The 144179-nt window shown below is 41.6% G+C and overlaps 4 protein-coding genes and 1 long non-coding RNA gene across 24 annotated transcripts in view; 2 read left to right on the top strand and 3 right to left on the bottom strand.

The window, feature by feature from the left end:
• Positions 1 to 25945, bottom strand: part of DPF3 (double PHD fingers 3) — a 168790-nt gene extending 142845 nt beyond the window's left edge. For all 9 annotated transcript variants that reach the window (XR_008234443.1, XR_008234444.1, XR_008234442.1 and 6 more), the window contains exon 1: positions 25894 to 25945. Coding sequence is in view for 6 of the 9 variants with exons in the window: in XM_052782288.1 (XP_052638248.1) it covers positions 25894 to 25925 (32 nt within the window). In the remaining 3 variants the exon portion in view is untranslated. The remainder of the gene's footprint in view (positions 1 to 25893) is intronic.
• A 16146-nt stretch (positions 25946 to 42091) lies between these two features.
• Positions 42092 to 47763, bottom strand: LOC128139115 (uncharacterized). The gene is made up of 3 exons (XR_008234231.1): positions 47675 to 47763; positions 43758 to 43845; positions 42092 to 42272 (listed from the first exon to the last, which is right to left on the bottom strand). It is a non-coding gene; the product is annotated as an uncharacterized LOC128139115 (long non-coding RNA).
• Positions 47764 to 51327: 3564 nt separating this feature from the next.
• Positions 51328 to 65964, top strand: DCAF4 (DDB1 and CUL4 associated factor 4). Of its 4 annotated transcripts, none has more exons than XM_052782286.1 (14): positions 51328 to 51348; positions 52143 to 52258; positions 53924 to 54021; positions 55773 to 55930; positions 57375 to 57457; positions 58112 to 58214; positions 59205 to 59348; positions 60032 to 60081; positions 61355 to 61434; positions 63063 to 63158; positions 63270 to 63367; positions 64081 to 64257; positions 64471 to 64585; positions 65549 to 65964. In XM_052782286.1, the coding sequence occupies exons 2-14, from the start codon at positions 52149 to 52151 to the stop codon at positions 65740 to 65742; spliced, it is 1506 nt and encodes a 501-aa protein (XP_052638246.1). In that variant the 5' UTR covers positions 51328 to 51348; positions 52143 to 52148; the 3' UTR covers positions 65743 to 65964. The 4 variants fall into 4 exon arrangements, with proteins under 4 accessions (XP_052638246.1, XP_052638245.1, XP_052638243.1 ...); XM_052782285.1 differs by lacking the exon at positions 51328 to 51348 and adding an exon at positions 51515 to 51543; XM_052782283.1 differs by lacking the exon at positions 51328 to 51348 and adding an exon at positions 51550 to 51851.
• A 5866-nt stretch (positions 65965 to 71830) lies between these two features.
• ZFYVE1 (zinc finger FYVE-type containing 1) lies at positions 71831 to 101532 on the bottom strand. 2 transcript variants are annotated; one of them, XM_052782281.1, is made up of 13 exons: positions 101301 to 101532; positions 100377 to 100603; positions 99704 to 100240; positions 85427 to 85931; positions 83284 to 83498; positions 81036 to 81142; positions 79965 to 80073; positions 79294 to 79391; positions 79071 to 79188; positions 78522 to 78692; positions 77567 to 77747; positions 76951 to 77064; positions 71831 to 75877 (listed from the first exon to the last, which is right to left on the bottom strand). In XM_052782281.1, exons 3-13 carry the CDS (start codon positions 100199 to 100201, stop codon positions 75645 to 75647), a joined length of 2349 nt encoding a protein of 782 aa, XP_052638241.1. In that variant the 5' UTR covers positions 100202 to 100240; positions 100377 to 100603; positions 101301 to 101532; the 3' UTR covers positions 71831 to 75644. The 2 variants fall into 2 exon arrangements, with proteins under 2 accessions (XP_052638241.1, XP_052638242.1); XM_052782282.1 differs by having other exon boundaries at positions 75628 to 76589.
• A 3240-nt stretch (positions 101533 to 104772) lies between these two features.
• Positions 104773 to 141862, top strand: RBM25 (RNA binding motif protein 25). 8 transcript variants are annotated; one of them, XM_052782272.1, is made up of 21 exons: positions 104773 to 104864; positions 105697 to 105800; positions 113600 to 113634; positions 114447 to 114567; positions 118319 to 118368; positions 119845 to 120015; positions 120331 to 120388; positions 121573 to 121733; positions 124292 to 124474; positions 126713 to 126766; positions 127025 to 127108; positions 130692 to 130972; positions 131530 to 131752; positions 132080 to 132169; positions 133846 to 133919; positions 134647 to 134797; positions 135145 to 135469; positions 136496 to 136770; positions 137204 to 137302; positions 139190 to 139237; positions 140273 to 141862. In XM_052782272.1, the coding sequence occupies exons 1-21, from the start codon at positions 104833 to 104835 to the stop codon at positions 140363 to 140365; spliced, it is 2712 nt and encodes a 903-aa protein (XP_052638232.1). In that variant the 5' UTR covers positions 104773 to 104832; the 3' UTR covers positions 140366 to 141862. The 8 variants fall into 8 exon arrangements, with proteins under 8 accessions (XP_052638232.1, XP_052638234.1, XP_052638236.1 ...); XM_052782273.1 differs by having other exon boundaries at positions 104818 to 104864; positions 105700 to 105800; XM_052782274.1 differs by lacking the exon at positions 113600 to 113634 and having other exon boundaries at positions 104774 to 104864.
• Positions 141863 to 144179: the final 2317 nt, after the last annotated feature.

Here is a 144179-nt window from a genome sequence, read left to right as displayed (position 1 = left end):
AAGGAAATATAGAGCAGGTTGTGGCTCCTTTCTTAAGGAGGTGTGTTAGGATAGTGGCAGTGGAGGAAGGAGTCTCTGAGGCACATCACGCAGGATACAGAGGTCTCCTGCTGCAGAACTGCCCTGGCCTCCAGCACAATGTCCAGTGCCAGTTTTGAAGCCCTGTCTGGGACAGGGGACAGAACAAAGCAGGACAGTAAAGTCATCCACCAAATTTCTACAGGAAACTACATAGCATCTTCTTGTATGGTTTTGTGCGCACAATAGACAAGCATCACTCCAAACTATAACTGTAAAAGGACATCCTTAGGACCGCTGCAGCACTGATTGCAAATGCCAACCTTCTAGAAAACCTCTCCTTATGCTGAACTGCTTTTATTCTTCCCCCCTGAAGATGAACAGCGTGATGCCTACACTCCACTTTTATGCACTTCTGAGTCATGGGCTGGACTTTTGTATCTCTTTGTCTCATATCTGTGATGTGAAAGAAAAGAATATGTTTGCCCTGTATGTGCTACTCACTGCCACAAACATGAGAACGCAAGGGTGAAACATCATTTAGGACAACATGAAAGAGTTGATTCTTAAGCCAATATTTTACATACCAACAGAGCCTGAGGCCCATTTCACCTCTCTGGCACACCTTGTGCTGTTGTTAACACCTGGTCAAAATGTGACAGGTTTCAAACTGAAGTATTTTACATGCGCTCTCGGTGAACAAACCACCATATCAGGAAGACAACGGAGGCTGAAGCTCACTTACCAATTCCTCATTTATACTAATCAATTCAGAAAAAAAAAAAAAACGCAAAATAGGGAACTACTCAAATTACCCTAGCGCAGATAGATTGATGGTAAGGGTGGGAAACTGCCGTTGTTGTATTTGGTGATGCTGTATGTTGAAAGCTGTTGTTGGGCAGTTAGGACTAAATGCTTCCAGGTCACAAAAAAGCTGCAGGAACTTTAGGAGAAATTCTGTCTGAGGAGCAGGGAGGGAGAAGAGGTGGTCAGGTCAGTTTAGCCGCTCACATGCAGACAGGCCCGGAGGGAGTTACTCTCACAGGCTTCCTCTTGGGACCTCCTTGCCAAATTCAGTGGGCACAGAATCCGTTATGTACCCATGAGCAAAATAAATAAGGAGATTACATTTCTCAGTCCCTACAGATTCCTGAGAGAAGGAAGGGGGAGTGGGAATGGACTGCAGAGGGAATCTGTTGAAGCAAGCAGCACCTCTGAAGACAGCATACGCTGTCTCTTTAGCCTAAGCAGTTGGGCTCTCATGATAAAGCTTTCACTGAAGACCCCTAGACTAAAAATCCAGCTTTGAAAACTGTTGCCAGAATAAGATCTTGGATGAGGCAGATAACAGGTCTGACCTGGCATGACAAATCCTGCTTAGCAACCCAAGGGTTAAGTCTATGAGCCGGAGCAAAAGGATCCTTGCTTCTGCTTCCTCCCAGAACAGTAACCCACAAGCTTCAATGTGACAGTTGTGCAATTTTTTTCCACGTTGCAATGCACTGGTGCAGAGGTATCCCTGACACTGTCTCTTGCCCCTTCCAGCAAGGCCACCACCACATTTCCTGCCTCCGCTCTTCAGTGGCAAGAGTAGGAGGAAAAGGGATTTCCTTCCATTACCAGTGGGAGGAGAAGTGATCAGATCCCGTGAGCTGTGGTACTCATCCAGTCTCTAAAAAACCAAACGCACAGAAGGGTCTCTGCCTCAGTTCCTCTCAGGAACAGGAATACAATTATCACGAGCTTTGGCACCTACTGCTGAAGCTGTATTTTAATCCCCTTTGCCATGAGCGCTCTCCCACTGTTCCCACTGCAACCCTTCCCAAACTCTCCCTTGCCACTTTTTCACATTGGGCCTGGAAAGGAGGTCTTGCTGTTGTTCTTCCAGATCTGAGCCTTCTCATCCAAAATCCCAACATTACGCCCAAGGATATCACAGCTGGCCCCACAAGCTATCCTCTCCAAGGAACACTGTGGATAGCTAATTGCTCTCATGCTCTTCATTTGCTAACGTATGCCCATCCCATTACTTAGCAGGGACCAGGACCAGTGGTAACTGCCAGCTGTAAGTTCTTGGGTCAGAAACTGCTCAATTAGTGGCAATGAAATCACAGCCTAGTGGGAGCTACTTACAATACTGATTTCTAGTTAATAGTAATTTTTAAAGGAATTAATTAAAGGAAATGTCTTTAATTTGTATTACAGTCTGTCTTTTTGTGTCTTCATTTCCCTTCTGGCCTACAAAACCTCTTTTCTTACCTTACCATGTCTCTACCATGCTTCCTATTCATTCCCCAATGTCCTTTTGCCACTCACTTCCCCATGCAGAGCCTTCCCTATCAGCCTTCCTCCAGTAAAACACTTCTGCCTTAGAATTCAGGCAAGGGTCCTCTCTGAGTCTCCTTGTGTCACCACACCTTGTAGCCAGCCTTTATATCTGCTTTCACACCCTCCACAGGACTTGAAAGATTGCCACCACCACCACTACCTTACTCCTCATTAGTATATGAGGAGAGCACTGACACAGGAACTTACATTTTGGAAGAGTCCCTATTACAATTACAGGGAAACCAAGAGTTTAGTTAGGAAAAAGAACTGTATACATCCCCCTGTCCCATGGGAATACCAGCTTCTTCAAAATAAAATGCTGCAAACATTTTAAAGGATTGGATGCCTTCATACCTGCAGTCCTTTCCTCTGTCTTGTTCTCAAAGCAAAGCAGCACACACAGGTATGTACACACCTATATAGGCACACATTTTCTTTCCAGTCCTTCTCTGAATCCTGACGTCTTGCCCTGCTTCAACAGTGGTAACTCATCACTTCACTTTGTTGGGGGTTTGCTTAGCTTCCCCCATCCTGCTTTGGCCTTGCCAGGAATTAAAGAAATAGAATATCCTAACACCTAGAAATACTTCTATTTTCTTCCACTTAAAATAACATCAAGTGAGCAAAAACTGGGACTGAGCTTGGAAGAATGGCAAGGAGAGTGTCGCTGGGCCCCTTAAAAAGAAGGGTTAAACTGCAGGAGGGGACTCTTATTTACAGTTGACACTTTCACAGTGTTATCAACTACCTTAAAACTGCCAGAGCATATTTTTCAGACACCCAAAAGGTAGAGAAAATCTTTAACTATAATTAGAACTGGGATTACACACAGAGAAAGGTAGAAAGTGAAACTAAGGTACAATACTCCCATAAACTGAAATATTAATACTGAATTAGAGTTCATTTTCTATTTTAGTTTAACATATTTTGCCCCATTTTCATGGGCACTTCAAGTGTTCGATACACCCCTCAGTACATGGCTCAAAGGTGGCATATCTTAAACTAGACTGGGTGTTTTCTTGTGTGTTTGGTTTTTTTAATCAGTTATTCTACTTCATAACTGGATGCCTTTGGTCACTGGACAGATAGTGAAGCAGTGCAATGTACACAGACAATCAGAAGTAAAGTTAACAAGGGAAGCCTGAGACAAGACCACCCTCTGAGCATCATCACTGGCAGCACGGGCTGGGGTGAATGCCCTTTGCACAGAGTTACTCTTTGCATAGCATAGAATAACTGTTTGCCAAGTCGTGTTTAGGTACCTCTCTACACTTATGCAAAGAGCAAGAGGGCATGGTGGCCTTCACACAGAATTTATGTGTGGGGTGGGGGAAACTACATAAAATATTGAGAGAGACATCATTCAAATAACCATATTTTCCCAAGTGAAAACGTAGCTGTAACTGGCACACAAGCGGCTTACAGTGTAAGCGGAAACAAAGGGTGAATAGCATGAATTAAATAAAACGTATGGGGGTGGGTGTTGTATTAAATCTGGACAGCTTACTATTGCAATCTTAGTTGTGGAGCTGTGGCCAAATTCACTTGAGCATTACCTTGAGATGGGCAGAGTTTTTACTGGGGGAAAAGAATGGCTTTTAGGGACTTGCCAATTAACACCTCTCAGTGTGGTGTCTGTGCTCCATGCCACGTGACTCAGTGTGGCTCTACAGGTCATGCCTGCAGACAGTCCTATCCTAACTGGTGGATGCCATTTCTTCTTCTACTGCAAGCCTCTCCTCTTAATCCACGTCTTCCTAGCAGCCACCTGTAATGGCCCTGTGAACCCATCAGCAAGCGTTGCAAACAAACAATAATATCAAGAAGCAATTGCACATCTTTTGCCTTCACATCTGCAATGGAGATTTGCATTCACATTGCCACTACCCCCATACCCAATAGGACTATTCCACATACAAGCACCAAGCAGATACATCAACAGGAACTGCTAATTTCTTTTGCTGCAGTCAAGGTTCTCCATAGGAACCTCACAGTCCCAGCTATTTCATTTGAAAAGTGTCTGGAAGTTTATTAGTGAAACTTAGAGGAGGTTTGCACAACCACCTGGGTCCCCTCCCAGGCTCCCATAACATCTTTGAGGCAGAGGACTGATGCAATCCCAGCAGTAAAGGCAATCATGTAGGTCGTCTTGGTCGTGCTGCCAAAGTTTGTTTCATCTCCAAAGATTTCTCAAAAACATGATGTCTAAGAACTCAAATGCCGATACATAAAAGAAGCGCATCAGAGCTTCCTCCAGACTGTAGAAAGCTGTGTTAATACCTAGCTAATGCACTGAAAAAGATGGATTTTTTAATGTCTTTTACCCAATGCGTACAGTATCCTGGAAACATCTACAGATGCCTGATCAAGTGCCTAATATGCAACTGCTAATCATTCCGCTGACCTATGGCAGTAGCCACTCCTGTGTAAAGACAGGTCTCCTGTGGAGGAGACCCAGTGTGGGAATGCAGCAAATTAGAAGGCCTCCTCCCCTAGAAAAGGGAGCAAAACAGGACTTATGAGTGGGGAAAGAGAGAAGGCAGAGCTGAAATACCCATATACCCCAACTATACCAGAGCAGCATAAGGGCCACAGCAATCAGATGTAGTAGCAACGAGAGCCAGGAATCAAACCACTTCCCAGAAATTCAGAAATCAAGCAGATTCAAGTCACCTCTCTGACAGATTTTAGTCAGTCCAAAAGAGGGAGAGCCTTAAATAATCCATTCCACTTTTATAATGTGTGGAGAGACAGTTAGGAACAGAATTTTTTATGTTCATGGCTACATACCTCCCTGCTGAAACTTGATTTAGGTAAGTAGCAGGTACCTGGGACACAACAGCTGGACACCAAGAATTTTTTCCATGTCTCCCTGAAATTTCATACCATCTAGCTCAGCAGCAAATGCTAAGGCAAGTTCTGGGGCCTCTGATACACTTAATTTTGAACAAGAGCATCTCTTTGTCTTCTCATCAGGATTCAGGTATGCTACTGCACAGCATGAGGAGAGGACAACCACCTTATGTGCAAGTGCCATCAGCTGCCTTTCATTATAAATAATAACTTATAAGACACGTTGGCAAATGGCCACAGGAGCAGAAAGAGAGCCACATGGAAGAGCAAAGGTCACCTATGATTGTGAATCTGAGACATGACTAGAAAATTCATCCCATAAACAGTGACCTAGTGAGAGCACAAAAAAAAAAGAAACTGCAACAGGACAGAACGGACAAAAAAATAACACTTCCTCTAGTCAGATCAGACCACGGCAGATTTCCCGGGGGTTAACTGTGCCAGTTCTGACATACACAGCCCAAATCAATGAATAACTAATAAGTATAGAAACAACTAATTCAGAATTTTTCCCTCTAGAATGAATCTGAATATAGGTTTTACTTCTTATCCGGTCTGAATGAGAGGCCTATGAACAGACATTGAAGACAGCAGATTTCTTAACTGCAATGTCCATTAAACAAATCAGCCTCAAACACTTTGCATTCACTCACAACTTTTAGCACTTATTTAGCACTTTGCAACCATTAATCTCAAACTGTTCTTCAAGGAGAGACATAAAGGATTTACCTATTCTTTGCATAAGGAAACAGAGAGACAATAAGGTACAGGACTTGGCTGGAAATATACAGAAAGTCAACGGTGTAGGCAGAAACTAAATGCAAGTCTCTGCATTACCAGTCTGGATCATGCCATTTCCTCTGTATAGCAGCCAAAGCGTATGTTTAATAAACAGGTTGTCTCAGGTTGTTGCAAGACCTGGGTGAACTGGCACACAGATTTCCCCCTAGGGTTGACATGAAGGAGCAAATGTTTCAGAGAACAAAATAAAGCTCTGGTTATTCAGCCAGTAATCATAATTCCATCTTGCATTTCTGGGTCTTTTATTTTGAAACTTCTCAAGGCCTTTCTTGCAACACTGGTAAGTAGTATGTGACTGCCAGAGCCCTTGAAACATAAAAACGGCCATACCAGGTCAGACCAAAGGTCCGTCTAACCTAGGGCTCTGTCTCAAACTTCAGCCAGTAAGGAATCCCTAAGGAGGCGCACAAAATATGGACAGGATATAGCGATGTTCTGCAGGAAATATACTGGTATATCCTCTCAACCTCTGGCAAACTGTCATTCAGATACCTTGGTATTCAACAGCCATTGAAGGATTTTCCTTTTGTGAAGCTGACGCTTTTTGAACCCAGGTAAACTTTAATATCCCATACATCCCACACTGTAAAGAGCTCCACAGCTTTGTTTAATATTTAGTGAAAAAGTATCCCCTTTTGTTCCTTTTGAACCAGCCTCCTGATAATCTCATTTGATGTCCTAACTTCTGGCTTCAAGAGAGAGAATGAACATCCATCCCCTACTTGCCCCTTCCATGATGCTCCTGATCTCATGAACCTCTCTCATATAGAGAGATCTTTTTACAGACTGGAAAATCCAAATTGATTTAGTAATTCCTCAAACGGAAGTTGTTCCTTTTGATCATCCTTCTTTCCTTCCCAGTACATCTTTTGAGCTTAATGTATCCTTTTCAAGACAAGGAGACCAAACTGCTCACAGTATTCAACATGCAGCAAACCTTGGATTTATATAGTGTCATTGTAATGATATTTGTTTTCTTTCCTTTCATAGTAACTCCTAACATTTAGCATGTGTCTCTTCCTTTCTGTCTCCCTTTCTTTCTTATTATTGTTACCTTATTATCATCTTTCCCCGTTATAGAGCACAACGCTCATATTTTGATAGATCTATTATAACTCCAAAACTTTTCTCTTCAGTGTCAGTAACAAGTTCTGTCCTTGTTGCTGTATACATTAATTTGGGATCGTTTTTCCTCACATGCCTTAATTTACATTTATCTAAACTGAACACAATCAGCCTTTCTAATGAGCACAGTCATTCGGTTTCATGAGGTCCTTCTTCAACACTTCACAGCAACCTTGTGTTTTTCCCACCTGGAATATACTTAGTATTATCAGCTAAGCTTGCCTCCTGCTTCTCCACTTTCTTTTCCAGATCATTTGCAAATATTGGACGGCACAGGCCCAATTTCTGATCCAGCTGGGCCTCCACGGGTGACCTGACCAGTTGTTCCTAGCCTGTGTTTCCAGGGTTTTAACCAGCTGTGCCTCTGGAGGACTTCCCAAGGCAGCTTAGTTTCTTTAAAAGCTCCTAGAGAAGAACATTATCAAAGCCATTTGGAAACTAGGCTGACTGTCATTGTGGCTGCTGAGTGGAAGTGGCTGCCACTGGAGGAAAGCTCTGTTCCCCAGCCGCAGGTGCCATTCCCATCTCTCCTACCCTCCCGGCAGGAAAAGGAGAAGCAGGCCTCGTCCTCCCCCAGTTCTCCATTCCAGCTCTTCCTACTTCTTCCTTCCCCATAGCTGGAATAGCACTGGCCTTGGCCCCTCATCCTTGGAGAGGCAAAATGCAGCTTTGCCTGCACTGCCAGGAAGCCCCAAGTCTCTTTAGAGCGCAGGCATCTGCAGTCCCAGGGAGCACCGGTGCAACTGGACTAGGTGACAGCTTGCGTAAACATGCTGAACAGTGATTTTGTAAGAATTATTGCTATATAAGTGTGCTGCCAACTTAAAGCAGAAAAACAAATGTCTCACACAAGCATTGTCCCCTACTGTGTAGCTACAATTTTAATATGAAGTAAATTCCATCACCTTTCAAACAATCTCCAACTAAGCGAAGGCCTACCAACCTCAGGACTCTTTAGTGGTATCTTAGAACAAATAATATCAGTCATGACAATCAAGTTCACTGTCATGTTTTATAGGTTTATAAATACGTAAAAGGAAACATTGAGTGAAACTCTGAGCAGGCTTGTCAGAAAACAAAACCACTCCACATAACTCCTAGGCAAGTGGTACTTTTTAGGGACCAACAGCACTTTTGGCTCCTCTCTGATCTCTCTAAGTGTATCCCCTCTGATGCCCTTCCCAGTGTGAAAGCCCATTGATTCCCCCCACTGGGATCAGGTTCTAGTCTACACACAAACTCTTGCGTATTGATTCTTTCCTACCCATTTTAAGTTCCCCACCCGAGAAACTGTTAAGAAGTAAATACAGAAAACAACAACAACCACCTTCCCATAATAAAGTGTCGTTTAACTATAACAGCAGGAACAAGGAAGAATTCAAAATGTTTTAAAATAAAATCTACTTGTGCCTTCTCCAGCTGAATTCTAACCTTTTGGGAGGATGCAGCAGCAGGTCTATCTGTATGTCAGCCTGTTCCCAGCTAGTAACTACCCAAGGGAGAACCATTTCACCTGGGGAGAGTTCTTCCCCCTTGTCATTTGCCAGGGTTTTTTGACTTTGTTAATCCAAAACTAGCTTAAGTGGGATCCAGTGGCGACTTCCACACCAGCTGCCCACCTGTTACTACGTAACACTACTTTTAGTGTTCATTTATGGATGCTCTTGGTCTTGGTTTTGCCACCTTGATTTTGTTTCTTTCTTTCATAAAATCAAAACCCTGCTATTGAACTAACCTGAGAAATTACACAATAAGCATCCTTCACAGACAGCAAATAATCAGAGAATATACAGCACCCAAAACATTGCAGAGTATCTCCAAATCTCTTACTAGAAAGATGAAAGTTTCTGAATAGCACTATCCTGAAATGGGTCAGTGAAGTGAAGCGCCTATAACAAACTCCCGTGCAGGAATGTACTGGAAAATCAAAAGGCAGTGGCTGCTCTTTGCCATCTCAAAGTATGGAACCACTCAGGATGAGCACAGCTTATCTGACAGAAGTGGTTTTGCAGGTATCTCAAACTGGGAAGTAACTACCGTGCAGGGTTGTAGGGCACAAGAGAATCATTTGAAAGCAGTGAGAATTAATTGTACAGTTGGTATTAACATATGGATGAAACATTGCTTTAAAAGTTCAAACAGCAACTGTCAGCTGAACAAAGTTGGCACAAGGGTAACAAATGAGTTTTGCAATTGTGCTATTTTTACTATGCAATACCAATACTGTATAAAAGAACAAATGTTGTGTATATGTTCAATGCCAAACCCAAACCATCGCTAACAGTGTTGTTATGATGTGATTAAAATGTCACCACCATTATTTGCTGAAAAGGATTTTATCCCCCTCCCCAAGCAAGTGTTTTCATTACTGGAGTTTAACCAGACATGTTTGTGAGAAAGAAAGGTGAAGGAATAACCCAACTCAAATATTTAAAAGCATTTAACCATTCTGGCTCATTGACAACTGTACACTCTCCCTGTGATTTTTAAGAGCTGCTGACGCCTCATGGAAAAAACTTTGAAAAACATAGTATTGAAAAACAATTTTGCCAATGTGTCATATTTTCTGTCTTATCCCTTCCCTTGCTTCTCACTAGTAGAAGAATTTACATGAAAACAGAACCTTGATTCTTTAGGTAGACAAAATTTGGATCTGATCTCTGCCAAAGCATGTGGGTGTTTGGATCCTGTCCATTAAAGACATTTAATTTCAGATCCAGGTTCAATCTTCGAAGCTCACAAGAAGTGCCGAGATCCGGGATTTTGTTCTGACCCATCCCTGTTACTAAGAAGTCATCTGCTGCCTGTCCTGCACATTCAGCTGTAGACTGCTGCTAAGGATCTCATAGATGGCTGCTGATGTCAACATTTGCTGCCAAATTATAAGCATCGAGTGCTACTGAATATCTGAGATGAAGGGAGATTCTGAATATTTAAGGGGGGGAATAAAAGGAATTTTCTCTGGTAGTACAGTTGTCTTGAAATAACACAGGCTTGGTTTGCCTCTCACACTGGCATAACTTTTTGGACTTCAGTGAAATCACACTGACTGAGTACAAACAAAAACCACAGTCTGTATGAAGCTAAAGTTTTTTTTTCACATTCAGTGTGTTGAAACAACACATTCCAACCCAGCCATAGAAGCTCCTGCTGCCTTGTAAGCATGGAAAACAGAGATTCACCCCAAATCTCCCACTCTGCAAATTACTGTGAGTGGAGAAGGAGAGCAAGCCAAACTTCCTCAGCTCAAAAAGATGCCAAACTGGACATAAGTTCAAAAAAAGAATCACATTTCAGCATGGCTTTGGCTCTCTTACTTCCTGATTTAGCTACACTGGGCAGAGCAATGGAAATGCTGGATAGATAACCTTCCTTGGGAATGTGCAGGAGGGCATGCTTTTTACGTAACCTTGCCCCTCCTTTTATCAAAACACTTCACTTACTTTCACTGACATTTACCCCAAGGACATTGAAGCAAAGCAAGAGAGGAAGACTTGCATGCAGACTGCCTGCCTGCTCCAAGAAAAGCTTTTCATCAGGGGATTTACCAACAACTGGGATATCTGAGGGAGACTGACAGATTCCTAAGTGCCCAGGGTTTGTGCTTCACTGTTGCCAAGTCACAAGACAAAATCCACAAATCTAGCAGAAGACTAAAAAACTAGAATTTTATGAGGGGTGAGCAGACACCTACCATACGCATTGGGAGAAAGAAGAAGCAGCAGTACATAAAGCAGCCTCCAGATTTCTGAAGTGCCACCTATCTGATCATCTTGCATTGCGTAGTATCACAGCACTAGACAACCTGTCACGCAGACTTCAAAGGGGCTACTTAGTTTGATTAGAGAGAGCTGAATTTGCCCACAGAACCTCACCATCCCTTCCTCTGAAGAACCAGAGACAAGCAGTAATTGCTAGATGAAATGGAAAAAAATAACCAACAACAACTCCATTCCCAGTTCTCCACTGTCTTGCGCTTCATGTGGTCATTTACATCTGGGTAAAGTGAATGTGAAACACTTCTAGACCACAGAAGCAGTAATTTACACTCACTTCCACTGCATTAGGCATGAGACTGGAGAATCAGGCCCTCTCTTACAAGCAAAATGTCCCCAACAATGAATGACGAGTAAAATACAGGCTGGGTAATTCCACTTGTTTTGTAAAACAGTCAATTTAGAAAGGTTACCATAAGACAGCAGCAAAAATCTGCTCCTGAACTCCCAACATCTCAAGCCGTAGCGTTGTCAATAGTACACAGGGTGCAAAAGATTATGGCTAACTCAGGCCATTAGTTTCCTTTCTGGGCAGGAATCCCAGCATAACAGATACTTATGCATATTCTGTCCTCATTTTATCTAATTACAAATATCTCTCTAGGGATGGGGAGGGGAGAAGAGGTTTGATCACACGATTTTAGGTCACTTATGCAAGGGATTGCTGGGATATGCATTGATCCAAAGAGTGCTGTAATGTTTTAAAAGTTCCCAGAGCCCTCTAGTAAGAAAAAAAAAAAAAATATATATATATGTATAATTTTTTGCTATTTATATGAGTTTTTGAAACTGACCAGTAGGAAAGAGTTGAATCATATACTGCTATAAAACAGTAAGAAGTATATGGAAATGTTTAAAATGCCAAGACATTGATTAACGAACAATAACATGTTTTCCTAAACACCATCTGTAAATACATTCCTTCTTTCCTATGTATTATACAGGCACACAAATATACATATATTATGCATACACACAGTTTTCTCTGAATAAGACCAGTAACGTCAGACAAAAATGGAACAAGGTCATTTAAGAAAAAAAATCAACGTTTTGTTGCTCATTTGGATTTTTACTTAATGGTTGCAACTCTGGTGAAAGATGCAACATTGTTTTACATTGATGAACTTTTAAGAGCCACATTTAAGCATGATCTAATTAAGTAAAACAACTTAATATTAAGCAGAATTGCCCTGCTTGCCCTAGATCAACATAGCCTACGTCTTCTGCAGTCCAAGAATAGGTACAAAATTGTACAATTCCCATCACCATCACAAAATCCTTCAAACCTGTTCCTGAGTGCTTCAAACCCGCTCCTTAAGCATGGGAAGAGTGGAATACAGCAGAACTTGGGGAATTTCTTTAAGAGAAAAATGCAAGAATTGTTTGAAACTTGTATGGAAGGACTGGAGAAGTTATTGGCTGAATAATTAACTTGGAAAAGGACATCAAAATTAAACAGACACCCTTCAGGAACAGAAAACAGTAGTAACAGAAGAAAAAATTGGATCTTAAAGGTCAGAAAGTATAGGGAGAATTGCCAAAGTCAAGACTTAGAACTTGCAAAAGCTATTAAAAAATTGTAATATTCTTCAGACACCAAAATAAAAGCAATCAAAGAAAGCTCAGCTGTTTTGCAGTTACAATGGTACATAGATTAAATATAATGTTGGTACAGGCCAAGAACTAAAGGAATGCTGTGCCTCAGTGGGATGACTGAGGTGGAAGCCATAAAGACATTTGTGCAGTCAAGGCATAAATTCTGAATAATCTCTGCCCAAGAACTGTGACATGAAACCATACATCTACTAGCAAGTTCTTTAAACAGATACTGCAAATCATGGTTACTACTACATTACTGAAGTATAGCAAGCAAAATAAAATACTCTTTGTTAATTGTTTTAGAACACAAACCTTGCAAATTATTGCAGTAAGGCTAACTGAGCCAGAGTTTACTCACGTGCAGTTTTTTAAGTGCAAAATGACCAAGGACACTCTTGAGCAAAGAAACGACTAAGGTGCAAGATCCATACCTTGTGCCAGAGTAACTTCACATCTTGCTTTCATAAGATATTGATATTCTAGACATCTTCTTCTTAGTTATTTGGACTTTCAGAAAATGTTTCATACAGTACCATATGAGAAATTACTGAAAACGGGGAAGATGAGGATTAGTACAAGAACGGTGATATGACTGAAAAACCACTGAAAGAGGGTTGGACGCAGGTGAAGTCCTAACAGAGACAGTAATCAGCTGACGGGAAGTTACTTCTGGAGTTCTAGAAAGGATTGGTCTGGGGTCTGATCTTGTTCAGTATTTCCATTAATGACCTTGGCACAAAAAGTATGTATGCTGATAGAAGTTAGCCACTTACACAAGTTGATGGGACATCAAGGAAATTAAGAATATCAGGCAGGAAGAATTAGATGGAGTGAATTCGGTATAAATTTTACTTAATACCCCAGAGATCATCATCTCAACAAAAACAGCTGAAAGGACAGGAGGAGAAACACAACAGCATCAGTCTACCACCGGATGACTATGAACCACCAGCACAATACAACAACAAACAAATGCAAAAGCAAGGTGTTCCCAGAAGAGGTAAAAAATAAAGTTATTGTAGAGGGCAAAACCTCACCTGGAACAGAGTATAATTCTGTCTACTCACACTCAAGGAAGTTGAATGTGAGTAATCCAAGCTGGAGTAGAGAACGCAAACACAATAAATACTCCAGCAATCAATGGAAAGGAAAAGATAGCACAGACAGTTTAGTATATCAAAACAAAGACTGAGAGGGCTTATCATAGTGTTGTACAAATGCATGATAGTGGAGAGGAAGACATGGAGGGAGCAATAGTATTTAAACTAACAACTCCATGCTGGCACCAGAACAAATGGGTATAAACTGGTCACGAGTAGGGTTAGGCTAGGGATTAAAATGCTATTTCCAGCCATCAGAGCAGTGGGTTCTGGAACCCTCCCAAGAGGAGTAATGGGAACAAACAGTCCAAGTGGGGATTTAAGACAAGGACTTTTCAGTTTATGAAAGGGATTATCTGACATGGTACCAGGGGACTGGACATAAGACCTGGGAACCCTCTTTTAAACCTACACTTCTATTAATTGAGCCTCTGTGGCCAATTTGGTCTTTGTCTTCTCATCTGGAAGTACCCACACAGGAACCAATTAGTGTCAACTGGGATGGCAGCCTTTATGATATAGGTACCTACCCACTAGAAACAGGACCAGGCTCACCCACATGCTCAAGACAAGATATTAAGCATAGCCTCTTGCTTTAATAGGTACTCTAGCCAAACCTGACCTTTGATGGCAGTACAACATGCAAGAAAATCATATTCAAGACACTGTCACAGCCCTTAAGTGCTTTGCCAAGAGACCACTAGTGCCAGCATTCAAAGTGTTCTTCCAGAGGCATGTGCAGAATTCCCTTCAAAGGTAGTCTACATCAAACCCCATGGGTGAGCATCTCCCAGACACTTCAGCCTCCAAGAACTCACTACTCTTTCATCCACTCCTGTTAGCCAGCTACTCAGAGGAGACTTCTGCACTGCAGGTGCTGCCTGGAACACCACCACACAGGAACTACTGGCCAACTTAATGAGGCCTTTTTGACAAGCAAAATTAAAACCCAAGGGAGGCAAAATGACAGAAACCAAAAGAAATATCCAGGTTTAGCAGAATTTCCTCACACTAAGACTGAAATTTTCATGCAGTTTTTGTACCAGTGTAAAGACCCAACACTCAGCATTTGAGCTGTCCCCTATTGAAAAAAATAGTACTTATAAAGACAAAAGCAAAAGGTCAGAGTCCTACAGTCCTGAAAATAGATGTGTCGGAGGTAAAAACTTGACAGGTCCTGATTGATAACCATGCTTGAGGGAAGCTGCTGGAGGAAAACTGCTGCAGCAAAGGCTGCAGGGAGTTACTGTTCCAAAACCCTGCAGCAGCCGAAAAGGCACATGTGGCTGCTAGAGCAGGAGATGGACATGGTTAATTGACTGGGAAAGTTTAGCAGAGATGGAATTAATGCAAAGAGCTCAGAGCCCAGGCGTGCAATTCTGTTACCAAGGGAAGGAACCATTCGGCTGGAATTGCAATCCATTTTCAGGTCAGAGCCTTTCCCAAAGGCAGAGTGCTCACCCCTCATCTGTTCCTCCTCTTCCCCTCCGAGGGGTGCATGGAGGACAAGGTAGCTGGAAACAGCAGCCTGGGAAATAGACTGTCCTTTGAGGGCCAGCCAGGTTTCGACTTTGCATGGCATGTGTTTAGCAGTGAGGAATTCGGAAGACGTGTCAGGAGAGACAGCCTCTCCTAACCCTAGGACTTTGTGGATAAGTTAGTTGTGGAAACAAAACTAGAAAGTTAATAATAGGGGAGGAGGGAATTTACTTTCAGATCTACTCAGCAGAATGAATACCTGAACCAGATACATTTGCAGTCTGGTCAGATGAGAATGCCAGGAGTTAGTTACTGTGGAATCACAGCAACGACATGGAAAAAAATACACTCAAACAATCATTTTTTTCAAGTAAAGTGGACTGCAGAGGAAGATGGGAAAGACACAAACACAAACCACAGACCAGATGACATAGATGATCTTATGCAGTGATGCACTGCCAATATTTTGATAAGTAGCACCCACGACTGTGTTCCTTTCAGCTAGTGTCTCAGAGTCACCTTCCTCAGTAAGGGAGGACTAGATCTGGGAACTTCTTCATTTCTTCAGCCATTTTAACAAAGGGGCTTTAAATACATATACTTACACATAGCCTTGTAAAATAAATTGAGTCAAACTGTTCTCACACCAATGACTTTGAATTCAATGCATGAATTGTAGTGAACAGACTGTCTGGTGTGCAGCACATATATTTTGAAATGCAAAACTACTTGCCACTTGGTTCATTTCTGTGGTAAAATCTTTGCACCCCAGCAGTGCCTCTATCAGCTCTAGTCATGAACCACTGCCATTAAGGATGGTTTAGAGATATTTATTGGTGAACTTCTTCCATCAGAACCAGGCAGACAGCCTTAACTCACTTTCCCACTCTTCCTCTGTGCCCCTAATTTCAGCTCAGACATGGAACTGCTACCAAGGAAGGATTCCCATTTACTTTCAACACATCACTCATATACTGTCTAACACTCAACACCAAAAGCAAAGCAATGTGGCTTCTAAACCTCCAAGTCTGTCAACAGTTGATGGTGTGACTAGTGTGACCATCACCAAGTCAGCCAGTGCATGCCATTCCTCCCATCAGAAGAACGGAGAAAATAATCCCATGAAAGGGACTGTGATGCTTACTTTAAGCATGATTATAAAGCATTTTCCTGCTCTGGCATAAAAGTGCCACATAATTTACAATACAAATAACATATATTTTTCCTAATTCTTTCATGCTGGAACCTCCTGAAATCCTCATTGTAGGATATGTAAAGAGAAAATTCTAGGTGGGAGAAATTTTGTATAGCTGATTTCAGCTCAGTCTGAAGAAATCTCACTTGGTAGAGCTACTCACAGTAGGCAAAGGTAGTCTTTTGCAGGTAAAGAAGGACTCTCCTTTAGACCCGTATTCACGCACAGGAAGTTAACTACATTTTAGCAACAGGTAATTAATTAGTGCCTCCTCTACTCAGCCTGACTAGCATGAGAGTCATACCTGACTCTTGAAACAAGCTCATGACTTATCTATGCCATATAACAAGTCAGGGGTCAGATCTAATTCAGCAGGCTCTGATCTGCCATGCTGCAATCACGAAACAAAGCTGCCTCTCCCTGTGCACGGAGGCAGGACACTGAAGCGAGTCTTTCTCCAAGACAGCACCAAAATGCATCACCTCATACTCCCTATCCTCCTCCAAAACACCAGGGCAGATCATAGAGAGTCCATCCTCCCAGTCCAGAAGCCATTAAAAACTCTCCTCCTCATCCTGTATGAGGGGCCTGAAACAAACATTTCACTTTGGGAAATGACTCAGGAAGAACATGTGAGGAAGCAGAGCAACAAACAACACATAAGGTGGATATAAATCCAGATAAAATATTAAAATCATTAAAGGGTTGCTGCTCCCTGAAGGTTGGAAAAAACGAAGAGAGTTAATTAAAAGCAGTCTCCACACAGTGCTGAGCTAGCCTGCCCTGATAAATCAACAGCTAGGACTGCACTTGTAGAGGTCAATGGGGGAAAGAGGTTGGGAGGGAGGGAAGAGGAAAGCTAGGAGAAGATAAAACATTTAGCTGAGACTATTGACAAAAACAAAGCAGATCTGGTGACAGGAAATTGAGAAGAGTTTTCCACATATTTCCCCCATCAACATTTTTTGGTTAGATTTAGATCTCAGGAATGCCTGTTTGCCATCAACATAACACCAGCTAACCTGACCAAGTTCCCATTCATTTGTATCGGCACAGAAGAGAGAGAAGCGAGAAGTCTTCGGGTACCCATTCTGCCTGGGAAGGTATTAACATTGCTTTCATCCACATGCCACTTGATCACTGAGGACTAACATCACCAAAATTAACAGAGGGGCACATCCTTTTTGGCCAAGTACCTCCTAAAAATTAAAGGGTCGGTCAGATATGATGAAGCAGTAGAAGAAGTATCTCAATGCTGCAATTCAGAGGGTTTCTCCACACCTGTGGAGAAAGAGCTCACTGCGGAGTCTTCCCATCACCAACGCCCACCCATCACGTCTCGCATGTCTCTTAACCTGCACTACCCCAACTATAAAAGGTACTAATCTCTGAATTAAAACAGTGTTCCTGATTTATTCCATATTTCACATCAACAGGTATATGATAATGAACGGAAAACTTCAAGTATAAAGAATCCATAGAAAACACAAAAAACTACAGTCTTCAAAACACCCTTCAGTAGTTTTTAAAAAAATAAGCAAAAGCAATCAGGGTAAGCTTGTAGATACAAGTGGGTTCATGTTATAATTTCCAATACTGGACACTGGTGAGTGATTTATCTGAACACTCAGGAGGACAGCAGCCTCAAACATGATGCAGTTTTTATTCGTGGTCAAGACCAAAGGAGTTTAGCAGTAAAACAGCTTTCTGAGCCACTGTTGCCATTATTCCTTATTCAGATTGCATAGGCTTTAAAGTAATCATAAACATAAAATATATTTGTCCCCATCATTGACTAAACACAGTCTCTCAGAAAACAATACTGAGACCAAAATACTTGAACAGTCACAAATCCATGGATGACTTTCTTCAGAACTATTCTTGAAGGAAATGGAAATATGGACATTACTTTTCCCTTGAAGAAATAATACTAACTTTGTGTCTCCGTTATAAGTTTCCCTATAGTACTGTTCACTGGATAGTGAATTATCTGGGCTATAACTCCAGCCATTTCAATTTTTCTCCCAACTCTGTGACTAATCACATTAGGCTGTGGATCCACGGGAACACTAGAAACTGCAAAGTTCCTAGAACCAGACCAAAAATTTCACAGCCACGTGACACAAAGCACTGAACTGGTGTTCACTCACTCTTCCAAAACATGAAAAACACCCAAAACATTTTGAAGAGGAAATTTCATTCCAACAGGCATAATCTGTCTTCCTGTGGCTAGCACGAAGCCAACTCCAAGCATAAAAGCAGCATAAGCACTGTACTTTGCGTTTTGGCAGAAGTAGCATGCCCGCATCTGATCAGATCAAATCAGCCCTGCCAGCTGATGCGGTAGGGCAGACTGGAATTAACCAACTCGGGGCATGGCCTTATTTCACTGCGCCGCACCTGATTTTCTTTGCACCGTCCAACCTATTTAGGTTTTTGAGACCTAAAAGCCAGGAAGCATTAAGCCATGTGTTTGTAGAGAATTTAGCACAACGTCTTAACCAAGGCTTTTTATCTTGTATCACAAGGGGGAATCTGAGAAGAAACAAGGGGGAGAAACTCTAAGTTAGGTAGGGTTCCTTTCTTTTGCATACTAAGATATCATACTCATGTTACAGTTGGCATTTTATATTAATTTATAAAAATTATCAGAAAGCAAGGACAGCATCATCAGATGTCAAAGACTGATACAACTCATGGTGTTGCATGAATGGAGAGATGATCCTCAATTAGGTTGGATCAGTTCTGCCACAAGGGACTGCAATATTAAATATCAGTTCCCGCCTTTCTCACCAAAAGAATAACATTGATGTAGTCAGTGTCCCCATCAACACCTGAGCAGGGGACTCTCTCCCAGCTACAGCTCAGCAGAACGCGAAATTAATGACTCAGGATTTGGCAAGCACACACTGCTGATCACAGCCACCTAGCGCACACTCATCTCTACCCGTCTCTGCCCTGCTCTCACTGCTCCACTGATTCCCTGTGAAGCCGCCCCTCAGACAGTGCTGGGGTGCCAGTAAAACCTTCCACACAGCTGGAATTGCAACTCTCTGACCGCACCCGGCTCAGGCAGGTAACCTGAAAACTGAGACACATGCTGACATACTCCTGCTATTCCCATACTGGAGGGGATGGGGGTGTGAGAAGGATATTTGCCAGCAGCCGTTGAGACACTGCGTTATTCTTCTCTGAGACATCTGCTGGGAATCTGTGGTTAAAATAGGCTCTGCTGGGAAATAAACCATATATAACAATTAAAAAAAAAAGTATCATACTTGTAATAATTTAGGCTATTAAAGATAAATAAGAATTTTAAACATTCAGTATTCAAGCACTCACTTATGATATTTGTGTTACATGCCACTCAGTTTAGACAATGAAAATACACTGGGCAGTTCTGTTCTTTCTTTTGAAAGAAGAAAGAAGAAGAAAGGAAAACCACTTTCTGCTTCTCACACACTAGTCCAGTACATTTGGGGTTGTTCCACAAATTGTAGGGAAGTTTTTAAAGACAAGAAAGAAGCACTTCCATCTGAAAAATTTTGCTAAAAAAGAAAAGGATTTTTAAAGTATGCTTTCTTTTAGATTGTGTTGATGAGATAACTTTCCTTAAAAGAAACAAACCGATGCTAAAACTGGGACCTGCACTAAAGAAGCGATTAAGACACCTCAGTCCCTGCATCCTGGGCAAAACTGCCAGGCAAAGCCAGAAGAGCAGTTCAGTCCTAATGAAGCCCTTGGAACAGGCCTTAAGCAATGTTGCCTTGGTGCTGCTTCTCTGCATGTGGGAGTATGTCACCCCACACAAGGAATCCTCAGATCAGAGGTCGGTCTGTCCAAGGGAGAAAAACATCAACTCCCGAAACAGATTCATTCCACTCCTACAAGTCCTCGGGGATAAACAACACAGGGATGGCTCTTGCTCAAGGCAACATCGCATACAGACAACACAGTGATGAGCCCAGAATAAATACCAAGATTGTAAAATTGATCTACCAAGCAAAGAAATTCAGCTCTTACATGAAAGACAAAACAGAGTGAGAAAACACCAGACTCGGCAAACGATAATCCTAAAAGATGGTTTATTTGCAGCCAATGGGGGCATTGGAATGCCTCATTTCGGGATCGCAGAGGTACAGCCAACTGTCATAAATTGCAGAAGACAGATATACAAGATGGACAAAGTCTGCTCTTGAGAGCAACCTCCAGATACCACACTTCCAGTTTTAGGAAAGCAGAGGAAGAAATCAATTTTCATTAGGCTACACAAAGGATGCGCCACATTACCTTCACCATGACTCAGACTGAAGACAGATCCCCATTTCACTTTGTGTACCAGACTTCTGCATGGTCTGCGTAAACTATTCCCACTTGGACACTGTGAATCCTACCTAACAGGCATTATGCACCCAGCCCATTGGACATGAGCTTACCTTGAAACTATTACACCCTGCAAAAAAATCTTACCTTTGGGCCTCTGTAGCACAACCCAGAGAGTTCAATATTGCTTTCACACACCACAAATAATGTTTTTAAAACTTTTTCTTCAGCGACAATTTTGTGATACAATGTCCGTCCATCCACACAACTGGACGGACTGTGAAAGGCTGGAACACCAACAAAACAAAATTACAAAAGTACTGCAACAACTACTCATGCACAAGCAACTCATGGAACCAGACCTAACACTGTAACAAGTAACATACTATTTATCAGACTCTCTCATATTCAAACCAGTGTATCCTCAGATCTTCTTAACTTGGCTTCTCTGGCCCCCCAATGACTTTGGTTTTATGCTTATGTTTCCTTGTGTAAATACAGCAACATTCATCCCTCATTTTCTCTGAAAGCTGGTGCTGAGATAGAGAAAATATGGTTTTCACGTGGACAACAGTTTTGGTTTGAAATGTGTCACAGTAGGGCTCATTTATGTTTTTAAGTGACATCAGAGCCACACTGGAAATGCTGTAGAGATTTTGGTACATGATTTAATGTGCCCAACAACCCTGTTCTGTCAAGCAGAAGAAAATTCCCTTCTGCAAAGCCACATTAAAATCACCTCCACATCACTTGTAAACACTGAACTGGCAACCTAACTGTCCGTCTATTTTATTGCTTCCACCTGCTCAAAGCAGCACTGCACATCATACTTTCACTTTAATATTAAAAATCAGCAACCAGATGCTTATGCAACATCCCCCCCCAAACAAAACAAAACAAAAAAAAAATCAGTCTTCATCAGCACTTAATCAGGATGTAGGGCTGTTTCAGGGACATGTAACGGGATACAGTACCAGTTAAGAGTCCCCAGCTTGAATTCAAGCCAGAGTTATCACTAATGAAATACTCTTGCCACACAAGACCCCAAGACCCATACTGGTCTGTTGTCTACATGAAACAGAGATGCAAGCACAGAACATTTCTTCACAGGTGTCTCATGCCACAGAATTCATCATCACAAGGATGGCCATTTGGCAGCCCAGGGGTCAGAGCTGGCTGTCAAGGCAATTTCATCTGAGAAGGTACAGCAATTGGAAAACCGACCACTGCTGTGTGTTTGCAGCAGGAACGCAGAGACAGAACAGGCCTGGTAGGGTTTATAAGGTCAGCTCTAGCACTGTGCACACAAATCTGTGATGATCTGGTCCCCAAACACCTGGCAGGGAATAAGCATCCCCAAGCACACCAAAGTTATCCGACAATACAGTCGGTCTGCAAGCAACCTAGCCTAGCAATTGAGCCTGAGTTAGCCTCTTTTGTCCCAGAGGCTGTCTTGAGCAAAAGAAAGTGAGAGCACCAGCATTGCTACTCCAAGGCCAAACTACTGGAAGGCAACAGCTCCTCTGGTGAGCATCCAGGCAGAGAGCTATAAGGCATGAGGGAATCTCACATGCAGAAAAGGCAATAGCCTAACATGTGTTCCAGTGAGGATGTTTAATCGACAACCTGAAATAAAAGTCAGCTGTGGGAGTAAAGACAGAGAAGGGGTAAGCGGGAAACAGCTCTGCTTCTAGGTAAGACTTTGTAAATTACAAGGTCTTAATTATATTAAATGCATTATGATACCATATGCACATAGCTAATAAGGCAGAGATGGAGGAAATGGGACTAGATGCTAAGACTGGAAGTTGAATGGCTGCATTCTAGACTTGATCTTTGAATTAGAAAGTTTCCTGAACCACTTTGTCCTAGTTTAGCCATCCATAAAACAAAGGCAATAATCCTTTCTTCACAGGGGTGTTGAGAGGTTTAATTAATTAATGTTTACAAAGTCCGTTGAGATTTCTGACTGACATTTGAAGTAATTCAGAATACTTTTTAAGTGCATTTGTTTCTTCTACTGCACTGCTCAAATGTCTCCATATTAAGATATCCAAAGGAGAAGACGACAGAAAGAAAAAGTATGGAGATAGGTACACAGACTAGTGGAAAAAAACAACCCAACAAATCCAGCACTTCAAATCCACCATCGTCCCATCAAAGCTATCTGAATACTGCCTTTTCTACAGATGAGAAAGAATGTGTTTATCCAGACACCTGCCGCCTTTCCCTTGCAGATCTGTTAAACTTAGATCTCTGATATTTTCGCCTGTAGCACCATGTTGGTAAACAACAAGGTACTAAATGGCAGAAATAATAGGCAGTCATGTCAGGTTGATTGGATCACCAGAGGAAGTGAAGGGGAGAATAGCAAAGGCATGAAAGCACCAAAAGAGAACCAGAAAGTGAGAAGAGAGCGCTAGACGGAGAAAGAGGCAAGCTGAGCGTAAGGAGGTGCCAATCATTAATAAGGGACTCCATGCACCGAGCTATTCTATGTAATGTATTCCCACAGATGCTCAGGTACACTGGAATACATTATCCCAAGAGACCAGTCTAGCATGAACAAGGCCACATATGTGTCCAAGTGCTGGAGATAAACTGAATATTGGACACACTTAAATGCACAAGCACACACAGAGAGCCGCTTGATACCTGAGCTAGGATTTCTCAGTCTCTACATTGTCCCCCATCTCAGAGCAAAACCTTTGTGTGGCCAGTTTCTGTAGGGGGCGTTTGTGGGTTTTGAGATACAATCAAAACGCAGACAGAGGAAATGCAAATGTCATTCAGCTCCCTTTCATTGTCAGGAAGGACACATGAGGATAAAATACTGTGCACTGCATCCCTTCTCCTATTATGTGTCCTACTGCTTTTGTCCTAATCTATCCCATGCATAATTTATTTACATGTGTATTGTTTCCCGATCAGCAACTTTAAAGAATAAGTGAAAATTATAAAATGTTTTATTAAACAAGTTGTTAATAAAAAATGCAGATGGTGTCAGACAGCCAGTGCCAATTTTGTTCCCTCCACATAGCATTAGTACTTTAAAAGGCACACAGAGAAAAGCGAACCCGGCACTTGATGTCTATTGTTTCCTCCTCTCACACCCCCCAGGGGCGAGGTGAGGAGAAGGGAGCTAATTATAAACGGCCTAATCCTGCCCTCCCCGACTTTAGCAGCAGCGGAATCGGGGCCCCGATTCATTTCGGCACAAGCGGGCCCTTCGGCAGCATCCGCCCTCTCCGGAGATCCGCCGCGACTGTCGGCAGCCCCCACGGTCTCACGAAGTGCGAGGCGAGGTCCCGTCCTCCGGCGGGGCGGGGGCCGGCGGCCCGGCGTGCTCCCACGGCGGCGACCCGCTCCCCGGCAGCTCCCCGCCTCTCACCCGGGAGCCACCGAGCCCGGGCTTCCCGGCTACCGCCAATACTCGCGAACGGCACAAGCGGAGGTGGCTTTTCCCAGCCCAGGTGAGGAGCCGTGCGGTGCGGCCCCCCCTCGGTGCGCCTCTCGATCCCCGGGGTGCGCTGCCTGCGCCTGAGCAACGCCCGGCGGGCGGCCGGGAGGGGCACGGCGAGAAGTTGCTCTCGCCTGCACAAGTATTAAACCTGCCGTCAAACGAGGGGGGGGGGGGGGCACGCCGTCTCTTCCGCGCGGTTTTCAGAGCGTGTTCAGCCCCACACCACCCCCCCGGGAGGATACTCGGACTTCGTTGATTAAGCCCCCGACAACCGCGCTCCCGTCTCCCCGCGGATTTTTAGAAGGTGCTGCCGACAGGACGGGTAAATGAAAGCAAAGGTTTTCTGCCAGGACGGAGCAGGAGAGCTGATAAACATGTCAGCACCCCTTCCCAGCTCGAGGCTTTCCTTTCCCTCCGGATCGTAGAGAGACAGCGGCAGGAATCCCTGGAAAAACCTTCAAGTGTTTTTCCAATTCCAGCCGGAGAGACTCGAGTCGAGGAGGAAAAAAAAAAAAAAAAAGAAAAACCTCGCAGCCCTAATTTCGTCTCTGAAAACTCAGAGGTATAAAAACACCCACTCAGCGCAGCCAGAAAGTGCAAACGAAGCGTCACCGCCAGGTACTCTGCTTCCCTGCTTTAATAGCGAGAGCGCTGCCCCCGTTAGCAGAGAAGTCGTTTTAAAAAGGTTAAGACAGCTCCTCTCCCCACATACGGTGCCAAATCCCACTCTCCCTAATGCCTTCAGGGATTAACGGCGTGTGCTGCAGACCACAAGGAAAATAAAGGACTCGATCCAGAGGACGACAACCGGCTCCCGCGGTCCCCCTCTTCAACCGGCCCTCCTTCCCGATCGGGAACCCCGGAATATCTATCTCCGCAGCAGGAGCACCTGCCCCCTCCCGCGCACTCGCTCGCTCCCTCCCTCTCTGCCTGGCCCCCGCCAGCAGCGGGTCGGATCCCGCCCGAGCAGCCCTTGGCTGCTTGTGCCCGCTCTCAAGATGGAAACACGATCAACTCTCTTTGCCACTTTGAAAAGCGAAAGCCTGTCATATGCAAAACAGATCTCCGGACTTCCTGCCCCAAATCAACGACCAGCAGTCCCGAGTCATTCATTTCACGCGAGTCGGCTTCCCTCCCTCTCCTTTTCGCTCCCTCTCTCCCGCACAAACGCCGAGGTGCGCCGGCAGTGCCCCCGCTGCCCCGCTCTCCGACCGCCCGTGCCACCACCCCCCTCCCCGCCACTCAGCCAAGAACCGAGGGGGGCCGCTTCTCTCCCCCTCGCCAACGCATCCCAACTCCGCAAAGGTTGGCGGAGCCAACTCCAAGCTGCGGCCGGAGCGCGGAGGCGCCGCGTTCTGAGCCCCCCCCCCCCCCTCCGCCGCCGCTGCCCTGGGCCGGTCCTTCCCCCGCCGAACCCCGGCGCGGCAGCGCGGCGAGCCCGCCCGGACAGCGGGGGCAGGACGCTGTCAAGTGCGCGCACCCCTGCCGGGGCCCCGCGGGACGCCGCCGTTGCCGTCCCCGCGCTGCGCTCCGGGAGCCACGGGCAGCCCGCCGCCGCCGCCGCCTCCCCGCCCCGCCGCCCCCCCTCCGCGCCCGGGCGCCAATTAACCGGCGCGCGAGCCGAACAATTTTTCCTCGTTAATTTCGGCGCGAGCCGCGGGGATGCGTTGCACAAAAAAACCCGAGCGAGTCGCTGGGGCAGAAAGGAGGGCGGGAGGAGGGACCCGCCGGGAGGCTGCCGGCACCCGGCTCAGGCTGGCAGCCGGCGCCGGAAAGGCGCCTTTTTTCATATTTAAACCACGCGGAATATGTACATTTTTGATTCCTACTTACGCTTTCAGGGGGTTGTGAATGACAGTCGCCATTTTGCTACAATGTAACAGAATATTGTGTCTCGGAGTTCTAAAGGTTCGCTCAGGGGAAGCGGCCAGCCAATCGGAGCGCGGCATACCGGCCCGCCGACCAATCCGGCGCCGAGGGCGGAGCCGGGGCTCTGCTAGTTATTAGGGGAGCTGTCAAAGCCCAGAGGTCACTCCCTCTCCGTGGAACTGGCGGCGAGAAGGTCTTAAAGGGGCAGCGCCCGTCGGCGGGCCCGCCGCCGCGCCGGGAGGGGACCGAGGGGGGCGAGGGCGGGCAGGGGGAGACTTCCCCGCAGCTCTCGGGCTCCAGCTCTAACCCTCGGGGCCAGCAGAGGGAAAGCCGGGCTCGCTCCTCGTCCCTCCGCACCGCCGTCGCTGCCCCTCGTTTCCCAGGCGGCGCGACCCACCGGGGAAAGGAGACCGCGCCGCCCCGCTCCCTCCTCACGCTGCCCGGTAGCGCCCGTCCCCGGGCTGGTTCCCTTTCTCCACAGCCGCTCTTCCCCGCCGGGTCTCCGGGAGCCGCCGGCGCTAGCAGCGGCTCTAGGGCAGCGCCGCTCCCGCTCCCGCTCCCCCTCCCCCAGGAATTTCCCTCTCGCTGTCAGTCATCCCGGCCCGCAGCCCCTGCGCCCTTACATAACGCGCGGCGGCCGTACCGCCCGGCCCGGCCCGGCTCTCCCACGGAGCAACTTCTGGCGCGGCGGGAGCCGGCCCCCCAGCTTTCGGCACCAGGAGGCGCGGGGTGAAGAGCCCCGACCCGCGTTTCACCGGACTTGTAGTCCTGCGGCGAGAGAGGCAGAGGGAGGCTGGACCCCGGGAGCGCGGCAGGGCGCAGGCAGAGTCCATTTCTGGGGTGGCGGCAAACTCCAGGAAGTCTGGGTTTACCTGCAACTAATTAAAGGAGCTTGCTAATGAATTATGGAGCATGACCTAAGTGATTTAAGAGGTGCCAATCCTGATCTCACTCTCAGAACTAAATCCACTGAAGTTCACGAAATTACACCAGTGTAAATTGGGTGTCAACGGGAACAGAATCAAGCCAAGAAGTTTTCTTCTTGTCTGGTATTCATGTAAGCTTTGTCATCTAATACTTCTCTCTCTCTGTCTAAGGTCTTGCCTCCCTTCAGGCATTCTCTATCCCTTTAAAAAACACAACAACCACTACCAAAACCGAGCCTGTTTCTCCATTCTTTGCATTCATATAACCAGAAGAAACTCAACTAAAGACAGTTAAAATACACTGCTGTGAAAACAGTAAAAGAGAGGAGACTACAGAACCAACTTGATTCACAACTTAATGAATAAAAGAATGGAAGTAATGATGTTTGTGAGAGGTGTTAACAAAAGTAGAAATAGCAATCTTCCCAAGCTAGTGGGCTGAACTTTAAAAGGCAAAGACAACCAAAATCTCTCTTTCAACTCTTTGACAAAATAAAACTTTCTGATACTGGGGCAGAAAAGGGACAGGGATGGAGAACAGGAAGATGGAGAAATGATGAAGCGCAGTGAAGCGGGGAGAAGAGAGCAGTGCAGCAGTTTCCCATTCATTAAGGATTCATCAGAAGTTTGCAAAAAGTTAAACTTTTTAAGATCTGTCTAGGATCCCTCTTTCCAAAACATTGCCTACTCCAGCTACTAGGTCAACTTAGGTACTGTGCCAAGCATATATCCCTGGAGGGAATCATCTCTTCCATCAAAGCAATCTAAGCCATTTGGTTACAGGCACTGCTTAGGAGAAATAAGCTTTCTGTCATCTGGAGAGTTGCCAAGATGCTGAGATCTATCCCAAAGCAGTTCTGGGAAGCAATCTTTAAGAATGTTTCCATTATCATATTATATTATTTAATATAGTAGTAGCCCAGGTGACATTGAATGTGACTTCAGACACTCCTGTTCAGTACTCTCTCACTGTTCACAGGAAAAGCTAACCACAAACTGCCGAGTTTTCACAAGCACACCGTTGATGTACATGCTGCAAAGAAATGAACAGCTTAGCATGCACCTGAACGGATGACCCTGAACCAGTGACCTATATCACATATCGCTATTATGAGGATTTCTGGTTTGACTTTTCTTACTGCTACGATACTCACTTAATGGCAAACATCAACGAAATTTTGGTATTTACCCTATTCACTTGTGGGATAATGACAACTTTGCTTCACACGAAAGAAAAAATAGACTAGGACTGTATCACACTGCAGAACTGGAGGCAGATTTGTGCTACTGAGAGAAGGCACCAAAATTCAGCCAAGCTCTAGAAAGCCCTGAGATATTCTAATGCAAATTGGTGACATTTTCAGAGAATTAAAAAAAAACTGTTTGAGGTCATTTTTAGGAGTTTAATGAGTCCCTCTGGTCCTGTTTTGTTGGATATATAGGCCCATTCCTGCTCTGCAGGCCAAGAGCTCCTGGCACAGCTTGGCAGGGAGCGTATTGCAAAAATGGGATTAAGCCACACATGTGCTTCCCTTGCTGCTCCTGTTATTCAGACGTTGGGCCTTTATCAGCTACCAGCAACAGCAACAAACAGTGAGAACAGCCACAGATGACCTTGGATTGTTGATAACCCTTTTCCCAGCCAGACCCCACATTACTGGCCAGGAGAACCAGTCAACAACACTGCCTTGCTCAAAGGAATCTCCAGGACGCCCAAGGACAGAGCTGCTGTTATCAGACCAGTGGAAAGTCTCACCCGTGGTAACAAAGACATCAGGCTTTGCTCATGCGTCCATATAGTTTTCCTATAGTGTGTTTCATTAGAATTCTACAACAGTTAGATTACCATTTTAGCTGGAAAAAAGGCACAGAGCACTGAGTGGCATTTCACTTGTAATGAACTATGTAACTTAATCATATATTCAGTATTTGCAAGTAAGGGGACCATCACAAACCTATGTTAATAAAACTTTTATGCCACACCATAGTTACCTCCATTTTCACATACACACCAGTCCATCATCAACTGATCATTTATGAACTAAATTTTCAGATTAGTTTTTCTTCTGATTTTAGGGTTACCGTAAGTCACTAATCAATAGTGTTACTGTTGTTTTACACCCTACAAGACCAACACATCTGAAACACAGTTACATATACACTAAGTTCCAACTTGAGGATTTTTACATTCCTACTTAGCTACTGATAGTTTTATTCAGACTCACCTGAAACATAACAAGGAGGCTGCAAGAAAATATAAATACTTTAAAAGTATTTGGCATAAAAACCCTAGGTGGGCGTATTTTTAATGAGAGGTTGCCAACTGTTTGGACAGCCAATATTTAAATTTAAAAAGAGAAGATAAGTTTTGACATGTAAAATCTATATAGCATTAACACAAGGCCTAAGCATGCTACCTCTATGGGATTAGAGTAAGCAGGGCTTTAGAAGGCAGAATCCACCACCTCACCTCCAGCCCCTGATACAGAACTGCAGCTGGTCTCTACCCAAGTAGAAGAAAAACAGTGTCATTTCTTTTCACCCTATTGGGAAGTGTCATGTCTCATAGATCATACTGCTGCCCTCCTGATCCACCTCTATTTTAAACATTCTTACTATTTACATAATGCAAGTGCATTGATACTTTCTGTGAGGTGTCAAAAATATTCCTGCTCACCTGGCAAAGCCTTATTTTGGCTCACAATCTTTCACTGTGAAAGAGTTTTTATCCTGTATTCATTGTCTCCTGCTTTCCTTTTTATGTTGTTAAGTTTTAATATAGAGTTGTTCTTTTCTGGAAGAAGGGAAAGTTAGGTTCTTACTTACACATTCCTCAACTCCTGTGAATTGGAAAGTAAACCAAACTAGACACTGACATTGAAAGCCACAAATCTAATTTTGCTATGGAGGGAAACGTAAAAGACAAACAGTTGTTTGTCTACCAGAAGCCACATGGTTTTTTCAGCTTTAATATTCCCAGATATTTCCGGTGATATACAACTTTATTTTCTTCAAATACATTAATATTCAAAGGACCAGATTCATATAGGTCTGACAACATGCTCTGAGTGCTGTAATGTAGCTTGTTACAGCAAAACAGGGCCCCACGTGCACAGATATCCTGCAACAGATTTGAAGTCTTAACCCCTTTTTATTTATTTAAAGCTGTGCAGGCATCTCTCATACACTGTTTCTTGTCAGCCCTCCTCCTCACATTCTTTGATCTTTACCAATAGTTGATTAGCTGAAAGAGGAGGGAAAGATATCAGAGTGTCAATGTTACAGACTCAACACCAGCCCTCTAAAGACACATCACTAAAAATTTTACACAGTCAGCATAACAAAGATAACTATGGAGCTACACAGCGTAAAAATTGGCGCCAACAATTCATTCTTTGCAACTTTGGGAGTCGCATTCTTAAAAGGTGACCTCAATTTTTTTTTTTTTTCTTAATTTTTAAGCAAAATTTCCCCTCTATAGCTATAGCAACAATTTTTGGATGTCTTTAGGCTATCGTAGTTCAGGCCTGATTCTGACTTCCCAAAGTTTTAATTTTGTATTCACTATTCAGTTTTATATCATGTTACACCTGAATTACATCTATGCTGAGGTCTGGACTCAAGCCCTTTTATTTTTTAATGTGATGTTCCGATACAATAAATATATTTTAACACTGAAGAGGAGTCTCTACTATTAAGAAGTACGTTGAGGCCTCCATATGAAGTTTTCAAAAGTTTGGGGAGACAGAAGTTGTTTAAGGTTCCAAATTCTGGTTCAAGTCTGTCCCCAGTTTAACAAACTGCTGAAAATCTATTTGGCATGATTGCTAGAAAATTTTTTGTGTTATCATGGATTGTTCTTAAATTTCCCCAACAATAGAAAATAACATTACGAACAAACTGCCTCAAAAGGAGAATACAAATCTTTATGGTAGCCACTACAGTACCATGGTGATAGTAGGAAAAGGAATCTAATAATACAGATAGACACATGGTCTGAAGAACACACATACAGTTAACAATGGTTGTCTCTCCATGAGGGGAGTCATTGTTACAATTTAGATGGGACAAAACTGAGCTCCCATCACAAAGGACAAGATTTACACCTCCAGAGTCACAGGTCTGCCTGCCTTATTTCTTAAGTGAGTAACTAGCTGGGGAAAAATAAAAATAAAAGAAAAAAGTGAACCCTTTAAGAGTCCTTTTCACTCTTCCCTGCATTAAAGGTATGGAAAACTATTTCTACATCCATCAATGGGATACAGAGGCGGTGCCCTGATTCACCTGAGATAATGCTATGTCTCCTGTCTCCATCTATTTCTAATATGGGGCTGAAAGGGAGTTTCTAAGGTGCCTTCAGTCTTGGAGGGAGAAGATTGCATAGATTAGGGCATAATTACACAGAGAGATTTGACCTTCCAAAAAAGTTCCTCATCACCACTGTGGACGGAGTCTGGGGATTCTGCCTACCTATGGTTTTGACCACCTTTAAACACAGATTTCAGATGTGGCCTAAGAGTTCTGCAACATGACTTCCTCTTGCCCATGACTAGAAAACAGAATGTAATACCTTGCTAATCAATCTTACCTCTAATAAGCACAGAGCACACAGTGTAATTATGATTCTAAGACAGGTTTAACATTTGGATTGAGCATAATGAATAGCACTCTACCTGAGAAAATTAACAACTGAGAAAAACAAACTGCCACATTCATCCAAAGAGAGTGTTAACTGAATTTTACTGTTGATTTGAACAGCTTCACCTTTCCTTCATTCCTGATGAGACCACCTCAAAGAAAGGAAAGGATATTTCACTGTGACTATCTCCTGACTCCACTATGGAGAATTTTTTTTTTTAATAGAGGAGGCAGAAGTGAGCTGTCCAGACACAACTTGAGAGTAACGGCTTGTTTTCTTTCAGTATTCAAGCTTCCTCGTTTATAAAGTGTATTTTGGTCTTTTTAAGGCCAAGGGAACAAACACTATCAGAATTAGGCTACTTTCTTAGCACAAACAGGAGTTACACAGCCTACAACAAAACCGGTCTTTATTTTTTTTTTAACTACACTGAAAATTAGATTTAGCCAGAAAATGTCTCACCTGCTAACTTTTTTTTGTTTAATATTATTTGTGAAATCTCTTCCATATGAATATAAAAGAATTACAGCATTGCAGCTTTTTTTTTCCTTCTGTTTTGTTCCACTATTTTCAAAACAATCTGGAATTTAAAATATCTTCCACTTTGTAAAAGTTCAGAGCAAGAAAAATAAAACCTGATGGCATGGTTGAGGTGGAAAGGAAAACATCCACATAAACAGCAGTTTGGAATTAGTGAGGGGATAAGACGACACTAGCTCATTTTATTGCACTGATTGGCCAAACACCAGAGGAAAATGCAAGTAAGGGAGAAATAAGACTCCTTTTGTTTAGCTATGCTTTAAATCCTGCTGAACAGAAACAGCTTTAAAAGTGTCACAAAATTGTTTTTCCATTTCCCATCCAACTTTGGTAGAGGAGGGAAACAACAGAAAGGTACAGACTGACCTGCCTAAAATACCAGTTTAGGTCAAGCCTAACTTTAAAAGTTGATGACTGCAAATTTCAGTGGACACATGCGGTACTGGTATAACACAAAACTGATCCTGGGAATCTATTAGAGTAAGTTATTGCAGTTGATGTCACAGTGGAGCCACCCTGATTTACTTGTCCCCAAATCACCCCAACAACTTGCACCTGTGGAGCTAATACAATACAAATTTCCCCAATCCAAACAGGCTTTCAGGCCAGAATTCTCCCCTTCAGAGTAATTTTGCTGATACTTTTTAACAGAGATAACCGCATTGGTAAAATCCCTTACATAGAAACAGCATTGCCATGGGCAGTGCATTTTTGGGGGGGGGGGGGGGGGGTGAGGGAAGGGGGGAGTGGTTTCTTGTTTGTTTTTTAAACAAGGGTGGAGCAGCTTTGCTGTCAGGACTCCTTCTATTGCAGAAGCCACCCCTCCAGCAGGAAGCTCTGCCATACAACTCTTCCCCCAGCCATTCTTCTCACGCATCTAAGCCCTTGTGTCAAGTCTTCTACAAAACCTCAGGCTTTTGCTTGAGTTGACAGGCCTTTGCTGACACTGTTACTCTGTGCTGCCTCAACAGAAAGCAGCTAAGAAGAACTTGTCAAAGTTTATTATGAAATTCCAAGCAAAGAAAAAGGCGGATGGGATACTGCTTGCTGCAAGGCCCATATTTTTTGCTACCACTGATGCTGCTTATTAGGCTATTTCTAGGACTATCCTGTAGAGTCCTTGTGCCATTCCAAGAAGGACTGCCTAGTGCAGGGTTTACCAGGCACATACACAGAGCCAGACTCTCATCTTTCATGTGTATTAGTAACATGGGCCTACTGACTTTAGCAGTACTACTGCTACTATTTACCCCAATATCCACAGGCATCATTCCAAAACCCACAGTTAACAGCTGTTACTAGTGAGCTCAAGTAGGCTATAGAGGCTCAAGCTTCCTAATCAGTACACCTGTGAACCACACACTCTTTCCCCCACATTGCACAAGTAGCATTCATGGATACTACATATTTAACCCATCTTCAGATCTGAGGCTGGCAGGACAGAAAGGATTGCTACCCAAGAGCTGAGAGTAGAATACAAGTCTAAATAGAACATCATCAGATAAAGCTTACGGTCTCCATCATGCCAACTGTGCCACATACAGAAAATCCAAGTTCCCTACCTCGCTATCTTTCCAGTGCCTGCTTGCACTGGTTTTTTATTTTTGTTTGTTTGTTTTAAAGGTCAACAGCCAGCTAGGAGCATGCCAGCCTGTATATTTGAAAAAAGAAGGCACAGGCATCTTCAACATCAGAAAAATTCTCACCAAACATACCCAAGGAAACCTCATAGCATTTAAAATGTTTTGGCATCTGTCATGCTCAGGAGTGACCAAGCACTACAGTTTTTAAACTGAGCAAAACTTGATAAAACTAGGTGTAAGATCAGTTACCTACTAAGGACAGTGTCTTACATGTGTTGAATTCTGCACTTACTTGCAAAACCCAAAAGGTTTGCCCATCTTACAGCAGAATGCTCCCTCCCATCTGGCGTCTATGGCTAAAGCCCTTATGAAATATGATTTAAAGGCATTAGAACAACTTTGATAGAATAAAAATGTCTACAAAGAACAATATTGCAGCTGCTGCCACAATGCTCCAGCTTGCACAAAGTAGAATAGCTTACCAAATTATTTTCTTAGGGGAGATTCTCCCTGCCTGGCTCCTGCAAGCATCAGCATCTTGCTACAAAACGCAAGCAGTGGGAATCCAGCTTTCAGGAACCCTGTGCAGACAATGGCCACAAAATAAAGCCTTAAGATTGATCCTTACCCAGTTTACGACTCTTCAGAAATGCTATCAGCAAGCATAGCTGACCTGTGGTTTTTTCCACTCCCCTTTGGCCTTGCAACAGCTTCTTACTCTTTCCTAGCCATTGGCTACTTCTTCTCCAAGTTCTTTTTATTAAAATCTTTTCCCTCCCCACACAGTAATAATTTCTCCCAGCAATCACAATCATCCACTCTTGTCATTCTTCTAGACATAGGCATTGGCCAAATCCACTTAGGGGGAAGGGGAAGGATAGCACAGAATGGTTTGAAATGTGCTTGCATTTGCTGTGGGTGAGAGGTGCTTATTGCTTAAGATCACTCTCCTATCAGACAAGCGACGGATTCCCTTACTCTATTTATATACTTGGAATAATTCACTAGCTAACACTTTTCCCAGCTAAATAAATGCCCACCTCCTGAAATGGATTCAAAGTTCTGGAGCAGGGAGGTTACACAACAGGGGTCAGTATGCAAAGCCTAGTGCCAGAGACATGCAGCTGTTTCCCTCACTCACACTCCCTCCTTCTGATTATTGAACATGAGAATCCCACTTGTATTCCAGATACAAACGTAAGCATGTTATATTCCAAAGCTGGGCACTATTCCAAACTGGAGTGCTGGGGACATCCAAGTCTGGCCTACTTGTTAGCATAGCATTAAGAATGCTGGGACAATAGGCATTCATTTTGCAGTTACTGCATATTTAATTCCACACACACACCCCCAAATATACACTCTAACCCACCAGCAAAGCTTTGTTTTCAGGCCATATTCTTACACAAAAATATCCTCATACCTCTGCTTAAAGGTTTATGGAAGCCCTACGCTGTTTTCAAAAATCATATCAAGTAAAGTAAACCCTAGTTCAGCAAGACACTAAAACATTTGTCTATGCATAATCATTGATACTGTTCATTTGCTAAAGGTGAGCTATGCTATTGAATACTTTGTGGAAACAAGACTGGGAAGAGAGAGGCACCACAGGTATCAGACAGGACTGGAAAAAAATTTAGGAAGCAATGGCTGCTGAGACTTGAATATTGTAAAGAAAGCATCTAGAATCAGCGTAGGATTATATAGCTAATGCAGAGTCACTAAAGGCTGAGAGCCTATAACTACAGGACACCTTGGAAAAGCAGACTGGAGTATTTTTGAGTGCTGCAATATAGCTGTGTAAGCCTAGATTCACATAGCCTAAATTCCATATGGGTCCCTATGTCTAGTGTTTCCTTAGGTAACTCTGGGAGTTACTGGATTTAGGGGCATAGCTTTAGTCTCCTTAAGGCTGAAAGTTTGGGCTACAGATGTTAAAAGCAAACAAACAGAAAAATCCCTGCCAGTCAGATTCTGTTCCCATTTGTAATACGCAATTCTAACCTAAAGGCTTGGTTCTGCCAAAGTTGGCTTCAACAGGAAGAAGGGTTGTCCAATATTGTCACAATCAAATTCAGTTTATACTGCCAGTAAGATTTATTTTGCATTTATAGTGGTGTAAACTAAAGCAGAACATCATCTATGTTTATATGGAAGTTTTAAAACACATGCATGCTGCTGTTGAAATCTGTGAAAATTTTCATATACTGTTTTCATAAAGTCAACCCAGCAGAGAAATTGGTACTATCAAAAGTCAGAGTTGAAAGTCCTGACCTGAAAAGAATTAGCATTTCTTTATATCCATAAGTGCAGAATTTGGCCTACATATGGTATTTCTTTATGAAAGCATAGTCTTAATAAAAAAAGATACTCTGAAAGAAATGTAACAGCAACACACACATAATTCTTCTGTCCTACTACACAGCCATTGCTTAATTTATCTGCTAACTCCCCAAATACCCAGCACAAGTAGGTGTGTCAGAATTAAAACTCAATGTCTATTACGTACAGCAACTACCTATGGGCGTGAATCGTTTAAGGTCACAGAAAATCCTCTACAGTATATTCCTCCCTCTTTACCCTTTCACCTTGGCACTCACTGCCCCGCCTCATCTGGAGCAGCTGGCCACAGTGCCCGCACTGGTCCTCACCACTGCAGCGCGGAAGGGCAGCGCACAGGGGAAGTTCCTTACCAGACATAAAGCCAAATAAATAAGTAAATAAAAAGCCACACCCTGCCCAGCAAAGCCCACTTTCAACCATAGCAGGTACAATATTCTTCAGCAGACACAGGCAGAGCACTCCTAGACTTTCTAGCCCAAAGGCTTCCCTTGGAGAAGATTGTGGGGGTTTGGGGCAGGGGTTTTTTTTGTTTGTTTTTAAGTGGGTATGGGAGAGGGGAAACAGGACAAAGCAGTTTTTAAAGTTTCAGCATTTGAACAATTTAAGCATTTCCAAGAGTGAGAGCAAACAAGGTACCTTGAATTGAACAATAATCAGGTTGAGTGATTGTATGCCTTCGTGGCTTTGAAATTCCAACGACTCGGTGAATGTGGTGTCAGGTATGTGGCTTTACACATTTTCTGTGGAAAACACACCCACAATTGCCTAAGCCATGAAAAATACCATCATAAACTTGTTGGGATGTGGCAATTAAATTCCCAAGAATTTCATCTGTAAATCTGCAGTAGTTGTTCCTCATTCAGAAGTTACTGTTGCATCAGGCAGTGGGGGGCAGAGGGGGGAAGACCAGCACTCTTCTGCTCCCTGTATTTTCTCTGCTAATGTACGAGGGTAGCAGGGCAGAGGAGAGGAGGGCGGGAGAAAGGACTCAACCCTGCAACCAAAAACTGTATCATAATGCAATCCACATAAAGGAGCTGAATTAAAACTCTGAAGAAAACCTTTGTTCTGGCATCTCCTAAATTTTGAGGGCTTGACTTCACCACCTTAATGCTACTTTTATTTTTTTTTAATATATATATATATATATATGGTGTTATATCTATATATAGCTGTGATGGACTATTGTGTACCACTCTGCTTTTCCCCAGAACATGGAAAACATACTAGGACAAGAGGTTACACCTCAAGACTTGTATTTTGACCATTCTTTGTACGTATACAGAGTCCCTCTCTGGCATTTGGGCATGCACATGCAAGCACGAACACAGATCTACAGAGTATCATTTAACCTTTGAAGTCAGGCTGGAAGCCTTGGGACAATCTCAAAACTACATCTGAAAACAACTTTAAAATAATAATAATCAGTGCTATATACACAGCATTATTAGTTTTTCTTTTCACTTTGCTTTACTAGTATAGAGATATTCCTTGAAAGCCAATTTTTGAAGCGTTCTATCTGCTTTTGCTCTGTCCATTTGAAATCATAGTTCAGTTTGTAACACTTTAATTATTCATACAGCAGCCAACTCTGATTTTATAGGGATAATGCTGCTGCTGCTTCAGGTGAAGAACAAAACAGAAGGATCAGAGGAACACCTACACAGAAAGTAGCATTTTCATGCCAAAATTTTTAGTCAGGAAGAATCAGGTAAGAGAAGGATGAAAAACATACAAGATATCTCTATAAAGTTTAATATTTTTATCACCATACAATAATCTTTAAAGAAAGATTAACCACCTGTAGTGAGGGTCACTCAGGATTTATTACATATGTCTCTCAAATAAGATGGGACTTGTTAGTCACAGCCTATAGAGCCAAAGAAGCATACAAGACATTTATTTAGTTGAAGTCTTATATGACAAAGAAGCCAGTTACAGTATTTAAACCAATTTCTTTCATAAATACGAGAAAGCATCACTCCGTTTATAATACTCCCAAAAAAGCCAAAACCAACAATATCAGCCGTAGAAACCCTTGACAAATGCAAACTTAGGATTTCAAGATCATGTATTTCTTATTTTAAGAGTCCATACATTATGGCACTGTTTCCAGCTGTCAAAGTAGTTTCAAGCTTATTACAGACAGATCTTTCCTTAAAGCAGAAAAAAAAAACCATCAACAGTTAATGCTTTTTTTTTTCCTCCCCTCCAGACTACAAAAAAAACCTCTTCCTCCAAGAACAAAGGCTAAACAAAACATTCAGCCCAACCAGTTGTTTCCAGGGGAAAAGAAAAAAAAATTTCTTTAGCAATCTAAACATCTTAAGTCCTTCCACTTAGCCCAACTTCTACTGAAGTGGACATAGCTTGAAGGACTGCCCTGTGAAAAGGATACCATGGTGAAACAGTTTATTACTGGCCTTAGCTTTAACGCACCTGGCACTACTCTCAAGCATTTTGGAAGCTGGGCAGGACACTTCTGCTGTCACATTAATACAGAGCAAATTCCTGCTTTTCCACTCCACCATCCCAACCCTTCACACCACAGCCAGCCACAGATGGGTGGCAGCATAGGATGACAACCTACCTGTCATCCAGCCTGACAAAAAGCCAGTGGCAGTAACCAACCCAGACCACTGTCCATGAAAAGGGATGTGCATGCAAAGAGTCTCCTACAGGAAAGCAGGTGGTATGGCAGATTGAAACAAAATGCAGTGGAAAAGCCAAATAAATGAAGTCTTGTAATTTGTCCATTAACATCAGGAATATTAAAGGACATAGTCAAGTTAATACACCCCAAAATAACAAGACAGTGCCTGATTCATCCTTCAGATTGTTAGGTAGTCACATCACAAGTCTGACCCAGAATACTTATAAATTACCAAAAATTCTAACATGCATATTATTTTCATACTTTAAGTCAATGGGTTTGTTTTGGCTCAGCAAAATGAACTGAAGAGGTACACTTTGTGTCTCAGGAGATTTGAATGTTCTTAGATAAGAAACCTTTAAATGCCATTCCAGGATTTAGCACCTAATCCACATTCCATAAAAATAATTCTAGAGAATTAAATAGGCTTTGCATCAGTTCTATCAGGGTGTGTCTTCCTACTCCGTGGCCAGTCTTGCCTACTTGCTAGCTACACCATGACGCACAGCAAATCTGGAGCTGTCTACAGCTTGTTTGGTTGGCCAGTTAAGCAAGCTTGGCCAAGTTACCACAACAAACTATACTAGCCAAGTGTCATGCTTACTGTAAGCTTTACAGGTGAGCAAAGCTGCACATAACTCGGCACAAGAAAGGCACTGCTGGGCCATCAAACAGGATTTATTGTCTCAGGCACTGTTCCATGCAGGTATAGCAGTGCTAGTTATAGACCCAGAGGTTGATGCTGACATAGCTACCCCTCCACTGGTGCCATCATCCCAAAGCTGTCATGCAAACAACATAAATGCTGGTCACATCTCTGAACTTAGAAAATGAAGAGGAAACAGTTGGTTTCACAAGCCAGCATAGCCTCTTAATAATGTTTTAAGAAATACTCACAGACTTTAAATTGGAACATTTATGAGTTCACTCCTAATGGGTAGGATACATCTAACATGTTAAGACTAGTACGGTTTAGATAAAATATCTTTACAGCATTGCTTATATCCTTAGATTATATCTACTGTAACACAACTAATAGAACATATCCATGGCACACATTGAGCAAGCAATCAGAAAGCTATGCATTTCTTCTACACCACACCTTGCATACTGCAGCTCACCACAGGCCAGCAGCAAAACAGCCCCCCAGATTCTGCAGCATTAGCTAAGCCCAAATAAATTATTTTTAACTGCAAGTACCAAGCTCATATCCTCTTTAGGGACAGCCACATTCTTTGTGGATATACTGCATACAAAACTTGTAATAACATCTTTTCCAGTTCCTGTAGCACTACTTGCCACTACCAGCAAGTCACAAAGAAATCAGGGCCACTTAGTAACCTCTTTCCAGTGAAACTTCTTTCCATCAAGCCATTTAATATCAGTTACATTACATTTCTAGTGCATTCCAAGTTATCTCATCAGCGCTAGAATTTGGAACCTGGAAGTAATGGATTTTTTCCAAGCTCTCCCCTGAAGCAAGCTCCTCTCAGTCCACCTACTGAAAGGGCATTGTAAGGTGGTAGAGAGTCTCAGTGACAATTTCCAATTGACTTGCAGAGAAGCTTGGGAACTGAACTTTATTCTTCCCACATAACTGAACTCAGTAGGAGTCATCTTTCCCGTTTTTTGTTTTGGAGGTTTTCAGAAGATGAGAGGAAGAGGGGGGTCAGGGGAGGGGGGGGGGGGGGGGGGGAGAGAGAGAGAGAGAGAGAGAGAGAAACGGACTCATAAGACATTAAACAGCAGGTAAAATGTGTGACAAAGTTACATACATTAAAAAAATCCTAACTTTGCATGTACAACTTCAGTCTCTGAAGTACTTATCAGTCAAGAACAAGATCTTGGGGTATAACCAGGAATTATTTGAGAACAGCTCACTATTGAGCCACAAGTCAAATACAGCACACTCTGGGCACTCTGCCACAACGTAAGAATCTATAGTGTGCCTAATTCCTCAATACTCTGTACAGTTTGTTAGAGCTAGAAAAGGCACAAAGAATGATGACAAGGATGGTCAAAGCTATAGAACAATTTCTGTACAGTCAATTTGTACATACAAAACTTTAAAAAAAAAAAAAAAAAAAGATGTTGACTCCTCAGGCTGGAAGAAATGGCTGAGGTGGGTTATATTAGAAGTCTATAATGTCATGACTGCCAGAAGGGGCATAGCATTTGCAATCTGTCCTAAAACAAGGATTTTTGTGTATCAAAATTTCTAAAAGGCAGGTTCAAAATTAACACAGGAGGTATTTCTTCACATAGTTAACAATTAAGTTATGGAATTCCTTGTCAGAAGGTGCTGTGCCTGCAAAAACTGTGCACTCACTAAAAAAAAATAAAATAGTTTCATGCAGTAAATATACATCAATGACTTTAAGTCTTCCTGGACAAAAGATTTTTAAATCTTTCCAGATGAGACCCCGACCCACTAGATGCATAAGACAGAAGATACCAGTTTAACATTCAGAACATCACTGTCTTCCGTGTTACTGGTAACAGGTAGAAACAACATACTGGCCTAGATACAACTGTACACTTAAGTACCATTATATTCTATACTGTAAAGGCAAGGCACATAACTTTAATAAATTTAAAATTAACTTCATTTCTGGAACCTAAGACTGTTTTTTGGAGACAAATGTCTATTTTGCAACCTACCACCTCAATTAATCAATCCCTGCTATTTCAAATTGAAAGATCCATAGACACATACACATGTGGGGGGTTTTGTTTGTGGGGGTTTTTTTGGTTTGGGTTTTTCTCCCCCCCCCCCCCCCCCTCTGGCTAGGCAACTGTGGTTTTGATTATTTAGTAAATTTTCTAAGGCCCTCTGATTTCCTTCAATGACATTGGCATTATCCTTCAGTACAGTCACTGTTTATATTCCTCAGTCTATACCTATGGATTTCCAAGTACATACAGTATATATGCTGTCCCCAAGAAAAAAACAATTGAGTAAGTAACAGGTCTACACCTGATTGTAATGTTTATTTTATCTCTAAAGTCCTGCTTTCATTTATTTACCCAATATAAGCTTTTTTAACCTCCTATCATGGTATACTCCTGCACAGTAAACATTTCCCATGTGCAACTATCAATGAACAGATTCTTCAATGCCTTGGTGAGTCTGCCCCATAGCATAATCTCTTTGGACTGAATTCTATGTAGGTCAAGAAGAATTCCAAAACAAAATATAGATGACCTGCAAAATCTTTTCCCCTTATTTCTTTCATCTCCATTTAACTTTTTTTTTTTTTTTTTGAGAAAGAAACTTGTTAAAACCATTCTTAAAATTTCTACTGAAAAGGATCCTCCCTCATTCAGGCTGAGACTGATGACTGCGTGAATGGATGCAACTGCCTGTGAGAAAGGTTACTAAATACTTGTAATCCTCCTAAAAGAAATTTTTAGGGGACAATCTCAAGTCAGAAGTACTTCTCTCTTGGACACAGTATACTTGCAGAGCTACACTGTATGAAGACATTCATCTACTATTTTAATTTTATCCAGAACCTGTGGGAGCAATTTCACTTCACTGACTTATCACTGTACAACACTTACCCTTTATGTTACTTCTCACAGAAGTTCTCCTAGACCTTGACCTTACACACCCTTGGTGATGATCTGTATTTTCCTTTTCTTTCACACTTGGCATTCTGAACAGAGATGATAAAATATGTTCAGTATTCAAGGTGAGGATGCTCTACCAGCTGACATAATTGCACTGTTTGTTAGCTTTAGGAAAACAGACATGTTTTATAAAGAAAACAAGTAAATGCTATTAGTCAACTTACACTCAGTTGTTACCTGGGTAGGGAAAAAGAAAAAAAACAAACCAAAAACTACAGACAACACACAATTACATCTTGCTGGTTAATTAGTACAGCTTAAACCCTGTGGTCTGGTAGCCTCTGGAAGCTCTTAACCATTTCATACAGAGTTCTGTCGTCCTTCCTGATTTCCCACAAGGTTATAGTACAGAATTTGTATTATCCTACAGCCAGTTACTTTAGCTATTCTTCTTTCCTTGGGACCTGCAGAGCTTTCCAGGCCCCAATTAGAAAATGCTTCACTCAGGGAAATGATAGCTCAACCAAGCCCATAAACCATCTTCTATATCCTACCTCCTCTTTCAATTTCCATCTAATTAAGCTGAGAGTTAAAGTCTTGTTGATTGGGGTTTTTGGTGGGGTTTTTTGTTTGGTTTTTTTTTTTATTGGAACTGCAAACTGATATATTACATCTTGTATGTGAAACAATTACTGCTTCAGTTCCACAATGCACACAAGCAATTTCAGTTGTTCTTAGACTTTTGAAGACCTTCTCACAAAATACTGCTAAGAATAAGACCACTCTATCTGTAGTTTTGTTTTAATTTAGTGATTTATCTAATATTTCTTTCCAGAAACAGTTCATTGTTTCCTAGTAGGTGTTGTATGTCTTGGTCTAAAATATCTTTTTACTTCAGTGTCTTCCACAGGTACACAGAAATGACAGATCATAAACTGTGCAGAAAGGTAATTTTATTAGTTTGTAGATATGGGATAGATCTGCACTGCTATTCCCATGAGGAGATTTCAGCACTAGGCACATGTACTGAAATCTACAGGCTGGTAATTATGACTGACCACAGTTCACTGTTCCTGACTTCTATTCAGTGCCCAGAAGAGAAGCCGTCTGAAAACTAGGTCCTAGAAGGGCTCCATGAAGCACAGCACCTATGGAGCCATCTATGAGATGCAAAACAGGCATTCCAGCAGATTAACCTTGGCATTGCCTTCAATCATAAATATCAGTATACACATGCAATTAGAATGACCAAAGGCACAGTAGTCTAAGAATAAAATTTAAGACTGAGGCCACAATGATACATCTCCAAGTATCCAAAATATGAAACAGCATACAAATAGTAACCAAGATATGCGTAGATGATATACAGTATCATTATGAGACTAGGTATCTGTAGATTTGTATCTTTAATTTCCCTTCAAACCCTTCCCCCTGCCACCAAACAAATCAAAGAACCCACACATACCCTCTACAGAATGCACTGATATATGGAGACTGCTTTCCCATGGTAACTTTCCCTCCTCTCACCCTTCCTTCAGGATGTGCTCCTGAAAACCTCAAAAGAAACTTACTCTCAACACTTTACACCTCAATAACAGGAAGCCTCCCACAGTAGTCTGCATACACTGGGCTGAACTTCCTCCTCCTGCTGTGTTCTCCCTGAAAGAGGATTCAGAAGGAAGAATTCTTATCTCATAAAACTTTCATTCCCTTTTCTTTAAAAAAAAAAAAAGAACAGTTGAAACAAGAAATTCCACCACACATCTTCAAAGATGACAGGGGTGGGGCAGGAGACTAAGCAAGTCACTCTTGCATCATTCAAACAGTATTTTTACAAAGGGTACGTCTACAGCACACAATGCATACAAGATAATTGAGGAAGCTCATGCTCCAAGACAGCACTGTGTTCATTTACTGTGCATTTCTGAGAACCACACTCACATAATTAGAATGCTTCCTGCACACAAGTCTCACCAATTACTTTCCTTTGGATGCAAGCAGGATATAGACTTTGAGAAATGAGGTGTTAGTAGCCCTGTGACACTGTGTCTTTAGTTAAGTTGCTATAAACTTCAAAGATAAAGTGTTGCTTCTGAAAGAGAAACACTGATTTCCAGATTGACATTTCTGGAGAAGGGTTTTTTCCTGCATTATCATTGATCTCTACATCTGTTCAAAGCCTTGTGTATTTAATATAAAAGTCTACTAAAAAGATGATTCCTATGGTCTATGTCACCCATTTTTCTTCCAGTGGGAAATCAATTGTCAGAGCCCTGACATCTGCTATTGATGTGTAAAAGTAAAACAGTTCACCCTTCTCTGTATAAAAGTACAACCTTACATCCAAAGCAGACAAGGGAGAATATGAAGCAGCACACAAGATTTTGACCCCAAAAGAAAATACTTTCCTGGAGATGCTGACCAGTTTTTTTTCCCTGGCAATTTTTAAATACGAGGCTAGAAATCAATCTTGTAACTGCAAGCACGTTGTGTATTAGAGACCCATAACCTAAACAAACGAGTCTGGAGGAAAAGAGAAAAAGCTGCCAGCTGCCACTACTCTAAAGACAGCATTATTTATACCATGAACTTAACCTTCCAATGCAGATCCTAAGTTTTCCCCCCAGGAAGAGGCAGGACAGCAGTATTCAACACAGGTTTCTTCAAAGACCACACCATCAGGAAATTCTATTCTACAATGGCTCTGCAAGGAATATAAGGTCCAGTTCCAGTTCTGTGTTCTGGCAGTGTAAAGCCTCGTTACCATCCCTGCCTGCTTGACGGATCATTTTACCATCTGCAGACATGATCTTTTACCAAAAAAAGATGTCACAAAAGCACTAAAATGATTAACAAATGGGCTAGTTTTTGTTTTGAACTGACTGATGTCAGACCTACAGCACCACAGGAAAACATGGCAGAGGACAGACATCTCTGTGGTCAAAATCATTTGCAAATCTCGTGCCTTCAAATCAGCATTCTCTCCGCCCATACATAGAAATATGTGGTAATGAAGTTCTGGTTTTGTAGACTGAGATATGTTTATCTATGTGTATACACGCACACAATTTACATATAGGTATACCACCAGCAGGAGAGGTGAATATTGTTACACTACTTAACAATTCTTAGATTGGGCCCACAAGTAATAATGATAGAAGTCAAAAAACAACAAAACACATTTTAAAGTGTTAGGTAACTATTCATACTGCACATAAATAATATTTAAGATAATTAGCTAAAACATCAAAATTGTTCAAAAGGACTTCACAGGTATCTAGCACTTTGTCATCTGAAAGACAGCATGCTATTTTGAAAGACAAATGTAGTACTAAAGTGCAGCTGTTTCTGCACAGAGACTTACAAAAACTAGCTGGTGCACAGAAGCTTGCACTACATCAGAGGAGTAGCAAGTCTGAACCAAAACAGCAAAGTAAACCCTTCTTTCTACAGCAAAGACTAAAGGATTTTTAATATCCCTTCAGAATCAGAGTCAACAGGAGCTACTTTAAGATATACATAGTAACCTGCATAAAATTTAGCACCAGAGTCTGGATTTCAGCTTGTCTTTCTAGGGAGAGAAATGTCAAATATAAATTCACACATACACAATGGAAGTGAGTTACTGTCACAGTAGAGAGTCTTACCTTCTGAATTCCCAATCTTAGACTGTTTTTTCACTCTAGAAAGTAACTCAGTAGACATACCACTTCAGTCATTTGCTTTGACTATACACAACAGAGCCAATCTGTGGATATTAGCAGGTACAGGTACATCTTTTCTGTGTATCTAAGACCATGCCTGTCCTGCAATAACAGATTTTATACACAAGTATAGCAGCCTAGTAATAATATACCTTGGATTCTTGGGTTCTAATACCCATTGAAGCTACAGCAGGAAATACTCCCATGTGACAAACACTTGCATTTCTCTAACAAATTGGCAACAGCAGCCACCAGACACGCCATTCTGCACTCACTAGGTTGCTGCTACATGGGTCAGGAGTCTCCCTGCAACTGTTCCCTTAACATCTAATAGGATTCAGGTTGGGGGTTTTTGTTTTGTTGTTGTTGTGTTTCAGGGATTTTGTTTGTTTATTTTGTTTCCTCCAGTCAGCTCCAAGTGGCAGCAGCAGCAACACAGCTCTGCACTGGGCTACTGCAGTCACTGGAAGTGGCATGCAGTCACAGAGGTAGCAAACACAGCCCAGTCATCTGTGCCACCCACGGGAGAGAGTAGACAATGACAAGTAGAAGGTCTTAGAGATGGGTTTTTACCAGACAATATCTCCTGGAATGTGCCAGCCTATCTAATGAGACCCATAACACCACAGCTCCATTTCTACCAATATAAAAACCATGTAAATTGTTGGCACGCACTTATGCCTGCATATTCTGCAGTCAATCTTCTGATTGTAATCAGAAGCCATAAAGTCCCTTCACCAGCACCAGCAAAAGTATAACCTAAATATCTTCATTACTGTCTTTTAGCAAAACTTTCCTAAGCACCTAAATAATTTTTAAATGGGACTTAATTCTGGTAAGTTTTACATACAAATTGTTGAGACTTTTTATTCCTTTTGATCCCACAGGGGAAAAAAAAAATTAATTCATTAATCAGCAGAATATTCAGTAAATTACATCTGAACACTTCGATTAAGAACAAAAGCATTGAAGAGAAGGCAATGTTTGACCAGAATATTTCTCACTGCTAAGCATACTTGAAAGGAAAAGACTGCAGATATAGTCTCAGAGGACAATTTGAATTTATATCAACTAATGAACTTAAAAATACATATGCATATATATAAAATACTAAGAGCTGATATATACAGAATGTACCACAAAATTTCCAGGACTCACTTATTAGCATACAAGTACTCCTTGCCATATTAACAGCCAGAAGTACTGGATTTTTAAAAACACCTCTTAGCTAATACAATGATATAAACTGTGAAAGTTTAGTTTCATTGCCAACTTCTCAGGGTGTTTTTTCATTACCTCTGACCTGCAGGGGAGACAAAGCTGATACATAATGAAAAAGAAGCTTCACTTTCTTACTTGGAGAGAAGTCTGGTTAAAATATGTAACATCAGTGCCCCTGGACCTTAGAGCTATAAATACAAATAAATACACTTTAAGTAGTTTTGCGACGGGATTCGTTGGTGTACTTCTGCTTTTTAAATTGATTTTTATAGGAATTCGATACTTGGTACAAAAGAAGTCCAAAGGAAATACCCTACAGAGCGAGGAGACAGCGGTTTTGTGCAAGTGCACTGCTGCCCTCTCCTGGGGCCGATCAGATCTGCTCCCGCTTTTACACCACCCAGCAGACCCTGAAGGGAGCTGCACCGCCAAGACCACCATGACTGTTTTGAGAGCTCGAGATTTAAAACAAACAAAAAGATTAAAAAAGTAAAACACACACACATATACCGAATAAACGCAGCAAGTTATTGATGATTATATAAACTGTGATAATTCATCACCTTAAATGCTACAGCAGTTGGTTCCTTCCTCCATGACCTGATGCATGAGAACCCAAAAGTGATTTTCAGCATCAACAGCAGAGCTAGCCTGTGGGACAGCAGAATATTCTGAGAACTAAGATAAAAAGGTCAAACAGCAACTTCCACATTCCAAAACACCTAAAAGTTTAACATTATTACTGCAGGACTATTGCAGCTCATAATGTAAAAAGTAAGCATACAAAGTTACATAGCGTCTTACTGCAATTCCTTTGATTTCAGTAAAATTTATCCTTGTTCTAATGCCACTGTTAGACTAAATCCTGCTTTCGATTACCCTGCACAAGCCCAGGGTAATGCACGGGCCCAGGTACACCTCCCATTTACCAAAGCTTAATGAGTTGTCTTATGTAAGCTAAGCTTTAACTGGCAGAATGCAGTTTTAGCCCCCAACAAGCATGAGATAAAATACATAGCTTAAGGCTCAGCACAAGAAGAGTTTAAGCAAACTAATTTTAGTTTTCAGATGCGACTGCTAAGAACAAACACAGGTTCGGGTATTGCAGTTTAGCTGAAGGGCAACTCACTAAACTGCAATAAACCTAAGCCTATGTCTGAACCATAAATTCTAATGTTAAGAAAGTTTGGTCTTTACAGAATGTTTTAATGCAATTTACAATTATATTTTAAACTTAATTAATAAACTAAGTAAATATAGCCTGAACATATATATTTAACACACTACACAGGTATAAAACCAGTCCCTCAAGTCAAACAAGTAGAAAAACTGCCAGAGCAAATGGAGGACACAACTCAATAGCAGAGTGCATACTGCAGGTCAGGATGACCTTGACCAGTCCAAGAACCAGCCTGAGAAAAGCAGCATTCAATTGCTACTAGCCCAAGCGCAGCCAATTCCACAAACTCAGACTGAAAACAACCGATCATGTAGCAGTTCTCAAACTGAAACTCCCCCATCCCCTTTGACCATAAGCTTCATGAAAGTTAACACTGTTGTGCAGCTGTAACACATCATACAACTCAAACATTGAGTAGAGCCCACAAAGTACACCTAGCACTAGGAAGGCCTCAGCTGAGTAGTGGTATATCCAGTTTTTGGGAACACACTTCAAGGAAAGTTGTGTTCGCCATGGAAAGGGTCCAAAAAGGAAGCAAGAACGATCAGAGCTAAAAGTTGTCATCTGTAACATCCGAGTGAATTAGCATTCTTTAGCCGCTCTTTAATCTAGAGAAAAAGACAAGTGGGACAGCATTACCCATTTTCAAATATGGAGTGTGGTTGCAGAGTACAAGGTAATAAATTGTTTTCTATATCCACAGAGAGCAGAAGGAATAGCAGTAATGTTTTTAAATTGCAGCAATAAGCATTCAGGTACCACATCAGAAAATCTTTCAGTGAGAGATATAATAAAATAATCAGAATAAACCAAACCAAAAGGCTTTGAGAAGGGGTTAGACAAACAATTGCTAAGGAACAATGTAGGGGTGGTGTGTGTGTTTTATTTATATATTTGTATATTTTATTTAAATACATACATGGAAAACCAGTGATCTCTGAAATATCTTCCCAGTCTATTCTTGTCTATGAATTTCCATAGCAAGTATATGCAATGCAAGCAAGAAAACAAATCATTTAACATACTTCTTCCCTGATGGTAATTCTATTTCAGTGGAGTCAAACCCACAGCTTACAAGCAGCATATTGGTCACAGAACCTGAAACATTGCTCACTGGCATCAGAAATTAAAGATGAAACAAAGCCAAGGAAAGAAGCAGAGTACAACATTACTTGTAAAACCTTAGACATTCTGAATTACTACCCATGAGCCAGCAAACAACAGGAAAAAAACATTCCCTAGAATCCTGTCCATAAGTGTATCAGCATCAAGTTTACATACAGATCATCAAGTACCAATACCATATAAACCATCATTTTCAATCCAGTATACACCAGTGACAGTATTAACAACTTAACAGTTCACAGAAAGGGCTGCTGATACAGCGTTCTATAAGCACTTTTACTCTTCTCCTGTTACTGCATTAAAACTCAAAATTACCTTGTGGAAGCTAAAGATCAGTATCACTAAGCCACTATGAGAAACAGGCCTAATCAACAACAAATGCCTTAGAATTAGACCATGCTGGTGATCTGCCTTGTAAAGACAAAGAAATAGAGCTCACAAACTATACAAGCTGCAGGTGAATTCTCCAGCAGTTCATATCCTTAAAGGCATGCTTTCCTGGACTATTTTTAACTCTATGCATTTTGAAGTTAAAACAGACCAAGTGAGCGAGAGACAGAACAAAACACTACCTCCCAAAAATTACTCTCTGCCAAGTACCCATAGCAAACTTGTGCAAGGTCCAAACATTCAAAGCAACAAGTAAAAATCCATTGCCTTTTTTCCCCAGTACTGGCATTTTCTTATTTAAAATCATTAAAGTGGCAAAGAAAACCCCAAACTTTTGGGAAGGAAAAAGGCTAAAACCCTGTTTTTCCATGATTTTTTGTGAACTATAGCTCATGGTTTGCTGTAACCTTAATCAGCCATTAGATGAATAAACATTTTTACCATACTGGTTTTAATTTTTTAACTCCTAGATGATGTCTAAGCAGGAAGGGGATGAGGAAGCCCACTGTACAAAACCAGCTTAAGGATACCTTTAGTAAAAGATTGATAAGGTGTTTATTACAATGACTGTAAAGAGATGGTAGTTACCACTACATCTTTTTGTTGCTCTTTCACCTTTTGCTGACCAACTGAGGAGTGCTGAGCTCTTCCTGCCACTGACTGCTGCAGCCCCCAGTTTTTTTCTCCCACCTTGTCCATCTGCCGTGTGCTTCCCAAAGCCATCCTAGTACTAACACCTCAGTATCACCCATCTAACTGTTGGTTGCCCATCAGAAGGCTCAAAAAACACTTAAGCATCAAGAGGCCTCCGCTGGCAAGGTCACTTCAGAGCCACCGCCCTCTTTTCTAAACTCTTGAGAGAGATCGTAACAGCTTCTAGCTCCCCAAAGCCAAAGGATGGCCTTTACCCAACTAGGGACCCAACGAAGCAAGCAGCGGTCCCCCTTCGGTGACCCCGTCCCTCAGAAACACACACCTCTGCCTCCTTCCCCCACCACGCCCCGCACACCCACTGCCCGCAGCCCCAGCTCGGGCGGGAAACACGGGCTTCCCCTTACAGAACGCAACTATTGACCCTCCCCGCTCTCTTCCCCACCGCCGCCGAGCCTCCCAACCCGGGCTGCTCGGGAATGCCGCCCCAGCAGCACACCCCCCCTACAGCCCCCGACACCTCGCCAGTTCGCCCCCTCACACACAGACACGCCCCTAAGCGCTGGCCGGCAGCCCCACACACACACACTCCCACCCCTCAGCCACCCCAAGGCTGCCACTTCTCTGCCCTGCGCTTCCCCTCACCGTGCTAGACGGCCCCTTTTTACCAAAAAAAACCCCACTCAAGTTTTACTTACACACACACCCCCCCCCACCCCCCCAGCCGCCGCGGTGGTGGCCCCGCCCTTCGGCGGGGCGCACGCGCCGGCTTGGCCTTTCTACCGTTTGGTGAGTGAGCTGTCCGTCAAGCGGCAAGGCGCGGGTGCGGGCCAGTCAGGCGCGCCCATCGGGGCGTGGGCGGAGCCTTAGCGGCAGGGCGGAAGCGGCGAGGTCCGGCGCCGGGAACGGTGTAGGGTGAGGGATGGGCGGGCGGCCTGCGGGAGGTGGCGGGGGACGCCTGGCTGCGGCCGCGCCTCCGCCTCAGGGGCTTTTAGCTTCAAGTGCGGCGGGGCGAGCCGTGGGGCTGGTCCCGGTCCCGGTCCCGGTCCCGGTCCCGGTCCCGGTCCCGGCCCAGGCCCAGCAGGGGTGAGGAAGCGCCCGTAGCGCGGGCGGTCAGCGGGCCTGGTCGCTTGCAAAACCGTGGCGGCGGCTGTCGGCCCCTCCGGTCCGGCCTGGCTGCCGTGTGGAGGGGAGGCCCCCTCCGGCAGGCTGCTGCCGGCCTCCTGCTCCTTACCGCCGTGTCCCCGCGGGAGCGGCGCGGTGCCTGGGCCCGGGGCGGGAGGCAGGCAGAGAGGCCGGCCGGCCGGCCCGCGGCGGAGGCGGGCAGGCCGCAGTCGATCGCTTCGGTGTATCCCCGCCCTGAGAGAGCCCCTCTGCCGAGAAGGAGGCCGTTGGTAAGGTCTGCATGGCGGGAGGTGGTCGACGCGGCAGCGTGCTTGTGTCAGCCTGCCTTCGGGCGGCCGGCGGTGCTGCTCTGCCTTTCTCGTCTTTAAGATCCGGTGCCGTTTGGACTTGAAAGTGTTTCTCTTAAAATTATTTTCTTCAGTGTGCCTCGGTATTGATCGCCAGGCCGCTGCGAAGCTATTTGAAACTGGTTGAAAAGAGGCTGTGTTAAGAGACTGTCTTGTACGTTGGACCGTTCGAGGCCAGTAGCTTTGAAGTGTGCGTGTATGTTTGCTTTGTAGGTAGAAATGAAGAGAAATTACTGGAGAGGCAAAGAAAAACATGGATGGAGCAATCGCAAGCACGGCTACCATCCCCATCGGTACAGAAGACCCAGTCACAATAACCGTACTGAAAGGCAAGTATATGCAGCTTCTGCTTAGCATGGGTTAAGTCGTTAGATGTTATGCCTAATTAAATTTGCAGGATGGTGGCTACCTAGAACTGGGAGGGTTGCCATCTAAAAATCTAGTGGACGGTACTTCTGTTATATCCGTCATCCCTAGCGGGAGTGGAATTGCATTGATTTTTGGAAATTTATCATATGTCCACAACTGTATATTGATTTCAAACTGAGATGTGGTTCCACGAGCTAGTCCTTTCAGATGTGCCGGATCGTCCATAAACTCTTCATCAATATGCAAAGATAGTTCAGGGGAGAAAAATGTTTGCAAGTACTTCATTCTCCCTGCCCATTTATTTTATACCTCGGTGGCTACTAGTATAAAAATTGTCATTGAAGGATCTTCCTGAAAGTTTGAAAGCATGTTAAGTAACGTAGTAATAATACCACGTCTAGCAGATCAGGAAACTGAAACAAGGTCTCAGGAATAATCTACTGCCTTGAAAACTGATTCTTTCAGAAAAGGACATTTTAAACTTTAAAACTTACACTTGCCTGTGTTTGAGCTATTTTTATGGCTGTTTTTCTTTCCCCTGTTCTTTCCTTAGTGCCTCTTGCAGGAATAAAAGAGGCCAATCCTTTGCTTTAATGCTCTAAGCATTTTTTAAAAATATATTTTTGGAGAAAGAGACACATACACACACATACGAGTTGCCCTGTTAGTTGTATTTGTGTAAGAAAAGTTAGAAATGCTAACGGGCCCTAGTTCAGTGAATATAGAATTAAAAGAATTTTATTAAAAAGCTTTAAATTGAAGTGCTTGGGTTTCATGTGAGGTGGTTTTCCCCTTGTAGATTGGTTATGTTCTTTAACTATTTACAAAGTTGTATAATCAAACAGCAATAGAGCTGGTATTAGAACTAGAATTTCTTTGTCATTTTGTTTTCAATAAATTACGACTCTTGCAAAACGTCTTGGCCTAATGCTTTTAAGATGACGTATAATAAGACCTGTCTTAAAAAGTGAGAATTGTACGGGTGATTCAGAAAACATCCCAGTGGAATTTTGCTCATCAGTACTGAATATGCCCATTTAAATTACTTCAGAAAGAAGCAAGCTGCGGTTACCCTGTCGACTGCGACGTTTATGATAAAAGCAGAGACTTTTATTTCATGGAGTTTTCATTAAACTTTTGTTTATTTTGCATGTTTCTGAACCTCATCAATGGAATTCTTGTCATGAAGAGAATGGCAAAATATTTTTGACCCAACATCAGTGTTTTACCCATACTGTCTCTCGCTTTATGCTGTGAAGACTTACATGCTTTCAAGGATGGGCTTTTCTTTTAATCAGGGGATATGATAAAATGCCCAGAATTAATCTTTCACCAAAAAGAGTTAAAGGCACTTGCAGAATCAGCAGCCACCTCTAATGTTTTAGCAAGTAATTAAGGCTTTTAAGATGTTGGTATCTTTAATGTTCCTGGGAAGTTTTTAAGCTGAATATTTTTACTGTTTCATTTTCATAGTTTAGTGTATGGTGGTATGCACAGTGTGCTTATCACAGCCCTGCAAAATTGTACTCCATTAACGTCAATAACAAGCTGCTTTCTAGATTCTTTGTGGGAAAGATGTGTAGGACAATTGTGAGCCTATCTTGAAGGTGATACTATTTTTTTAGGCTGGAACAGGGGGAACCACAGACCCCAGTGAATGAAGGCTCCAGCAGCAGTGGAGATCCTTCTTCATCCAGTTTAACACAGAACTCTGTAGTACCAGGTAAGAGACCATGTTTATGGGTCAAAAAATCAGTGTCTATTTGCTGACTCTATGGAAAAAGTAGTAGTAGCTGCATTAATAGTATGGTGTTACAGGAAGGATATAAGCAGTAAAGTTTGTAGAGAAAAGTAACATCAGGTGATATAAAAGATGTAGTAAGTCAGGATCTAGAGAGCAGGGCCAAATGCATTTTCAGGCCCACAAGTGCTTCTCATGTTTGAAAATTTCTGTGCCTAACCAAGCTGATATAAACAAAAAACAGAATTCTGTTTCTCCCTCCAGAAACGTTGCTTTGGGAAGAAAATGAACTTTGTTTCTTTTCTCATATGTGCTGAAGATTTTAAAAAATACATATTTCAGTAGAAACATTAAATAAGCAGAGAAAATAAGAGACCATATAAAAAATTATAACTTGTATCCAGTTACTCAGTCTTTTAAGAGACACAATGATCTACCACTTCAGGGGAGGGGTGGGGGGAATCATCTCTCTTTATGCCTTGAGTGTATTTTGTAGTCCGTAAGAAATACACTCTGGCTAAATGTTCACTATCAGGGAGTTGACTGGTGAAACCAGACTTGATGCAGTAGCAGTGCTATTGAGGAAGATGTCCTGTTTGCCTTCTGGTTTCCTGACTCATTAAACAACCATAGCAAAAGCTAAGCCTGTGGGAACATACATTTCTCCACAACAGGAGAGTCTTGAAACACCACTGACTCTATAACCTCTTAAAAACAGACAAAGCCAGAGTTTAAAGAGACCTTTTTTGTATATCACCCTTTTGTGCTTAAGAGGTTGTGAGGATGTTAGGAGATGTATCCTGCAAAACACTTATTGCTGTGTAATTAGATTCTGTATAGTAAATGCAGCGTGCTTTTATGAACCTTACTGATTCATTCACTAACTTTATCTTTTTGTTGACCTGAATAAATCTTGGTCACTTGTTGCCAAGCTGAAACCTAAAAGATGCTGACAAGGAGCTGAATTGTAAGCAGCAGCAAAAAGAGGTTACTTCAAATGCAATTTCTGGTAGTAGATAAAGGTTTAAATAAAAACTCTTGAAGTGAAATATTAACATTCACCTCTTCTGAATAAAATCATTTGTCTGGGGACAACGTACCATTATGAATCTGTCAAAGTATTTTACCTGTCTGCCTCTGTGAATTTAGTGAAGCACTAAAATTGAATGTTTCTCTCATCCCAGTTTATCTTTGGAAGGAGCCTCTGTGTATTGTCCAAATGTACTCTTGATTGTATCTAAATCTCTCCTATGTGTTGAAGAAAAAGTGGCTTGTTCTGTGAAGTGAATCACTTTATTTTGGTTTGGGTGATACCTCGCTGTGAATTTTTTGTTGTTGTTGTTTGGGACTGCCCTACCTAGTCTTTTAACCAACACTGTCCTTTCAGGATTGATTGATGAAGAAAGGTCATTTTTGTTCTACAGCAAAACCTTCCCTCTCTGCTTCTCTGATCTGTCTGAATTTCATCTTGGTCAGTGGTGACATCCCTTCTGTATCTGTGTAACGACACTGCATTTGAAAACTATAAATAATCTTTTTTTCCTTTAAGTGGCCATCATCTGTTCCTAGTCTGTGTATCATGCTTGGGACCTGCTGGGAGCAGGAGCTTTGAGCCTCGTGACACTGACATTCCCATGAACATGTGAGATGTCAAAAAGCAATAACAAAACCTAAGTTATCCATCTGATTTTGCCTGGGTTTTGCCACTTTTTTTTTTTCTTTCTTCCCCTAAGAACTGCCAGGATTTTACTATGACTCAGAAAAGAACCGCTATTTTCGCCTGCTGCCTGGACATAATAACTACAACCCACTCACCAAGGAGAGCATTCAGTACAAGGCGATGGAATGCAAAAGACTGAGACTCTTAGAAGAGGAAGAAAAACAAAAGAAGGTACATTCTGAAAAAGATTGCAATTAGGCTTTATTGTGCTCTGACCCAGGACAGATTATAAGCTAAAGCCTTTCAATTCTGACTGTGGTACAGTTCCCTAAGCTGTCTGAAGAAATGAAAATTTATTTTTGCTGAGAATTTATAGTCCTTGAAGGCTTTTGTTTGGCTGTTCCACACAGGAATGAAAGCAAGTCATTACAAACAAAAAACCTGTAAAGAGACAGGAACTGTGCTCAGAATTGCAGATTGTCCAACAGTTACACTTGAGTCAAGACATTGGATGCCAGGTTTCAAATCCCTGCCTTGATTTGGCAAAGTGACATCTTGATTTTAAGTTTTCCACATGTTTAATAAATGTATCGATCATATTCCTGGACCCTGAACAAACAATACTGATGATATTTTGTGGAAACAACCTTTTCATCAAGAATTTTTTTTGACAGTTAAATCAAGGCAGGTCTTACATTTATGCCTGGAAAACCTGTATGCTTTTCATCGTAAACTGGATGGATCGTTACAGTGGAGTTCATACTGATGCTGCATATCTGTAATCACGGTAAAATACCCAACAAGGATGTTTTTTAATTACCTGAAAGCTATGTCTTACAACTTTACAAATCACAGCTCAGCTTAAATATGCTGTCATTTGGAAGAAGTGAGCTGTATTTTTCTCCTTAGGTAATGAAGTTCTCACTTCAACCAGCTATTCAGCTCTCCAGTCTTCACTGTGAAAGTGCTGCTGTTGGTTTGGTTTGGGCTTTTTTTTCAGTTGTTTTAGCTGCTTGCCATGTTGCTGTTAATGGGAACTGTGGATGTACATCTCTTCTCAAAATCTGGCTATTGAATCAGACGTCTGAATTAGGCTCCCAGATAAGAACGTTTTGACTCTTAATGTTTGGCTCTTGCTTTGTCTGAGCATTATCAAAAAGGTTTGTTACTCCCTAACTTTGCAAAGTACTCTATCCTTTGGTCTCCCCAGAAAGTGTTTGTGTGAAATTTTAAAAAACTATGACTGGAAAAGTAGTTTAGTGCAGCAGTAAGACTGCATGGTTAATAGCAGACTTCTTGTGGTAGAAAATTTTGCTGTTTAATAAGAATTTAAGGTGTTACGGTGAAACCAGAAGGTGACTTTGCACCTCAAGGTGGTACTGCTAATTATGTCAAGTGAAAACAATGGCTGTTGTTTTGGGTTTGGGGTTTTTTTTCTCCAGTTTTTGTATTTATAAAAGCACCCCACACCTCACAGGAATATATTCTTGTCTGCTTACTGTAGTAGACCAGGGAGGTGTGCTGGAATGTGTTTTATAGATGTTCTGAGAATTTTAATGTATGTAGGCTAGAGGAAAAAGTTAGCTAAGTATTCCAAAAGTCTAAGACCCACAGCCATGTTTGAATTGTAAACAAGCAAATGACTGAGTACACTTTTCATTTTACTCTCTTCCAGAAAACAACAAGGGCTGGACTGAACTCATCTATGCTGTTACAGAAAAGACAGCTGGGTTTGCTCAGCTCCACGAGTTATTGCAGGTACAGTGATTTGATTTGCAATACCAAGTTCTGCTGTTAGTGCAACTGTTCCTGTCAGGTTTTCAGGTTTTTTGCATTTCTTACTGCTCCTAAATGAAGAGGAACATATTACTTATAATAAAAAAATAGTTATGTTCTTTTATAATCAGATTACAAAAGTGGTGAGAATACAAATGAAGAAGAGGTTTCCCAATTTCGGATAAATGGAGTTTAAAACTTCACTTTTTTTTTCCCTACACATGCTGTTTTATATATATATATATATATATGCAGACTGCTTACAGTGCAGCTTTTCTTTGGATGAATGCTCTTCAACTGATGTGACCATTCCCCCTGCCCCCCATTAGAATAGCTAAGATAGCTCAGATTCAGTAAGTGCAGAAGGCAAGTTAGTGACTTGCTATGTTGTTGTTTCTGCTACTGAGGAGGTGCTGGGATTCAAAATAACGGGATGAAATTCCATTAATGTGGAAGGTGCAGATGTTCATGGATTATATAAGTGAAATTGCAGCATGCTAGTTGTTCAGGCATTTTATCTTCTGTGATTGAGGAACAGTTCTGGATATCCTATCCAGAATTCTTTTCATTGGCATTACCTGAATTCTAGGCTTAACTGAATTCTTCTCTGTTCCCCTCCCCTACCTGCTTTTACAGGCTGGTCCATGAACTAAAAGTGAACTGCATGCAGAGACGGAAGATAGAAATTCACAGTCCAGATTCCTCAGTTGCTGGAACCAACAATTTTAAAATAATTGTGGTATGTTGTGAGAACTGTTAAGTCTTTAGGATAAAGAGAGCCTATAATCAAGGAAAATTCAGGATCTTGTAATCAAATCCCATAGGTCAAATTTTGCTGTCAAAGATGCGTTATTTCTGTTGTGTCAGTTATCAAAATCTGTGCTTGGTAATTGTAAACAGGTAGGAAGAGGCTGTTCCTTTCCTAGAAAGGAAAATGGTGAAAAGGTTGAACATGAAAGTGATTTTTTTTTTTTTTTTTTTTTTAAGCTGATCAACATGTTTTCTTGGAAAGAAACAGGAGCTGAGTGGATAATTAGTGTGGGGCTGGGAGGGGGAGTGGAGACAATTAAGAGAAAGAAGAAAATTGAAGAGAAGAATTTTGGCAGTGGCAAAGTCTGTGGTCCAGAGAATCTATGTAAACATCATTAATCATTTTACATGTCATGATCTGAAGGCAGTTTCTACTGGTTTTAATGGTACTGCATGTGCAGGAGAGGTCTCTGGAGCAAATATCTTTCAGAGTCTATGTAGGAAGCTCTCCAGGACCAGCTCCTGGCCTTGTAAACAGAGGACTGCATAGGTAGCTGAAGCCAGAAGGGAGTCAGAAACTTCGTGTCATAGAAGAAAAACTGAAATGTAGCACCAGCCTAAAAATGTGATCAACAGCAGGAGAATTCCACATTTGCTTTTGATAAGGTTTCCATTTTTGGTTTGAGTTCTCTACCAATAACAGTCTGTGCTTACTAATCAGCCAGAGTGTCTAGAACTGATAAAATTGGAAAGAGTATTTATTGTTACTCAAGGACTAAATCCTTTTCTTACTTATGTTTTTTCTGTGCATGTGTATAAAAAGAAGTTGGCCGCTGTTTTTAGAGATGATTGGAAAGTGGATGGTGTTAAAGAGATCAAAATGAATGTGTTGTTTCATTTTAGACCTAATGCAGCTCCCTCAAGCTGTTTTTTCCTGTAAGTTTCCGGTAAGTGTGACCAGTAAGCTTTTATTTTACAGGCGGATGTTGCTTGCGAACGGATATTCACTGTGAACGATGTAGAGCATGGAGGATGTAAATATGGTATCATCAACCTCAGTGGTTTGGGGAAGGAGACTCTCACTGTGGAGATGTATGACAACCTCTACTTCACAAACCGCAAAGTACTGTGCTCTGTTCCTGCTTCCTTCAGTTGTTGCATTCTCAGAATGCTGTTCTTGGGAGGCACAGGTGGAAGTGCATGAGGGTTGGGGAAGGGGTTAGGAGGAGAGAATGGAAGAATTGAGCAATGTGAAGCTTGGATAAATGCAGAATCGTGGTAAACTTGTCTCTGAAAGCCCTCAGTACCAGTGTTAGTTCTCAGGAGTGTTATGCTACAATTGGAACAGAAGACTATATAAAGTATCAGCTTCCAAGAATAGTGCTTACTTCAGAGTTGCACTTGGCCGTAGCTGACAAAATTGATGTTGAGGGCCAGAAACTTCTAAGATTTGTGTGCTTCTTTCTTAAAAATAATTTTGGGAAAATGTGTTTATCCTTGAACATGAAGGGTATTTAAAACAAGCTTTCATAATCTCTTCATGCTCAGATTCTTTTAAGGATGATGCCTTAAATAATAGGATGTCCTTGGTGCCTCAAGCCGTGTTTGGACAGACTTCCCAATGCTGCTCTGTCTCCTATGTTTAAGAGGAGTATGCGGCTAAAATGCTCGTGTCCCATTACTGGGCTATTTAGTGGGCTAAGGAAGTGTGCCCAGCGCATAATTTTATGTCATCTGTGCATGGAAATACCCTTTCATGAATTGAATAAGAGGTCACAAAAATAGTATGTCTTCTTGTGTCTGAAGGTGAATTCTGTGTGCTGGGCATCATTGACTCATCCAGATTCTCATGTTTTATATCCTTTTAAAAAAAGAAAAAATTAAGTTCAGCTTTCACAAGTCTGCATCATGCTGCACAGAACAACTAACTTCCGGGAAGACCTCTCATGTAGTTGCCCCAGAAATTAAGTTTTCTGGAAAACAGAGGAAGTTATAAAAATGGAAAGATGTTGGAGCTAGTGAGACAGATGTATGGTCCTGTTATAGATATATGTAGGATTGTTCCAGTGTAATAGTAGATGAAAGACCATGTTTCCTGCCCTGGAGACTTCCCGCGTCATTAATAGTGTAGATGCCATATGCAAAATGATTTGATGTTTAGAAATTGGCTGGGGCAAAAGAACAGGAAAGAGGGTTAAGGCAACTAACTTTCTCTTTGAAGTGGGTTGGTTGGTTTCAGTTGTAAACCATCCCCATATTGGCTGGGGCAAGAGGAGAATGGGAGCAGTTCACTGGCATGATGCTCTGCACCTTTCAGAGCATGTTGTGCAGATCTGTCTGAGAAGAAGAGGAACGTTGATGGTATAGTAGAGGAAGCAGTAATGGACAGTGCAAAGCACAGAAGAGAGGAAGAAAAGGAGATCTTAACGTGTGAGACGGCAGGCAACAGATGTACTATTAAAGTGCCAGAAGAGGAAATTACATAGAAATGTGTGTAATGGCTCATGGGAAAAGCCAAGCAATTCAGGACTGATCCAGAAGGTGGCAGGAGTTCATCAGGCTTGCTCACAGCTGGTTAGGAGTTGGGGATTGTTTGGTTTGGTTATTATGTGCTTTTCTCTAGTCATGTCACAGATTTACCCCACTGAATTTGAAATGCAGCTTTCAAATCCTATTTATACCTGGTGTAATCTTCAGAAAGTATTTTAATGTAATCTAAAGTGAGTCTTCCTTGCCTCCCCAATGTGTGCTTCCCTTTTTCCAACTTAATCTCCATGAAAAACAGATCTGTATTAATGCAGCATCATCAGTATATAAAAATAAGAAGGATCCATGTAGGCCATGCTTTTTTTTTCTATCACTAGAAAGATGCCTTAGTATTCCTCTTATCTTGTCTTTCTGGTAGTGAAAATACACAAGCAAGAATTTGAGTTCTGTCTAGCTTTTTCCAATGAAAGAAATGAAAAGGGAAGACTTAATTGTAAATTATAAGGCACATCAAAGGTCTCAAAGGGAAAGTACTGTGAGCTGTGGCTATGTCAGAGCATCTTGCTTTTCCCAGCTACAAATGTTAGGCAGCCTGTTCCATTCTAGGGAGAAATCTTTGTTTTCCTTAACTCACTTCAGCAAGCTGTGTCTCATGGGAATTGCAGAAACACCAGGCTGTGCCAGTCTGCTTCCAGCATCATTGTTCAGCAGCACTAACCCAGGTAGGGTGTTTTTGTTGTGGTTTGGTTTTTCTCCAGTTTTCGATAGCAGTTATGGTATGAAAAGAGCACAAAGGAAAGATTATTTCTGCACTTTTCTTCAGTAGCTGGTGAGACTGTTGTGTTCTTGTAAAACTTAAAAAGTCTGAAACAGTTTAAGAAGTGAACAGATGAACTTACCTTAAGAATTAATTAACAAGCAGTATTCAAAGCACTAGTTTATTTTTAGCTGATGATGATGTAGTACTTGACTTTGGTAGGAGAACACCTCACTTGTAAACATTTGAGATTTTTCATGAGAAGCTTGGCCTGTAACTAATACTCAAAAGCTGCACACAAGAAGTACTCAAATTTCCTTATAGACTATTTAGAATCATTGCAGAATCCCTTCGCATAGTAGCTACTCAAGTATGCTCAGTGGATTAATCAAAGGTGGAAACCTGGTAAATGTCTCAGCCCATAGTTCCTTGTACAAGCTCATGCTCAGTTGTGTGTAAGCATGATTGATTTGGAGAATCCTATGTCTTAAGTCTGATGGCTGTAGCCGTATCTTTATATATTTGTTTGTTCAGTGTTCTTGGGGACAGGACTTTATTAACTGGACCTTTATGATAGATGTCAGAACTATGCTTCTTCAAGTCACACAGTACAGTCCTCTAACCCGGTTTCCATTCAGACATGATCAGTTACGTTTATACAGAGGAAGTCTGTGATAGATAAGAGTTATGGACCTATTTTAAATTTGTAATGTCATGCTATTTATGCAGACATAAAAAAAAAAAAATAAGCATGGAGTTAGCATGAACTTGAAGAGTCACTGAAGATGGATTGCTACTAGGCCAGCATGCCCAGTTGCTCTGTAGAACGTTTTAAGCCCTTCACCATAATCAGATGCCCTGAGTTCCACCAGAGTCCTCCTGTCTAGTATTTCCTATTGACTGTTTTAGGCATTTCCAAGTTTCTTGACTTACTTTACTCTCCTAAATTGTTGGTTTGAGGGAACATTGCTAAGTAGATGCTGGGAGCAAAGTAGAACTTAACCTGTCTAAACCCATGTTTTAGACGTGTCACCTGTGCTGCCTGACATATGTATGATCATGGATGTGCCATGAAGGAAGTGAAAACTGAGGACTTAAAATTTATGCCAATAGTAGACTTTGTGCAGGAGCTATGTGAGTAAGGGTCAAATCTAGGGTATTGTTACTTACTCAAACCTTTTTTTTTTAAATAGGCAGGCCAAGAACTTACAGGTTAGGCTTTGGCTAATCTATAGCTTATGAAGTAAATGTTTTGAGTTTCTAGCCCACTCGTCTTTGAAAAATGGCTTACTTAGTGCTGTAAGGCAAGTGTTATTTTTCTCTTTCCTGCCATGGTCAGCCCTCTGACTACTGAATAATTTCACAATGTCTCACAATCATCTATCTATATAGACTGTAAGTCTTCAGTTTACAGTCATGAAGTCGCACTTCTGTTTCCTGTCTCTTGAGTAGCACAGGGACATTAATTGGGTAACATTTTCTCTGCTTCACATTGAGATGTTGAAAGAAGTATGGAAATCCAGAGAAGCTTTCTGAGTTATCATCTTGTCCTAACATTTTATGGTTGCTTCATGTGTTGCTCCTGTCTCCTAGGAGATCGACCTGGAATGCTGTGCAGCTTCAAGATATCCACTGCCTGGTCCTGTGCTTGGTGCCTGAATCCCCAAGCAGACAACTGCTTCAGCACAGGTGATTTGCAAGGCTAGCCACCCCTTCCATCTCAGTGGGCAAGACTTCTTGCATTAATCTCCCAGCTGCTACCCAAGTTACAGCTAAATGAACATAACCTGTCTTCCTTAGGCCTGACACGACGAGTTCTTGTGACCAATGTAGTGACAGGGCATCGACAGACATTTGGAACCGGTAGCGATGTATTGGCACAACAGTTTGCCACACAAGTAAGAAGAACCATACACCCTTCATTTTTTCAGAGTGCTGCCTCATTGGTGGGCTTTTTGTTCCATTTGCGATGGGACTCATCATGCTGTACGTAAAGTTGTGATTACAGTTACTGTTGGATACCTGTTCCACAACAGAGCTGATGTGGTCTGATGTTTGCACACAATTGAATAGCAACAAAAAAGATTAACTGATTTCAAACTCTGTGGCAACAGGGGTAATTTTTGTTAATTGTACAGAGGTAAAAAGGAAATGAAGGAAGTATAAAGAGCACAGTAATAATGTGTTGTAAAATTGTTTTGGTTTTGGCAAATGACCTCATTTTGTTAATGCTCAGTGTATTGTCTCCATCAAGAAGAAGAAAACCCCTATAAAATACTAAAGGACTTGTTCACAAAGATTTAGTGAGAAGGGTGAAATTGGAATGTACGGATTCCAGTTCCTGTTTTGCTGTTATGTTAGACTAAGTTCCTACTTACATAGCTGAACTTTCGCAGCTGAAGTAAATAGTTGAGGTTTGAATGGAACTAATGAGTTGGCTGAAAAATGTTGCTGTGTGTAATAAAAATTCTGGTTCTTAATGCCCGTGTTAATAAAACAATTTGACAACTGCACCAGAGAGCTCAAAAGCTTGACATAGATTCTGTCTGTGTAACTCGTAAGATCCTTTCAGGTGTCCCATAGTACGCTTCTTTCCCTTGGATTTTTCCAGACCCCAATGCTGTACAACGGCTGCCGTTCAGGTGAGATTTTCAGCATTGATGTGCGTCAGCGCAACCGAAAGGGCCAGAGCTGGAAAGCAATTCGTCTCTTCCATGACTCAGCAGTTACATCTATTCGCCTTCTTGAGGCTGAACATTATCTTATGGCAGGAGATATGGCTGGAAAGGTATGGTTTTGTTATGTTTAGGATATTCTGTTCTTTTTAGTATCTGGGCATTGACAGGTGCTTATCCCAGTCCTGAGGGCTGTTCTTTGGGGGGTAGTATGGAACCGGGTGGTAGTTCCATATATGGGTCCTCTTCCAGATCCACTTATGTATCAACCATCAAGTGCTTTCTGCTTTGTTAATATATCCCCTTTCAATTACTTCAACTTGCAGATAAAACTGTGGGACCTGAGAACAGCAAAGTGTGTGAAACAGTACAAGGGTCATCACAATGAATATGCTATTCTCCCTCTGCATGTAAATGAGGAGGAAGGACTTCTCACTGCAGGTGGGTTGACTTTTTTCCCCTCTACTTGTAGAATGCCTGGCAGTGATTTTCTTAATGCCCGAGGAGTGTTTCTTAGTACAGCTGTTGGAAGCTGTAAAGCTGTTAATTCTTCAAAATTCAGAAGAAATTTAGCCTTAGACATACTGTAATATACAATGAAAATTAAGAAATAATATTATGGATGCACACCTACTGTAATCACTCCCATGTAGCGCTTGACGGCTTTATCTGCTGTCCTGCAAAAGTCCCATTATCCTTTCCACGGTGTGTGTGTCTCAAGGGTAGAGCAGAAAACACTAGATTTTGAAATTCAGGGAAATAACATGTTAAATGGGAGACTTGGCGATAACTTTGTATAGAGACTAAAGACCGTGTATATGTTTATTTGGTGCTTAAGTGGGTAACGTGATGGACTGAAGCATCGGCATGTAAGCATAACTCCTTGTAAACTGTCTATACCACCCAGGTTCATTTTGAGTATACTTGGCTACAGTCTGAGGTTATTTTTTTATTTTATTTTATTTGGGGTGGGCGAAGGAAAGGTAAAAATAAATGAACCAAAACTCCTAAATCCTTATAGTGTAGCCAAGTTTCACAATGTCACTGTAAACGGTGACCTCTCCTTGGATTTGTCAATACATGATGGAATAATGACAAGAATTCTTGTCAATTTGACAGTGAGTTTTTCTCCCCTTTTTTGGCTTAGGAGCTTGATAATGAGGAAAGCACTCTAAATACTGATTTATCATACCTTTTATTGCTTAATAGGAAATGCACGTTTTTCCCACTTTTGCAGTATTCAGTGTGGAATTTCTGTTTCATAAAGTATTGATAATCACTTTGCCTCTAGTGTGTGTAGAAATGGTCGGGGGGGGGTTTCCCCATAGACCTTCTGCGATGATAATCTTATAGAGCCGTGTAAAGTACTTTTTGTGTAATGTTGAATTCTGGTGTCCTTTCCAGTTGGTCAGGATTGCTACACCAGAATTTGGAGTCTCCAAGATGCCCATCTGCTTAGAACCATCCCTTCACCCCACCCATCTTCCAAAGATGCCATTCCCAGTGTGGTGTTTTCTTCAAGACTTGGGGGTAGCCGAGGAGTTCCTGGCTTACTCATGGCTGTCAAGCAGGATCTCTACCACTTCTCCTATAACTGACACAATATTCTCCTCAGACCTGGTCTACAAAGCTGTTGGCATATATATGTCAGCATATACGTGACTTAAGGATTTTTGCACCAGTCACCGTGCTGTTGAGTCACTACATGCTGCTGTTGCATCTACTTTACCCATGAAATTCTGAACCTCCTTCAGCAGGTTCAGCAAATCTTGCTGTATACATCTCAGAGATCTTGTAAATAAAAGCTGAATGCTGATTAACTTCTTAGGCAATATTCCGCCTCTGAAATCTAACTATAAGCTTTGAAAAGCTGGTAACTTTCAGTAAGGGCCTGTCTCCTGCTAGCTGAATTTGCTGTCAAAAGGCTGCTCTAACTTAATCCTAGTTTGGTCATATAACTACTTAGCTGTGGTTACAGCTACATTAGCAAGTAGGCTGGTGCAATGGAGGGGATTAGCAGAGTGAAGTAGCTGGTGTTGAGAAGCTGACGCTGCAGGTGTTCTGGGGCTTTGTTTGGAGTAGCTTTGGTACGGGTCCCTGCATCAAGTGTCTCTACTACATCTATGCTTGGAAGCAGTCCAAGGAACAGCTGTTTCCCCACTCACACTGTCAGTCCTTTGAGCTGGGCCATGCTGAACTTTGTCCTTTTCAGACGATGGTAGCGTGCCACTGCCCTGCCACCATTCCCTTTAAAAGGCAGCATGCGTAGAACAAAGCACCTTTCCTAGTCCAGGCTGAATGTCCCTGTCAATTTATCGTAGTGTTTCCTAACCGAGTCCACACCCCTAACCTGGAGTTTGGTCAGCAGTCGGGAATGGCAGGCTTGCTCATGCAGCTGTAGCAGGAGACAAGCCTGGTCTGGACCATCCACATCCTCTTTGGGATATGAGATCACCTGTGCAGGGTCAGGGCTTTTGCATACAGAGGTATAACTGGGCCCTCAGCTGTGAAGTTGTAGCACCAGCTCACAGTAACTGGATGACACTGCATCTGTATTTGAGAACAACTGTTATCCCATGGAGCCTCATTACCTCCAGCTCCTTCCTGGTAACCAGTCTGGGTTGGGCAAGACCATCCTGCAGCTAGTATATGTAGGAAGCACTGACAAGATCAGGAGCCTACAGGGGGTAAAGGCCCTCATGAACTAGGTGGGGCTACTGATGGGCTTCACAGGAAAGACGATGCATTCAAGTTTTCCAGAATTCTTAGAAAAGGAATGCAGGAACTGCCCTTACTGGGATCCACTTAGAGCATCAGATGTACAAGCGTGTCACCAGAGATGCTACTTCCCATGGGGTCCTGCCACGAACATACAAACAGGTTATAATCACACCCTTGCTGCACAGCATGTTAAGGTGGAGGCTGTGTCCAGCTGGCTCAGTGAGATGGCCATGTCAGAGAGCTAGGCTGGGTGTCCATTCCAAGTGCCTTCTGAGATCAGGTGTAGGCTGCACATGCGCACAAATATAAGTGTTGCTGGTGGCTACAGGTGTGGCCTATAGTGGGGAGTACCCAGCACAGCACTCACACCTGGTATACCATCTGTGCCTTCGTTGCAGAGGAGTGCAACAGTGCTGAGCATCCTGGGAAGGAAGGAGCTTGCAAGTCCCCATCAAAGCTTTTCTACCTCACTAAATGGCATTCTAGGAATAAAAAGAAAGAGGGCTAATACCCGTCTCTTGGCTGCTTACCCCATTCACTCCACCATGTCTTTTGAGCAGGCATAATTAATTTGTTTTCCAAGGCCCTTCCTGACTTACTTTGCCGTATGTCGTCCTGTGCCTGTAGTGCTGTCTCGGAAACCCTTCCGGGGTTTAGGGCCAACCGGCCTGCTCAAAGGGGCAGGGAAGGCATCAAGCAGCAGAAAGACATTTTCCAGCAGCAGAAGTAGAGCAGCAGTACTCCAGCGGAGTATCTGCTCTCCGTGTATAGGCAGAGACAGGACATAGGTAGGGGTAACTGTAGGTACACTGAAGAGCTGGTGTAGTACTGCTACAGCCCAAAGGAGGTAAGGGATGCTCTGTTGGTTGATCAGGCACAGCAGGGTACCAAGCAATCCTGTTCCTTCCCTCAGACAAAACCTTCACCACTACCTTCCTAGGCATGCTACTAAGGTTTCTAGCTTTTTTTATTTCTTGGCAGATACTATTATTCTTTTGCACCTAAAGCTTTTGGCCAGAGCAACCTGTTTGTGGAGGGATTGCACCCTAACACCTTCATCATGATGGGCCATCAGCTCAGCTCCATCTCACACTGGTGCATGCACAGGGAAAGCTCTTGGGCTGTAACTGAGCAGGAGTATTTGCAGTTAAACAAGTGGGTTGGCAAAACTGTTCCATCAGTCACAAAATGTTTTTCCCAGAGAAGGAGAGCATGAGCTGCAGCATGGGGGGGTTGGGGGGGAGTGAGCTAGTGAGTGGCTGCGTGGTGCTTAATTGCCAGCTGGGGTTAAACCAAGACACCTGTGGTTTTTTGTTTGTTTCCAATGCACTCCCCTCCCCTTCCATTTTTCAAGTGAGTTTGGATAAGAGGGAATTATTCAAATACAGGTGCCAGGAAGGGTGGGCCCTACTAAAAATCCTCTCTGTCCTGCAGGGCTCCACACTCCTTTCTCCAGTCCTCTCACAACCTTCAGGCCTAAGCAATGTGCTGTTCTAAGAAACGGTCCTGTCTTCTCAGCAGCTCTTATTGCTCACCACACTCCAGTGTTATGTGTGGTGATCTCCTTCCCTTTCTTTGTATTTCTTTTACCCATTAATCTATATAGAAGACAATAGAGCAGGAAAACTCTCCTCTTGGGAGCAGTGTAATAACTTTACAGAGTGAATATATTCTGTATGAAATAGCTGTTGCATGGGTAGTCAAGATGAAAGATGAATCCCAGCAAATACACAAAACGTTTTCTTCCCTGAGTATACATTCAAAACTCCCAAATCTTTCTTGTGTCACATTAACAGCCAAATCCTGTTTCCCCATAGGCAGATTGAGCTGTGAATTCCTTACAACTATGGCTCCCCTGATACATTGGCTTTAGCGTTCCTCTGCAGAGCCTTCTTTCTCACACAAAGTGGAGTGGATGCTGCTGACAGCATTCTCTGTGCTGCCCCTTCTTTCTACAGACCTTGTTTATAAGACCAGGGGTCCCCTGTTCTCCTCAGATGGTCAGTCAGTCAGTCTTGCAGGCTCTTCCCCTTCCCTCTACTACCCTTGGATAACCAAGAGACCCAATTCTTGGCTTGCTTTTCAATTTGAGAAAATACTCTGCAATTTGTCTTTATTAGTTATGTTAATTTGGGACATTTTCTGTTGCATGCACAGTGATTAATGCATGCCACACAACTTTCAAAAGCATTTGCTTTGACTTAGTTAATAATGCATACTGCAACTAAGCATCTGTTCAGGAAATAGAATGTAGCTAACCCCATCCCACTGCAAACTCCTGATGTTACATCTGATAATCAACTCAGAGTTGAGTTGGAACATACTTTATATTGATATGCTTGCTAGTAAACATGTGTGGTTCAAACACTTGCAGGTAGCAAATCACAAGGATCATGAACTCCCTCAAATCACAATTAATTCCCAAATTTAAAATAGCATTTAAACTCTTTTCAGTGCTTTTAACTCCAGTAATGCCTGTTCTGCAACAACAAGACCATGCAACAATTGTGCCCAGTTACCGTGGGAAACACAAACTAGGAATTGTGGCAGAAAGGCATCTTACATAACTGAAGATAGTTTCTTCTCTTATAGACGAAACTCATAAAACAAAAGATACTTATTTGCTTTCTGTTGTTTCCAGGAGCCAAGTGCACACACATGTCCCTGCAAACCCATTCATTCAATTAGTGCTTTTGCAGCCAACACTTCTAATTAAGCCTGCAAGAGTAGCATGAAAGGAGAGGGGAAGCAGGGCAAGAGAGGCAATTTGGCTTCAGTGACAAAAAGCAAGCAGCCTGCAGGCGGTAGCTGAAGTATATTAAATCAACTATTTCATTACGCAGCAATAGCTAGGGCCCTAAGCAGTTAAATAGTGAGGAACTGCAGCACTCTTCCCCTCTGCTACAGTGTCAAAATACCATATTTCTTTGCCTCAGCTTCTCAGCAAGTACTGAGCTAGTAGGAAACTTCAGAAAGGCCAAACCTGCACTCCAAGATAGGTTGCAGCATCCCTCCTCCAGCAGACACAATTTGTTTGATCTGTTTTGCTCACTGGAGCAAGGCTCAGAGTGGACCACCAGGCTCTCCCCACTGACGAAACTGCGAGTCCCTCCTCCCATCAACATGATTGTTTTTGAAGCCGCAGAGTCTCATCCTTGTTCTGTTCCATAAACCCTGCTTCTATTAGTCATCTCTCAACCCTGATTAAAAAGGCTCTTTCCACATAAAACCCTTTAGGTCACAAAAGGTTTTTAGACATAACAGGTAGGAACTTCAGCTTTTACAGTTTTAACTTGAAGTGTCTAAAGCAGGGAGGGGGTTTGCTTTTGGGTCTTCCATGGTGGGGGGGTTATGTCTTTCTGTTGGCCCTGATTTATTGCAGTGCATGGCTTCATGGTCATTCCTTCCCTATTATCCTGATGAATACTAAAACTAAGAGGTTAAAAACATCAATTTACTAGTCACAATTTCACTCGGGCATTTTTACATTTTTGAGCTTAATAGGGAGCTATTCTAACAGTACTAGAAAATTAAGCATTCATTGTGAGGAAGTGAGAATTTAAACCTGAACACATACCTAGTCTCGAGGTCTGTCCCCTTACAGTAGCTGCTTTCAGAAAAATTATAATCTGGCAGTGGACAATTCAGCTTTAGTCCCTAAACCTTCAGTTGCTGGCAGCTGCTTGTATATACTACGTGTACTACATACACTGTGAGCTGAATCAAGCACTCAATACCAACCCAAAGTACTTTCTAGACAGGGGTTCTGGGAAGAGGGACTGGGGGTTCAAAGATGCTTGACCCGAGTGTTTAAAGCACTTCACGAATTAGTTTCACATTTCAAAAATGGAAGCCAAGGCACAAAGGTGATAAACCATTTTAGGTAATGTCTGAAAATATAATCAAGATCACCTGCCTTTTCTTGTTCAAACAACTTCTTTCCTATCTGCAGTTCTATTAATATAATGGTAGTTGTGAAGCACTCCGATGCCTTCCTGACAAGTCATCATCTGTACATTGTCATACATACAGTACTGCTTCTCTCCAGTGCTGCTGTAAAAATGCCTTTTAAGCAGAACCAGAAAGATTTAGCCAGCTTTTCAAAATGTCAGAAATCAAGAGTGTTTCAAAATCTCCAGGCATTCTTGACATTAGAATTTGTGTAATGCCGCAATTGAGACATTTCCTACATGAGGACTTTTTTTAATATATATATATATGAACTGTATCTGTATTGCTTTATTTTTTGCTTGAGTTATATCCAATAAAAATGAAGTTTAAAAGCTGAATGCACTTTAATTTTGGCTTAAGATAACTGACTAGATGCCATTCTAGTTTAGCATTGTCTTTGTCACATTATACTGTTGATTTTAAAAGCCCTCAGAGTAAGTTTTTGTTATTTTGGCATTGCTATGATTTCACTGTTGATGTGCCTGCACTATGAACAAAAACATTTTATGACATATTATGTGCTGCAGCTGACAGAATATACATATCAACATTGCTTTACCAAGAAAGAGTGCTCAGCTAAAGCAGGGGGTGGGGATGGGACACAGATGACAAAAACCAGACAGTTCAATTGCTTGTCCAAATCACACTCTGTTCTCAAATTACTGGCAGGCAAAGACATAGCTGTTGGTGCCAAATTATATTACAGCCATCAGCAATAAATCAAATGCAAGGACAATGCCACAATATGTGGAGTTACAGTGACTGACAACATCAGTTGACAGTGAAACGTGAAAAGGAGAGGCTGCGAAATAGAGTGCGATAGTAGTACTTAAACCTTATTGGGCTGGATATGCTGGAAGCAAAAAGATGAAGAGGAGCAAAGTCTGTATGACCAGGTGGGAAGTCAGAGTCCTGCAATGTTAAAGCCCAGGCTACCCAAAGCAACAGGGGCATTTGTGAATGTCTCAGCACAGCCACAGCAGACAGACACCTCACATAAATGCAAGGCAGATCTAACATAATGATGGTGTTTATTTCAACAAATAAACTCTTGTCGACATCAAAAGCTAGCAAGGCTTGTCATTTTCCAGAACACAACCAAATGGCCAATTCACAAGTGACACAGTCAGGAACATACAGGATACCTTGGCCAACTTCAGTGAGCGCAACTTCACCTGTGAGGAACTGTGTAGGAGGATGAATGACCAGGAAAATCAATGGGGGGGGCAGGGAAGTGAAAGACAAAGCTGTTTTTCTTGTTCAAGTAGCTACATGTTACAGCCTGCTGCTACACTGACAATAACTACATGTTGCAGCCATGCTGTTCTGCCATCTGATTCCCTAGCTGCAAGTCTCAGGTGCAGCATGCACCTGGTATGCAGTTAAGCCAAGTTTAGCCTAAAGGTTTTGGGTAGGGATTGTAACTAAAAGTGTGCACATCTATATGAAGCTCACATATATCTGCTTCTCAGAAGGAGAGGAAAACCCACATCCCCTACTTGAAGATGAATCTTTATGCTGAATTGGCATAGGTACCCACAATGGAAATAAATCCATCAGAATAGAGCAATCATATCAGACGTTCTTTCCTCTACAAATCTAGGCTCATTCTGTGGTGCTTTGGGCGAGAAAATAGTTTTTCACTGGGGCATATCTTTGCACATCAGTTAATTCATATGATTCTTATTTTACTCGATGCTTTTCATAGCATTTCCTAATCAGAAGAGGTGCAGAGGCTGCTTGATCTGCCAATAATCAATCTGACATCATTTTCTGGCAAGAGCTTTACATCAAACAGTCAACTTCGTTCTGTAACTCAGAACATGCTTTTATCATGCCACGTCTCAGACCAATTGAATTCATTATCTTACTAAGACACTGCATTGATTTTAACTACTGAAATATTAATATTACAGTGAACTTCAGTTGATCCAAAGGACACACTATCATCTTGACCAACTGCAATTTCATGATAATTAATTCATTTGTTTTCAGTAAAACACACATAGTGATCTTCTGGAAATTTCCTGGAAAACAGTCCCCTCCTATCCCTGCCCTTGTAAATAAACAAGACTTTTTCATACAGGAGTTGCCTTGGAGTGTCAGACCTGTCTCATACTGCCATTACGTAACACTCACAGTTTGGGCTTTTGCCGAGCTCCAGCAAGGTTGCTGTTAACTGCTGACAGGTTCTGCAAAGACTCACTCTGGTTAGATGCTACCAATACCTCTGAACATGAAGCAGCCCTCCTGAGAGTTTAGGAATAAAACTCTCATAGGTTTCTACTGCTAGGATTAACCCCCGTCTTCAGGCCAACAGTCCCATCCCAAGCACAAGATGCTCCCATGTTACTTGCTTTAGTGATTTTTTTTCCAGGATTTCTATTTCCTTCATTTATGTTTCCTGTAGAGCTTTCAGTCCACAGACATCGTTTAGAGCCCTTTTATTTATTGAATCCTAATGTGTCAATACCAAATAGAATTGGGCTCTGCTAAAATATGCATCTATCCCCTTTAAGTAGCTAATCAATTTAATAACCATATTCAATACTCTGCATACTCACAGCACCCAATACTATCAGAAAAAATAAAAGCTCTTGTATACAGAAAACAGCAGTGAACTTAAACCTTACAGATTTTTTTTCATTTTGGAAAACAAAGAACCCAAATAATCCTCTCAACATTGTCCAGAAAGAGTAACACCAAGCCTGCTGCAGTTTAAGCACCACGTTAAGATTTTGCTTTGTTGAGCAACAGTATAAAAGATTCAGCTCCAGGATAATCTATCAAGAATGGACTCAGCATATTGACAGGTTGCTAAGTTACTAAGATCTCATATATACTAAAAATGTTTAGACAATATTTTCCTCTTTGACTGAGTAGTAATTCTGGCTGTGACAAAGAAAAAAAAAGAAAAATCAGACAAGTTTTTGAAACAGACGCCAAAGATTTTAACAAGGAATGTCATGGCTGCTTTCTCTTTGTACATTAACATGGTAGTAAAGCTACATGCATAAACCGCACACAGGGCACAGCCTACAAACCAAGAACACATTGCTCACCCATTAAAAAAATAAAAATACTTTGAAGCACAGAATTATGCTGGATGTGCAGAATGTCTTTTAAGAAAGGATTTCTACCTACTCGTGCCCTCCCTTGGGCAACTGTCAGTGTATGGCAGACTTTGCTTACGCAAACATTAGACAGTCCCCAGTAAACTCGGCCAGTACCGAAGGCGTCCTGGAACGTCTTCTAAGTCTACTTCCGCGTGTAGGCTGGATGTAGTTGCGAAGGGGCAATCACTTTGTGAGTATGTTCTTTTACAAACAAAGTGAGAACCGCTTGTTACAAGGAAAAAGTCAGTACACTTGTTCAGAAGATAAAGTCTTTTATAGCAGTTAATTTAATAATACAGTCCTAAAACAGGATGTTGGGCACTCATCTACACAAGAGCACATTTAATAAGCTGGGGAAAAAATACCACAGTTCCAGGACATTGCATCAAACTCCAGCTACTCCAAGAGGAGACAGCTCTCATGTGGTGGAAGAATTCTTGTCTATGTAAGCCAAGAAGGGAGACTTTTAGGCAGTTTAATCCACAATGGTCTCTTACTTCTTATAACTGGAACCACAAATCCACAGTACAAGACAGTATTAGTTAGGTTAAGTGGTGCTTTTGATAATAAAATCAGTGAATTCATTGCAGTACTTTAATAAAAGGATGAAGTCCGGTGAGTGCCAGTTGCTAGGAGCAAAGAAGAAAGGTTCCCATTTTCCAGGTGCATTTGTAAGTTCATATTATTAGAAAAAAGATAAGTCAAATCTGTGCAGCTTCTATGCAACCATGTCTGAGAACACAGAGGCTCCAGAGACTCCAGGATCACTTTAAAAAGTGGAAGAAAAGAAAAGTCATCACAACCCAAACAACTCAAACTTCATATTTCAGAATTGCCTACATAACTTGTTCTCTTGTTCTGCTCTGGACAAAACTTTTAACTGCAACAAGCTGGCAGAGAAACTTGAAGAAAACCTGAGTACATGAGAACATTGTCAGGGAGAGCAAGACCCTGCTACCTTTTGATCTGATATTGAAGTTGAAATGGCAAAATCAGAATGCTTTGCCTTGTGCCATATCATTTGCTTCACCTTTCAGAGCTCTACTGGTCTCTACCAAGGGGTCTGTTTCAACTTGATACGTCTTGCACTGCAAGGCCACTGGTCATACCACAGTTCAAACAAACTTGCTAATGAATCTGGGTTTAATCTTCCACGGCCAGAAGTATGGCACCTCCAGATGTAGGGCTGGTTGAATTATCAGGTGTAATTCATGCAACACTGGAGATTTCCTGGCAGCACAGAGTCCAAACTTTCCTCACAGGACACCGTGATCAGCAAGACATTCCAAAAGAAGAATCAGAAGGCCATAAGTCTGATCCACTATAGTAAGGAACAACACCATCCATCATTTGAACTAGGAATACTCAAAGCTTCATTAGCCAACCGTATTCTTAATATACTAAATTATACATAGATAGATATATAGATAGATAGATATATTTTTTTTAATTGGAATAAAATACACTGGATTTTGGTTTGCTCATTTACAAGGGAGCTCCCTCCCTTCCCCAGTTAATTTGAAATTAAAACCTAGAGGCTGAACGTAAGCTCATTCCCAGCGTTCCAAGATGGATGTAACACGAGAGGAAGCCAGAAACTGGAAACATGCACTCTGGCTGCAACAGGTTAAGAGGTGAAAGGGAGACCAGGTATTTTCATTTGTAACCCTGAGAACATAAGGAATTGCAAAGATCTGGAGAAGAGCCTGGGGTTAAAGGTCACCAGGCTTTTTATTGCAGTTAAAGCAAACTCGGACTGGGTGATCCCATCCACGAGAGGGAACCGCTCTGCGGTCGTGTGAGCATTCATCACAGAATCCCTGGCCACAGGCCCGACAGTGATGTTTGGAGAGTTTGATACTGAATTCCTTCCGGCAGTTGTGGCAGTGCAGGATTTCATGGTCTGGTACCCAGTATGCAGGTCGGGCAGCATCTTTTACCAGACCTATGGAGGAAGTGAGGCAGGGGGATGAGAAAGAGGGAGAAGAAAATAATCTGTGAACATGAGCATGTCAAGAACGTACTCCAGTGGAAGTACTCACACACCACAAGCCATACCACTGCCATTAAGAGGAAGACCACCTACTGACAGAATACTTCAGTGCAATGGGTAGCCATTTAGGTCATTCTGCCGTTCTCCCACTTCAAAGGGATAGACTGTTTCTCCTTAAATGGTGGCATTTTCCCTTACTCAGACTCTTCCAGAGGTTGAGACACTTGCTTTTCCCTACCTTCAGTTTCAGCTGTGGCCATAAAAACACAGTCACCAAACCAAACATTCAGAAACACATGTACTGTTTGAACTGAGAAAGGAATTTATTCTGCCTTTCACTGAGCTGGACAACAAACTCCCACAAGGGTGATGGCAGGACATGCTGTAGGCAAAGCAGTGGAACGATGATCTGTGCAATGAGTAGGAAGTCAGGTTCAACAACAGAAGATTCAAATGCGAAGTGTTTGCTGACATACCTGAACTGCTACCCAGCGCATGAAAGAGCAGCTAATGTTCACTGTACTAAGCTCACCATTAAAGATCACATTACTGATTACTTTCCCATCATTACCAACGTCGACAGCTTCGGATTCTCACCCCTCCCTTGCAGAAGTACCAAGTGCCAGCAGTATCCATGAACACACTTAAAAGGCACTCAGCATCTCTGGAAGAAAACCAAACCTGGTAAGATGCTTCCTAATTGGCCAGTCTTTAGGGAACTCCAGCTGGCAGGTCACTGCAGTGATGCATCAGGGGAGCATGAATTAATCACAGCTTGGTGCACACAGATATGCACAACAGGGAGAAAAGAGAACATATGAACTGCAGAAACAATGAGCTGAAAACCAAGAGGAAACATCAAGCAAGAGAGATGCAGGGGGCTGTAGAACTGTCAACCAACAGTGGTATCATAGCGGAGGTGCCAGCCTGTCACACAAACTCTTGAAGTTTAATCAGGAGTTCTGCTCTATGAAAACCAAAATGCCTCTAGACAAAAAAATCCATCCAAAAAGAACAGAGCTCACCTAAGGGAATGTCCATGGCTGTCACCACTGCTCCAAGAGTGTTCTGCACAGCTTCCCCCACCTTCCTGGCAATAAGAGTCCCCCCTTCCTCATCTGAAGGCAGCTCAGCCACATCTGCATGACACAAGAGTAAAGGACTCAACACTTAAGTCCAGCACAGTTTCTGCCAAGTTTCAGTTAATTTACAAATTTAGCAAAAACCAGCAGCAAACCCAAAAGGCAGCTTGGAGCCTCTCCTCCACCTTTATCTCCCACATCCCTGATCTTGGATTGCAGTTTTCACTTTCATTTCAGCAATAATGGACAAAATACAGCAGCATCCCTGCTCTGATGCTAGCTCCATACCATCAGCAAGCGCCAGAAAAACAAAGTAAAGATCCAATTAGAAAATAATTTTGTCAGGGAGTCAGAAGTCTGGTAGCTCGTTGCAAGGGTCTTCTTCCTGCCAAAAGACAATGAGCTCTGGAGCTTCCCTACTAAAATCTCTGTGCCAAAGCCCAGTTTGAGCAACACTGTCTACACCCAATGGAAATGGTTGTGATCCAGAAGCCAGGGACAAAGACTTCAGACTAACTATTGCCCAGGGATAATTCTGTCACAATGAACTCAAAATTACCTAACTGGATGCCCCTGTTGTCATAGCAGTTGTCACACACACGCACTGGTGCTGGTCCCCAGCCTCGCTCAGGCACTGGACGGGTCTTGGAAGAACAGCCATCACAGAAGCCCTCTCCACAGGCCCGGCAGTGATGTTTAGTGTCGTTATCTTTAAAAGGCGTGTTGCACTTATTACAACTCTAATCAGAACAACATAGAAAGAAAAACTGTTAGTTTGATCTTCCTTAATAGAAAAATAGAGAGCAGAATCCCAGGATGGCAAGGCTCAGACTGAAATTGTGAAAAATATAGTTACAGCCAAGACTTGGGTGCTACCAGCCCCATAACTTTATCCTAGGGAAGTGATTCAGACAGGTAGATGTGCAGTGGTTAAGCCAATAGATTGCTATGATCCCTTCATTCACAATCACAAATAATTACAGCCACATCACGCAGGGCTGAATGGTGGGTATTTGATCTTTGTGGGGGTAAAAATTCAGTAGGCAGTTTTCATTGAAGAAGTATCTGCTTGCCACAAGACAGAGGAAATCCTTTCCCAGTTGAATTGTTGGGGCCAGCTTTTTGCATCTGGTGTGAAGCCAGAGTTTAATCTCTGCACCTATAAAAATAGTACTATCAACTGCAGTAGCCAGATTTAAGATGTTGATTCTTTGCTTTGAATAGCAAGTTCATGCAAGCCAGGATTTTCTGTGATACTGCTGGGAGAGGAGCTCACAAAAAGTAGGGAGAAACAGTCTCTTTAGCAGGGCTGGGCAGAGTCTCTGTTCATACTTTCTCAGGCTAAGTCAAGAATGGGAAGAGCTGAAAGCATTTCAGTTTTCTCAAAATTGTAGAAGGGCTTGCTGCAATAAAACAAGAAGCATTTGGAATCTGCAAAATACTATATTACTTAAAGGGTGAGCAAAAGGGGTTTTAGCTATGCAAAGCTTTTTTCAACAGCAGCTGCTATTTACCAGGATCTGAGAGTTGGGCCTCCAGTAAGCTGGGGCAATCTGGTCTGTCAACCAGGAGGTCACAGCTTTTGTGGGTCCCAGGCTAAGTTCAGATACTGATTGTGCCATGAAATTCATCCCATCCAACAAACGCTGGGCTGCATTGTTGTTGTCTTTCAGAAATCCATCAGTCTGGAATGAAATGGATATTCATTTAAGAATAAAAACAGGGAAACCTCATTTTTTTAGATGCAGAGGACTCTGCAACCCACTGCTCCTGTTAAACTGAAGGGCAAGCACGAGAAAAAATTCACCAGCCCTGCTTTGAAACACAGGGGTAGGTTTTAATGGTGTATCATTCACAAGAAATGTTCATAAACTGACAACTTAGCCATTTCAAGATAGCCAAAAGATGGCTGAAGGCCCTTGCAAAAGTTCTTTTAAACAGCAGAGACAGGGACCAGCTGTAATGAAAGCCAATTAATTTTCTCCATCAACGTCCCGAAGATCCAACATAAACATGCGCGTGGCTGCATACATACACAAAGACTATCCAGCAACCAGACTTACCCCTGGCCAGACGTGCTCAATTTCTGTCCTCACTACAGTGTTCACAGGATCTTGGTTGCCAAACCAGTACTGTCGGCTGCGGTACACCACCCCACAGTTGGGGCACTCAATCACGTATCTGCAGAAGAGGAAGATGAGTTACCTTAGTGAGATAGTGGAAGTCCAGTGCACCAGGCAGTGTAGAGGCAACAGAGAGCAGAAAGATCTTAGCTGCAGCACTCACCCTGACCAGGCATACTTGGCAAGGCCCAGCCAAGGGGAGTCAGTGGAAGCAGAGGTTTTTGGCACCACACTGACCTCCATCCCTCGTTCGTAACAGGCCTATAACACAAAGGCTCAATTAAAACTGCATTCTTGAGAATCCCAGACTCCAGGTCTTGCAGCTGTTTGGCCACATGGAGCATATAATTGGCATACAGTGGTCTCCACAGCAAAGGAGAGCACTCATCAGAACTGGTTTAAAAACAAAAACAAACCCACTGTCAATAATGACATCAGGGAAATATTTCTACAACAATAAAAACCACGATGGTAGCTGAAAATTTTCCTGTCTCCTGCACACATCCTTCAGAAAAATTGGCTAATACCAAGGAATGCACAGAAGCAAATAAGAAGTTTAACCACATCAAGTATGTAGAAGGTCAGCTTCACCTAGGTTGAGAGCAGCTGGGTTCACAATTTAGCTAGCAAATGACACATAGCATGCAGAGATGATGACCTCTCCAAGCGAAAATACAAGTTCAACGGGGATCACTTTTTCTTGTCAAGACCATGAGCACCTCTCACGTTTGAAAAAAGTGCAAGAAAAAAGGCACATGCCTGTGATATTCCTCATTTATTGGGCCATCCTTTCCTTCTCCATTCTTCAGACCTTGTCCTTGTGTCACTACTCACCTTGCAAGTGTAGACTCTGTTATCATACTGGTGAGAATATCTGCATCGACTTTTGGATTCATGAGGGACTCCTTCCTTTGCGTGGTTCATGCTCTTCTTACAGCCACACCTGAGTATGCAAAAGCAAACCATGCTGTTAGATATGGGACAGATGTCACCAAGAGTTCATTTATGTTACTATCTTGCATTTGTATAGGCATAACCCCAAACCATTTTCACAACTGTACATACAGCAATGACATCATTTATCATTGAAAGGCAGGCTCTTTGGAAGGAGGTGTAGCAACTGTTTCACAGTACAAAGCAGCACCACACAACAGTTCAGTGTGGGAAATGGTCACTGTAGCCAATCTAAATTTCACAGAGAATTTTAGGAAGAACTGACCAGGTTTGGAAATTGACCAGGACAGAGTTAACACTGCAGCCTTTGCAAGGAGCTGCTAGAAATTCTCTTAATGAGCTTAAAAGAGCAGGAACATAGCACTATATCATATATGAGAGAAAGTGTTTCCAGAAGCATAGTCAGCCATAACATCATGCTGCTATAGTACCTCACAGGCTCAGAGCACTGACTGCCATCTACTGCCCTTCCAGGCTCAATCTTTGGGCTCTTGCCAGAGAATTGCAAGCCAACCTCTAATCAAACCTGGGGCTCCACTTAGATCTAGTCACTGAACACAGCCCAAGCCCATGATGTGTGCTTTAGGATTGTTTATACTGTTTAGGTAATAAAAATGGCATGAAAAGTCATCACAGGAAATTTCAGGTGATTTCTTTAGAGACTCCTTTCTCCCTGCCCTGTGTGCACTGGGGAAAAGATATGGGCAGAACAGGTTTGTAGCCATACAGAAAAACAGAACAGGCAAAGACCACGCATCCAGCTGGGATGCAGCAATAACAGCCATCCAATTCACATATGAGTTGAATTTCAAGCGAATTCTGCCTGGAAATACTAGCTAATGATGGGTGATGTCAGGTCTCAAGATGTCACAGAAACTTCACATTCTATGGCTGCAGACAGGGCGGCACTATCTTCTTAGAAGGATGAGGGTGCATTTGTCATCTACTTACCCACAGCTGAGACACACAGAGGAGCATGTGAAATATTCATCTGGAAAGAAAGAGCTGTGAGCCATCTGGTCATCGGGGATCTCCCCACTGAACCGGTCACTTAGAGCCTGTCACAAAATAATGAACTGGTAAGGGACTGAGAGCAATGCAGACATTTTATGAAAGCTTTTGCAAGCAAAAGCCTGGGTTCCTCTACTGGAGGGATAGGCAGAGAGAGAGTACACAGCTACCAAATAATGTCTTACTAACCTGGAAACCAAGACAAGGATTAGAAACCAAGCAAGAAGACAATCTTGCACTTGTATGGAAGTGACCTGAATGCTTATAAGATACTTACTTTTCTCCTCTCCTCTCCTCCTGCCCCTACTTCAAATTTTATAGCAGAAATGGGTGGCAGAGGATTGCATCCACCTCTGTGTGTACAACCCATGCCCAAAATAGCAGGGTGCTTTCTAAAAGGGCTTTGCATTCTGGAAACCTCCAGAAGGAAACTGAGAGAGTCATTTCTTACAGCACATGAGGACACATTCTTTACCCCTCCGCTCAGAAAGTGCAACCCTCAGCTTTCCTCTGGCCCCTTGAACAACTGCTCTTCTCTGGTGAAACTGCAAGACTGAGACAAAGGGATTTGCTCCCTTTCCTGGGAGCATCTGTTCTCAGATTAAGTCAGTCCTTAGCCTTGGCACACTTAACTTTTTCAGTTCTTTTTCAGTTCGGTGTTATGTTAAAAAAAAAAAAAAAAAGCAAGCAAGCACGGGAACAAAGCAGATGGTTATGGTTTTTCTTCATGGAGATCTCTGAAGGCAGAAGGTCTAACTGAAACTCTTCCTACAGCTGAGGTTACTATAGTGGCTGCCTTTCTCTTCTTCCCTCTCCCCTCCCAGGGAGCGGGGGGTGGAGCATCTCTGCTGTCTAACAAGGGTTGACTGCACATACACACAGACATGCATATATCTCTCACCACAGTTTCTCTTAGATAAGATCTCTACGTAGACATCTGATTTCACAGAATTTCAAGGAAATTAGCTTTAAGATCTCTTTCAAACTTGGCTGATACTGGCCAATGGATTCAAAAGTTAGGAGGTGGACATAGATCTCTAGCAAGCCTTGTGTCCTCAGGAAGTGAAGCAAAAAAAGTTAATTTGTAGTCAGTAGTGATCTGAACACAGCAACCACTTTACTGGACATGAATTTAAGTATACTAGCAGCTATATCTGAAACTGGATTACTTCAATAAAATCCTAGAAATTAAACTGGAATTAACCACTCCAGCTGTTTTCCCCTTGCTGCCTGCCTGCTCCCTAATGCAAGGAACTGTGTACATGCCACCCTGATACCTCCCTCTGTGCTTCACCTACCCCAAATACAGAGCAGCTAGAATTATCTGTTCCAACAGCTGTGACTAACATCAGAAAAGACTGCTAACACTACCTTCTTCTGCAGATATGCCCCAGCTCAGTCCGCCCCTCCCCCATGACAGTTATTTTTATTGGCCCAAAGAGCACATGATGCTGATCAGGTAGTGGTAGCAATGTGCAAATGTATGGAAACTTGTAGGACAGACTGAAAATGTGAAGACCCAAAAATCCCTCTGACATCCTAGCAAGGTGAACCTTCTAAGAGAATCACCAGCTGCACTCTCCAATTCTTTTTCATCAGCCTTCTGATCTGATGCTGCACCTCTCAAATGATACATCATTTGGCTTGATCCCATTTTGTTTCCTAGCTACCAACACATATCCTTCCTCCTTTTTGCCTCCTAGCCCTTGGGTTACACTACACTCACTGCTAGGTTTTGCCAACCATTAACTCCCTCCAAGTCTCCTGCATTCCCTCCCCTTGTGCTGAGGCCATCCTTAGAAATTTCACCAATAACTCCTCCTGGGACTCCTCTTTGTAAATCACTGTCATTAAGTGCTTGTCACTCACAACATCAGGTTTTTTTTTTCTTTCCCAGTCAGTTTCTTCCCATCTCAGTTTTTTTTATTTTGCTCTGGTTTGCTCTTCAACTTTTCTTGAACTTTCAGGGTCTTTGCTAAGGTGTATGTTTGTTTTAAAGTAAAAAAACTACCCAGCCTACCTGGCTGTTACACAAAAATCATCATCTTCATGGACGAACTTGCTTTATCTCCAGACGCCTGCAAGTCTGCGTCACTGGTTCACGTGCTCTATCTTTATTAGCTGCAACTGACAGTTACTAGCAACAGCGATACTAATAAAGATTGTTGACGAACTCTTCTCCACTTACTTTTAGTGCTTTGTAGATAACCCCAGGCTGTCTAGGTGACCGAGTGGTATTGTTCTCCAGCTGCTGCTCCACAGCTCGCCTAAGTCCAGAGAAATCTGTTGGAGGATTGTATGTCCTTGTTCCCTTGTAGTGGATTGAGCTGAAAGCCTCAGGAAAACAGCTTAGCTTCCGAAACCGATCCTGAATGAGCTTCTCAGGAACCTCAGAAGGATGATCTATATATAAGAGTATCAACAAGTATATAAACAACTGATTGTTTTAAATAATATTTACATTGCACAGTGCTTTCATATGCAACACAGTGCTAGTTTTCCTAATTAAACCTTCTAATACATCTGGAATGCAGTTGTCATTATATTTTACAAGAAAGAAAAGAAACAAAATGTTTCCAAAAGCAGTCTCTGTTTTTTGATACACAGCTTTAGATTCTACGGCCAAGTTCCACAGGTAAAACCAGAAACATCTAGGTTTGGAAACACAGATATCCAGAATAAGAAGTGATTTATGACATAATATAAGGAAACTCCATGTCACTACAATTGTTAACTCTTCTCACCAGACCATAACTTGGTATAGCTAGTCCTAGCACCTGACAAGTGGAAGACATGAACCTTACATGGGCTGCTCATTCTCCATGCCAACCCTGTAGCAAGGAAGATCGAGCTTCTATCAACCCTTTGTTCATGGTGAAGCACTTCAGAACTGGCCACATCAGGTCAGACTCTATAAAGCCGACCACATTCTTCTGCCTGCTTCCAAGTACCTGCTGCACATGTCAGAATAAGGCAGGCCCCTACTTCCCTGCCCTAAAACTACATAAAACACTCTTATCTCAATTATCCATCAAGGCAGATGGTTACAGCTTACTGCAAATCCATGTGCTAAGAGGTTTCTTTCCTATTCTTACCATGATCAGAAGTGATGATAAAAATATAATTTTACTACCCTAACTTTGCATACAGGTGCAACTATCGTTATGGGTCACTAAATCCAACCTGCTGAAACAGCAAATTTCAACAACTATATGAAACTCTGCATTGCTCATCAGCAAATTGGTATGTAAGAAAAGGAACCACCTCGACAGGTAGGTTAAAAGTAATTAAGAAGTCACTCTAATAATAACCAGAAAGAATGCCAAGTTCTTCTACTAGCTCAAGACCTCACTGGTTAGAAAAACCAAAATGAGAACGTGGGCAAGCAGGGAGCTGCTGTGGTACCACACAGCAGAAGACTCCCAGATGTTGACAGACAGCAGGACTGAGCCTCAGCTGCTACAGGCCAATTCATTAGGGCTTTTGCTCATCAAAGCATCAGAAATGGACAGAATGAATGAAGGTTTCATCATGCCTTTTGAAATATGTGAAAAACGGGGCCAGGAGAAGAAATTTAGATCCCTGTACAGTCAAAAACGAAACGTGCAGTGACTTCCATAGGACAGTGCATTTCACTCAGACGTACAAATAAAATACACAATTTAAATATGCATAATCCAGTATGACACAAGCCAAGTTAAAAGTACTGGTGAAGAACACTGAAAGCGATGGGAGTAATAGTGTGCCAGGCCTGCTACTTTGGCCGTATCAGATACTTGCAGAGAAAAGTGGTGTCAAACCATCAGCTCTGTGCCACAACCTCAGTCCCAACCTCACATCAGCCTCAGAACAATGCTGGTCCACAGAATTTAAAAAAGTAGAGTGAGGGTACTGTAAGTATTGAAGTTCACCAATTTCATTATTCTTGCTCATCCTAGTTTCTACATAGAGTTTTATTTTGGGTTTTTTGCAACAGGATATTCCATATCCCTGCCAAAAGTCCAGGGTGTCTCAGTTTTCACCTTCGTCTACCATATCACCCATGCTCATGATTTGTACGATGACCCCTCCTACGGCTGGCAGAACTCCCATCATGACTAGTCAGTGCCGATGTCCAGCTGGCTAAGAGGATTATTCTGGCTGATCTGGGGTAGTCAGATCGCCATCAGGGAATGCTCTGCTATAGCCTGGCTCTCAGACTGGAACAAGCGACAGCAAAACCCAAACCACATCTTTTACATGGTAGTAAAGAACACTGATATTCAATGCAACCTGATAATTTATAGATAGCATTTAGCACATTGTAATTCAGTTTCTTACTGCCTACTCACCAGAGCCCAGTAGCTTGGTGTACACAGTCTCATGAAAGATGATGACACCTGGACCCAAAGTTGACAGAGGAACATCTAGGCCACAGCGGGCTGTGGTAGCTTTTAGCTCCTTGGTGAAGTGTTTTAAATAAGCCTCCGAGGCATCACCAAGGAATTTGAAGAGATCATTGTGGAGCCTGTCAGCACGAGTACGGTAGATGACAAGGTCAGAGATGGCCAGGACCTTCAGCAGCAGCCGTGTTCTCTGGCTCAGGTTCACAGTAGCCCCCAGGAGGCCCTCTGTATCAATTACCACCACTTTGCGGACAGGGTCATAGGCTGCCCAGACTCCAACTGTGCAAGACTCTTGGGCTGGAGACGTCTTGAAGACTTCCCGGCCATAGAAGAAAGTGTGGTTAAGGGTATGAGACTTGCCATCCCCCGTGTTCCCAAAGATGGACACTACCTTTAGATGCTGGTCAGGACTGCAGTCCAGTTTCTTAATAAAGTCTTCTTCATTCCTTACCTTCCAAAAAAAGAGAAAAATATTGTAACTATGCAATTGGAGTAGACAACACTGAAAACACACCTGGTTTCAGGATTCATAAGATTAACGAGAGTGATTACTTCCTGTTCAGATTTCATCATAAGTTTCTGAAGCACTAAAAAGTCCAAAGCAAAATATTAGAAAGCAGTTTTGTAACACGTACACATCAATGGGATTTAGGCTGTTCCATCATGTAGCTGTGTTGGAAGTGCATGCCTCACTGTGATTACCGGTCTAGTGAAACCTGTTATACCTCACCCCATTCCCTGAGGCAGTCTGAAGAAGGGAGCACAATCGTACTTCCAAGTCTGCCAGAACAGCTCTTTGGAGCATGGCAGACACTCCCAGTAGCATTGGTCTTCTGGCAAGCATCCAAATTCAGGTGCAAAACAGGGGAGTGCTCTTGTCACCTTGAATTGCCTCATCCACAGAGGCTGAGCACCTGTTTAGGGAGAAAAAGCTCCTCCATGCAGCTGTGCTACACCTATCCACAGCCAGGGGCTCTCAGACACAGCCTGTCCTGCTCTCACTGCTCTCCAGCTGACAGATCCTTCAGCTGAAGGGAGGAGCAGAGAAGGATGCAAAGCTGTGCACTGGAATCAGATGGTCCAAGCACATCAAACTGGCTTTTATAGAAGTGCCACAACTACCTCAATTACCCATTTCATAATTTATTGTATTGTGCTTTCATTTAAAAAAAAAAACCACAACACACACAAACAAACACAAAACCAAATGAGAGTAGACAGACTTCATCAGGTAACTTCTCTTTGGCTTCACATAGATTAAGTGACAAGCATCATGCTATTTAGGTTAGAGAATAGGGCATTTTCTGTTCAGATACTAGAGCAACAGGGAACAGATGAACAAGCAATGAAACAGGTTAGGGCTTTGTATGAGACCCTGCCTTGTTTTTGTTGCAGAATATGGCTTTGGCTTTTAAAGGTTTCATGCTTCTGGCTATGGTTGTTTAGCACTTGCTTTTTCTTCTTCTAACAGGTTTTATCCATGTGTTATGTGACAGGGAAGAATATGACAGGGGCACTTTTTGAGAAGGATTAAATTCACCTCCTTAGTCATGATTCCCTCCTCAGGGAATCCCTGTCAGCTGAAAGGAGCAGGCCTTCCATCTCCTCTCGTCTGCCTCTCAACTTCTGGAAGTTCCTTGGCTATTTCCCCCCAACAAGTACAGTTGGAAGGTCTCACGATACATGATCCACAGAGGCCATGAGGTAATAAATGGTTTCTTTGAACAAGTTTATTCTTAGATTAACAAATTAGTTTAAGGCTCAGCCAGCCCCATTCGCTCTGGTCAAACCTAGACTATGAAGGAAAATAAAAAACAGCCAGCGTGCCAAAAACCAAAAAATAACCAGTGTGCCAGATTGTGGTTGGGAACAGCATTCAGAAAGAAAAACTGTGGACTGTGGGGCTGCAGTATCTTCTCACTGACTCAAAGCATACAAGGCAGCCTCATATTCTGGAAGAAAACAGGAAATAGAGAAATCAAAACGCTCTCAACAGAATCTTTCCTGGTGTCTGCGGGAGACATCAAGATAAACTCGAGTTACAGGTGCACAAGAAAGTGTCTGCTTTTTTGGTAGCTGTGATTATTAGCTTGTCATCAGGCAGGTAGTTTAGATGACAGATGCTGTTTCTCTTAGTGTCTCTGGAGATGTCTCTGTGGATGAAAGGAAGTTCTTGGTTCACAGCATAGCTCCTAAAAACATTCACAGATCTGATAACATAATAATATTATGCGTATATAAGCAAAAAGGAACATGACAACTTCTTCTCCAGATTGTTTTGTTTTTAACTCCTGCCTCCCAGATTTCTCACCATAAGGGTGGCAGAGCCTCTTTTTGCCAGAGTCAGTGGTTATGTACTCCCTGGACAACACAAATAAATATCAGTCTTCAAACAGCTGCGTAAGTATTGGCAGGACAACTAATAACTAAGGTCTTTCAGGCAGCACTGGTTGTTATTCTGGTATCAGTTTGGGAGAGTTTGTGGAAGGGGCTGAGTCAGTAATGTCAAAAGACATAAAGGATAATAGGGACCACAGGAATAAGGGTAGCTCTGCAATGCATTCCCACCAGTAAAAAACAGGAGTCAACTCAAACAAACTCCGCTGCAGCTGAAATTGTCCCAAGCTGAGCTAATGCAAATGTCCACACCACCAGCCTTCTTTTGCATTCAATGTACTTTAACAACCTCTGATACCAGTGCAACTTACTGTGGGAAGAAGAGCTGGATTGCTGACCCAGACAGAAGAAAAGTTGGTTCCAGATCACTGCAGCAGAAAAGTTATGCTGAATATAAAATCAGACACCCAAAGCACTGAGCTGTTATCCCCTTCTAAGGCTCTAGACTTTTTCAGACTTCCTTGCCGAGACAGATCTCAGGAGTGATTCGGACAAGCAAGTCACCCAGGAGCACAAGAATGCACCCAAGTCCAGCTAGTCCAATATTGTGTCTCACAGGACTCAGTAATGGGTGAGAAATAACTTAGACATTAAAAGAGTACATGTTTCCTAGCATGTTTTACCACAGTAGCATACTACTACTCTCAGTAGTCAGATGTCAAAAGGTTGCATCTAGACACTCATGTTTGGTAAAGAACCAGTAGGCCCATCCTCTAGGAGGTTGTCTAACCCCTTTGTGAACATACTCATAGTTTTGGATCCTGCAACATCCTGTCACAATAAATTCCATGTGGGCGGAGAAAAGAAACAAAACCAAAAACCAAACCAATACAACCAAAAAAACCCCTTCCTTTTGTTGAATATACTTGTATGTCATTGGGTGTTCCTTGCTCTTGTGCACTTGTCTTCTTTAACCACTGCTGAGCACAGGGATGATACTCTCAAAGAACCATCCACAACAATCCCCATATCAGTAGCCAAATTTACTTCCCTTGAGCAAGTTCCTTTAAGACATTTAAAGTCAGAGTGGGTGTAATAAGTGTTGAAGAACTAATTAACCCCCATTGGGCTCAAGTCCCACTTCTCCATTTTGCTTCTCATCTCTAAAGAAATTTGCATGGTACCACCTTCTGCTCCATGTGCAAAGGACTCATGTTTCCACAGTTGTGTCCACTCCCACATTGCCCAAGAGCTCCACATCTCTGACATGAGCAGCAGAGAGTAAGTATGAAACCTTCCTTAAATTGCACAGCAATGTCAATTAAGAATGAAAACTTTCTATGTCTAGCCTAAGACAAGAGGCATATCTCTCCAGTCCCTTCTCTATTTTGCCATTTCTAGTATCAGACACTCATTTACACTTTTGTTACAGCTCTTAGAAGAAGATTCTCTTCTAGAAAGAAGAGTTTTTACTCCATCATAGGTTAGAATCCTGGTTAGCCTTCTTTTATAGTTTTAACTACATTTCTGTTAGCAGCTGTCATCCAGCCCCCATGCAGTCACTCCACCCAAGCTGAGCTGAACTGAAGGTAAAGGTCTTCAGCAGGAAAAACAGAGAACTTTACAGCTGAAGTCCTCTCTAAGAAGGACACAAAACCTCATACCACGCTGCCATGGAATGCGTTTAGATCTGAAGCAGCCTTGTCACCCATACTTGGAAAGCTATTATACCTAACATAACAAGTTTCCTAGATCCGAGCCATAATAAAAGTAGAAATGTTTAGGAAGAGAAAAGAAACAAGAACTGCTAAAATGACATTCCTGCCTATGAATTTCTTGGAAACAATGTCATTAAAACAGTAACATGTTAAAAGCCTACCAACAAAATCCATAAAATGGAACAGAGTTTCCAATGACCTGTAGTCACAGAACTTTAAATCTGCCTCCACACAAAACAAACACATTAAGAGAATCAGACATTTTTACCACAGTTTTCTCCTTTTAAAACTCTTCATGAACCCTTTAAGGCTTGCTAATATTCATGGAAATGGTGCACAAAGCCAGAGCTGTGCCACAACAACACAGTAGCTCAAAACAAAAATCAAGAGTGCTTAGCGTAGTATTCAGAGTGCCTTCATTTGCTGGTCTTACACTCCCATTTTGACTTACATTGGTACTTCTGTTGTTGCATTTTGAAATCTTACCTGATTTTAACAGAGTGTTTTCAATAATGAAAATACATTTTCTGCAATCAAGAAATATACCATCATACAAATAATTAAATTTATGAGTCATTAGACTTGCCTGACAACCAGCAAATGACAATATCTTGATATCAACCACTAAATCAATAAAGAGGATATAAATTTAACACTGTTTTCAATGAATAGAAAAATAAGCTACAAGATTTGTAACAGCACATCCAACTATATACCAGCATAAAATTGCAAACATCTGAAACAAATCAGTCTCCAAGTACAAGTGGTCAAAACAATCAAGTGAAAAAAACCCAAATATTTCCCTTAAAGCATTGGCAATACAAGCAATTCTGCTCACGGTTCAGAAAACATTTTAAAAAGATAATGTTTACAAGAATTCAAACTAACACCTGAAATCAGAGGGAGAAATGGCAAAGCAAGCTAAAACAAGATCTGCAACCTTTTAAGCAGCCCTGAACTTCTGAAACACAAAACTGACAATTTTAGGTAATTGATCTTGAGGACAGAGTATCATATCAATCATTAAACCTGGAAACGGAACAGATCTGCCAGATCTGCCCACCTCAACACAGACCAGTTCTTTATGACACAGCTTCTAAATTCTGGCAGTTGTGTTTTAACTCTAAAAACCTGAGTTCTTATGCAGAGGTAGATTCACACAAATGTCTTATGGGTGCATGTCTAAAGCCCCAGGTCCTACTGTTAGGTCATTACATCAGAATTTCAGCATACATCGAAAACAAACAAGAGAGAAACCTATAAAGGAGATTTCTTCCTTTAACTACAGCCTATAAGACAAATCTGAGAAAAATACAGTACAGTGCTGCCACCAAAATTCACATCTCTGCAGAGCTCCTCACAATCACTCCCAGAAAGGCACTGCATGAATGCAAAGAAGTGCAGCTGGCTTACCCCAGCAACTCAAGTGCAACAGGCTATTAAAAGAGCAGCTGGAAAGTCCCTGCTTTTGCCCCAGGAGAAACTTTTGTTGATATTCCCAAAAGTTTCTTGCTACCAAGTGAGAAAAAGGATTGGGTAGCTCCCTGTGAGGAAGAGAAACTCTCTGCTATGAAACCCATGACATCAGTAGAGCTGTGAGAGTGGCCCTGGACTATCATAATTCAAACCCTGTTTCCACTAAGACCATAGACTAATTCAGGCTGAAAGGGACCTCAGGAGGTCATTACTCACTCCCGGGTTTTAGAGGCCTCTAAACAAGAGAGAAGATTTTGATCATAAGAAGGTGCTCAAGAAGAATCAAGGCTGACTTATAAGTCCAAGCAGCTCTAGTTTCCTACCTTAGTTTGTCTCCTATACCTTTTTTCCTGCATGACTTCCCAAAGAAAATGTCATTTATGCCATTACTCAAGTCGTCCACACATAACTTAAATTCCGTAATCCAATCACATAGACATATTTGATAAAGAAATAAGTGCCTCTAAAACATAAATTTCCTAATTTTCATGCAAATAAACAGCAGAGTAAAAAAGAAAGACTCTAATAACCTTTCTAAGGAAAAAAGCTTGTCTCTTGCCCACTCCACACAGCCAGCAAGATACAGCAGTAAGCTGAGCAGTCACACGCATATTTGCTAGCCAGTAAGCATGCTGGCTGGTGCATGATAGCACACATACTGCTTCTTACCCAAAAGACAGAAGATGTGGATAAGCACTGGATAATGGGAGGCAGACATCTCAGAAAATAGATTTCATTAATTCTACTGCTCAAAGAGTTACTTGTTACTATGTAAACATTTTATGGTAGCTTGGGAGAGTCTTCCCAAGAGAGCTGTGTCAATGCATTAGTTTATAAAATTGCGTATGTCATACCAGTAGTTATGGTATTGAGGAGTAAGTTATTAATCATTGACCCAGCAAGTACTTAAATATATTTATCATCATTGCCCTCAGTAACCTCCTAGACTTCAGCCAAGCTGACACTGGACATCAGCATTTTCAGGATCAGAGTCCTACAGAGCCTCAAGCCCAAACTGAGTGACCTGACACTGGATGCGAGGAGGGCAGAATAAAGAAGGGGACAGACAGGTCCTGAGGATTTAAGGTTAGATTCCAACACTCCACCTCAGCTTCAGCTAGTTTTGATCTTATTCCCCACACTGGGTGCAGGTCTGGCTCAACCAAAGGAAAGCATTTATATTAGGAGTATTTTCTAACCTGAAGTTTTATGTACCTGCTTATTTGCCTTCACTGCAGTACTGCCTATGGGTTCTGTTGAAATTTGTTCTATTAGGCTCTGCACACACCCGTGAAAATAGTGTCCCTGAACTGAATATCTTTTTCAGACCAAAGTTATGCTGTTTGTTCCCACAGCTCTGGCAAAGGTATTCAGGGACAGTATTTTCATGGGTTTGTACAGAGCTTAACAGAATGAGTCTCAACAGGTCCCTGCAGTGAAGGGTGGAGGCTGCCCATGTCTGAGGCTGATGTCTGTCTATTACAGGACTTTTTCCTATTTGTAGAGACAAATAGGTAAGAGTTAAATCCTGCTTAACAACCCTACCCAAAGAGAGAGACCCTATTTCAAAGGTTTTAAGACAGTGGTGGAAAAAACATAAGGGGATGGGAGGCAATCCAATTTGATTGGACTCCTCCCTAACCCAGGAGGCAATATTGACTGAAATATTGCTATTACCAGATAAGTTACCATTGTAGATGACACCTGAGTTATATGAAACTGCTGAAAGCAGAAGTAAGACTAGACAGCCCACCGTTTGCTAGCTGAAAAACTACTTTTGCAAGAACTCAAAACTAATAAAGCTAATAAAGACTTCAAGGTAAATGCAACTGCTGCAGAAATAACACTAATTTAAGAGTGTCATCTAACTCTTAAAGAAAACAGTACACAATGAAGCAGAAATCATTATTACATATCCTAAGTACCCTTCAGGTTTCCCATGGATGTTAATTCAGCCACACAGCTTCCAATTACCACCCCAATGTCACAGCTGTAGCAGCAGAGAGCACATCCAGGTGAAGAGACTTGCCCAGAAGACAGCAAGTCAGTGAGTGAGTTCATGTAGTAACTATTAGTGTTCCTCAATACTAAGGGTAAACAGATTACCTGTGTGGACACTACTTTATACCACTGTCCTTTTAAAGAGGGGCATTTACAAACTTACTGGTATTACAGTTCCACTCTTCCTAGAAAATAGTTACTTTGGTTATTTTCCCAACTGCAGGGTGTTTTGACAGACAGGCCAAAGGACTATGAAAATTCTGCCTTTAAGTGATCCTAGAGCAAGACATTAACAACCCAGGTAAAAAAGTAAAAGGTATACTGCAGCAACATCTGCCTCCCAGCAACCCCTGCAGAAGTGAGAAAGTGGAGGAGATGGAAAGAACAGAAGGGCTGGAGGACAGCAAGCTGCCAGTTCCCTTTTCTTTCTTGAATGTACCCCAAAGCACTCGCATCCTGCTCCTGCTGGCAGCACCCAGGAGCCAAAAAGGATTCACTGGATAAGTGCAAAGAGATGTACAGCAGAGGAGGGACTAGAACACCCCCTTTCCCCTACCAACCCTATTTAGTTCAGGAACTCCTCAAATGAAACAGTGGGTAATTCCACAGTAGCTTGCTACCAGCTTCTCTCACCTGTGACATGCTCTCCTTTGCTTCTACACCTGCACTCATTTCAGCATATGGACAAGAAATACAGGAAGCAAGCAAGAGATTTTACTTTAGTTACAGCCCAGGAGAACTTCATTATGAAGAAGGTGCAAGAGCAGTTCCAGGGAAAAGCAATATTTGTAAGTGGCTATGTTCGAATTAGCTAGGAGTCAGCCTGAGACTGTTAAAGGAGCTCTGCATTTGTTGAATGGATGGCTCCTCTCCCATCTTCTAAAAATAATCTTGAAAATACTGGTATATGTTCAGTGGAAGAAAGAACACTCCTAACCAGCAGTTGCCAAGTAGTTTTTCTACTGCTTTATTCCAAGGACAGGAAAACAGTGCACTTTAGTGTAGGAGAAGGAACTGCAAAACTGATAACAGACAGGGATGGGAGGAATACTGACAAATAGCGAAGTAATAAGAGAAAAATTCCTAGAGTGTAGGACAGCAAACTCCCAAAAATACTTTGGCAAGAAAACCTCTCTGAAGCACAAAGAGGAGGAAAACTCATCAATAGTACAGCAACAGTGATGAGGGACAGAAATTACATATCCTGATCCAACAGATCACACTGACCTAAAAAACTTGGATCCTTCTACATTTCTTCTTCCTCCTTTACATCCATGGCAAATATACCAGCTGTGATTCTTCAGTTTACAGGATATAGACTAAAATTCCCAGAAACTTGCAGCTGACTCTGCTACCCTAAAGCACAAAAAAACCCCACCCCCCCCCAAAAACCAACAAAACAAAAACATTCCCCCAACAACAAATCAAGCAAGATTGTCATAGGAACTACTACTATTTGCTAAACAAATGCTTTTCTATTACAGAGGCAAGCAATAAGACTTAAGAGATTGTGATCTTCTCTTGGGAGAGAAGACATAACACTGGCTTGCACTGACTGACAAAGAATACTCGTCTAAAAAAAGCATTCCTAGTGACTCTCCATTCTCTCATCCCTAGACTTTGGCCAGGCTCAAATCAGTAGGTAATAAGGAAAAATCACAGGACTTTCATCAGGTTTGCAGTGGGAGTGAGAAGAGCAAAGCAGCCCTAAAGACTTACCACTCTGTACGTGTAACTTTTTAACAAGAGGGGACAGAGGAGGACACATGGACTGTTACGTGTTAGAGGCTGGTTATTTAATGATTGTATAAAATGGTCTGCATTTAAGTAAGAGCTACAGGTCATTTTGCATCATCTAAACTGACTGCAAAGCATTATATAGATCCTGCTCAGTATTTGCTGAGGAAAAGAGCTTAATCCTTTAGGTGTCTAACCCTGCTAGCAGGAATAAAAAGAACTCAAGGAATGGGGCTGGATTTAGGAAATTGAGATATCTATTGGCAAAACAAAAAGACCCTGCTAACTGAAGAAAGGGAGCTCATAGTGGGTATGTCAGGGGAGACCCACTAATAAATGTATGCTCCTTTCTCCCACAAAAAATTATAGTGCTGGGGATATTATTTTTGTGACTAGCTAGACGAAAAACTTCCTTTTCTTCCTGCTTCCTTAGTAAGACAGGCTACAAAGTCAGTACCTTTTATTTTTCTTTGCAACCCAGAGATTGGATAATTTCTTGTGACAGAGCTAGTTTCTGGTCAAAGATCAGTGAACTCTAAGGCAGACTAATAGCAATGAAGCATGTCCCCTATCTTCTGGGGTCAATGAAAGACTTTCTCTACCTCTCTAAAGTATATATGCCGAGTCCTTAATTAGGGCTTCGGACAAAGCGTTACCATAGAAGCCACTAGTGACACTACAACCAAGTTCTGATCCTGTGGTAAGAACTCTCAACATCTGTTCCCAAAGATAGAAATATCAAATTGTTGTTATGCGTTGTTGAGTATTTCTTCTCCCCTGCCTCAGAAGTAGTAGTAAATATGAGTTCACTGTACAACTGATACATAACTCTCTGCTTTATGCTAAAGAGCTCTATTGCAAAGGCATTGTACAAAGACAAAGCAAAAATGGATACTGTCCCAGAAACTGCATAAACTACGTACAAGAGACAGACAGATAGAGATGAGTGGAAAAGCTCAAGTGACAGTATCAGGACTCAAAACAACTATACTAACCCGAGTCATGTTTTTATTGTTGTGTTTTGCTGTGTTTTTCTTAATAGATCCACGAGTATAGGGGAGTTTTAAAAAAGATCAATGAACTGATTCTGTAAGTTCTTAAGGGAAGTGCCTCCTGTGTGCAAGGGGCAGCACTAGTGACAGCACAATGATGCTTGTTTGAAAATTCAGCAAGTTAGAGATAAGAAAGAAAAGCTGACATCTTGACAGAGCAGATCAGGAGATTCAGTTGGGGGATTTACACACATAAAAGGCGGCAGCACACAGTTTAAGTCTAACATGGCAAAGAGGAGATGTGGAAGATGTAACGAGAGCATTGACAAGACAGAAGCAATTGACTGAGGAAGTAATCCCCACAGTATCATTCTGAGTAGAGATGAGCAAGGAAGATAGACTATGTCAGAGCCAATTAACAAACAGATGCTGCAGTTATCAAGAACAATTTAATTGAAGTCTCAGGTTTAGATTTTCAATAGATAAGTCCAAAAGTTTAATACTGTGTAAAGAGAAACTATGTAATACAGCCTGAGAAAAAGGACCTAGAATGGGATCTAAACTGCAGGTGATGCCAATTTGTAAAATATGGACAAGATTTGTTTTCTGATGCAAGTAGTCAATAAGGTCTTATGAGGGGCAATAAGTCCTGGAAGAAGGAAAGGAAAATTTGTGGTGTAGGTCAAGATGACTGGGGGACTAACTCACAAGAGTCACAAAGCATCATGCTGTGCGCCGTGCGAGACAGCTGGGGTTGGACTCCATGAGGAATAACCTCTCTCTCTGGTTCTTCCACAGACTTGCAGTGCAAACTTGGATTTAACCTTTAATGGCATTTTCTTAACATGAGATAACCAATCTCTTTTTGAGGTGCTCAGACATAGTGCTGTTACGATGAATATCACAGAGAAGCTTGCATTTCACAGATATGAACTTAAGCTACTATTGGTTCCCTACAAACAACTGCTTCACAAGCAGTGGTTTAAAAAGGGACCTTTCCCAACTAAGTGGATTTGAAACAAGCACAAGAAAACCATAAGCTCAGAAAGCTGAGGACATGTCTGCAAAGCACAAAAAAGCTCCAAACTAGCTTTGAGCAGGCCAGCACATCTGTGCAACAAGGCACAAAGACAGTTATGCAGATCTCAGAATTACCATAGCTGTATCAGTGCAGTGCTGAGCCCAAGCTGAGAATCTCCACCTCTCAGCCAAACTAATTTGCTCAGGCACAGCTCCTTATGGATTAATGTACATTGCTTCTGGATCTGGAACTAGCTCAGTCATTGCTTACATGCTATAAATGTCCTACAGTTTCAGAGCTACCACCTCCAAGAAGCCAACAGGAACAATGAGATGAAACATAACCACTTGAGCTTAACAACTCCAAGTTCCAAGGGAAACTAAAAAGAGAAATCTCTTTGCCTTGTGTTCCCATCTCATTGAACCACTTTCATCTTAGAGATTTGTAAACACATATACATCAGCGAGTATCTCAATCCATCATGTTTGCTCAGCAGCATAACTAGTTCTGCCTAATTTTGTAGGACTAGCATTTAACATTGCTATGGCAGAATCTACCACTGATAGCAAATCAGGAAATAAGAGAGGAAACTGCTAACTAATGCAACAATCTTCAAGTTCCAAAGGTCAGAAAACAGACGGTTAAAGATAGCTGGACTCCATAATTCTGATAAATCCTTCTCCTGTCTGCTCAAGCTTAAAAAGCCGCACACCCTCAAACCCTGAATCTCCACATTTTAAGTTATTACTATTTTAGCATTTGGACAAAAAGTTGGTTTAAATAAAGAACATTCTAAGGCTTTCTCCCCAAGTTATCAGCAGTAATCTTGCTAATGACAAGCACAAAAGACTGAGGATCACTTTCCTATAGCTGAATTGGCTGTTCAGTATTATCAAGAGCAAAAGATGCTACAGAAGAGGTCTTCGGAGCTAGCTAGTCATCCTACAGCCCTCTCTAAATAAAGGTCCTCATACTCACTAGCAGAAACATCACTATAATAGCAAGCACTCTTTAAGTTCCAGCTGCCAGAAAATATCTTAATTGAAAACTCTCAAACTGCTTTGACACTGGCTGTGAGATGTCACGTAAGTTTTCAGCTATGAGGAAGAGAAGATCACTCCAGATGGAAGAGCTCTGATTCAACGTCTTGATAGTGAAGCAAGATCATTTTTGGAGAGCTTTTTCAATCTAGTTCTGATCAAATTGCTATGATCTGATAAAGGACCATTGCTGTCCCAATAAGGAAGTTGGCTTTATTGCCCATGACATTTAAATAGCAACATACTTGCTTGCAAGAGGCAGCCAAAAGTCTTCCTCAATAAGGCTTACAGATTCATGAGTATAAAGATAACTTAAACCGGTGCAACCACACACAGCCACAGCTTGTGAGCAGCTTTCCAGGACAGCCCTGTTCTAAGGCATTTCAGAGCTTGCTCTACTGGCTAGATGAAGATTATTGAAAAGTCTGCATCTAAAGGTAATAGCTGCATCTGCCATGCATTACAAGGAAATGTGTGTGTGCTTAGGGGAGGCATACAAACTTAGGACTGCTACCACACCTGAAACTCAATCACTCGGTTTACAGTCACTGGTGTCCTGCACAGTGTGTTTTCTATGTCAGTGCATCGTAAGGCCTGTCATCCTTTCCTCCCTTTTCCCTCCAAAAGCCACAAGAATCTGTCAGTCAGTACACCTGAACTGACCAAAGTGCAACCCAAGTATCTTGCATCTATTCTATACTATAGTGTAATTACAGTGTACATTTTATATATATATATATTTATACTCTTCTATAGTACAGAATAGATACAAGATACTTGTGTCACATTTCCTTGCAATGCATGGCAGACACATTGACTGTTACTATGATGGATACAAATAACTAATCTACCAACAATCAGAATATCACAATTCTTTTTACCGCTGGTAGGATGAATATGTTAAATTAGAGTAACCAGATACCGAGTCTTCAGGTGACTACACATTTTCTTTAAGTGTCTCCTGAATGAGGTTTAACATGAAGGGTGCAAACTGGAAGCCAGAAGACGAAGCTGAGTTTTTAGTTGTGTAACTAACCTGCTCTGTGACTTTCACACATTGCTGTTTTTACATTTGTGAAGTATTTTTACATTGTAAAGTGCTTATGCTCACCAAATGTAAAGGCCAACAGAAGAGTTCATTAACTGCATATATTGAATGCTAGACTCTCTAAAATAATGCCTCCTGAGAGGCTGTTCCTAGTCAACTAGTATTTCTAACATTATTACCAGCAGGCCTACCCCAAATGGATGGCCAATTTCCCCCTCTTTCAGCAAAAGGCTAACATGGAATAACATTTGTGACAAGGAATATAGCTTAACCACGACATCTGTAGGACTTGGATGGCACACTTTAGAGCCTTATTTCTACTTCACCCTATTCCTAAAAATCAGATGGATTTACTGATGCTAAAGGAGGGTAGCAGGGGGCTGTAGTCTTGCATTAGCACTGCTTGGTACAGTGCCCGCTCCTAGTCATATGGTAGGAGATTGGCTGCCAGCACTCCCATTTGCAGGATATCTCCTACAATACTCTCAGTTCAATTTTGTTCAGGAACGATCAGCATCCTGCACAGAGAACTCTTATCTCAGTTGTGTGTGTCTCAGTACAGAGTCAATTCTTTCACCAGCTTTGCCTACCAAGCCTCCTAGAGGAGGCTCTTGCCATGCATAAGGTTTTAATGAACTTGAGCTTTTGAGGAACTCATGAGCAAGGCCACTCCAAGGCACTGTGTCTTTTCGGCCCAAGATACTCACTTAGTGCCACTTAACTGGCTATCCTCATTTTATTACCACTGCTGCCAGTTACATGTCAAGTGTTAATCATGCATCACAGCAGTCTGTTAGACTGAGAGAAAAACTAAAGGAACTCACCCGTTCAAACAAACCACAGCAGTTCTTACCTGAATCTCCTCAGTTTCATCCACCAAGAGGAAACTCACAACTTTCTCTGTCATCTTCCTTCTCTTGGTCTCCTCATCCATCCCTTCCTCCTCTTCCTGCTCTTGGGCTTTGCCAGCATGGTACACAGTGACAGGGTGCTTCCTTCTGTTCCCCCCAGCATGTGTTCTCTTCTGACACTCCACGCAGAGGTTGATTTTGCACACCTGGCACCTCACTGCTGCTATCTGCCTCGAGCCTGTCATGCTGGCATGCATTATGTTCCCATTGGCACCTTTGCAGGAGTCACAGTACGGGACATGGCCGGGTTTTATACGGGTCCGTTCGTGGTTCCGTAACCTTTCCGGCTGATGCAGCTCTTCTTCACAACGCTGGCACTGTAGGCTCCTGCACTCGTCACACTCAAAGATTGCTTCATCTGTCCCACTGCAAACATAGCTTTCCTGGCACAGGAGTGTCGTGTTCTGTCCTTTCTCTGCAGTTTGTGTGTGGGCGCTCATCTTCAGATTTCTTTAAAGCAATGTTTTTCCCTCCTGTTTCTGTTTTGAACAGTAATATGTGTAAAAGTCAGTTGCAAATTTAGTATTTTCACAGGGGAAAGAAACACAACAGGAATGCTGTCCGTACTTAATTTTAAATAATTAATAGATGTTTCTGTAAGATTCATACACTGACCTGCCTCCCAGGAAGAGTCTTGTTAAGTGCAGATGAAGTTTCCTTTCTCCAAAATAAACTCAAACAATGTGGCTGGTTTCATGCATTGTTATACCCGAATGCTGGTACGCATTCTGCCTCTGCTTAGACGTATAACGTATTTTCAGTGATAAGGAAAAAACCCAGTCTGGTGTACTTCAGCAGACAGGGCACAGGGTCTCCCTGAAGCAGAGATCGGAGGGAGACAGCTGATGACACAGAGGCAAAAAAGGCATTAGAAATGCACAAGTGCATATACATGTACACACACACACACAGAGAGAACTGTGTCAATACTAGAAAATTCTCTGCTTTCACTCCCCAGCTAAGCTCCTCCTTCAGAGTTCACAGTATTTATTTGCTGGGAATTTCCTGATGCGCTTCGCCAGATAAACAAAAATCCGCTCTCTTTGTGCACTCCTTCTAGCGACGCTGGAGGACGACCGCTACCGCGGCCAGGCTGGCTAGGCGACGGGTTTTCTCCCTTCCCCTCCCCAAGTTGCCAAAGCAGGGCCCCGAAACCAGCGCCCGCTAAGGGCAGGCTGCGCACCGAGCCGCCTTTGTCTCGACCTGCTGCCTCCCGGCTGCGCGGGGCCCCGGCCCTGCCGCCTCACACCGGCCCTCGGCCGCCTCCCCTCCCTCCTCCCTTCCCGGCCCTCACAGAGCCGCTCTCGCTCCGGGCTGACCCTCGGCGCCCACCCCGCCCGACCGCCGCCTCTCCCCGGCCGGTTTCGCGGACCTGGCGACGGGCGGCCGGCCGGCCGGGAGCGCTGCCCCGCAGCGGCCGGCACTTGTGGCTCGGCCGCTCCCGGGCCGGGCGGGGGCGGCGGGCGGCCCCCCGCCAGCCGGCCGGAGTTACGTAACGCCGGTGCCAGCCGGCGCCTCGCTCCCGCGCCCCGCACCTACCTGGGGCTGCGCCCAGCGGCGGCGCCGTCCTAGTCCGAGCAGCGGCCGGGGAGGAAAGGGGAAGCCCCCGGCTTCCGAGCGGCGACAGCGGGCGGGGAGCTGCGGCGGGACCGGGAACAAAGGCGGCGCCGCGAGCCGGGCTATTGTTTACAAGCCGGCGGCCACCTTTCTTCCCCTTCCTCCCGCCGGCACCCGGTGACTAAGGAGTCGGGTCCCGGCGGCGGCGGCTGCTGCTGCTGCTGCTGCTTCTTCTTCTTCTTCCTCCTCCTCCTCCTCCCCCCCCCCCCGCCCCCTCCGCGCCCGGGGCGGGGGGTGTCCCGCTTCTCCTCCCCCAGGGGTCGGGGCGGCGACCCGACCATGCAGGCGAGGCGCCCGGGAGGGCTGAGCAGGGCAGGGCAGGACCCGCGCCCCCTCCACCCGCTCCCCTCGTTGTCAGCCGGGATCAGCTGATCGCGGCGAACTTCAGGGTTATTTTCTCACCGCGGAGACGGGAAGGCGGCGGGCGGGAGGCGGGGCGGCGCCGGCACGCCGGGAGCTGTAGTCCGGGGGCCCGGCGCTGCCTCGCGGAGAGCCGCCGGCGGACCGCACGTTGCCGCGGGGGCCCACGCCGCGGCGCCTGCTGGGAGGTGTAGTTCCCGCGGCGGGAAGGGGCGGCGAGGCCCCGGCCTGGGGTCCCCGGGGCGGAGCAGGAAGGTTAGAGGGGCGGCGGGTGACGGCGGAGGGCGCTGCGCCTCCAGGGGCGTTACGAGGGCGGGGCGGGGGGCGGCCCCGCCGTGAGGCGGCGCTCCCGCCCCTGAGGGCGTCCGCGGCGGGCGCGGTGCTCGGGGCCCGATCGCCTTCCCTGAGGTTTTCGTTTGCCCTTCGCTTCATTTTTTGTCCCCCGCCCCGCGGCCGGCGGGCTCCCCTGAGGGCGGGCGGAGCTGCGAGACACCCTGCGCCGGAGGAGTGTAAGGAGCCCCCCAGCAGGTGCACGAGGGATGAACTTCGTAGCAAAGCTTTTTCCTTCCACCACCTGGAGAGAGACCAAGCGGCCGCTGCCAGGCCTCCAGGTCTAGCAGATAAGCGGGTCACGGTGTCTGCCTGGGAGAGAGCCAGGCACCCAGCTCGCTTCTGCCACTCGACAAGGAGTGTCACAGGTCACTATAATTATCGCCCTTTTTTCCTGTTCGTGACGGTAGCTAAGGCCAATGGGTGAACTGCCGCCACTTACTTGGCTGAAAGGGACTGCAGATCCGAAATATAGGCACACGCCTGCCAAAAACCGGCAGATTCGCCATCAGAAACGGGAGCTGTGGGAACGGGGTGGTGGGTGCAGGCGGGGGTGGTCAAAGAAGGCCCACGGTGAGGAAGCAACCTCGGCCAGCAATGGCTTCAGTGACCTTTTGGCTCACGGTATTGGCTGGGAAGGGCAGGGTGCTACAAGAAAAGGACAAGTTATTTTTAATTGGCCGTACATGTATACAAAAGTATGTGCTTTAGATAATACACAAAATTATTTTTGTTGTAGCGTAGCCAATGCACAAGCAATTTCTCTTCTAAAGTAACCAGCTTTTTGGCTGGATGCTTGGATCAAGTGCTAGCGGTTACCTCACTGGAGGAAGGAGATGCGCTGTTTCATTTCAGTGGACTTGACATGTCGATAACCATAGACAGGCAGCAATAAAGCGCCCTGTTGTTTGGTCCCCTGGTTTGGTTGTATACAAATAATTTTGAGAGGGAACCAAATTACATAACTGGATATCCATGTAGACAGCAGTGATTGCGAGTTTACCTTTTGTAAGGTGAAGTATCATCATCTCACAAAACTGAGTCAGCAGGTCTAATTACCATGAAAATGAGGTGTCAGTGAAGTTCCTAACAGTAGGAGCCACCGAGGCCCTGTCAGAAACCAAGTGTATTGCTGAAGTACTTTTGTTCTACTAGATTCTACTGTATACAGAATAAACTAAACTTGGTCGCTCTCCAGGTGGTGGAAGGAAAGAGCTTTGCTAGGAGTTTGTAACTAGGCATATACATGGTTTATCTATTTCTCTTCTATGCAGTTTAGTGATGATGGATGAGTGAAGATTGGCACAGTAACTGTCTTCCTTGTTCTCTTTCATACTATTAAGATAATGTATTTTCACTCATTATTTTGCAGAAAAGATTAATCAGAAAGATTAACTAAATAGACTGACATCTATAGGAATAAACTTTTGCTGAACCAAATGTCTTCAGAGTGAAGAAATCCTGGATAGTGTATATATTGATACAAGGTAGAAACTTCTAAATCTCACAGTGCTATTCATGGGGAGCCAAGGAATCAAATCAATGAGAGTTTGGCATCTAAGGGATCTTTCTCTAAGTGGCTGTATTTAGACTGGTAATGTGATAGAGGGAGCAATTAAAGGGTATGAGGAAGAGAAGACAAAATATAGGTATTCATTTTGTGGTGTTAAAAAAGGTACACTTGAAGGCTACTTTTATTTAAAACATTACAAAATGTACAAAGTTGCGCTAGTTACTACTTCCTGCATAAAGCCTGGACTTTGATCCCCTGCTGTTTCCTACTTCTCTCTCTTAGAAAAAGTGCAGCACTGCTCCTCCTGGAATAGGAAGTATAGTTTTAATTTCTCTTTTAAATGCCCTGCTTATAACCATAAATTTGGTTTTGTTATGTCAAAAATCAATTCCAGCTGCTCCTTGAAAACGAGTTTTACTGATTTCCAAGGGAGTAACATAGCCTATACTGAAGACAGAGAAACCTGCACTGGATAGAGCAGATAGGTGGTGAGGATCCAGGATCCCAGTGATTAGTCACAGTTCTGTAAAGACTGTACTCCTTCACTGCTGTAGTAGATCCTTTTTACCCAGTGATTCTAGAGCTGTGGGCTAGAACTCTGTTCCACTGGTAAAATATTTTAAATGTTGCATAGTCTAGAAACAATCTGACCCCTGTACTCTGAGATGCGGCCTAGCATTTTGGGAATGATTTCTCATGCTTGAAATGCAAAACAATCTGCAGACATAAAAAGCACTTTTAATTTTGGTGTTAATATTAAAAGCCATCTACCGCACTCTTCTTGATTGGCTTGAGCATGAAACTCTGGAGTCCGCAGCGCAGAACCAAATAAAGTGAACTGTGATCAGTATCTGGAAGGTGGGATCTCAGTTTCACAAGTGAAGGGTAAAAAGAAAACAGGTTTAGGGGTAGGTAGTTCTAAAATTCAATAGCAGAAAGAGTAGAGATGTGGAAGTAGCTATTTTTACTACATGCTTCTGATGCTATTCTTCCTTGCTTAGGAAGGATACTGGAGGCTAAAGTTCATGATTTGTACAAGGAGAGTAAATGCAAAAAGGCCCATTTCTTTAGCTAAACAAAATAGATGAACATCTGAATTAGGAAAGTCTTTGCAATGTTTCCTGTAAATAAAAGCTTGTTACGGCAGTACAAGTGAGTTTGGATTTCACATTTCTTATTCAAGCAGGTAACAGTTTCAATCTGAGACAACTGCATAGGATCAGGAAACTCAGAAGATTCTTTTCCTGCAAGATGCAAAATGAGTACCACTTTTACCTACCTAGGTATGTTTATAAATTATTTGAAATATTAACAGTAGTCAGTATTGCAGTTACTGAATTTGTGTTAGTTGAAGGGAGATATGCAGGGTGCATGGAATGAGTTGTAATTAATAGAAAGTAAAAATGTTCTCTCTGATGGGGGAAGGAACTGCATTCAATCTTGAAGTATTTCCTAAATCTACTACTGCTAAAGTATTTATCCTTGCACATCATCTTTTAAAGCAAGGTGATGAATGGGACCTTAGTCCCAGCTCAGTTGTTGACTGTTCAGTAGCACGTATGACATCAGTCAGATAGATTTAATCTGCTTTGTACAGAAGTAAACGGTGTCTGCTTTGAATGTTTTTCTTGCCATTACTGGTGGAGGCAATTGTTATTAGACTCTTATCTTTTGAGCACTTTTCCTTAAACAGTGTTTATAAACAGTGGAAAATGTAATACAGAGATGCTAAGATTTTTTTTCCCTAGCTGATCCAAGATGTTTTAAACAGCTTTGTGCACATATGCTCATGTTGTGGTCTACCTCATAATCATCTGTAAGACCACCTTCCTTCCATTCACAGTCACTTCCTCTTTCCATTTGCAATTGCTCGCCATCATTGTGGTAACTACAGCAATTACTGTCTCACATGTAATGTTGGGGGGAATTGTACACTTTAAATTGTCTTTTAATGTAGTCTAAATGCTGGAAGTAGGTCAGGGAAAACTATCAGTTGTAGACCACAGCTAGGCCCAACTGCTTTATCGCACAGTGACATCTTTTTCCTGAGCATATGGCTGCCTAAGATACTGAGCTTTGCTCTTTTTGCTCTGTAAATCCTTTTTTTTTTTTCAGCAGAGGTACAGCCTTCCATGAAAGCCAAGCATATCCTGGGCTGCATCAAAAGAAGCGTGGCCAGCAGGTCAAGGGAGAGGATTCTGCCCTTCTGCTCTGCTCTGGTGAGACCCCACCTGGAGTACTACGTCCAGCTCTGGGGTCCTCAGCACAGGAAAGACACGGACCTGTTGGAGCAGGTCCAGAGGAGGGCCACAAAAATCATCAGAGGGATGGAACACCTCTCCTGTGAAGAAAGGCTGAGAGAGTTGGGGGTGTTCAGCCTGGAGAAGAGAAGGCTCCAGGGAGACCTTATTGCAGCCTTTCAATACTTAAAGGGGGCTTATAAGAAAAGATGGGGACAAACTTTTTAGCAGGGCCAGTAGCAATAGGACAAGGGGTAATGGTTTTAAACTAGAAGCGGGTAGATGCAGACTAGATATAGGAAGAAATTTTTTCTGATCAGGGTGGTGAAACACTGGCAGAGGTTGCCCAGAGAGGTGGTAGATGCCCCATGCCTGGAAACACTCAAGGACAGGTTGGACGGGGCTCTGAGCAACCTGATCTAGTTGAAGCTGTCCCTGCTCACTGCAGGGGGGTGGACTAGATGACCTTTACAGGCCCCTTCCAACCCAAACCGTTCTATGATTCCATATCTTTACTACTGACCCTAAGACTGCTTTTTGTTTTAGCTTTCTAGGCCCTTCAAATTTGCTAAACACAGCTAAAACGCGTGTTCCCTCCTTACTAACAGCCTGTGAAAAGTAACACGCGTACTTCCCACGCGGCTGTGCCTGCGGGTACAGCCTGCACCCACCACTGTCACAGCTGGGTCGAAGCTAAACCCGGCCCCAGAGCCCGGCAGCGGGGAAGGGGACCCCGGGCTGACCCAGGGAGCGAGCGAGGGGCGCACAGGAGCCGGGAGAAGGGCCGGTGCTAGTCCACAGCGGGAGGCTCTCCGGGGCCTTCAGCCACCCGCGCCGAAGCCGCCAGCAGCCCCCGACCGACGATGTTTGACCTCAAGATGGCGAAGCTCCGGGCTAGGTCGAGGCGCCGCACCGCCTGCCCCCAGCAAAGATGGCGGCAGCCCGGACGCGGTTTTTTCCTCTCTCTCTCCCTCTCCCCTTCTAGCCGCTCCCGCTCTATGGTTGGGCGCGTTATTGTCTGGGCGCGGAGCAAGAGGGGCGCTCTGGCATACCCGCCTCTATGGTCTCGCGGCGCGGTGCAGGTCGGGCCGCTGACGGAAGGGGCGGGTCACATGACCCCGCGCAGCGCGGCGGCGGCGGCGGCTCTGCGCGGTGTGTTCGCGGCCTAGTGGCGCCCCGGGGCTTCCCAGCCGGGCCTCAGGCGGCCAAGCAGCGTCCCCCGACCCCATCCCCGAACCCCCGCGGCTTGGAGGGGCCGCGGCGGTGCTCCGGAGGCGGCTCCTGCTCCGCAGCGAAGGGGTGAGAGGCGAGAGGCGGCAGCGGCGGGGGGGGGGTGGGGGGGTGGGAGGAGACGGACGACGGGGGGGGGGGGAAGGCGGCGGCGGCGCTTCAGCCGCCCGCTGAGGGAGAGGAGGCGCGGCCGGGCCCGGGCGGAGGCCGCTCGGCCGCACGTTGGGCCGTGGCAGGCGCCGGCGGCCTCTCGCCGGCCGCGGCCCGCGGGGAGGCGGCGTGGGCCTAGTGGCGGGGTGGAACGGGAGAGCGGCCTCGGGGAGGTGCTCGCGGGAGAGCGGCGGCGGGGGCGTCGCGCTTCCTCTCCCGCCCAGGAGGCGTGGGAGTCCCTTCCGCCTCCCGGGGGCGCGGCGGGGAGCCGGCCCCGGCGGGCGGGGCGGCGAGCGGCGCCGCGGAAGGCGAGAGGAGCCCATCTCACGCCGGGGACGAGGCCCTGTGCCTCTCGGCTGGGAGCGGAGGGGCCCGTGGCGGAGCTTTGCCGGCGCCCGAGGCGGCTCCCCAGCCTGGGCCGGGCCGCCCCTGGCGGGGGTGGGATTTCGCTTCTGGATGTCGGGGGAAGGGGTCGTGCGAGGAGACGCTGTTCGCCGGTATCGCGGCAGGGAGGTTGATGTCCTTGGTGCGGGCTGGGGTAGTCATCTTAAAACACGTGTTAGCAGCTTGTGCGTAGAAGAGTCGGAGTGATTCATCCGTGTCAGTAGCAGTTGTGATGTGCATTGGTAGGTTTTTCCTCATGATGTCTTTTTCCATTATAGAAAAAGACTTTTGCCTACCTGAAGAAAAAGAAGGGGGGGGTGTTTAAATACAGGGAACATCCCGAGCACAACTAACTTTTTTTTTCTGAAGTAGGTCTTAGACGGGCTCACAGGAAGTGAAATCTTAAAGTTGCTTAGTTCTCAGTCTTTCATTAAAATGCACACACACGGATTTTTAGTAATTTTTTGTGGGTCAGGAAAGCATTGCTTCAGGTATTTATGGAAGATGGTCCAGAACAAATTCAAAGAAGGAAGAACAGGACAGTTTCTTATGTTCCCTGCAAAGGAGTGGCATTGTACATAGTGCTTCACGTTTCTCTGCTTCTGTCTCTCCAGTGCCCATTCGCATGAATGTTGTAGTGCCGCAGCCACGTTTGTGTTTTGAGAAGAGTTAATAGCAAAGTTAGAGTGGAGAGTCACTTTTTTGACTGACTAGGGCTTTATGTGGGTGCAGAGGCACGCAATTAGGAACTAAATCAAAGATCTTAAAGTTTTGTTGACGTGCTTAACAGAGCCGTAGTTAAAGGGCTTTCAGACTGAGGCTTTGGATTGGATAAGCATGTTGCTTTGTAGTAGTAGTTTGGGATGCAACTTACTCCGTGGCAGTTAGTGAACACTTCCTAGATCACCTCTGAAGAACAGGCTTGAGCAAATACTAGTTTTGTTTGTTCAGAAAGAAATATGCTTAGAAAATCTGTAATCTGTTTTATCTCTCCCCCTGTCTTTTGTGTTTGACATTGATGCCTTGCTTAGCTTGCAGGCAGTTTTGGAGAAAACTGTAGGGCTCTATGAGAAAGTGGACATTTTCCCTGAGAGAATCAGTTGGCTTGAAATACAAGATTTTTCTGTTAGGGAGCTTTTTTTTTGTGAGAAGTAATAATATAAACAGCATCTCCAATGGGTGACAAACTATGAGGTTATTTTTATAATGGAACGGCTTAAAAATCTGTACGTCGTGTACAGACTGATGTAAAAGCCTATGTGATAGTACTGACTTTAATAGTTTGGTTTACTGCATATGTTTTCTCCAGTTGCTTCTGAAAATGCTTTTGTTGCTCAGCTGCGCCCATCATATGATACAAAATGTATAAAATACTTTTGTCATAAATTAGAGGAAATTATTATTCACTCTCGGTTGCTGCCTTGGTATTGACATTAGAATCAAATGCCAAAACATTGTATGAGTCTTAATAGGAATTACTCTAATTCTTAAAAAGCATTAAAAACAATTTTATGTGTGAAAGCTTTTCTAGAGGGACATTTCAGTGAAATGTAATAACATGGATATAACAATCAAATGTCTTGGTATAACATCTCTTTAACCAGGGTGTTACTAAACAGCGTAGTGTTACACACTTACTGTAGGTGTGGATTTTGTCAGGTGCTCTTGTAATAATCTAAATGTTAAGATTATAAACTACAGTCCAGCTTTGATCATTTAAAAAAAAATTCCAAGCAAGTTTTGTGCTTACTGCTCCCTTATTTGAGGGACTAGCTTGCACAGCTATTTTGTGCAACTTATTCTAGACTAAGTGTACAGATTTTTTGTGGTGCAGAAGAGTTGTATTGGGAAAATGTTGAAGAGAAGTTAAAATCAGACAGAACAAAATCAAGCTAGATCAGCCATAATGTCACTGCTGTTATGAGACTACATGTATGTATTCTTAAAACACATTAAGTTTGTTTATGCATTAAGACTTCAGGATTTTTACAGTTAATTTTAACTTTGTTTAGTATAACAGCAACTCAGCAGTAAGTATTGTAACTGTTTGTTTCATGGGAAACTTAAATGGTTTTGAAAATGGTTAAAATGTTTTGTGGGTTTTATAATAAAAGTTATGATGTGTAAACACAAGAGATACTAAGGAGATTAATCCTATGACACTGATAGAATTATGATGCTGCCCTGAGTAGGTGATAAAATTGTCAGTTTAAAATACATTAGTTACCAGTGATTTTTATTAAACTTACATTCTGTTTATGACGTATCTCTTCACCTGTTTAAAAATGGAGTAAATAAAAAAAAGGTTTAAAGAATACTATGATTAAAAAAAAAAAAATTGCATTAACAGTGCAGCCAGACCAGTACAATCTTCTCATACAGTCAGTCCTCTCTTACTGGGACTTTTGGGAGTCAGAGATAATAAAGAAGCATGGGGCAGCAATGTCTGAATGATGGTGACCCTTGTTTCATAGTAATTCAGTCAGCTGTGTGGTCTCAGACACTTGAGTCCAGCGTGCTCTCAGGCCAGCCTTGTGCACTTGTTGAGTTGTGCGTCAGAGCTAGCGTGCCTCTAATGGACAGAGCTCTGTCCCAGCAGGGATAGCACTGAGTCAGAATTAACAAGTCTCAGTGGATTTTACCAAACCTTAGAGCCATATGGGTATCCCTGTACTCTCTCCAAGTTTCAAAAGATTGGTGCAGCTGGCTCTGCATGGCATTTGGTTCCACCAGGACTTATTAACTCAGAAGAGCAGTGTATGAAAGCAACTGAACTCCTTCTAGGCCAAAGTTGAACCTGGAATATTATAGCTGTGTTTGTGTAGCACTTGCTTTAGTTAATAGCTTGGGCTGGATTTGAGCTGGGTCTGCTTAGAGTAAGCTTAGATGTTTTGCCATCCATTACATCATTAATCGGCAGCTTACAAAAATTGCCTAAGGCTAATAAAGCGTGCATCTACATTACTCTGTTAACTCGGATCAGGAATGTGCTTTTGGAGGAAGTCTCGCAGTCATCCTCACTTGGGAAACCTTTTTTTCACATTGGTTTGCACTATTCCAGTGGATGAACTGGATTATTTTTGGATGAAAATATACTGAAAAATGCACTCTTACCTGCAAATGGGCATTCCTTCCAGTGGGGTGGACCTCCCCAAAGCATGTGGCGTGGACATTGGGGTCTCAGCGTCATCTGTTTTAAGACCCGCTCTTGTACTGCCCTGCTTGCTGGCATGGACATAGTCTAAATTGACTACGCTTTGACACAAATTCATCATTTGGGGGGCTGAAGATGTCATTGTTTCAGTATTTTGAATGGCATCAGGCCAGATGCTCACTGCTTTTCTTAACCCTGTATCTTTGTGACCATTGTAACATTCACACAAATTAATCTCTCACTTAAAGAGCTGCTAGTTAAAATGCAGCTATCAAGAATGCCGCTTACATCCAATTTCATTTGAGGTAATATTTTCATAAGTCAGCTGAGGTTTTAAAAATATCTCAGGAGTGTTTAGTTCCTTACTTACACATTTGAATATATTGGGGAAATTTGAAGATCACCAGTTGCAATACTGAGACCACAATAAATATATCAGGGACTGATCACTGAACTGTACTGGCAGGGTAGTAGGACAGTCTGCAGAGAAGTTCAAGGTACTGTTCCTGAGACTTCTACAAGTGTATTCTACCTAGACCCAGTTTAGCATCTCTTAACTTTCCATACCTAACCTTTGGTTTGTAGTTGCTTATAAATTTGATGTCAGAGGCCCCTCTGACTGTTGGAATAGTATGTACGTTTCATGTGTTCTCTAGCTGCTGACAGAAAAAAATGTGCTATACAGTTCCCTTCATTGTAGTGTCTTGGCTGTTGCAAAGAACTGGGTGCATCTTCCTCTCTCGTCCAGATCTCTCACTTCTTCAGTGAGCAGTTTCAATCTTGGTATCTGTTGATCCTCACAGTTTTTGTAATGGAAACAGAATTAAACTGTTCTCTATGCTGGTTTCACATTGGTAGTTACACACAGTAGCAAGGAAGAGACCAAGGCTTTCTTTAATCCTGGTGTTGATCTTCAGTGTCACAGACAGCAGAGGTGCTAGGATTGGTCCATGCAAGAATTAAGTCAGTAACACAGCAGATCCTAGCTGCTGTGAAAATAACTATACAAATATGGAAAAAAATAAGAACAGAGTGCTTCAACTAAAATGGATTGTTGAAGGCCTACAGATAACAGTGTGTTTCACATCATCTAACTGGAAGATTGAAAGACTAAATTTGATCCATTCTTACTAACTGCCTTGTTCCTTTCATGCAGTAACAATTACTTCATTGACTGCCAAATCTTTGTGCTTTTTTATTAAAATTAAAAAAAAAAACCAATTTGCCTGTGTGTATATGTAACATCCATTGAGTATGATATGTTTCAGCATCTTTAATTCAAAGAACTGTTTCACCTCTTAGTCCCTAGGCTTTTTTTTTTCTTTAGCTTCTCCAGAATGGTGTCTCAGATAAAGTGCTTATCAGAGCGAGAGAAGGGACTGCACCTACAGGCGGCGAGGAAAATCACTTCCCCAATTGTTCTGTTGTTGTTTAACAGACCACTCCTTAATGTCTTGGTATAATGGTATAATACCATTGTAGCCTGTTTAGAACCATCTCAGACCCAATAGCTTATTGCTCTACCATCCTGCCCCAAAACAGCTTTGAATTTTGTCCAGTTGTCTTGTCAGCTTGCAATATAAGGACTGAGAGCCATAAAGATCTTAATTTTCTGCCTTTCCCGGGACCATTAGCTGGTTTTTTTGGTTTAAAAGTTTCAAATAGTGATACCAAGGCAGATAAGGGAGTTCTGTTCCCTTCCATACCATCCAAGTTTCACATTCTAGAGGAATGTTAGCTGACGTGCACATAGTCTGAAGAGACAATAAAAAATGTCATTCCAAACAAAATTTTTTGGCAGTACACCTTTGCTGCTTTTCTTTGCCCATTCAGTTTTAAAAATTCAAGATTGACAGAAAGGAAGTGTGTTCTTAGGCATATGGATTCTAAGGGGGGAAAAAAAGTTTTATGTTTATTACATTGCATAAAATAATCTTTATTGAACTGTTGGAGGAATGCTTGCATTTGCTGTCTTGTCTCTTCTACTATCTTAGACCTTGTGTCACAGGAGTGTTTATCTTTTTCTCCTGGTGGGATGTTGATGAATGCCCTTTGGGGCCAATTAGTGAATGCCATCATCACAAACCTGTTGTAATTGATGTAGTTGTAAATGTGTCTTTGAGAGAATTATGCTATAGGGTCATATATGTGTTCTTATACCAGAATAAGTAAGTTCTGATGTTCAAAGGTATTGGCAAATACATTTGGGTTTCCCTTTCATCCTCTCCAGTCCACTATCTACGTTTATCTCTCATAGTTGTTTCCAGACTCTGTGGGAAGAAGTTTTGCCACATGATTCTCTTATTATAATTTTTTTAGCTGTTTCAAATGTATCTACTGTTGTGGTAGAGTACTGATATTAGCTCTTCTAGTATTTAAGACTGTCGTTAACTGCTTGCTCTTGTACATGTACCCGAGGCACATCTGTCTCCAGCAAAGCTCGTTTCCTGCTTCTTGTGTGTTTGGTGCCAGGAAGCTTGGGAAAGCATCTTATAATCTACAGGTCTGTTGTACATATCAGAATTTTGCTTGTCATAACTTTTTCTCAAGGCTGCCTGCTTCAGTATTGACTTGTGGTTGCCTTTTGGAAAACAGTTGCAATGAAGATATGGTACTGTAGGTTGTAAAGCAGTCTGTACAGTCCATGGAGAAATGCAAATGTTTGCACAGACAGCTATCTGGATTCTTGTCGCTTGTTATACGGTGTCTTTGTGATTCGTATCCACACAATCCAGTGTGTTTGAAGTTCTTCTAGTGCTTCCTCACTGCAGTATGAATGTACCTATATGCTCAGCAGTAATATTGGTGACCAATTTTGGTTTGTTTTGGTTTGGGTTTTTTTTGTTTTTTTTTTTTTTAGAACTGAGGGCCAACCTTTTTTGTAGACTTGACCATGTAAGTTGCTGAGATTATATTGGAAGCAAAAATACATGCCTCGTTAGTTGTGTTGAGTGATCCTGAGTTTTTTATTATTGGGTGGTGTCTGTTACAGGGTCAGTAATATGCACATAGTAATAACAACCATCTGAATAGCAAATGATGTTTAAACAATCTTCACTCTCCATGGTAGCATAGTGACTCTGAGCTCGTGGGCTATCATCCAAGTTGAGCTCTAGAAGATGTGTGAACTGGGAGGTTAAAAATAGATTAGAGAACTCTCTTCCAAGCTTTTAACTGTCTCTGTGCTGGAATTTGGGCATCTCCCCAATGTTGTCTTAAATACAATTCCCATTAATGCTGAGCATCGGGATGTCCCAGTTCTTTGTCTCCTCTTGTTCCACAGTTCTGTTTTGTGTGTTCATTTCTTGTACAAGAGAACTACTTGCCTTATTGAAAATATATTACAAGATTTACTTCTGTTTTCAGATACTGCAAAGATAGCTTTGTTTTAAAGAAACTGTACAAACTGTTAAATGCTGTTAAATTGACACTCCTTGTAAACCACTGGTATGAGGAGTCAGATATAGTTTTGTTTTTCACTTCATTCTGAAACAGTTTCCTAGAAATGCTGTTTTTCATTGTGAAAGAAGACTTCTACTACATTTGTAACTTAATGAATAGCTGGGGAAAAAGAGTTAAAATAGTTTTAGTTTGTAGTTGAATGTCCCTATAAAGATTTAAAATCATTATGGACACTTATCATTTGCACTGCTTTTGTAATTTGTGTTTGGGAACTGACTAGTACAAGTTTTCGATCTCTTTGACAGATTTTGACTGGAAGAATGTCTTTTCCACCTCATTTGAATCGCCCTCCTATGGGAATCCCAACACTTCCCCCTGGGATCCCACCTCCACAGTTTCCTGGCTTTCCTCCACCTGTACCTCCTGGTAAGTTATGTTAGTATATGGAAGTGTTGTAGAAATAAATTTCCTTTATTATTCTGAATTGTATTATTTACAAAAGTTACTGGCTCTTAATGTATCTCAGTAACTCTGATTTGTGTACATTACAAGTGAGTTTCTAGTTTACCCACAGATCATGTCATGTGAGCAGGCTTCTTTTGGTCTACCAAAAGCTGCCTACTTCTGTCCAGAAATCAAACCATTAGAGACAACACCAGACTGTCTTGGACCTTTTTTTTGAGACTGAAGCTAGGTGATGATTTTTGTTAATGTTAAGGTATTCTAAGGGCCACTGTTTTGACAGTAGACTATGATTTTCAGTTGCTTTCATATAAGCCATTGTAGTAGCCTTTGGAAACACTTGGGTACACTGAGTGTCTGTGGTGTGTAAATATAGGAGTAACTTTCAGAGAAGGTCCAACTTCTTGCATTGTTTTTCTCCACTTTTTGTAAGTCCCACTTTCTTTTAATCTGCTTCTTACATGCTTCCCTCCATCGTCTTGCAAACTTACTGTTACATCCCTCAGTCCTTCTGATCTTTACAAAATTAATCCCACCTTTTTTTCTTTGTTCATCTGTAAGATCAGCCTCTGGTTTTTGCATTGAGACTTTAATTCGTTGGTCTGGAACCACCTTCTTTCTGTACACTGCCAGTATAGATAACAGTGACTGGAGGCAGGAGATGACAGAGCGAGTGGGAGAGAGGAATACATTGGAGAATTAACCCTTTAAAATTCATCACAAGGGCTGCAAAAAAATAACTCCTGTCTGTATGGTCTTAAGCTGTGTTGTGCACAAGTGTTTTATAGACAATAAAGGCATTTAAAAACCAGATTGCTGAACTCAGGAATGGTTTGTGCATACCCATTCATCAGGCTAATCCTTACTTGCATTAATTTTTCCAAACTTTTTTCCTGAGATCCACGAGATGTTATCTATTTTCTGCTAAAGGCAGAGAACTTGATTAGGTAGCATTCTGCCATCAAAAATTTCAGGTTAAATTTTAAAACCATACCTCTTATCTTTACTAGCTCAGATTTATATATACAAGTGTGAAAAACACCAGATACTTTTAAAAATAAATTTCTGAAGAATATTTTTAAATGCCTGATAGAAGTTTCTGCTCTGAACATTTGCTTCTTAACATGTGCAACAAAGATCTTTTTGTTCTCTTGCTGTGTTTGACTTTTATATAAATAGTCTTGTTTCAGTATTAGTAATCCAAACAGTAGGTAGAGTGGAGAAGCCTGGTATTAGGCGAGAATTAAATTTTTCTCTGCACACTAAAAACACGATTTGCTTACCTGTGCAGATAACTTATTTTGACATGTAGAGGATATGGATCTCTCATTTCGTAGCACAAGTGTATCAATAGAGTTGAAAATGCTGAAAATGCCACAGTGGCTTTATGAAAGTCTACTCTGAAGTTATTCCATACGTTAAGATCACAATTTTAGTGGCTTATAGTATTATCTTTAGCTAGCCGTTTGGTCAAAACGTCATGTTCTAGTTATCTTACTCAGCCTATAATTTTTTGAAAAGTTTCAGCTAGAGCAGTTTGCTTATGTAAGAATGAAGTTAGGAAAAGTGTTTTGTTTCGCTTAAAAATATGGCTGTTAAAAATAAGAAGTTCTAGCATTTCCATCTCTAAGTGTGGAAGATTTGATAAGGAGGTGATTCTGATAACTCTTGTAATCTCTGAAAATCGTTGGATACCATTAAGATGTAAAAAATTACGGTTTGTGTGTAAGAAATGCTGTAGTGGGTCAGACCAGCAGTCCGTATAGCCTGATGCATTGTCCGGGCAGCGGGAATACAAGATGGTGTTTAGGGTGGGCATGCACACCTATCTGCTTTCTGAGTCTGTTCCCTCATACAACTGTAGCATTACGGATGTTAGAGTATGATCTTTCATTTTTCCTTTATCTTTTTCTGGACCTGTCATTCATGCACATTTTGATATTTTTTGAACCTGCTGATACTGTCTATCTCCACTGTTACCTCTTGCACCAACTTTGAGAGGTTCATTAACCACTGTGCAAAGTGCTAATTTCTTATGTCTGTCTTTAAACGCATTGCCTACTTAGTGTCCCCCTCCTGGCCCAGTTCTGATGTGAGAGTTGGGTGACTTGCGTTTTGTGGTTTTGTGTACCTCAGTCATGTTCCATGCCTTGCAAACCTCCACACTTGAAGAGTCTCAGGAGTGTAGAGTCTTTCCTAGTAAAGCAGCTGCTTCAACACTTAAGTCATGTAGTTGCTCTTCTCTAAGGCTGCGTGTTGTTCTTGGGTTGCAGAGACCAGGTGTGTAGGCAGTAGCCAAGGTATAGGTGCACCCTGTTTTTGTATAGCTGCTAAATGATGCCTGTGGTCTTGATCATCACTATGTTTGTTGATGATGCCCAACATTTTAGTGGATTTTTTTGGCTTCTGTTGAGCATTGGGGCTGATAGTTTCAGAGAACCGTCAGTGATAACACAAGTATCTTTACTGAGATGTAACTTTAAAATGTAAGTTCAGCATCATGATAATTATAGTTATAATAGTTACAGCGCTGCACAACTGGAGTCTTGTCTTGGAGTAGCTCCTCCAGTCTGTGAGATGCCATGGTGCATTAAAACTGAGAGCATGGGAGACCAATACACCTTTTGATTCTCTGAACGGTTTGGAGGGATAGGAGGTAGTATGACTTTAATATGAAGGGTCTGAGGAAGAGGTCGTGTGATGGAGAAAATGATGGAACCAGAGTGGATGAGGAAGAAGCTGGAGAGGGTGTCTGAGAAGACGTGTTCTTTCACAACTAAGCACTGCAGAAAGTGGGGGAACAAGTCCAGGAATGGTAGGTTGCAGAAGTTTGGTTAGGATTTTATGAATACAGCAGTAAGAGAGATGGCGAAGGAAAGGATCAAAAGGGAAGGATTGAGAGTGAAAGATGAAGGAAGTTTTTGTGGAATTAAAAAAGAGATCTAGGATCCCTAGAGGGTATTTCTTGAAGAACGTGAGATTGACTTCATTGTTCTTGAGTCTCGGTGCCTTTACTGGCCAGCAAGTAGTTTTGAAATCCATCCTCTAGCAGCTGGCATGGAAGGATAAACAGCCTTTATTGTGATCAGATATTGGCTCACGTGATAGTACTTAAAGCTACCAGTGAATTTGGTAGTGGGAAACAGGGTATTGAATGGTTTCACCTGATTAAATATTGTTTTAAATTAAGTTTTAGAGACTGCCAAGTCAAGTATTCAGCAAGTAGGGAGCTTCTGGATTGAGGTTTTCTATGCCACCTTTATTAAGCTATTCCATAAATAGTAGCATAAAGCCTGGTGGCATTCTCTGTAGGACCTCAACCTGACGCTGTACGCAGAATTGATTGTGCTATGAGAATTGAGCAAGTAAGGAGTGAGATTATCATCTCAGCTGCTTTTGCTCTCTATGGAATTCACTGCCTCATTCATCACACGGTTATCTTCTAGAAGAATACTGTGGTTTGAATGTGCTTTGAAAATAGATTTGTCTGTGACAAAGTTGAAATGGTAATATGATAGAAGTGACCAGGATGCATATTATGTTAGTGTACTCAGGCTGTGCTTGAGCGCTTAAGGAATTAATGGTAATCAGCACTGTGAAATTCTTTTTTGACCAAATTGCTGTCTGCTTTGGAAATCACATCTACGATCAGTTCATTTGTATTCATCAGTAATCTCAACAGGCCAGACTAATATTAATGTCTTGTCTTTCTCAGGGACCCCTATGATTCCTGTACCAATGGGCATTATGGCTCCTGCTCCGACTGTAAGTATTACAGTGGAGATGAGATGATAGCAAAATAAAGTGGAGAGTAAAAGTAGATGTTAACAGTATTTTTGTTTTGCTCTATTCCATCAGTATTCATACTATGAAAGGAAATGCTTCACTTTAAATGCAACTGTTGTGCAAATATTATGCTAATTTCTGACCTAGACAAAGTTTGAAGTAATGTCTGGAGCTGCTAGCTGCAAAGGTGAAACAATTACTATTCTTGCAAGAAGACCTACCTCTCTCAAATACAATGATTTAGGCTTTGCCTTTGGGTCATGCATGGTCTTCCTATGCAGTACAGTTAGATCAGTTAGATTCCAGGTCTCTTGCTTTTGAGTTTGTTGGCCTAACAGAGTGCTCTGGAGGCATCACCTCATCCAGGTTTGTAAGGCCATCATGCAGCACTGCTGAGTTGGCCAGAAAGATGTGTGTTGACAACCTTACAAACAAGCTCCCTTTCCCTGTGTTGCAGGGGAAGGAATAGTTGCATGTAGTATGCATCTGTGGAAGAGCATATGAGAGAGGTCTCTTTTGTTTGTCTTACTAATTTCTAGTTGGAAGGAAGATTTATGATTTATGGGGCAGAAAAAAGCACTCTTTAAAATACAAAGGTTACTTTTTGTCTTCAAGGTGAATTACTGTTTCTAAGATTTTGCATAAATGGTATCTCCCCAAAATACTGAATTTTTTGATAGCTTCTATTATGGAGGATATGTTCACGGTAACTGATGTATTTAAGACAAAGATACTGGAACAAATGCATTATTCAGTTTTCTGATTAAAATAATTTTTATTAAGTGACACTTCTAGAAGGGTGTTTTGAGAAGAGGGACTCAGTGCATGTGTACCATTAAATCATGGGTGGAAGGAGAGAGGTGCAGCAAAATGGAAGAGATGATCGTGCCTATCTCTGTATGGCTTATTTTACAAGTGTTTGCTCCTTAACCCAAAGAGGCTTTGGGTTGCGTATTGATTAAATAAAGCACTAGTGTTTTATTCACTCTGTGAAAGCTTTAAGACCTGTCATGTGTCCATTGAAGCCTTTTGAGTCAGAGTTACTTTTCTATTTGCTGCTTGCTTTTTTTACACTGTTAGGTAAGGTACTTCAACTTCCAGTGACTCAAATGTTGCAAATTAGTTACTTGTAGAAGAAATAATACTTAATGTTACTGTATGCTCACCTTGAGACCTTCCAGTAGCCATGTGCAGGTACACATTTTTTTTCTGTCTGTCTTTGCTGGAAAATGGCAGTCTTTTTTTGTATTGTATAAAGTGTTAAAGCCTAAACCACTTATTGGTGTCTCACTCTGTAAGCCTAACTAAGGTTCGTTTGAAAATTTAATTTTTAAATACATGTGCATCCCCAACTCTTTTGTCATATGGATTTAAATTAAAAAAAAAAGAAAAGAAAACAAAAACCTCAAAAAACAACCCAACACTTTATTTTACACCCTCTCCTCCTCTTTCTAGGTATTAGTTCCTACCACAGTGTCTATGGTTGGAAAACATTTGGGAGCCAGAAAAGAACATCCTGGCTTAAAGAACAAAGAAAATGATGAAAACAGTGGTCCCACTACCACTGTTTTTGTAGGCAACATTTCTGAGAAGGCCTCGGACATGCTCATACGGCAGCTTCTAGCAGTAAGTACAGTGGACTGCTTGTTATATTTCATCCCTGGCTGTTGAATGAAGTAATGACCCACAAGCAGTGGATTGAAACTAAATGCAGAGTTAGTCCCCCTCACTGGAACTGCAGTCCATTACGCTTGAGTTTAAAGTCAGTAAGTGAAGAGTACAGCTTTTTTTAAGCTGCGCATGTCAGTGAACATAGACTTATTTTATTTTTTTAATAGTTTACCCTTTTTACATGTCATTTTTTGCAAAGAGGGGTTAAGTTTTTGTAATATTTTGAACATAAACAATAATATTATTTAATAATGTTTATCTTTAATGCAGAAATGTGGCTTGGTTTTGAGTTGGAAGAGAGTCCAAGGGGCATCTGGAAAACTTCAAGGTAATTGTTCATACTTTTCAAAATCTCTAGTCAGACTCTTGTTTTTATTACCTGGCAGCTTTTCAAATGCCTGACACATTGCTATTGTTAATACTGTTACATTTTAGGATACTGTATATGATATTTAACTGCTAAATACTTCCTAGTAAAGGGCTAGTATTTTCTGTCCTTGGAATCAAGACAGAATGAAAGAGATAAAATTGAGAAAGGTTAAATAGGAAAATGTATTGGGGGCCTATTTTTTCTCACCTTTCTGTTCTGAGACTGAATCAGGAGTTTATAGACCATCCCTGAGAAAGGTTTACCAGTTTGGACTTGGCCTCCAAAGGAGCATATTTGCAACACTGTCAATAGTCTCCTCCATTATTAGATATTGTCCTTCTCTGTTAAGGAGGTTTTCCTGATATAAAATTTATCTTTCTTCCCTATTATCAAATAGAACTGATTTATTTTTCATGTGACCTTTCTCCAGTGGATAGAGGAAACAATTCTGGTTACTGTTTTTTACTGTTGGTATTCTCATATCTTCCCTAGGTTGTTTTTTTTTTTATTTTTTCAAGTTGTAATTCAGTTTCTTCAGCTTTCTTATATATCATACTTTTTTTGCTCTCATAAGGTGTTTTTCTCATTTACAACTTTCTGTAACTGTTGTGAAGAATCTAGTTTGAAGTACTCCTCCTTCTAGGTTAACAATGAGCTGTTGATCGATGTCCTTGGTCTTCAGACAATTGCAAATCCACCTGAGACATGTCTTCATATAGACTGCATTCCTTAGTTAAGACAGACATGTCAAAAGCTTTAGAACCACAATCATAGAATCATAGAATAGTTTGAGTTGGAAGGGACCTTTAAAGGTCATCTAGTCCAACCCCCCCTGCAATGAGCAGGGACATCTTCAACTAGATCAGGTTGCCCAGAGCCCTGTTTACCCCGACCTTGAATGTTTGCAGGGATGGGGCAGCTACGATGTATGTATTGCTTTCACCTTATTCACTGGTGCATTAGTTATAGCAAAGACTAATGCAGTGACTGATCTTTCTGACTTTTTATGATGTGTACTCCTGGTTTCAAAAAAAGAAGTGCCTATGTTCCAAGTGTATTGATTCAAAACACTTTAGTTACACAAACTAAATTACCTGAAGACCTTTAACACTTTTACTCTTCATTTCAATCATCCATTTCAGCCTTTGGATTTTGTGAGTACAAAGAACCAGAATCCACACTACGAGCACTGAGACTACTTCATGACCTCCAGATCGGGGAGAAGAAGCTGCTAGTCAAAGTTGATGCAAAGACAAAGGCTCAGCTAGATGAATGGAAAGCAAAGAAAAAGGCTTCTAATGGGGTACGTATATAATGTATGACTTGTGTTATTTTGGCAGGAGGGTAATGTAATATACTTGCTAGATCAGATTGTGAGTGTGTCTCTTAGTTTCTATTCTTGTCTCTGCCCTTAATTCATTTTAGGATTTCGTCAGAATCACATTAATGAGTCTGAAGATATGTTGAAAGGCAGTGAAGTGTAAGCTCTTAATTCACCAGCATTCAAACTTATCTGTAAGCTACAACTGAATCTCTAGAATTAATTCTGTAATTCATTCTAAAGTGTAGTAATACATGCTATACCTTATGATTCTGTTGCTTCATTTTTGTTTAGAAACTGTTGAAAGTATATAAACTCTAGAAGTAATTGTTACCCTGTCAGATTCCGTAAATCAGCTGTCTGAGGAGAATTGGAGTTTCTTTCCTGTTCACTGATGATCTTCTAGAACAAATTAATGAAAAGGAAAGAAGTAGATCATTCAGTAGATGATGCAGTTATCAGGCAGTGGGTAGCTTACAGACTTTTAGTAGATGGGGAAATTGGTTTTGTACCATTCTTTTCCAGAGCTAAGGATCTGTTCTGGAATAATTGCAGATATTTGATATCTTATATATTGAATTCTTGTGAGAGACAAAGATACTTAACTGAGAAATTTGCATTAAAATCAATTTTATCTGTTTCTTTGCTAAAATAATATATTTCAAATCATAATCAAGTTGTTGGGTTTGGTCTCTAACTATTTTGAAGTTCTGCATATGCCTTAAGATAGTACTTAAAACAATTATTTTCTGTAAAATGAAAGTGAGAAGAGGCTCTTGTTCAGAAAACTAAAAATGTTAATCACACTGTAGCAGGTAAATTTTTAAAATTCCAATTTGGAATTGTTCTTAAAGGTATGTAAAATACAGTGGGAACATGAGTACTTTTATTTCAATTTATATAACCAGAACTAGAGGCATAATGATGACTTGAAGTACTTGACACATTTTTGACTGTGTACCCAGTATATGGGATTAAATGCAATGGCTCGGTAAAGCAGAGTGCTAACTGCATGGGTTTTGAATGGAGTAATGTACTAGCTGTTAACCTAGGTAAGGGTTTGATTTGACTGACCTTTTCATTCCATGCTTCCTTGTTTCCTGTTGGCATCACCTGCAATACTGTGCTTCACAGCTGATATTATAAAAAGTATCAGTGGAGTTCTTGTACATCTCTCATGAATTCTGTTTTTTGTGAGCTCCTGTGGGTTACAATTAATCCTGGGGGATTGATTGTAATAAAGCAGAGGTTACTGTTTGTGGCTTCAGTGAACAGTATGTGCCAATTCTGTTGAACCGTCGAGTGGGATTAGCTCCAAATGTTTTTTTTGTTTGTGGTGGTGCAAAGAAAGACTACGAATTGCCGAGGAATATTGATGAAGTGTATTGTAATCATACTGCTTGAGATTCCTTTCATACCGTCATTGGTGTGCTGGTGCCACTCAGATCCAAAAGTTGCAACTTTAATCTTTTTTATTAAGAAATCAAACGTGTACAGTACAACACAATTTCTTATAGAGACACACCAAGCAAACCTTTATCTAATTAGCTCCTTTCCCTGATCACTTCTTCTCCCTGGACCTCTTCAATTCCACTCCCTGTCACTGCCTTCTAGCTCTTTTCAGCCTGCTCCTCCTTGGCCTGGCAGCTTCTTCAGCTCCAACTGAATCCTCCCTTCCCCCTCATTCTTAGCTGCTGCTCCATCAGACCCTTCCCTCCCCCTCACTCCACCCACCACCTATTGCTTGACGGGATACTCAGCTGGATTCTCAGGTGAGATTCCATTTTTCTAAAAGATTCAGGGGATCAAGAGGTGGGCTACCTTGCTCATTATGCAAATCATAGTTCTACCCTTTCATGTAACATTTAGTGAAACGCTCTTCTTTGTGTGTGTTCCCTTTCCTCCCTACAAGGTGGAAAGGGGCAAAAACATGAGGAACTACAAAGTAATTGATCAACAATAATAAGAAAATGTTTGCTGTGCAAGGAATGTTTTCCCTAACAATGTTTCTTTACTATAGTTCTCCCATTATAAGTTGCAGCTTGAAAGTTATAGGTAGGCATTTGTATTGCATGGCACTTAAGTAGAAGGCTTTGAGGAACTGCTATTGAAATGACTTGAAGTTCTGGAGGATACAAGGCAGAAACTTTTGACCAAGAGCTGGACTATAGTGATTGCCTTTCTGTGAGCGTGCGTGCACTTTCTCTTTTCCTGTCTACCACCTTAATCACCATTTATCTGTTCTATTTTATTATGCAATCCTACACTTGCTCTCTGCAGCCATTCCACATGTAAAACTATGTGGTCCCTATGGTATTGCCAGTGTGAAAAGATCTGACTAAAATAATGCAATTGATAACTATTTGTAGGTGGTTTGGGTTTTGTTGTGTTGTTTTGTGGTTTGGTTTTGGTTTGTTTTTTTTTTTTTTTTTAGTAAATGCTGTAGGGGCATGAATGTGATGATCAAAGGTGAACTTCTGAAATAAAACTAATATTATTCTCAATTTATTGATTCCTGTTACTTTGCCATTTTTCCTTAGAACTCCAGACCAGAGACAACAAATGATGATGATGAAGCACTGGATGAGGAAACGAAAAGAAGAGATCAGATAATTAAAGGGGCCATTGAAGTCTTAATACGAGAATATTCCAGCGAGCTCAATGCCCCCTCCCAGGAATCTGACTCTCACCCCAGGAAGAAGAAAAAGGAAAAGAAGGAGGACGTATGTGTTTTGATTTTGGACAAAACAGATTTTTCTTCAACTCACCTTTATATAATGGCCAAACCTTGTGCAAATACTTTAAACCTAAACTCCTGATGAGAAAACAAATCAACAAGCATTGATGTCAGCAGCAGTTTCATTCTTTTTAAGCTGAAAGATAGTCAGTTATAGACACCATCCCTTCAGGATGGTTTAGGCACCTAAGCACCTAGACTTCTTGGAACAACAGGTTTGAATCTGGGCAGGATTGAACTGACCTTTCATCCCTGTGAAGGTGGAAATACTGAATTTAGTGCAGTTTAATCTGTATGTGCATGTAGGGTTTTTCAGATGAGAACTTAAACAACTGTAAAGAGTTCCTGCATACCATCCATTTCCATTGAAAGGTGCCAGGGCGCTTTTGTAATGGCAGGAATTTGCTCTGGTAATTTTTGACAAAATTCTTCTTCTCTCTGCTTATACTATGCATTCTTGTAGTGCGCCTTGATCCAACTGGTTGCAGCTGTCTCCCCAGATGTGGAAGTACTTCATTAGTTGTATATATGTATACCTCACAAACCCTGGAGGGATCTTTCAGGGATGAAAGGCGTATTATAATCTTCTTGCCTTACAAAATCACTTTTACACGCATGTCTCAATTTGGCTGGATTTGATCAGCTGGTTTTTATATATTGTGTAATGCAAAAAAACCCTGTTAAGCAGGAATGAATGTTCTGGTTTAGACCTGCTTCTGTGGATGACCTTTTTATGGATTAAAACAAACTGGAGAAGGGGGAATAAGAATGACCAAACTCAGACTTAGCTTTTCCAGCCAAGTTTCTAACCATGGGAAAACAGGCTTTCACGCCTACCATTCTGCACCTAATATGAAAGAGATTGGAAAATTGATTGACCAAGATTTTTGCCCACTTAAGTCTTCTGCAAAGTACCTATTCCAAGGCAATAATGCAGTTTCAAATGCTCATGGAGTTTAACTGTGGTGCAAGAAGCAACATCTCCCTCAGGGAGCGAGTATAACTTCCCCACAACATTGTTAGCCATGGCTGACCTGAGGTATAAGAGTGCTGAGCTGAGAATTTGTTTTTCTTTCCTCTCCCTCCCTTTGGGAGAAGATGCTGTCTTGGATGAGAATTTACAAATGAGTCACTGTCTAATGCTATCAGCTGTATTTTTTGTTACAAGCATTGTTACAATGTGTATTGTCCTGTGGGTACATATATATATAGATGTATATATATATATATATATGGCCATGAAAAATGCCAGGTAGTTAAACATTGTAAGATACCACTGCAGTCTTGGAAGACCTGGGTGCTGAGTATGTCCCTGGGACAGAGGGATATTCTGCTAGCTCTGTATGATGTAGAATTTGACCAATCTGAGCTAGTCAAGTAGACAAATAAGCTCTTCCTAATTATATAGCACTTGTGGGTTGAAATTACACCCCATCATCCTTCCCATATTGGGAGGGAGGAAAAGAAACTTGGAAGTTGCCATCTTTGGCCTGTGTGGATAGAGGTGGGAGTGAAGAGATGGTCCTAGCTCATTGCTCTCTTGTCCTTAAAGGAGAGGGGAGAGAAGGACTGTGGAGGGTGGGGGGGAAAGGGAAGATGGATGCAGATATATGGTTGGGTGCGGGGTGGGGGGGGGCAGGGAAACTTGCCAGCTTTGGGGCTTTTGTCCCCTGAAGAGCTTGGTGTGAAGAAGACTCCCGCTGGTGTTAGCAGCAGAGTCTGTTAGTTCTTCTGGATGAAGGCATGACTGGTGTGGGGGAGTTGAAAATGTGTGCGGGGAACTGAGAGTGAGTGGAATCTGTTTTTCAATTTCAAGCACGGGGGAACCTCGCTAATTCGCACTAACTATTAGTTAGTAGGCGCAATCTACCAAATTTTGCGAATTAGCGAGTAAATAACATCAAGACATACCCACCGCAAATATACTGATCATTTATATTGGCAAGTGTAGCTTAGTCTTGTTTATGATGCTACCATAGCATACTAATATCCTGTAGTACACTTGTAATACAGTGAAGTCTTACTAATATGAGACCTCACTATGTATTTTAAGTAGTTCAGAGAAGGGAGAATTAGCGAGGTTCTTCTGTAATTTTGTTGAATCAAAGAAATGAGCTCACAGCAATACAATATTGCTTTGTAGTACAAACATACAAAACATTGTTTTTCAGAGTAGTGTGCAATCTATTTTTAAAAAAAAAAATCTCCGTGGATTTTTCCGCAGATTTTCCGCAGATTTCCAGTGGCCCCACTGATACCTTATCCACTCATCACCAAGGTTCGTTTACATTGTAGGCTTTGACAATGACTATGTTTACTGCTAGTTGCCAGATTTGTGACTCTTGTCCATCTGATTTTTTTATTTATTTTTTTTTCACTCATTAACATCAGACTGTCAGGTTTGGTACTGCAGAAGGACTTTATTTATCTCTTGCAAGACTGGTTGAAAACTTCTAACCTTCAGCTTTTCTCTTGTTCTCCTATGTCTGTGCAGATGGCTCTTAATGCTTTTCCTCCTGTCCCCCTTGTTTTTTAGGAGGATATAAATGCTATAGAAATGGAGGAAGACAAAAGAGACCTGATATCAAGAGAGATCAGTAAATTCAGAGACACACACAAGGTAGTATTCTTGTTTTTGCACTTGATACAAATTAGGCTTTTTCAAAATCCAAAAACCACTATTATAAAATTTAGCAGTACATTGCAATATCACTTAAAATGATGTTTGTATTAGGTTTAATATACATATAGTTCTTTACAAGTCGAAAAAAAGACAACTACCACGTTAAAGTGGCCCTTGACATCTTTATGCTAAGACTTTGATTGCTACTGAGTATTTTGCAGTCTTCTCACTTTAACATGAATAAAGGCAACTTAAGTTTCTACACATACATTAAGTCAAGATATTTATAACTAAAGGATAAACGGGGCTGCAGTATAAGACATACACTTGAGTGTGTTTCTGTAGGTAGATTTGTAACATAATCCAAGATTTTATGAAGAGTTGAAACTTGAATTAAATTTAAGTCTTTTATTTTAATAGTTCTAAGTTAAGAGTGGGGGAAGATTAAAACTAGGTCAGTGGTTACCAGACTTACCAAACTTTAGATGCATGGAAGAACTGTAAATTCCCATAAAGCTAATCTATTCATTGACCCCCACCATTATGATAGAGATCATATGGTGACTAATGCAAGATGAAACTCACAGCTTGGAAAGTAACATGGAATAGGATGTAAGTATGAGCTTCTGTTTTTTATTATACTTATGGATGCCCCCTCAGAAAAATATGCAAAGGGGTAACTGGCTTGGAAATGTTTGTGCACATCAAGTCCCACCTCAGGGTTCCCACTTACAGAAGTTTCCACTAATGCTAGTGCATCTGTGAATGTTTCTGCTTTGGAATATGATACTTGCGGATAGTAAAGCACAACTATGCATGTAATGTTCTTATTTTAATGTTTAGCTTAAAGTTGGTATTATTTTTTCCCCAACAAGACTGGAATGGTCCTTGGCCTAGGGAAGTATCAACAAGCTCCTCTTTTGAGCACACACTTTTATTTCAAAATACTCCCAAGTCAACGTTAAAGAAAATGTTGAAGGTACAGCAAGGTGAAGTATGCCCGTGTTATTCAGCTTTACCACATGCAGTCACTGGGGATGGTACCATGTTTTCACACAACTGTATCAGTGTAAACACAAGTGACTACACATTGTTGTATGTACACGTATTCAGTTTTTCTCTTGACTGAAGTTGTTGGAGATAAAAACCTGGGGAAAAATTCTAGAAGAAATCATCTGGAGAAGCTCAGCAATTGAATGTGAAACTGGTCAGTGGTGAAACTTCAGTAGAATTGTGTTCAATTCCGAGCCCCAAGTTGTCACTGGTACTAAGATGCAAACAAGTAACAAGTTTTTTTTAAAAAACAACCAACAAAACAAAAAAACAAAAACCATGCTTCATTGTTTCAGAAGCTGTTGGGCATTTTACTGCCTTTAATCTGTATTATTGGGGGGCTATTTTGGGTTTCTTAACATTAAAAATCAACTGAAAGTAGTCATTGTGTATATTGGATATGTTTAAAAGGGGCTGTTGAATCTTTAGCAGCTGGCTAGTGAGCACAGTGAACCTTTGCATGTTTTTGGTATGAGTTTATAAAAAAATAACCACAGACTGTCAGGGTATCAGCATTGCAGGGGGCGTCCATTTACAGCACGGACGAGTCTGAAGAGAGCTCAAGGTAAGATTTATAATTCTTCTACCTGTTCATTTCTGTTCATTACTTCAATTTATCTGATACTCTTCCCATCCCATTACCCTTTCAGATCCTCTTACTTAGGCTGATAGAAGTTGATGAGGTCAGATTTTGATTACAAAATAGATCAATTTATTTTTTCAATTGGATTTTAAGAAAGGACCTACAAAATGGGTTTTAATACACCAAGACTTGTGTGTGTGTATTTACACTTGTGTGAATATATATTAAAAAAAAAAAAAGGAAACCCACTCTCTTGAGAAATCTCACCACGAACAAAGTTTTTGAGAGTGACAAAAAAGCAGGAGTTCAACCAAAGAAATTTCTATTGGAACATCTAAGATAACCTGTAAGTATCAACCACTTCAGTATGTAAACTTTTCTTTAAAAGTATATGAAATTTGAGGTAAGTTCGATTTTTAAAAGTTGACAACCTTGTTTAACATCTGACCGTACTGAGGTTTAACACTGTAAAGCTCCTGTAAAATACAGTCCTTTAGAAACTGGTTTTCAGCCCAGTGTATATCGTAGAATCTAAGTTTTGTTTTTTCATATCAGTTTTCTACCAATTCCTACCATTTTTAGTCCCTTTTTCCTTTTGTGATTTCAATGTATCCAACATTAGTTTGCCTGTATTGTGCTATCAATGCAGTGTAGTTTCACTGGATACATTAATCACTAGTGAATTAGCTTTACTTCTGTAATCCTTTGTCGGTTCTCTGGTCCCTGTGCCTATGGCAGAAGAACACTTATCAGGTAAGATTGCTTTTTAAAGTTGTCTTAAATGCTTTGTTTAAAAGAAAAGAAAAAAAAAAAACCAAACCAGAGAAAATGCTGTTTCATTGTTCCAGTTTTTAATTTCATTTCAGTGATGGTAAACGTGGAGCCAAAGGGGATAAACCTGTTTATTCTGCTCAATATTTGTTCAAAAAAGTGGTATTCTGGCATCCATCAGGTTGAAATTTGGTATATTTGGTTGTTATTTGGTATATTTGTGAACCGTGTACTTGCTCTTCCTCCCAGAAACATAGCTTATAGGCAAGGTTAATCCAGTGTTGGCGGTCCATGTCCTAGCACAGCATCTGTAAGTTAACACATAACAATTGCTTCCAAGGATGGATTTATCTATCATTCTGTTGATGTATTTTCTATTGTCTTATAGGAATTCTGGTCATAGGAACTGTTTCTAATTGAAAAAAAAGTGGCAATTTTGTACAATTTTTAGTAAAACTGTAGCAGGTAACCCTTTAGTTTCTGTGTTTCAAAAGAGCTATTTCCAACCTTTTTTTAACTCTCTCCATCTTGCAGTGGTGGAAGTTAAGGATTCCATTCTGCAGAGTCCAATTCTTACCAATGAACTGTTAGAACTTTTTTAGGGAGGGAAAAGGGGAAAGGTTGCAGCTCTCTTCAGTGTTTAACCACATGCACTATGTGTAAGTGGATAAATTTCTTTACCCAAGTTTTCATATAGGACAGTTTTGGTCTGCCAAGACTTTTTGGGAAACAACTCACTGTCCCAGTAAGCATTCCACTGAAAGATATTTTCCTAGTTGAACAGAATTAATTTTATCAGCTAGAAGTTCACTTTGCTTGTACCCAAGTGGCTTATAGGGCCAATGGAATTTGTGGCCCACCTGAATCATGACTGGCAGTGCACTGTGTATGTGCAGTTTAGTCAGCTTATAATATGAGGCCAGCCCTACTCTGCTAAGGTTGGAGATTGCTGGTCTGTGTAGATCTATGCTTTTGCACGAAACTTAGTCTTGTGATTGCTGCATTTTGATTTCATACTTATGAGTTCCAAAAAATACCCACCAAACCCTATTTAATATTTTAAAATCAGTGGCGGTTTTGGTATTTCCATTACCAGCCTTGTGTGTTGCGTCGGGAATATCCAGTTCCTGTAACTACAAAATTAACTATGAAAGTTCTCTTGTTGGTTTTTAGAAACTGGAGGAGGAAAAAGGCAAAAAGGAGAAAGAAAGACAGGAAATTGAAAAAGAACGCAGAGAAAGAGAAAGGGAACGGGAGCGTGAACGAGAAAGGAGGGAGCGTGAAAGAGAGAGGGAGCGTGAACGAGAGAAGGAGAAGGAACGGGAGCGTGAACGAGAGCGAGATAGGGATCGTGACCGAACTAAGGACCGAGACAGAGACCGCGAACGAGACCGAGATCGTGACAGAGATCGTGAAAGGAGTTCAGATCGCAACAAGGATCGGAGTAGATCAAGGTAAATGCGTTTGAGTTGCTATTTATTTCAGTTTTTCCCTAGTACTAAGTGCGTATAGTTCATCAGATCAGCTGTCACTCAAAAGCGAATGGTCCTTTTGGAAGATCAGAGTAAAGATAGGAAATTAAAATTTTAGAAAATGCTGTATTTTCTTTCAGTCTTAAACTGTGCCTAATCATGTCAGGCTCTAGATGCTGCTTTTTCCCTTTTCACCATAGAAAAAATAGCTGTTTCACTTTAAATCATCTTGTCAGTAGGGTTCAAGTTGTCTGTAAGCCATATGTAAGAATTGCCATATGCTCACGCTTAGTTTCTGTAGATATCACTATTTAATGGTTAGTGCTCAAACAACTACTTTTAAGTAAATGGGGTTTTGAATACATTAGAAATACTGATTTATGCCCATTGCTATATCAGCTAATCATCTTGTACAACTGCAGAAGAAGAGTAACTTGCAAGATGCTATAAATAGTGCATTATGCATTTGAAGTTAAATCATTTGATTGAGCGGAGAGGAAAGCTCTGCACTTAACTTTGGACTTCCTTCCTTCCTTCAGAGAAAAAAGCAGAGATAGGGAAAGAGAACGCGAACGGGAACGGGAAAGAGAACGCGAACGGGAACGGGAAAGAGAACGCGAACGGGAACGGGAAAGAGAACGCGAACGGGAACGAGAACGGGAGAAGGATAAAAAGAGAGACCGAGAAGAAGATGAAGAAGATGCCTACGAACGCCGAAAACTAGAGAGGAAACTGCGGGAAAAAGAAGCTGCGTACCAAGAGGTAGGTTGGTATTTTTAAGGTTCCTTAAGGGAAAAATTGTTTCTGAGGCATGATAATAAGTCTTCTACTGTAAAACATATAATTCCTTCTCCCTCTCCTGTTTCTAAATACGTTTTTAATCCTTTGACTACATGAATCGGGGCAGAATGTGTAAGTCATTGTCAGAACAATTTTGGACTTCTTATTCTAGTGTTTTAACTTACAAATAAATAATTTGCTTAATTTTAATGCAGTTGGTTTTAAAAAATAATCCAAACTAACTCCAAAGTAGTACTGCTCTCCTCAATGTTCTTGAGATTGGAGTGTGTGTTTTTTCTTCTGTTGTAGCGTCTTAAAAACTGGGAAATCAGAGAACGGAAGAAAAGTCGAGAATATGAGAAAGAGGCTGAAAGGGAAGAAGAAAGAAGAAGGGAAATGGTAAGTCTTACAGTTTTACTTGTAATTATTCCCCCTTGTTCTTTGGGTCCCATTTAGAATGGAACATTCTGCTGCTGTCTTGATGGATAGTGGTAAAACTCTCATTTTGTATAAACACCATTTATGTTTTTATTAAAAAAAAAAAAAAAGAGTTAATAAGACTTGGAACAGCAGATGTCTAATAAGTGGGAGTACTATTGAGAGCCTGGAAAACAAAGCCTAGTGGCTTGGTCTTGTGAAGGCAAAAGAATGAGATGTAGGCAGCTGCAAAATACTGTGGTTTGATCATCGTGCACTATTACATCTGTACCCTGTATTTGTGTCAGATATGTAGCAAAACCTACTGTATGTTCTATGTAATGCAGGTGGAACTAGACCAGTCTTTTTACTTCCAACCTGCTCGTGTGCCTGAACCTTCTATAATATATGATATAATATTCTATAATATATCTAAGCACTTTGTAAAAGTCTGTCTTTAGTTCATTAGTTGTGAAATTGTCACAGTTATCAGTGTAACCCTTGGAAGTTTTGTCCCAAAAGACACCTTTGGAAGATAGATATTTCTGTAATCTTGTAGTTTTGTGCTAAAGTGTAAAGAAGTTGGTTTTAAATTATGGTGGTGTTATTTCACTTCATAATTCTCTCAGAGAAGGAGAGAAGATATGAGAGCATTCTAAGCAGGAGATGTATTGTGAATTGCTTCAAAGCAAAATATGCAAAGGGACACAGGAAGGAAGGTTGGGGGGGAGAGAGAATTAGAAAATACATTGCTTTATGTGGAATCTAATTTTTCCTCCTAAATGGTTGAGGGGAAAAAAGCGTTTGAGAATGACTCAAGGATATTTCCTATTCATAATCTTCCTAGATGCTGGGTATGAATGGCAGTTGTAGAGAGCAGTGTTAAATTTTGTGCTGAATTTACAACCATTATTGTAATTTGTTTCTCGAAGTCATTAGCATAGAAATACCTTACTGTTGGTTTAAAGATATTGCTTAGATACAGGTTAGAATGTCCTAATTTGTGTTCTCTTTAAAGAACTGCTTTTTTTTTTTTTTTTTTTTAATCAGAGAGGGGAAAAAATGTGTCCCCTCTATGCCTCTTGCCCCCTTCAGTCTCAGGTCTGTGCATTAATAGTGCCACATGGTTTGGATTAGTAACGCAGCAGGAGAGCACTTATCCTAGAAGTATCCATTAGATTTGTCTCTGTGCATAACTAAATCTTTTTTAAAAAGCACAGCTACTGAAACAAAACAATAGTGATAAAATACACTTAAGCTGCCATGTTAAAATATCCAATACCAGACTTACAGATTTAAAGAACAGGAACTTTGATCCTCTTTTGTGATGTAAAAAAAAAAAAAAGCAGGGGAGCGGTATATTTAAAAACCCTTTGAAATGCTAATAAAAGAACAGTAGTCTGTAAATCAGAGACATGATGCCAGTGGACCTAATGGACGTACTATCTGCTATTGAATGTATGATAGGAAGTTGACAGATCCCTGGAAGATGATGCAGTTCCAAAACCTTTCCATTTTCTGTCTGGAACTCTGTATTTTTAGTTTGAAGCATAGTAGATGTAAACCAAACTTATTAATAATAATACTAAATTTTAAACTCTTTGAGAGAAAACCAGAAATCATTTTATAACATATACTTATGTTTCAATTTCTTGCAGGCAAAAGAAGCCAAACGGTTAAAAGAATTCTTAGAAGATTATGATGATGACAGAGATGATCCAAAATACTACAGGTATGCCTTTGTATTGATTCCTAACGATAAAATCTTCATTGTTCATTTTAACACAATTGTGGGGTTTGTTGGCAGAGGCTTACGGAGTTTGTTTGACTGATTATGTGGTGATGTAAGGGTTATATAGTTATCTAAATTATTTCAGTGTCACTTGATAAATGCCAGAGGGAAAAAGGAAACTCCTTACTGCTACTTGTTAATGCTTGGGAGTAGCTGCTCCTTCCTATCACTTAACTTGTGGGTGAGGCAGTGCAGAGGTCACTGTAATACCAAAATAAGGAGTTAGGGGCAGGGAGAAGGGACCAAGCATGCCTCTAAAAAATTCACTACAAGGAAGTTGTAAATTGTACGAAGAACAAGCTAGTTAACTCTGTAAAAGATGGGGAAGATCCTTCAGCATGGGGCTAACTAAAATTTGCATTAAACTAATTCAGCAGAACTGGTTCTTGTCAAGTAAAAACCTATAAAATAATTTGATTCGTTTTCTAACAAGACCAGCTGTCACATTCTCTACATCTGTTTAATGTGATGGGGTAAATTCTGTATTGTAAGATTGGGAACTGGTACCTTAGATTCCTCTGTTACAAAAATAAAGGACACCAGATGCTCTTATGAATCTTACTTTCATTTAGTGGAATATAACATCTCTTATCAGATACTTCTTGTATTGTGTTACAAGGTTCTCATTGGAATGTTCTTTGATATACAAAATCCATATCTTTTTTAGGGGTAGTGCTCTTCAGAAGAGGCTACGAGACAGGGAGAAAGAGATGGAAGCAGATGAACGGGATAGGAAAAGGGAAAAGGAAGAATTAGAAGAAATTAGGCAGCGCCTTCTGGCAGAAGGACACCCAGATCCAGATGCAGAACTCCAGAGGGTAAGTAGCTGTTGGTGTGACAGGAAGAAAAGAGCCCTTGGTATTCTGGTGGTATTGATCAAAATTATGTCAGAGATCTGATAGTTAATATTTGCTCTGTTCCCTGTTTCTTAAAAAGAAGTCCAGATAAGCAGTAAGAACACTGGAAACAAAAAATAGCTTTCCAGATCCATGTTTGGATGGAGTTCAAAAACAAATTTGGATTAATCAGTATTTCTGATTATAATGGCAGTAGTTGCAGGCAGACTAACAGAGACTTCTTTAGGAAACAGAGGATCTTTAGATTCTTTCAAACAGTGCTGTTTTTGAGAAAGCTTCTTTTTTGCTAATTGTCTGTTTCGTTGTAGATGGAGCAGGAGGCTGAGCGGCGTAGGCAGCCACAAATAAAACAAGAGCCAGAGTCTGAGGAAGAAGAGGAAGAAAAGGCAGAAAAAGAGGAAAAAAGAGAAGAGCCAGAGGAAGAGGAGGAGGAGCCTGAACAAAAGCCCTGCCTTAAACCAACTTTACGACCCATCAGTTCTGCCCCATCTGTTTCTTCTGCTAGTGGAAATGCAACCCCTAACACACCTGGTGATGAGTCTCCCTGTGGCATTATTATCCCTCATGAAAATTCACCTGATCAACAGCAGCCGGAAGAGCATCGGCCCAAAATAGGACTTAGCCTCAAATTGGGCAAGTTTACATTTTATTTTAACGTTCCATATGGGATCAGAATGAAAAAAATGCCAAGCTGAGTAGCCACACAGTTTTCCAAATATATTGTATGTTTTGATATACTTGTATCAAGCTGTTGTTATCCAGATGCTGTGCTTGACTTCTATCCAGAAGATACGTTTTATAAATCTCTGTTCTTCCAAAATCTGTAGGGGGAAAAGGGACGGAAGTTTTGGCATCCTCAAGGCTTGAATTTTTTAGGAATGCTCTGAGCTGGAATTAGTTATTTCCACATGGTTTTTCACCTTAATAGATCTCTAAATATCTCTTTTAAAACTCATTGCTACTTTTCATTGATGTATATGTTAGATTTAAGCCCTAGATAGTTCTTATGTTTGTTCACAAAGATTCTTCTAAAAGAAGAAAACTGAAAATTAGATTATTTTTTCTTTTTCTTAGAGTAGCACAATGAATTGATGACAATTGTGAATGGGAGTGTAGAGTTCCTTAGTACTTTAGCAATTTCCTCGTGTCTTAAAAAAAATTTTGTTCTGAGCAGCAGAACTGAGGATATTTGTATTCCAGAAGGTTTGTGCACTTACTATTTATTATTTTGATTAAATTATACTGGGGCTGCAGTTTGAGCACACAATGTGTTAGATCTTGAATGAAGAGAGACTGTATGGTGTTAGGTAAACTGATTAACGCTTTTCCTACAGCTGGATTCATTGCAACCTTTCACTTCCATGCTCTGTCTCTGCTGAGGTTTGAACTCATGTTATAGTCCTCCCTCAATGAGGGTGCTAACTGGTTTCAGGGCAGAGAAAGAAGACCCCATTTTTCAAAAATCTTGAACAAACTCCGTTTGAGATCTTTACCTCTTTTGCCATTTTTATAACAGAGTTTGAGAGATTACGACACTGATGCTAGGCATTCACAGACATTTATATAACATACAAACTGATATTCCTTAAGAAATGTGTGAAGAGCAAACTAGCTTCAGTTGCAGTTTGTGAATATGTTACTCTGTCTTTTGGGTTGTAGGTGCCTGCAACAGTCCTAATCAGCCCAATGCTGTAAAAAGGAAGAAGCTTGCTGTGGATAGTGTTTTCAATAAATTTGATGATGAAGACAGTGATGATGTGCCCCGGAAAAGGAAACTTGTCCCCCTGGATTATGGAGAAGAAGATAAAAGCAGCATCAAAGGCAGTGTCAACACAGAAGAAAAACGTAAACATATTAAGAGTCTCATTGAGAAGATTCCCACAGCAAAACCAGAGCTCTTTGCTTATCCTCTTGACTGGTCAATTGTGGATTCAGTAAGTTGATTTCTTTTAACCATTCACAAAAAAGCATAATTTTTCCAAACAAACCTTGGAACTGAATAGAAAAACAGTGTTCCTGGGACCCTAGTGGATTGAAGCAGCATCATCAAATGGAATCAAACTTAAGTAGTGTATTTCTTGTCCATATATAATACTTATTCTGAAGTATGCCTGCTTATTTTTGTTTAGTCTCTTCTGAATTGTTGCTACAAATTGTGTAGCAGTTTTATGGAAGGGTGGAAAAAAGGTCCTGTAAAAACATGTTTGGCTGTCAAATACTTGCAGATGCCAGATCTCTAAGCGTTATCTCATTGATAGCAAAATGTATCTTCTGCTAAACAGTTTGGGTCTTACAGCTGCCTATCTGGCAGTATTGTTTCAAGACAGTAAAGTTTATGGAAATGATGGGTTTTGGTTCTTTTTCCAGACACTAATGGAACGTCGAATTAGACCGTGGATCAACAAGAAAATAATAGAATATATTGGTGAAGAAGAAGCCACGCTAGTTGACTTTGTTTGTTCTAAGGTTAGTATCTTCCAGTTCCTTTGTGAAGTCTGCGGTTTGCTCCCTATTTAAGCTGCAGCAATGACTGCATGTCATGGTTTAACCCCAGCCAGCAGCTAAGCACCATGCAGCTGCTCACTCACTCCCCCCCGATCCAGTGGGATGGGGAAGAGAATTGGAAAAAAAAAAAAAAAAGTAAAATTCATGGGTTGAGATAAGTACAGTTTAATAGAACAGAAAAGAAGAAACTAATAATGATAACAATAATAAAATGACAACAACAACAATAATAATAGGATTGGAATATACAAGTGATGCACAATGCAGTTGCTCACCACCTGCCAACCGATGCCCAGTTAGTCCCCGAGCAGTGATTTGCCCCAGCCCCGCTCCCCCCAGTTTATATACTAGACATGGCATCACATGGTATGGAATACCCCTTTGGCCAGTTTGGGTCAGCTGCCCTGGCTGTGTCACCTCCCAGCTTCTTGTGCCCCTCCAGCCTTCTTGCTGGCTGGGCATGAGAAGCTAAGAAATCCCTGACTTTAGTCTAAACATTACTTAGCAACAACTGAAAACATGAGTGTTATCAACATTCTTCTCATACCAAACTCAAAACATAGCACTGTACCAGCTACTAGGAAGACAGTTAACTCTATCCCAGCTGAAACCAGGACACTGCAGTATCTGTATTTGAAGGCAGTGTGTTCCTAGTTTCTCTGTAATTATGATATTGGTCAGCAGAGACAGTTGGTGTACTTGGAATCAGTATGTACCCTAATGTTTTACAAGTTACCTCCTTTAATGCTTATGCATAATATGTACATGCTAGATGCTCTCTGTTATCTGTTAAATAAACATGTGGAAGTTGATAAAGGAATGAGCAGTTGACAAGAGCAGCTGTTTTAACTTAGTTTTATCATTAGATTTCAGAGTTAATATCTCATTGGCCATTAACATTTTTTACTTAAAAATAGGATTTGTGTGAATTCAGGGGGAGAAAAGCCAGTAGCTTGATTTTACATACATTTTTGGATTAGCTAGATTAACTTCTTAAAAAGCTTTTTAGATGCTGTTGTTGCTTTAGTAGTAAGCAAATATTAAGGTTTTAGAGTTAGCATTAGAAGTCATTCTGCTATACCTTTTAGCCATTGCATGACTTGTTTAAACCTCAACTCTGCAGAGCTGCTTACAAACTAAATTCTGATAACTTGCCTTATTAAATCTGTCATGACAGCTCTGTTGCTTCTCATCAATAGGGAATTTCAAAAACTCTTTTCAGCTTTCATGGTACTCACTTTCATAATGGCTTGTCTTGGTTTATCTTTCAGGGCTACTGTATGAGAGGCAAAGCAAGTGATAGTTTTGTGGCACAGGTGGTTAGTAGAAAGTGAAAAGCAGAAGTTGAATATTTGCCAAGCTTAAAAAATATATATATACACACACAGCCATTTTCTGGTATTGAAAGACAACTTGTTTGGTTCTGAAAAAAAATTGAAATACTTAACAGGCAGATGGAAAATTTGGTTATGAAGAGAGAGACAGGGAGAATTTTGCCTTTGTCTTCCATTAGGAATTCAGTGTTGAAAGAAGGGGAGCTTATTCCTTAAATAAGGAGAGCTTAATTGGGGATGCAAGAATAGCCAGCAAATACAGAACCTGTTGAATCTCTGGAGCTTCCTAGAACTTGTTCCTCAGTAACTAGCCATAAACTAGCACTCACTATGATGGAATCTGATGTAGTTTAATACTAATTTTTGCCTTGGCTAATACCAGGAACTAATGAACTGTAAATACTTTTTGCATGTGAAAAGCATTCAAAATCCTTGAGAAGTAACTGATTTTTGTCCAGAGATGTTTATATGGTTTACTCTGAGTTTTCAGTCTAAAAACATTTGTTTCTTTCAGGTTATGGCTCACAGCTCACCACAGAGCATACTGGATGATGTTGCCATGGTAAGCAGAAATTGTGTAACTGATATACTTTCTACATTATACTGAAGCTAATAGTCAATTCTGCAAAATAGTAGGAGTCCATAACAGAAATATTTGGTGTTCATAGAACATGCATAGAAAACATGCATTAGATATGAAAGCTGTTTTGATTAAACAGATCATGCTAGCACAGGCATGATTTTGCATTTACAGCATCTAGGTAGAAATTACTGATCCCTGTCCAGAATTTCTCAGTATTCAGAAATGTAGAACAAAGATTCTGTCCCTAACAGTAGAAGTAAGAATCAACAATAACAGAAATGTATCAGAAATATAAACTTCTATTCCGTACCATTCTTGTAACCAGGTCCTTATAATTAGTGGTTTAGTGGGTTTATTCCTAATTAATGACCAAAAGGTGATTTTTCTCTAGAAGAGTAAAAGCTCTTTTTTGCCTGGTGTTGGAAAAGAGAAACTGAAGGGTGAACAAAAACTAATTGTTCACTCTCTCCCAATAAGGAAACTTGGAGACAAAGTTGGTAGGAGTCAGATTCATAGGAGAATTTTGTAGGTTGTTCTTGGTGTGACTAGTAGGTGAGCTGGAGAACTTCCTGAGAGGCAAAGCCTGAATAATAAGTTCAAGGAAGAGAAATCCATTGAGACATTACTTAATATAATATCCAAGGAAGTTCCAGGCTGAAAATGAGCAGAGGCTAGGAGAAAATTAAGGGACAATACCACATGTGTATGTCCTGTTCTTACATTCTTCCCAAGCCTGCCATTTCTCTGCCTCTTCCCAAGCTGCTTTTGGGGACTAGGATACTGATACTTTTATTTCTTAGTGGTCAATGTCTGCATTATACAAGTATATAATTAGAGCTTAGTCAAGTCAGATGACAAATGCAGGACAGACAAATTCACTGAAGTTTTGCCCAGTGCCTCCCTTAACTTGGATTACACTACCTCCACTTTGTAGTTCTGATGTGTCTAGAATTAGTCTTTGTAACTGGAATGCTTAACCTAAAAAATAATCTATAAAATGTGTATTTCCTACAGGTACTAGATGAAGAAGCTGAAGTTTTCATAGTCAAAATGTGGAGGTTGTTGATATACGAGACAGAAGCAAAGAAGATTGGTCTAGTGAAATAAAGCACTCTCCTTGCTTCTAGGGTTCCATTTCAATTTGGGGCTTTTTTTTTTTTTTCCCCCCATCATTCAAAGACTTCAAATTTTCTCTGTTCTCAGAGATTTGAGACCTGTATTTTTTTATGTAGAAAATGTGAATTTTTTTGTCCTCTGCTCTGAGGCCCTCTTTACCCTTCTCAGTTAGTTATCTGAATCCTGCATTGGTTCTCTTTATAATTCACAAGGTACAATTACCGGTATGTTTTATAAGCTGCAGCTACTGTACATGCTCTCTGGTAATTTTGTTATGTTACTCTGATTCTTGTAAATATTAAGGAAAAAAAAAAGCGCCCCTGTCTTGCAAAACATTTGCACTTAATGTGGAACTATATCAGTTACAGATGAAGACAAATTATTTTACTGCAAATTTATCGGTGCTCTTTTTTTTTTTTTTTTTTTTTTGCACACTCTCTTTTTATTTAAGGAATGATCAGAAAACAATTTAAAAATAAGTGGCTTGGGCTGCTTTCACAGAACAGCTTTGTGTGTTCATTTGGTCCCCTCATCTGGCTCTGGAAAAGGAGTTCCCTCAGACTTTTCATTCTGATGTGAACCAGCGGCAGTCTTGGTACTTTGTTGCCCATTTAGAATTACTAATGAAGCTGGGAACTTAATCTCTTGCAGACGCTCTGCTTCTTTCCTAGAAAGTGTAAATTGCAGGAAGTTTTTTATTCTTTGCTCAGTTAAAACAAGAGCAGGACCTAAATTCAATAAGTGCTATTTAATAATTTTTTTTTTTTTTTAAACCTAGGATATCTTCTGCTCCATTTCATTTTAGCCCTTCCCTATTATCCCTTCTGTCTCCAAAATAATGAGATGGATTTTTTTTTAAAGAAATTATTTTTAAAAACATTTTTTTAGTATTTAGAAAAAAAATAACCTGTTTGGATGTAACTGACCATAGCAGTTGACAAAAACTAGTAAGTCAAGACAAGTAAGTTTTCAAATGAAGCCGAAGTCTTGTTTTTATCCAAACTGTTAAACTAGCCCCGACTTTTGTTTTCTACTGTAAGCAGTCTATTGTCCACAAAAAGAGGGTGATGTTTTCCTGCCTTGTTTGTATGGGTTTTTATAAATAGGCTGATATGGTATAAATGATGACATGTACTGTAAACTGCATTTTTTATCTCATACCTGGGTAAGAAGACAAATCGATAACGTTTAATGAGCTGTTTTGATTGCAGGAGGACTGTGTTCCAGGGAGCAAACTGTCTCAAAAACATTTTTAATTTTTAACACAATTCTTAATAGCAAACAAATTAAGTAAAGGTGTTCCAGTATCTCTATATTGTATTTAACTGAAGGATACAGGTTGACCTGTTCAGAAAACATAACTGTGACGTTGAGTTACTAGTTCTTTGTATCTGGAGAGGACACTTGAAAACACTGTTCTTAACAAACGGGATCGTGTAAAGGTTCCACCATGTAAATATTTCAGATATTAAAAATGTATATATTTGATTTAAGGGCTCACATTCTTTTGGAGTCTTGTGCAGCATGCAATTATATTTAACACTGGTTTCTGAATCAACAAGTGTTGCCAAATTAGGGGTGGGTTTTTTTATAACTACCTCCTGCTTTAAGTCAGGTGACCAGAAGCCTGCAAATGCAGATGTGATCTCAATATGTTCTTTCTCATCCCTGTAATACTACACACCACAAAATGTTCTTTTTTAACTTGAAGTGTAATGCTCAGATGTTACTTTTATGTTGTGCTTGAGTTTGCGTGAGAATGTGTTGTTTTACGTACTTATGTGCTGCAACCTTCCTCTTTTTTTTTCTGCAACTTGATGTTACCCTAAGAGATTACTTCCCCGTTCTCCCCATACAGTTTTGCATCAGCATTTACCAAAAATTCTCCAAATTCTAAATAAATTCAAAACTCGCTCTGTTTGTAGTAAATACAGAGAAGAGGGAAAGTGAACTTCATGAGTGCTTTTTGTCCTGCTAATGTGGCATTCTCTCTCTGTCATTAGTAATACTTAAGCCAAATGTGACAAATGCTTTGTAATGCCACTATTGTAGATTGCCTCAAGTCCTTGTTGAGATTCTTCAGTGAGTGAAGGCTCAAGTTGTGAAACTTTAGCTTATTTTCTTCTGCCCTAAACTAAAGCTGTGTGTTCATCTATTATTTATGCATTGGCCATAAGCCTGTATTCTTCCTTTCCCAAGGAGACTGAAGGCATCTGCGTGAGGAAGACATCTAAAATTAAAGCTGGAGTGTTAAATATCCAGGTAAATAAGTATTTAGAAGCAGTTCTGACATTAAAAAAATAAATTTTGTGGAAGCTGAGGTTTTTCTTCAGTAGTGGAAGGAGGAAGGAATGTTCACTAATAGCATCTCTGGCTTGGCTTATGCAAGTACTTCAACAAATCTTCCTCTTTCAGAATGCAAAATATTGCTTTATAAAGTCGCTTCTAGTGTTTACCTCTTACTCAAATTAGTGTTATTACTTCTCAGTGATAACAATATATTTTGTGTCTGTGATGCTGGGGGGTAGAGCACAAATTACATATTGCTGAGAGGTCCTCCATATAGAAAAGTAACTTTCCTTTGTTAACTGTTTTTCTTTCAACATGCAGTAACAGAATTATTTCAAGATAAACTTGGAAAATTGGGGGTAGAAAAAGCCTTTTTTACCAACATTACAACACTTTACTGTCTGAATATGCGATTTAGTACACACTTGTGTGTTATGTTAGTGAATGCACAGATTAAGAGTATACTGAGAATGAGATCCATTAGCAAAGTAGGTATGTTGCCACTGGCTTTTCCGTGCAGCATGCCCTAGTATGATCCATTCTGTGATGGAAAGGTGCTTCAGAAGTTACACACAGTGCACGGAGGGAAAAGAATATCAATATTTATACAGCAGAACTGGATATACTAGTTGTTGATCTGGACTGTACTGTGGAACAAGGCTTTACACCTTAACGTAACGCATGCCCTTAGTCTCCTGATAATCATTCTGCATAACTGCCATTCAGTGTTTTTTGGAATATGTGAGTACAAAATATGAAGTATCATTGTTTTTCATTAGTGTGCACTGAAAAGAAATGGGAAACTGTGGACAAGCAAGATCCATTACCAAGAATGAGATATTTTTATGTGACCATTAATTTGATAAGAGACTTTTTTTGTTCTTAGAATATTTAACCTGTTCACATACTGATTTGGTGTTTCTAATTTTGTGTGTTTCCATCCTTCCTTCTCTTTAAGTAGGAGCCTGCACTAAAAATAACCATCTAGCTAGATGATTGTGGCTCTAAATGTGGCAGGGGGAAGGCCCCAAATAGTAAGTTTAGTTTCTTACTGAATTCCTATTTCTTAGTACTAATGCTTTCCTACTACTGAGAGGGAAGCATTAGACCTTTTCATGCTGTTACTGGAGTTGCTAGAGAGCTGCTTGCAGGAGTAGTATTTTAGGAAGTGGATACACTTGAAACTGGAAGCTGTTGGCTTTTATATTGCAATAAGGTCAGTTTTTCATACTCTATATGTATAATTTCCTGCGTAGGAACGCTGGATGTCATACATGCAGGCTTACAAATTAGTACACAGCCATGCAGTGTGAGCAGCATGTAAGGTATTGTTAACAGGCATTTTATCATTGATCAAACTGATATCAGTAATATAAATAGAAGATAGCCTGGTACAGCTGTATGTCCATGTTTGGTTTTTTGGTGGGGTTTTTTTTTTCTCCTCTTAAAATAACAAATAGTTTTATTTGGCTAATGGTTAGGCATCACTTTCGGTCTAAAAATGGCTTCTTTTAAA

Source organism: Harpia harpyja, chromosome 3 (genome assembly GCF_026419915.1).
Source record: "Harpia harpyja isolate bHarHar1 chromosome 3, bHarHar1 primary haplotype, whole genome shotgun sequence".
NCBI classification, from domain to species: Eukaryota; Metazoa; Chordata; class Aves; order Accipitriformes; family Accipitridae; genus Harpia; species Harpia harpyja.
This window is presented reverse-complemented; position numbering and strand designations above follow the sequence as displayed.

Bases quoted from the DNA above. Each gene is read 5' to 3' on its own strand.
- RBM25 (XM_052782272.1), top strand. From the start codon at position 104,833: ATGCAAAATGAGTACCACTTTTACCTACCTAG. The intron at 104,865-105,696 runs GTATGTTTATAA...TTTTTTTTTCAG, and splicing joins TACCACTTTTACCTACCTAG to CAGAGGTACAGCCTTCCATG. The intron at 105,801-113,599 runs GTGAGACCCCAC...TTTTTTTTTTAG, and splicing joins TGCCCTTCTGCTCTGCTCTG to AACTGAGGGCCAACCTTTTT.
- ZFYVE1 (XM_052782281.1), bottom strand. From the start codon at position 100,201: ATGAGCGCCCACACACAAACTGCAGAGAAAGGACAGAACACGACACTC. The intron at 80,074-81,035 runs GTAAGTAGATGA...TTGCATACTCAG, and splicing joins TCTGTGTGTCTCAGCTGTGG to GTGTGGCTGTAAGAAGAGCA. The intron at 77,748-78,521 runs GTAAATAGCAGC...TGTTCTGATTAG, and splicing joins GGCCCAACTCTCAGATCCTG to AGTTGTAATAAGTGCAACAC.
- DCAF4 (XM_052782286.1), top strand. From the start codon at position 52,149: ATGAAGAGAAATTACTGGAGAGGCAAAGAAAAACATGGATGGAGCAAT. The intron at 60,082-61,354 runs ATATCCTTTTAA...TCACTTCAGCAA, and splicing joins CATCCAGATTCTCATGTTTT to GCTGTGTCTCATGGGAATTG. The intron at 64,258-64,470 runs GTATGGTTTTGT...TTCAACTTGCAG, and splicing joins CAGGAGATATGGCTGGAAAG to ATAAAACTGTGGGACCTGAG.